Source organism: Moschus berezovskii, chromosome 1 (assembly GCF_049115385.1).
Source record: "Moschus berezovskii isolate FMDL1 chromosome 1, NW_MosBer_1.0, whole genome shotgun sequence".
Lineage (NCBI taxonomy): Eukaryota > Metazoa > Chordata > Mammalia > Artiodactyla > Moschidae > Moschus > Moschus berezovskii.
The window spans coordinates 111,040,753-111,184,931 of NC_142460.1; positions in this window are offsets into that span (position 1 = coordinate 111,040,753).

Consider the following 144,179-nt stretch of genomic DNA (forward strand, 5'->3'; position numbering starts at 1 on the left):
TTAAATACCCAAAGTGTTTCAAGGTTGTAACCAAAAAATTTATGAATTTGTACAAATTGTGTCTTTTCTTGAGCACCTATAATAGTTAAAACTGTGATTGTTATACACCAGTGTCCACAACCTATTATACAAAATGTAGATTCATTTCACTTACTAGTTTTATGGTCAGGAATAAGCTGTTAGCATTTACAAAGCTCAGTTTCTTCATCTGCAAGATGGATATTACAATGCCTTTCATATTTTAGTCATATGTGTTGTTCTTGAGAGTTGAGTCGGGTGAATTAATTTGTAGGCAAGTTTCTTCTGGAGCACTGTATGACTCTACTGGGTTTGCACTATGATTAGAGCATGCTGCTGTAGTTATTTCAAAGAGAGTATGAACTACAATGGTGTCTGCTTGAAGAAAGATAAAACAAACATCTGTTATTTTATAGCTATTTCATTCCAGTTTTTAGCAAACTCTTGATGGTTGCAGTCAATGGTTCTACAGAGACATTTGCTTCAGAACATATGATGAAGATTTACCTGGCTAAGAGCCACCATGAGAAGCAGAATTTGTCACATGCTTGTATATCCAAAGGTTTTGAAGGGAGGAAAATCTCTTTAGATATGCAATAATACTGTTCATATTATGAACTGCGATGTCTCCCTTGGCATCAATTTTAACTGAGCACAATTCTTTTAAAACTTCTTTGAACATTTATGCAATTAATTCAAATGCAAAAACCAATTAACCGTGTATCCCATAATCAAATCAGTTTCAAACCAGTGCCCCTAATTTCAAGAGGACTTTGAAAGCACAACCAAAGTTAAATGAAATATTTAGTGCCAGCAAAGAAAATGTTTTCATTATTTTTTTTTCAAGCTTTCAAACTACAGCTTCATAATATTATGTAACTTACTAAATATGTCAGGGTTGCACTAATTATGATATTTTAACACACCAGGGTGATTGTATCTTGACATGTATCAAAGGTAGGGGACTTTGTTTGGAGAAAGACATAAAGAAGCCTTGGTTCCCACAGGTATTAAAGCCAGATAGACTTAATGTTCAAATGTCTCTTAAAATTAGGTGTGGATTCTTAGGTAAATTAATTAAACCTATTGGATTTAGGGTTGTTTTGAGGAAAATGCCAGGTATGGGGTCTGCACTGTGTGACCACACCAGTGGGGTCTCTTAATTTTAAGTGTGTATTGTGGGACAGGAGTCATTTTTGCTTGCTTTTCTATGCTGTGTCCTCGTACATCCACTTGTGGGCTGGACAGAGGCAATTCCCTTGTCAGAGGCAAAAACTTGGGCAATGCAACTGCTCATTGCCATAATGATCTTTTAATAAAAGACATTGTCTTTAATTACAATATCATTTCCCTATTGTGGATTGTGACACAGTGATGACTGAGTCAACTGAATCCCTAGGTCAAGGACTGTAAGTTGTACAAGTGATTTCAAAGGCCCTGAAAATGTCTCTGTCCCATGGATAACAATGAATGCTATTCCTTACCTCATCTGTTTGTATTAAAACTAAACTGATTATATCCAAGAACTTTTTCTTTTTATTGGTATTGCAAATATCCTGAGAGGGGTCCCTGTGGAAATTTATTAGTAAACAGAGAATCTCTGAGGAGGCTTTGGAAGGAGTATTGAGATATAAAGCTGAGGGTTATAGGCCTATGGGCAGGAAGAAAATCTTACTTAAGAGACTAGTAGTACAACACAGGAGGCTAGACTAGCAATGAAAATGTATTTCTTTTTTAAAATGGATATCAGTTAATGTCTATTATTAATAGCTCCACAATTTCTTAACCATGTGATTTCATGTAGGAAATGATCCTGTTTATGTGCTGTGCTAAGTTGCTTCAGTCGTGTCGGACCCTTTGTGACTCTATAGACTGTAGCCTGCCAGACTCCTCTGTCCACAGGATTCTCCAGGCAAGAATACTGGACTGGGTTGCTATGCCCTTCCCCAGAGGATCTTCCCAACCCAGGGAGAAAAACTACGCCTCCTGCAGCTCCTGCACGGCAGGCAGATTTTTTTTACTACTGAGCCACTGGGGAAGCCTCTTTATGTGTCAATTTCCAAATCTTAAAGTGGGACTAATAATATTTATATTTCATAGGTGGTTGTAAGCGTTAAATGTATTAATAGGTGTAAGATGGTTAGAATACTGCCTGGCACATTCTAAGCATGGGGACAATGACACATTTTTAAACTGACAACAACCAAATTTTTTTAGAAAGGTTAGTTTTAACAGTTGTTAAGTACTCAAAGTACCCTCATTAAGAACTAGTTTCACATTCACATTGTTGGGTAAACAGGTAAAATTTTGCTTATATTTAATCTTTAGTCCCCAAGGATCATTACTTTGTGGCTACATTTAGCACTTGACTTGATAATAGTCCTCGTAAGTTCATTAAAATGAGTGACATCTTGGAGATAAAATTTTTAACAGATACCGTCTACTAATTTTCTGATCTTTGTCAGGTATCTCCTAGTTACCAGAACTTAGCTATTTGGTTTGTTATTTTTAAAAGTTAATTTGTTTTGGTATTTGATTTTGAGTCACCTACAGTTAGGCACTTGTCAACTTCCTAAGTATATTGAAACAATTCCGTCTGTTGTTTTTGGGAAATATTTTGTGATTTATACCAATGAGAAGTCATTAACAAGGCTTTTTAAGTGGTGTGATATGCAAAACAGTCTCTTTTTTTTTTTAAATTTATTTTATTGGAGGCAAATTACCTTACATTAATATATTGGTTGGTTTTGCCATACATTGACATGAATCCGCCCCGGGTGTACATGTGTTCCCTTTCTTGAACCCCCCTCCCACCTCCCTCTTCCCCATATCCTCCCTCCGTGTCATCCCCGTGCACCAGCCCCAAGCATCCTGTATCATGCGTCGATCCTGGACTGGTCACTTATGATAATATACATGCTACAATGCCGTTCTCCCTAATCATCCCACCTTCACCCTCTCCCACAGAGTCCCAAAGACTGTTCTATATGTCTATGTCTCTTTTGCAGTCTCGTATACAGGGTTCAGGTTACCATCTTTCTAAATTCCATATATATGCGTTAGTATACTGTATTGATGTTTTTCTTTCTGGCTTACTTCACTCTGTATAATTGGCTCCAATTTCATCCACCTCATTAAAACTGATTCAAATGCATTCTTTTTGATGGCTGAAAAATACTCCATTGTGTATATGTACCAAAGCTTTCTTATCCATTCATCTGCAGATGGACATCTAGGTTGCTTCCATGTCCTGGCTATTATTAAACCCATGCACCTATGGACACCTTATCTTCGACAAAGGAGGCAAGAATATAAAATGGAGAAAAGACAGTGTCTTTAACAAGTGGTGCTGGGAAAACTGGTCAGCCACTTGTAAAAGAATGAAATTAGAACACTTCCTAACACCATACACCAAAACAGTCTCTTAAATAGAAAGATCAATGTTCATTATTGCAAAAATCTAAAAATTAAGTTATCTGAAAGAAAGCAAAATTAATCTGTAGTTACTTAACACTCAGAAAGAGCACGTGGATAATACAGTAGAATGCTTTTTTCCTTTATTTTCTCACACCTCCTAAATAATGAAAAGGGAAAATCACAACCAAACTAGTTTGAGCAATAATTTCTACCATTCAAAGGGAGCAAAGGATGCACACTGGGGAATGAAACAACAAGGTAAATATTGTTGGAGTTTTATATTATATATATATATATATTTTGTTTTCTTTTGGCTCTGGCAATTTTTTGGGTATTTATACACCAATTTTTATTCATCGACTTGTTCATTCATTCATTCATCAGTAATGAAACATTTATTGAACCAGGAGCCCTATATGGTAATGAAAGTAGCAGTACCCCTTCACATCAAGGTCAGTCACACAGTTCCTGCTCTGGAAGAGTAGTTTAGTAGAAAAACACAATTTAGTAGACAAACACATAAATAAACAAAATAACACAAGGAAAAGAGATATAATCTCAAATCATAATCCATCAAAAGAGATACAGTGTTTCTATAAAAGTTCAGAGAAGGGATGCGAATTTAAGAAGGACTCGTGGGAAAGGTGGTATTTCTGCTGGTATTGTCAAAAAGCATATGGCTTCAACACGTGGACATGACATGATAATGGGAAAGGTGACTCTGGAAAAAGTTAAACATGATTCTCACATCCGCAGAGATCTTAAATTAAGATGTGTGTAAAACGAGAAGCTCATTTCGAGTGACATTGCTTTATATATTAAAGATGTGTGGCTAATACGGGCAGGAAACCCAATGAGACAGAGCTACAGGCAGACTTGAACGTCCAGATAAGAATTTGAACAAATTTTTCCATATGTAATGGAAAGCCCTATAGCCATTTAAACCAGAGGAATGAAGTGATTCAAATTGAGTGTTTTCCTTCCAAAATTAAGCCATTCACCTAAAATATTAGTTTCTTTGAAGGCTATTTCCTTGAATCTGTTTTTTTAAAGGTCTTTTGATTTATTCAATCAATATTTATTTAATCATGGGTGAAATACCTTACCTAATTTTGAACTTAGGTTTCAAGCTGTCTCAGAAGAATTCAGTTTGTGTGTGTGTTTCTCTTTTTTACTTTCATAATTTTATTTTTACATTTATATTACTGAGCCAACTGGATTTTAGTTTTTTATTTTAAAAATTATTTATTTATTTTAATTGGAGGCTAATTACTTTAGAATATTGTAGTGGTTCTTGCCATACATTGACATGAATCAGCCATGGGTGTACATGTGTTCCCCATCCTGAACACCCCCCACTACCTCTCTCCCCATCCCATCCCTCAGAGTCATTCCAGTGCACCGGCCCTGAGCACCCTGTCTCATGCATCAAACCTGGCCTGGCGATCTGTTTCACATATGATAACATACATGTTTCAATGCTATGCTCTCAAATCATCCCACTCTTGCCTTATACCACAGAGTCCAAAATCTGTTCTTTATATGTCTTTTTTGTTGTCTCACATACAGGGTCATCATTACCATCTTTCTAAATTCCATATATATGCGTTAATATACTGTATTGGTTTCTTTCTGACTTACTTCACTCTGTATAATAGACTCCAGTTTCATCCACCTCATTAGAACTGATTCAAATGCATTTTTTTAATAGTTGAGTAATATTCCATTGTGTATATGTACCACTGTTTTCTTATCCATTTGTCTGCCGACGGACATCTAGGTTGCTTCCATGTCCTGGCTATCGATGAACATTGGGGTACACGTGTCTCTTTCAGTTTTGGTTTCTTCGGTATGTTTGCCCAGGAGTGGGATTGCTGGGTCGTATGGCAGTTCTATTTCCAGTTTTTTAAGGAATCTCCACACTGTTCTCCATAGTGGTTGTACTAGTTTGCATTCCCACCAAAGGTGTAAGAGGGTTCCCTTTTCTCCACACCCTCTCCAGCTACAAGCTACATTGCTTGTTGACTTTTGGATAGCAGCCATTCTGGCCGGCGTGAGATTGTACCTCAGTGTGGTTTTGATTTGCATTTCTCTGATAATGAGTGATGTTGAGCATCTTTTCATGTATTTGTTAACCATCTGTATTTCTTCTTTGGAGAAATGTCTGTGTAGTTCTTTGGCCCATTTTTTGATTGGGTCATTTATTTTTCTGGAATTGAGCTGCAGGAGTTGCTTGTATATTTTTGAGATTAAGTTTTTGTCAGTTGCTTCATTTGCTATTATTTTCTCCCATTCTGAAGGCTGTCTTTTCACCTTGTTTATAGTTTCCTTTGCTGTGCAGAAGCTTTTAAGTTTAATTAGGTACCATTTGTTTATTTTTGTTTTTATTTCCATTACTCTGGGAGGTGGGTCATAGAGGATCCTGCTGTGATTTATGTCAGAGAGTGTTTTTCCTATAATTTCCTCCAGGAGTTTTATAATATCTGGTCTTACATTTAGATCTTTAATCCATTTTGAGTTTATTTTTGTGTATGGTGTTAGGAAGTGTTCTAGTTTCATTCTTTTACAAGTGGTTGACCAGTTTTCCCAGCACTACTTGTTAAAGAGATTGTCTTTTCTCTATTGCAAGTCTCTTCAGTGTCTTATTTCTGCCCTGACACAAGAGGGCGAAGGTGGTCACTTATTTAGGTTCGATTGTTCAGTTGTGCTGTGGTGGGGTGGTGAACGTTGAAAACAAATATCCCTGGCATGTGTGGGGAGTGCTCGCAGTGTCTGGGCCACACTGGGTTTGCCCCCACTCATGGCGTGTGTGCTTTCCTGGTCTACACTGCTCAGTCCAGGTTGCTCTTCAGGGGAACTGTCTAAAGCAGGTCCTGGGTTGCGTGCACATCCCAGGTCTTAGTTGCTCAGGTTCAGGTTCTCCAGTTCAGGTGACCAGATGCTTGGTGAGCACACTTTCCCAGGTGTGCGGTGTGTCTTATCAGCTTCATGATCCCAGCCACTCAGTTTCCTGGGTACGCAGTGAAAGAGCCATCTCAGGTGTGCTATGTGTTTCCTCTGGGGAGCTGATCTATGACTGCAACCCTCCTGGCAGATGTCAACCATCCAGGATCCCGGGAAGACTTGGTTAGCAACTGGGAGCCTGCTCGCAGTTTGGTGGAGGATGCCATCTCTGGGGCCAAGATTGCCCTTCACCTTCTGGCTCTGGCAGCCTCCCGCCTGCCTCTTTCTGCCTCCGGCAGGGGGAGGGGCTGGTCTGCAGCAGGCTAGCTCTCCTCTGGTGTTTGGTCAGTCCTTTGTTTTGTGAGCAGGCCTGGTAGTGCCTTAGGTTAGAGCTTTTCGTGGGAAAGTTCTCTCTCTCTCTCTCTTTTTTTCCCCTCTCTTTGGCTATCCCACAGTTTTGGTTGCTATCTCATGTTAGCTCCTCAGATTGTTCTCAGGGCATTCAGGCCCAGTCCTTACCCTAAGCATGCAGCCCACGCCTCCCTATTCAGCCCCCGCTTGCTGCTGGTAGACTCCCAACTCTACTGGGAGTTGCCGTTAGTTGCGTATTCTATGGGTTTATTTATTTTTTTCCTCCTGGTTATGTTGCCCTCTGAGATTCTAAAACTCCCCACAGACCTGCTGTTAAGAGGGTTTCCTTGTGTTTGGAAACTTCTCCTTCATGACTCCTTCCCTGGGATGGGTCTCCATCCCTAACTCTTTTGTCTTTCTTTTTATCTTTTATATTTTGTCCTACCTCCTTTTGAAGAGAATAGGCTGCCTTTCTGGGTGCCTGGTATCCTCTGCCAGCGTTCAGAAGTTGTTTTGTGGAATTTTCTCAGCGTTAAAATTGATCTTTTGATAAATTTGTGGAGGAAAAAGTGATCTCCCCGTCCTATTCCTCTGCCATCTTAGGACCGCCCCCTCAGTTTGTGTTTCTAACACACGAAGAACTAGTGAGTCAGAAAATATGCTATATTATCAAGTTGGAAGTGAAAGTGTTAGTTGCTCAGTTGTGCCTGACTCTTTGCAACCCCATGGACTTTTGTCTGACAGGCTCTTTTGTCCATGGAATCCTCCAGGCAAAAATACTGGGAGTGTATAGTCATTCCCTTCTCCAGAGAATCTTCCCAACCCAGGGATCAAACCCGGGTCTACCTACATTTCAGGCAGATTCTTTACCATCTGAGCCACCAGGGGAGCCAATTATTAAGCTCAGAATTATAATTTAGTCTACCTTGTTTCACCTAAAGTTGACAATTTTTTTAATGATAGAAAAAGTAGAAATCACAAACTGATCCACTTAAACCGTAATGTAGTTTTCAAGCTGTACAAGGTAGGCAGAGGGTTCCTTGGTAGCTCAGCTGGTAAAGAATCCACCTGCAATGCAGGAGACCTTGGTTTGATTCCTGGGTCAGGAAGATTTCCTGGTGAAGAGATAGGCTACCCACTCCAGTACTCTTGAGTTTTCCTGATGGCTTAGATGGTAAAAAATCTGCTTGCAATGTAGAAGACCTGGGTTCGATCCCTGGGTTGGGAATATCCCCTGGAGGAGGGCATAGCAACCCACTCCAGAATTCTTGCCTGGAGATTCCCCAAGGACAAAGGAAACTGGCAGGCTACAGTCCATGGGGTCACAAAGAGTTGGACATGATTGAGTGACTAAGCACAGCACAGCAAGGTAGGCAGAATGAAAAGTATATGATTCTTTAGAAGTGATAATACAGAATAAACATTTATCAAGTGCATTCAATAATCTAGTCTTGTGAGTAAAATCTCACTTATGTTGATACTGAGTTTCATGGTGATCTTATAAGGTAGTGTTATTACTGCTATTTACACTCCTGGAATCCCAGGAGGGTAAATGATTCACCCAGTTCTCATTCAGTTCAGTACAGTTCAGTTGCTCAGTCATGACTGACTCTTTGCGACGCCATGAATCACAGCACGCCAGGCCTCCCTGTCCATCACCAACACCCGGAGATCATTCAAACTCATGTCCATTGAGTCAGCGATGCCATCCAGCCATCTCATTCTCTGTCATCCCCTTCTCCTCCTGCCCCCAATCCCTCCCAGCATCAGGGTCTTTTCCAGTGAGTCAACTCGTCACATGAGGTGGCCAAAGTATTGGAGTTTCAGCTTTAGCATCAGTCCTTCCAATGAACACCCAGGACTTATCTCCATTAGAATGGACTGGTTGGATCTCCTTGCAGTCCAAGGGACTCTCAAGAGTCTTCTCCAGCACCACAGTTCAAAAGCATCGATTTTTCGGCGATCAGCTTTCTTCACAGTCCAACTCTCACATCCATACATGCACTGGAAAAACCATAGCCTTGACTAGATGGATCTTTGTTGGCAAAGTAACGTCTCTGCTTTTTAATATACTATCTAGGTTGGTCATAACTTTCCTTCCAAGGAGCAAGTGTCTTTTAATTTCATGGCTGCAATCAGCATCCACAGTGATTTTGGAGCCCCCCAAAATACTCATTATTTATTATTACTCATTATATTATTATTTGTATTATTATTATACAGTTCTCATTACTGATGACTAACAGAACTGGGATCAATATCCCTATGCATCTGATTTCAAAGACAGTGCTCTAGTCACTTTTTCACCCAGCTTCATGGTTAATATTTTAAATATTTTTCTACTTAATATTTTCTATGTAACACATATAGTCATATTGATAGACACAGACTATCTTATAAAGGGTAGATTCTAACAACCAAATTCTTACCATTTTTAAAATGTCTGAATTCCATGTTTCAATGTAAAAAAATTCATCTTAATGTATAGCTATAATTAGATTTTATTTTGACTACTGTCACCTTGAATTTCTAATAAAATAGAAGGCAGAAGTAACCACAAGTGTATAATCTTTGATAGCTGTCAGTACATATTTTAAAGCCACCTTGCTTGATGTTTCAAGGAATTTCAGATTAGGTATGAAAAATATATATTATTATGCCCTGTGGCACTTTCTGACCTGTCATGATGCCACTCAGCTTAGGAATAACTATCCATAGATGTTGACAATATATTTGAGACTAAAGAGGCCATTTTGGAAATGCGTGGCGGTTAATATTATGCACACAAAACTGTGTGCTTTCAGCTCTCTCACACCCTGTCAAATCTGAGCAATTATTCTACCAACTTGCTGCCTGGTCCCCGCCCCCACATCATTTCCTTAAATTGCTATGGAAATTAAATCGTGAGAGACACTCTTCTTGCAAAGATGCCTCCTTCAGAATCCTCCCTGCTTTACTCTAGCCAATTTGGAATGAAAAATCAGCCCACATTTCCATGGAACTTAGAAAGGCCTGGGCCAGAGCTAAAAGGCATAATTTGTCTGACATCTGTGTTCCAGCATCATATTGCATCAAAACAATCCGTGATGCTCAGATGAAAGTAAGCATCCTGTTGTATTAACCGAAGCAGTTAACAAGATAATGGCAGCCACTTTCTATTCTCGCATTCATAGAATCACATCCCATAAGGACAATTATACTTGTAAAGAATCCAACTCCCATTACATTATTTCACGACCACATTGATATGTTGGATATATTTTTCTATTATTTTGTTTTCTTTTTTTTTTTTCCCAGTGAGTGTTGTGTATAGCACTGCTGTGGAGGCCAGAGTTTTTCTTGTGATTTTTGTTTGTTTGTTTGTTTGTTTTTAGTCTTTATTAAAGGAGACTAGATGTCTGATTACTGGAGGTAAGAGCTTACTGATAACTTGCAGGTGCTTTCCCTTTTCCACTCCTACTCACTGTCATAGTCAGATGATTAGCCAGCCCTGCTCTGTGGCTATGTTGTTAGCCAACAATGACTTAACACAAAGTGTTGAAATGGCCACTGGGAGCCAAACATCTGGGTAGGCCACTTTTCATTGCTGAGTTTATAGGCAAGACATCGTTTCTAAAGTTTTGGAAACCCTTGCATCTGCTCCTTTTATAGTCACTTGCAGTGTACTCAAATTGCTAAATGCCCTAATAGTCTCAAAGCTCAGATTCTGCATACAACTTCAAATCTCCTCCCTTTCTTAAAAACAAACAAACAAAAAACAGCTTCTATATGTAAATTGGTCTTCTCAGGTGGTGCTAGTGGTAAAGAACCAGTCTGCCTATATAGGAGCCATAGGAGACCTGGTTCAATTCCTGGGTCAGGAGGATCCTCTGGGGAGGAAAATGGCAACCCACTCCAGTATTCTTGCCTGGAGAATCCCATGACAGAGAAGCCTGGCAAGCTACAGTCCACAGGGTTGCAAAGGGTCAGACGTGACTGACGCAACACAGCACACACTATATGTTAGTTAGACTGAAGTAATTTATAACTTGAATATTAGAGGAGGGATGTCTGTTAAAGTAGAGATTAGGACCCTCAAACTCTATAACTCCTTAAGATAAATAGCTGTGTCAAGGAGACTTTAAGAGTGTTGCAGGGTAGAGATATAGAGTAGCAGAAGCGCTTAACTGAGGAAAGTACCTGAATCCAGGTAACTAAAAAATGAGAGGATATGATAAGACAAGCTTTCCTGATTGACTCTTCCAAATCAGTAACTACTTGACAGTTTGCAAATGTCCTGTTTCTACTCCAGATATTTGTCCTTTAGGGAAGAAGGGGAAGTAAGTGGTCTCTGAGGTCCAAATTGGAGGTTTCCAGCTTTGGCTATGACTGAAAAATGGTTTCATAAATACAGAATTAAGAGAAGTAAAATTAGATAGGGGATCCTCACCTTTTGCAGCATATATCACAAGCAAATTTTACCCTGGTATTTTGGATATGTTGCCCCCACTAAATGATCCGATTATAGCCTTATAAAGTTAGAGCTCAGTTTCTTTAAGGATTTTCCTTCCCAGTTTAACTGGACTCTTTATGTATGTGTGCTATGTGTACAATTGTGTCCAACTCTTCACAACACTATAAACTGTAGCTCGTCAGACTCCTGTGTCCATGTCTCCAGGAAAGAATACTGGAGTGGGTTGCCATTTCCTCCTCCACGGGAATCTTCCTGAGCCAGGGATTGAAGCCATGTCTCTTACGTCTCCGGCACTGGCAGGAGAATGCGTTACCACTGTGCCACCTGGGAAGCTCAGTCTTAATTACATCTGCTATTATGCCTTTTTGTACTTAGTTTCTTTGTTTTATCAAACAAAACACACCCCAAACAGTGCCTTTCAACATGTGACCTTAGATCCACCACACACAGTGAGCTGAAAAGAAAGGTATGCCTAATTGTGATAGTCAATTTTATAGCTCACTCCCCTTTTTGTCTTGAAGTCTTTCTCAGCTCTTCTATCCCAATTTTCCATGCCCAGTCATAGAACTCTTACAGCTGTCTGTTTCTTTGCGTTTGTCAGACTTTGAATAGGAGGGTGAAATAACTGCTCATTTTCAGTCTGGAAGACCAATAATGCTTTAATTATATCTTTGGTAGTTTAGCAATGGTATTTTCAGAAGGCTCTGGAAAGACTTTTCCATCAAACACCCTCTGTTGGGGGACTGATGTGAATCCCACCAGCGGAAGCTTTGGGCTAATTGAGCACTCCAGGATTCCTCCTGCTGGATGGCTATGGAGACTCATGATTTATGACTTCACATCCTTGTTCCTTAAAGTGAAATTGGAAACAAATGTTGCACATAGATTCTACCACTTTTCTGGTAAATGCACAATGAGCAAGAGTCTTGTGGGAGGCTTTGTTCTTTCCACAACAGTGTGTTTTGATGATACTGCATGGGAATTGTGTGAGGAAAAGGAAAAAATAATGCGGCTTATACTTAGTAGCTAGACAAAACCTTCTTTTAGTAGTTGTGGAAAGACTTAAAGCACAACAGAATCATGAATGTAATAGAGATAGTTGTTATTTGAAATGTTAGTAATGGAACTAGTTTTATTCTAAACATTTATTAGTGAATATTAATGCAGATGCTGATTGCAGCCATGAAATTAAAAGACACTTACTCCTTGGAAGGAAAGTTATGACCAACCTAGATAGTATATTAAAAAGCAGAGACATTACTTTGCCAACTAAGGTCCGTCTAGTCAAGGCTATGGTTTTTCCCGTGGTCATGTATGGATGTGAGAATTGGACTGTGAAGAAAGCTGATCGCCGAAGAATTGATGCTTTTGAACTGTGGTGTTGGAGAAGACTCTTGAGAGTCCCTTGGACTGCAAGGAAATCCAACCAGTCCATTCTAAAGGAGATCAATCCTGGGTGTTCATTGGAAGGACTGATGCTAAAGCTGAAACTCCAATACTTTGGCCACCTCATGCGACGAGTTGACTCACTGGAAAAGACTCTGATGCTGGGGAAGGTTGGGGGCAGGAGGAGAAGGGGACGACGGAGAATGAGATGGCTGGATGGCATCACCGACTCTGTGGACATGAGTTTGAGTGAACTCCGGGAGTTGGTGATGGACAGGGAGGCCTGGCGTGCTGTGATTCATGGGGTCACGGAGAATTGGGCACGACTGAGTGACTGAACTGAACTGAACTGAACGCCAATTTTACATAACTTTTTCTTACACTTTCTTTGATAACCATGGCTTCTTCTCCTTATCATGATGAATATCTAAATTGACAATTACTGCTCTAGTATTTCTCTTAAATTCCAGAGTTTCTTGATTTTGACTTTAGTATATTTATGTTAGTTCAAAAATTAGTATTTTATTTTTCACTTGAGAATGTAAAATGGAAAAAAGGGCAGGTATTATTCATAATATAGTTACTTCAGCCTTGTTAATAATTAGTTTTATACATTTGGAAAAATTATTTCAAATTCTTAAGCTTCAGTTTTCTTATCTTTAAAATAAGTTTATAAGAACTATAAACTTTTTCCTAGTGCCTACAATTTATGATTCTATGTTGAAGGGTTTTGTTTTTACTCTACCATATTTTATGCATGACATTATGAAACACAATGGCAAAAAGTGACTGATTCAAACGAGTAGAAGATATCCAAATACAGAAAGCAGAAGACACACAAGATAAACAATCAGAGAAAGTATATATACACAACTCTTCCTGTCCTAGATAAGTAAACAGTGGCGAAATGTTTGTAATGAAGTAAGGGATACATTCTAAATAGAAAGAGGATCTGTTCCTTACATCAAGTGACCTATGAGTTGAACATTCTTTCAGTAAATATTGCTCACTTCTGTATTATGGAATAGCGAAAAGAATATTGGATCTACTTTCCCAAATGTGTTGCTTAAAGACCTATGTGACCTTAGTTGAATCACTTACCACAGGTTTTCTTTTATAAAATTAGCAAGTTTGAACTTACAGGGATATATCGGGTGGATTGGTAGTGTTTGGATTCTGGAACCGGCAACTCTGGCTCAGAATCTTAGTCGTCCCTCTTTCTTTTCCTACCTGTGTGCACTTGGTCGAATCGTTGGTGTCACCGAGGTAACTGGTTTTGTAATTGGTAAAACTTCAGGAACTTACTAAATTAAAGTCCTCACTCGTGACAGTCCAAGACAAGTGTTCCTATTAAAGAGGCTGCTTTCCACTCTGTGTGGTTTGGGAACTTCGATTCTTCCAAATTTGTGTCTGTACCTTGGAATCCCCTTCTAAAGTTTAGGGAAAAGAAGACAATGGAGAAGCCTCATCTTCTTTTAAAAGTCTTGGCATGGAGGTAGCACAACACTTGTGTTCACATTCCTCTGCTGTGAATCAATATCTGGCTACTCTTGGATGCTAGGAAGGCTACCAAACACAGCCCCTTTGTCATAAACAGTCTCTAGAGAGAATACCTTTTTGTGGACTAACAGCAGACGCTGGTATGGTGGGCATTCAACATTGTTTTCATTACCACTCCCCCTATTTCCTGATTAGAGCTCCATCTTATAGATTTAACAGAGGAATGGAGAAGAAGCATCAAAAACACTCTGCTAGGCAAAGTTGCTTCTTTCTTAGACATTGTGTTCTGAAAGGCATGTGTAAGGTATTGATGCTCTGTGCTAAGTTGCTTCAGTAGTGTCTGATTCTTTTCAACCCCGTGAACTATAGCCCACCAGGCTCCTCTGTCCATGGGATTCTCCAGGCAAGAATACTGGAGTGGGTTTCCATGCTCTTCTGCAGGGCATTTTCCCAACCCAGGGATTGAACCTGCGTCTCTTACATCTCCTTCATTGGCAGGCAGGTTTTTTTTTTTTGACCACTAAAGCCACCTGGATATATGCTACATATTAATATCCAGGAAGTGCTTGAAAAATACTGTTCTAGCATAAAGTAGACTACAAGTGTTTAGCTTATGATGCCAATAATAATATTTTCCCTTGAAAATGCTTCTGACATACCACACATTTTATTATTAGAGCAAAATAATTTCTTGGTTTATATAAAACCACAAATCACTCTGTATTTATCATCTTTATACCTTTTTAGGAAGTTTGCTATTCGTCCAAGTGCTCTTGGAAGTGAATTGACAAAAAAAAAATACTCCAGTCCTATATGAATGAATTCAGAAGTGGTCCATGACTATTTTTGGATGCTTCTGAGTCAAAGCTATGCTGCTGTTGTGTTGTGTTTGTTTTCAGTATGTTTTTGGAGCAATAATTTGCTTCAATAATTTCACTATGTTTCTTATGAATTACTGTATTCAAATAAAACAGCCTTCAGCATGCAGCTTCATGCTGTTTTTAAGGAAATAAAATACCCTTTGTTATTCCCTGGAAGTTGTGTTTTACTTTCTGATTATTGTCCACATTACAGTTGTCTCTGGTGTCTATTAGCAAAAGTCCAGATGGCTGAAATAAAATTGATAAAAACAACTTGAAACTTCCATCTCTAGGCAAGTTTCTGCTCTGCAATGTGTGTCTAAGTATTAGGCAGAGTAGGCTGACAGCCCATATCTGTCTTCTGTGGGAACATGCCATGCTGTTTTTCCCCACTGTGCCTGTCATCCTTCTTTGTACTCACACTGCCAATGGCCAACTGATCCCCTAAAAAATGAAGAGAAGGGGAGAGAGAAGCTTCCATGCTGGCTTCTCCACTGATAGAATTGCCAGCAGGAACACTTTTGATTCAATTAAATTAAACCACATCTACTGAACACAGTCACTGGGCTGAATGCTATGCAAAAATAGACCCTAATGCAACATGGCCCCTGTCTGTGAGTTTATGCTAGGTGAGGTGACAAATTTATAGAGTAACAATTGAAGTCTTCTGTTAAAAGTGTTATAATATTGTTTTTTGAGTGTTATAAGAGGTTACCTTCCGATAGCAAAAAATAAACACCCATGCCCCAAATTATCAGCACAATGGAATACCACTGTACACTCAGCAAAATAGAAAGTCTAAAAATGTCAGATAAGGACAGAATTTGGAGAAGGTGGAACATATACATTATTGTGGAGACTGTAAAATGGTATTAATACAGCTACTTTGGGAAAAAGTATGCCAGTTTCTTTGAAACTACAACCACCCTAAACCCAGCAGTCCTGCTCTTAAATGTTTATCTGAGATACATGAAAATATAGGTTTCCAAAAAAACTTTTACAAAATGTAAAAGTTGTACTAGTGTCTGTCACTGGGAGGATGGCTTAACAATGGAATACTACTCATCAGTGAAGAGGAATATACTACTGATCCATCCAGCAATACAAATGACCCTCAAAAGCATTAGTCAAAAAGGCCTATAAAAATCAATCAATACTGTTCTATCCCACGTATGTGAAGTTCTAGAAAAAGTCAATGTAATCTATTTGGAAAAACATCAGAACTTCACGATAGTGGTTGACTCTGAGTGGTGGGGGAGGGGAGGTAGATGAGAATTGACTGGGAATAGACACGAAGAGGACTTTCCTGGTAGCTCAGATGGTAAAACATCTGCCTACAATGTGGGAGACCTGGGTTCGATCCCTGGGTCGGAAAGATCCCCTGGAGAAGGAAATGGCAACCACTCCAGTATTCTTGCCTGGAAAATCCCATGGACCGAGGAACCTGGTAGGCTGCAGTCCATGGGGTCTGAACACGAGTTCACTTCACTTCAGGCATGAAGAAGGGCTTCCCAGGTGGCACTAATGGTAAAGAACTTGTCTGCCGATGCAAGAGATGCAGGTTTGATCTCTGGGTCAGGAAGATCCCCTGGAGGAGGGCATGGCAATCCACTCTAGTTTTCTTGCCTGGAGAATTTCATGGACCAAAGAGCCTGGCGGGCTACAATCCATGAGTTCACAGAGAGTTGGACATGACTGAAGCAACTTAGCATGCATGTACAGACATGAAGAAACTTCCTGGAGGAATGGGAAGGGTTTTTTATTTTGACAGGGGTTTGGGTTATATACACATGTGCATTTATCAAAATGCAGCAAATGTACACAGGAGGTTTTATTTCACTGCATATAAATTTTACCTGAAAAGCATTATAAACAAATATTAAACTCTAATCAATAGAAACCAACACTATATTGTAAAGCAATTATTCTCCAACTGAAAATCAACTCTAAAATAAAGAAAGAAATAAATGGCGGAATTGAAGGGTAGAAAGATGGATTGACATGTAAACAACAGCCTAAAATTTTAATGGTAGAAATAGCTGTGAGTATACAGATATTCACTGAAAAAATTCAATTTTACCACATGTTAAAATTAATAATAAAATAATTGGCATCCATTGAAAAGAGCAGAAATGATCCCATTCTTTCCACTCATGTCAATGAAGCTACGATGAGAACTAGTTCCATCATCAGCTCCCTTATTTTTCACCCTTCTGTATTGTTTGTGTTTTCCTCAATTTAAAATTTTGCTTAGGTTTTCACCACCTTAAAAAAAAATTCATCCCTAAGTCTGGTATCTCTTCAAATTGCTCTTCTCACCCCTCTCCTTTCATAGAAAACTTTTCTTTGGAGTGAAAGAGTGTCTAAATTTTCCATCCTGCTAGCTTCTCTTTCTAAGCCTGTAGAAAGGCTTATTGCTCAACTAGAACTGCTCTTTCCATAGTCACCAATAACTGCTTAATTGCCAAATCTAATGTTCCTTTTTCAGTCCTCATCTGTTGCATTTGAGGTCACAGCAACAGTCTGAGGCAGCTGCTTTGGCTCAGAATGCTATTATGGCTATAAAATGACATAACCCACCAAACTACTTCCTGGGACAGACAAATAAACCCAGAGCAAAAGAAGTGCCTGAAAGTCACATTGCAACATCTCCTAGAACACATTTTTTCCTGCTTCTCCTCTCTGAATATTTACTGCCAATGACTGTCTGTAAGTGGAAAACTTTTCTTATTCCAGCTTCTATAATTTAGATTTGAGTTAGTATTCTTCCTTCTCTGTTCCTCCATTTGCTGATCACTACCAAGCTGGTATTAGCTCCCCTTTTCTTCATTTTTTAATTTCTACTTGTAAATGAATCTGCTTCATTCATTATAATGGCATCTACATGTATTTTAAAGTTAGTGTAAGGTATTAAGAATTAAGACTCTAGACAAAACAGGTGTAAATATATTGGGATGGCCCAAAAGTTCATTCAGATTTTTCCATAGGATCTTGGGGAAAAATCTGAATGAACTTTTGGGCCATCCCGATATATATGGATCTCTCCACCAGGAGACCCAGGCTGCAGTTTCAGAAACACTCTAGGGTGCTTTTAGACTCATCATGGTTCTGATTGCCACACTGAGTGGTAGTTTTTAAATACTCTCCAAGTGAGGGACTACATTTTTAAAGTTTAAAATGGAACAACCACACTTAAAAAAAATCAGACCAAAGCTACCCTGTTCTGGTGTTGAGGAGGTGGAAGAGGCTTAGACAGTCTACCCCCACCTAGAGTCTTCCACGGGCCTTCACTGTCCCAGAGGCGAACTCTGAGGCTGTTCTTTAGTACTCTATAATAATGCTTCTTAAAAATGTATGTGCATACTCATTATCTGGGAATTTTATAAAGATGAAATTCTGATTCAGTAGGTCTGAGATGGGATCTGGGGGTCAGTAGTTCTAATGAGGCAATACTAGGGCTGCTGGCCCACAGATCGCACTTAGGGAGCAAGACAGGAGGAGCTTTCCTCTGTGCCAAGTCTGAAGGCAAGGTTTAAGCTGATTATATTCTAGAGAACATTCTGATTGTTTTGTCTCTCAGGAGACGAATATTTGTTTCTTTGGAGATCAAGACAGCAGATATTTTATTCTCTGTAATATATAATTACTCCTCTAATGCATCTTCAATTTTGAATATTCCATTTGGAATTGGACACTGGCCAGCTAGGATGATCAGGGAGATTTTGTCATAAATCCTCTTTCAGGAATCAAAGTGAACAGTGGACCTAGAGACAATTAGATTTAAGAACAGAAACAAAATGAAAACTCTTCAAGGAAACACAGACCCAATTTGGGACTGGTAACCTGCAAGTTCAGGTTTTCCCAGTAGCTCAGCAGTAAAGAATCTGCCTGCCATGCAGGAGCCACAGGAGACGTGGTTTCAATCCCTGGGTGGGAAAGATCCCCGGAGGAGGGCATGGCAACTCACTCTAGTATTCTTGCCCGGAGAATCCCATGGACATGGCAGCCAAAATATCTGTTCAGTGAAGAATGACTTGATGCAAATAGTTTCCGTGAGTCAGAGGTTAGAGCACGGATCATCCTGATGATCAATTCAGCAGGACTGGTGGATCCTGTATGGCGGCTGTGAGAAGACTCTCACTTCCTACATAATACATTTATTCCCAATCAAAGGCCTCCTTCCTCTCTCTGTATGGCCTTTTCTCTTTTATCTGCAACTCATTGTAAATTCTAGGTAGATGGCCTCTATATGTATCTTCAGCTTTGATCTTTCTTGAATCTTGGCTTCTGTTCCAGAGGTTGTTTATTCCTCCCATTCATTCATTCATTACTCATGATATAGCAACACAGAGACCTAGGAGAGAGCAAGCGTAAACCAGTCCTTAGAGTTCCAGTGGGGAAGACAGAAAATCCAGTATTTTCAGTTCACTGTGTAACTGTCAGCCCGTAATTCCCCTAGCATTTTGGAGTCTCACTCACACATTTCTTCAATCTCCAGACAATATGGATTTAGCCGTCATCTTACATATGTGGGATGTCTAGTATCCCCCCTTACTCCCCAGTTTTGAGCAGTCCCAGGCCTCTTTCATATACCTGGTGAGCACCTGCTCCTAATTCCCACCCAGTGTTAGTGACCTCACGCTCCCTCCAGAAGCTCCTGTCTTGTCCCCACACAACTTTGTCCTAGGGATCATGACTGCCTCTTCTTTCCTACTTCATTTGCAAGGCCTACAAACACAGGCTCTTGCTAGTAACAGACATAAATATTAGGTACAAATGGAAGGGGAACTTAAGCAAGCTAGAAGGGGAAACAGTGAGCTATGGTGTTTCACAGGCATTTTCTCTTTGATATCTTTCTCCACAGAATCTCAGCCTGCAGATTAGTGCTGGGAACCTCCTCTCTCCCAAGATGTTATCCCTCTCCGGCCTTAACCCACAGCCCTGATCACACACACCCCACCCTCACCGCCCCTGCATACGCAAGGCAATATAGTTCCTTTGTCTCAGGCTCCCCTTTGTTGATCTTAATACAGAGGCCTCTCCTTTCACAATCAACTAAGAGTGTCATCCTAAAGAAAAATAAGTTTTTTTTTCTTTTTTTCTCCCTAAGAATTTCTATCTTTCTAAGGCAATCATCTCAAACATAGTTGTAATGTGTTTCTCCTCTGTCAAGTGTGAAAAATGCTATGGAAACAATGGTAAAAATGAAAGCACTATAGCTATCTATCAGTACAACTCAGGTAAATCTTGGCAACATCACATTCAGTGTAAAAGGGAGGAAAAACATGCAGTTCCATTTTCTATAGGCGGAAATGAATTTAAAAGCATGTTAGAGTCAGACATAAGCATATGATAAAGTTATTCTGAGTTTTATTTTAAAAACAGCTCTTAATGACAAAACAGGACAGTGTTATTCTCACTAGGGGCTGGGAGAAGCAGCAGGGTGGGATGGGATAGGAGTCTGTCTCAGGTGCACTCAGTGCTAATGGCGATGGTCCATCTTGTGTAGGAGTAATAAAGTTTTATTTTATTCTTATGCCTCAGCAACGCTACCAGCCACATAGATTCTTTGTAAGATGATATGATGAGGTATGCATAGAGTTCTCTGTTTCCACAGATATTAAACTCAGATTTGAATTCGGGGATTAGAGGAGACTCCATCAGTTCTGAGATAATTTTGCAAGGCAAATAACTGTTTCTATCTGTAACTTCCACCTGGAACTCAGATTCAGTATTTCGGAAATAAACTCATGTTTTATTCTAGTTTAGTCTAAGTCAACTTCCCCGTCTGTCAAAATCAAGCTCCCCAAAATATCAGCAAAATAATTTGCTGATAAGACAGAGTTGTTTGTTGTTTACCATGGTAAGGGACAACACTATCTCAATAATTTTAGTAGCATTTCAGAGGGGAGAAAAACACTATTGGGATATTTATTGAGATTTTGAGGTCTGGTGCATTATTATATTGAAAAACTTGTCTTTCAAGTGGAAAAGAGGTGTGGGAGAGGCATCTTTTGTTGGGTGGAGGTTAAGATCATGATTAATAGTTTAGAATTTGTAGACACAGGAAGAGGAGGATTTTGAGTCAAGGGTGCGGTGACTCAGAGATTTGGAGTACATACTATTTATTGTTTGATGCTTTCTATTGATAATTTGAAGTTCTTGGAATGAGGAATAAAGGGATTAACAAATTTTATCTTCCTGAATTACAGTTTGCTAGCATACTGAAGTTTCCTTGATAAGGACAATGAAATAGTAAAGTCATGTTTAATGTAGACAGTAGGCTATGTAGATGGTTTTGATCTCCATTATCCTTTCTCTTATTCAAAACCAGGATTAGTTATCCAGTGTTGTTGTTTAGTTGCTCAGTCATGTCCAAATCTTTGTGACCCCATGGACTGCAGTACGCCAGGCTTCTCTGTCCTTTACCATCTCCCGGAGCTTGCTCAGACTCATGTCCATTGAGTCAGTAATGCCATTCAACCATCTCATCCTCTGTCCTCCCCTTCTCCTGCTGCCTTCAATCTTTCCCAGCATCAGGGTCTTTTCTAATGAGTCAACTCTTCGCATCAGGTGGCCAAAGTATTGGAGCTTCAGCTTCAGCATTGTTCCTTCCAATGAACATTCATGATGGATTTCCTTTAGGATTGACTGGTTGGATCTCCTTGCAGTCCAAGGGACTCTCAAGAGTCTTCTCCAACACCACAATCCAAGAGCATCGGTGCTTCAGCACTCACCCTTCTTTATGGTCCAGCTCTCACACCCATACATGACTACTGGAAAAAACCATAGGTTTGACTTGATGGACCTTTGTTGGCAAAGTAATGTCTCTGCTTTTTAATACACTGTCTAGGTTTGTCATACATTGTCTAGCTTTTCTTCCAAGGAGCAAGCATCTTTTAATTTCATGGCTGCAGTCACCATCTGCAGTGATTTTTGAGCTCAAGAAATTAAAGTCTCTCACTGTTGCCATTGTTTCCCCATCTATTTGCCATGATGTGATGGGACTGGATGCTGTGATCTTAGTTTTTTGGATGTTGAGTTTTAAGCCAGCCTTTTCACTCTCTTCTTCCACCGTCATCAAGAGACTCTTTAGCTCTTCTTTGCTTTCTACCATAAGGTTGGTGTCATTTGCACATCTGAGGTTATTGATATTTCTCCTGGCAATCTTGATTCCAGTTTGTGCTTTATCCCACCTGGCATTTCTCATGATGTACTATGCATATAAGTTAAATAATCAGGGAGACAATATACAGACCTGATGTACTCCATGAGTCAGTGGATGTTGGCAAATTGATCTCTGGTTCCTCTGCCTTTTGTAAATCCAGCTTGAACATCCAGAAGTTCTCAGTTCATAGACTATTGAAGCCTAAGTTTGAGAATTTTGAGCATTAATTTGTTAGCATGTGAAATGAGTACAATTGTGCAGTAGTCTGAACATTCTATGGCATTGCCCTTCTTTGGGATTGGAATGAAAAGTGATGTTTTTCAGTCCTGTGGCCACTGCTGAGTTTTCTGAATTTGCTGGCATATTGAGTACAGCTTTTTAATAGCATCATCTTTTAGGATTTGAAATAGCTAAGCTGGAATTTCTTCACTTCCACTAACTTTGTTTGCAGGGATGCTTCTTAAGGTCCACTTGACTTTGCACTCCAAGATGTCTGGCTCTAGCTGAATGATCACACCATCGTAGTTATCTGGGTCATTAAGATCTTTTTTGTATATCTCTTCTGTGTATTCTTGCCACCTCTTCTTAATATCTTCTGCTTCTGTTAGGTCCATACCATTTCTGTCCTTTATTGTGCCTATCTTTGAATGAAATGTTTCCTTGTTATCTTTCATTTTCTTGAAGGGTTCTCTAGTCTTTCCCATTCTATTGTTTTCCTCTATTTCTTTGCATTGATCACATAGGAAGGCTTTCTTTTGTCCCCTTGCTATTCTTTGGAACTCTGCATTCAGATGGGTATATCTTTCCTTTTCTCCTTTGACTTTTGCTGCTCTTCTTAGCTATTTGTAAGGCCTCCTCAGGTAACCATTTTGCTTTCTCCATTTCTTTTTCTTGTTTTGATCACCATCTCCTGTACAGTGTTACAAATCTCCATCCATAGTTCTTCAGGCACTCTGTCTATCAGATCTAATCCCTTGAATCTATTTGTCTCATCCACTGTATAATCATAGGGATTTGATTTAGGTCATACCTGGATGGCCTAGTTGTTTTCCCTACTTTCTTCAATTTAAGTCTGAATTTTGCAATAAGAAATTTGCAATTTGTTATCCAGTGGGGACAGGGTAATTACATTTAGAACAAGAACTATTGCATCTACTTCCTCTTCTCCTTTTGGCAACTTGGATGAGTCACCGTAACCTTTAAATCTCACTTCTGATGCCTCTGGAGAGGAGAACCCTTTAAGAATTGGCACTGGAATTAAATAAAATGGGTATTAGTATTACCATATTAGTTTATCTTAGATCCCATAGGGGACAAAACTATATTTTTCTTCTGCTTTTCTACATTCTAAGCTTAGAAATGGGCCCCATAACAAAAGACAAATTAATAAGAGAAAAGTATGCACACTTATTTAATAAAAATTTGATGTGACATAAGAACCTTCATAAAGAAATGAAGAACCAAAGAATTGGTTAAGCCGGAGTGTTTTTATGCTAGATTTGATGAAGAGTGAACATTTGTAGGAAAATGTTATAGGACAAAAAGAGTATAAGTTAGTTTAGTAAACTAGGGGAAACAGCAAGGCTTATTTGTTCAGATTCTTCTTGGCATCTTGGAGATGAGACTGCTCCCTTCCTCCAGGTATAAAAAGGGTGCCACTTACATGAGTATTTTATGATCTGCTTTAGGGAAAGATCAGAAAGTCCCTTCTGTACACACCATTTCTCAAATTCCCTCAGCTTAAAATATTAATCAGTATGCCAAGTTGCCATATTTGGGGTTGTTGTATCCTGAGCCACATCAGGCCCATTCACCTACCACCCTTAAGATGGTCAGACATTCAACCTTTAATGTATACCCCTTTCCCAGCATAGGGATATAGGCAAGTTTCATGCTGCAGTTAAAAATTTTTACATAATGATGAAAATTGTGTGGAAAAAAATTAGTCTACTTAGAATTAAAAGCAAAGGATATTGATTTTAGGTTTAATTCTACCTGGAATTTGGCATTTCTGACAATGCACTCAGTTACTTCAATGTTATAATTGACTGAAATTTTCTGTGTATTGCTCTTCTTGCTTGTGTATGTGTGTGTAGTTTTAGCATTCAGAATGAGGTAATTCTGCCTCAGTCATGCTTGATGGGAACTGGTGATTCAACTGTTGCAAAACTTTGAAAGTGTTCATTAATTCAAGCTTAATTAATGCAGAATGACAATTAAACTTTTATAGAGTATATGTCATCAACATGAATACCATGCATTAATTATACTCGTGAATATTTAGATGAATACAAATGAATTCCAATGACCAGAAAACTTTAAAAGTTACCCCAATTGGAGACCTGTGGATAATATATGCAATGTACCTCACTTTACTGAAAATGATTTGAAATGACATTTTATAATCTATGATATAAAGACAGAGAAAACATTATATTTTTATTAATGAGATGACAGCTTTGCTTATAAAATCAGCTTTTGGAAAAGAGGCATAGATAATTTCCTTAAATTCTTGCTCAATAATTTATATGCCCTACACTATTAGATTCATGATATTAAAATTTAAGTCTGTGATTTCAAGAATATTTAGTGTTTCTTCAACTCAAATGTCTATTCTTTTGTGTGAAATGGAACAGCTGTATATTTCAGACTCTAAACCAGCATAAGGTGAATGACTGTGTAAAATATGCCTGTTCACTTCAAATTACATAGTTTCATCAAATTCTAGGCTTATATGCCAGTTTCCAGATTCAACAGAGCCAGAATTTTGTCATGGCAACTGCTGTATCCTTCTTATATATATATAAAGCTACAGACTGACAGGAAAGAACCATTATGTCAGCTCTTTCAATTCATATACAGCTAGATTTTCTTTTTATCAATGTTCATTTCTTAAAGACAATTTGGGTTGAATCTCCAAAGTCTTTCTTTTTGATTAGAGTTTATAATCATATACTGATACTATCTTAGATTAGGAATGTAGTACATGATTTTTTAAATAACTATGGAATATTGTTTTCTGTATAGCTTAATATTCCATCTAACTGGTGGTCAATACACTTTTTAAAGGAAAACAAAGAGCCTGGAATCTCCACCTTAAGTCCTCCTAAAACATTCAAGTGGCTAAAATACCTTGATCTCTTTATTACATTTTGCACCAATACCAGTCACATACATATCATTTAGTAACAGGATCATAAATCATTTTATCAACAGACATTTTAAAGAGACTTTGGCAAAATTAATAGTCACCATAGAAAAATTCAAGACAGTAGAACAGACTGGAAAAGGAACTAAAGCATTTTCCTGAAAATTCACACAGGTAGAAAACCATTTTATCTGAAATGATAAATTATTTAAGAAATACATTTTTATTAGAAATATAAGAAATAAGATATGTTCAGTGATTTATGAGTAATGCCCTTATTAAAATAGTTGTTTAAAATCATATCTTTCAAAATCCAAATCTGAAGATGATTCTGGATCTCCAGTTATGGATAATAAAAATAACTATTTTGAGTCCCCTCACAACATTCCTATCCAACATCACACTATAAGTTCTAGATAGCACAATGAACAAAAATAGAAAATAAAAGGTGTATAGATTAGAAAGAAATCACATTGTCTTTGTTCACAGATGACAAATTGTCTATCCAGAAAATCTGAAAGAGTGACAAAATCTCCTTCAACTAAGTGATTATAGCAAGTTTGTAGGATATAAGTGTAATGTACAGAAGTTGGGCTTCCCTGATGACTCAGATGGTAAAGAATCTGCCTACAATGTGGGAAACCCAAGTTCAAACCCTGGGTATGGAAAATGCTCTGAAGAAGAGAATGGCTACCCGCTCCAGTATTCTTGCCTAGAGAATTCCATGGACAGAAGAACCTGGTGGGCTACAGTGCATAGTGTCATTGTTTTTCTATATATCAGAAATTGGAATTTGAAATAAAAAATGTATTGTGACTTACAGTAACATCAAAAAATAAATAGCTCAGGTTTATGTCTAATAAAATATGTACAGAATCTTTATGTTAAAAATGATAAAACTCTGATGAAAGAAACCAAAGGTCTGAATAAATAGAGAACTTTTCTGTGTTCATGATTAGGAAGATTCAATATTTTCAAGACGTATTCTTTATCCAATTTGATAGATTGATCTAATGCAATTGCAATCAAAATTCCAGAAAGTTAGTTTGCGGATATTTGACAAACCTATCTTAAAGTTTATATGGAAAGACAAAAGATCTAGAATGGACGGTATGATACTAAAGAAGAACGAAGTTGGAGGGCAGATACTATTTGACTTCAAGACTTATTATAAAGCAGCAGTGATTAAGACAGCATACTGTTGGCAAAAGAGTTAGATAAATAGATTAATAAAAGAAAATAGAAAGTCCAAAAATATACTCACACAAATATATTCAAACGATCTTTGATAAAGGAGCAGAGGCAATCAATGGAGAAAGAAAATAAATGATGCTGGACTGCCCAAACAGTAATTTCTTAACTGTTATTTAGTGGACCTTTGAAAGTCAACCAGGCCGTAAGTGGCAGAAAGCACCAGGAGTAGGCACCAGAGTGGCTAGAATCTGATCATTTGCACATATTTTCTGAGTAGATCAGACAGCTCTAAGATACTTTATCTCCAATATCCCCATTTGTGTGTGCCCTTCTCATGTCCTAGAGATTTGGGGAGGAGAGCAAATACATTGCAGCACTATTCATGCAGGATATTATAACTTATAACTGGACAGGATCTCAGAGTTCATCTGGTTTATTTCCAATATATTCCAAATGTGGAAATTAAGACTCAGCCATTTTAAATGACTTGCCCAAAATTAGTAGCAATGCCAGGAAAGCATTTCACCGGTTTCAATTTAACGGTACACTGTGTTGCATATTGATAGGTTTCTTAGCTTGTTTGATTATATTTACTGGGCTCCCTGGTGGTTCAGATGGTAAAGAATCTGCCTGTCATGTGAAAGACCTGAGTTTGATCCCCAGGTTGGGAAGATCCGCTGGAGAAGAGGATGGCAACCCACTTCAGTATTCTTGCCTGGAGAATTCCATGGGCAGAAGAGCCTGGAGAGTTACAGTCCATGGGGTGGTAAAGAATCAGACATGACAAGAGTGACTAACACTTTCACTTTTCAATGAGCATTTATCATTTTGCAAGGAAATGTGCAGGGAATTGTATGGCTGCCTGTCCTCAAGAAGCCTGCAGTACAGAGATTCTATGCATAATCTCTCCCTAGATTCAAATTTTGATTTTTGAGACTCTACAAGATTGTTGGTTTTAGAGTTTTAGTTAACTGATTTAATTCATATGTCTTGGGGAACGTGCATCAGATAGCTGCTGCTGCTGCTGCTAAGTCGCTTCAGTCGTGTCCGACTCTGTGTGACCCCATAGACGGCAGCCCACCAGGCTCCCCCGGCCCTGGGATTCTCCAGGCAAGAACACTGGAGTGGGTTGCCATTTCCTTCTCCAATATCAGATAGCTAACATGTTTCAAAGGTTAGAAGGTAGTTACTTTACTTATGTATCAATTATGGACCTTCTATTTTCTCTTCATTACCCCACCCCTACTTAGACTAATGACTTGAAAGTTTGCATTCCAAATTCAGATTTCCCTTCCGATCTCCAAACTTATATATTCAACTGTCTGCTTGGCTTGCCACTTTAAGAGCATCTCACATTTAACCTATCTCAAACTACAATTGTACTTTCAAACCCCCACCTACTTCCAATGCTCTCCAGAAACCCAGGACTCCTTAACTATTATGTTTCCCTTACCACCCACATTCAATCACAAGAGCTATTGAGCATACTCCAAAACACATTTTGAGTCCATCTAGATCTCTCCATCAAGGACCAAGTCCAGAGTGAAGTTCAGTCGTGTCCAACTTTTTGTGATCCCATGGACTGTAGCCTACCAGGTCCTCCGTCCATGGAGTTTTCCAGGCAAAAGTACTGGAGTGGGTTGCCATTTCCTTCTCCAGGGGATCTTCCTGATTCAGGGATCGAACCCAGATGTCCTGCATTGCAGGCAGGCGCTTTACCTTCTGAGCCACCAGGGAAGCCCTAAGCCATGACTAATATTGTCTAGGATACTGCATAGCTTCTTAACTATTCTTCCCAATCCATTATTCTTTTCCTTCAAAATATTCTCTTGCTAGTGGCCATTACTTTTTAAACTGTTAGTTTCCAGCTCTAAAAAACCTTCAGTAGTGTCTGTTAAGTTAGGGAAAAACCCTTAAACTCCTTCTCATGTTGATATTGAAACATTTGTAGATGCTATTCCCTTACCTGCATCTTCCACATCACCTCTGGCCGTTTTTCTCCTTACATGCTGTACTTTAGGTATCACGCCTTCTTATGTGTGCACAAAGGCCCCACAACTTCTCCCAACTCAGCACCTGCAGAAATGCGACTCCTTTTGCCTGAAAAACTATTTCCTAGACTATTCATCAAGATAATTCCAGTTTATATTTTAGATCTCATTTTAAATGTCATTTTTTCAATGAGACCTTTTCTGATTCTCTCAATCTAAATTAGATCATCTTGTTATATACTGTCTATATGTTCTTCCCTTTAATTATAAATTTGTTTTATGATATTTTGTGTGTTACCTGTGCCCCTTTCCTGACACTATATTCCATGTAGAAAGTCCTCTTCTTTCTCAATATTTCTCTCTTTCTCCCCTTCCCTCCCACTCTTTCTCCAGTGCTTAATCCTCAGTGTCTAGCACAGGACTCTTTCAGCATACATCCTCTGAAAAAGATTGTTTAGTTAATATATATACTGACAGATCTATTATTTTTATTTATCTATACACCTGGTAAAGTGCATAATGTGTATGTATCTAAACCAATAATATATACATATATCTGTGTAACCAAAATAAAGATGTAAAACATTATAAACATATAAAACATTTATAAATTTGTATTATAATATCCATTCCTTAACTTTACATTTTAGCTAAGAATCCCACTTGTATAGGATAGTGGTTTAGAACAGTGTTTCTCTAATTTTAGTGAGCAAGTGAAATCACCTGGGGATCTTGTTAAACTATAGATTCCATTTCATTACATTTGAAGTTGGTCTTAAGACACTGAATCTCTAAAAAGCTTTCTGGTGTTGCCAGTCCATGAACCACATCATGAAGAGCATTCCATTTAGAGAAGGAATATATGAATCAGAGAAGGATTGGGCTCAATTTTTGGCTCTGCTGATAGCTCTATAAACCTGGATCAATTTCTTAAATTCTCCATATCTCACTTATTTGTAAAAGAGGAGCAATAATCTCTACCTTGCCAGGCTTGTTACAGGGTAAATGAGCTGATGTAGCACATACTGTTTGGTGTACAATGTGATAAATGTCACTGCTGTTGTATCTGGCCATGGAAAATAGATAAGTACTTGATACCGTTGGATGAAATTTCTCATCTGCAAAGTTAGACGGTCCTTCAATCACTGTCTCTAATTCTCTTCTAGAATCCATCCTCCTCTTCTTTTATTTCATTTACGTTTTATACATAAAAAGAAATTGTGGAGAAAATCAAGAACACTGCTGAGTAGAGGGAAGTGTGGCGAGAGATGACGAATAATCTTTAAACAATAGAGAAAGAAGTAGAGCGCTCACTCAATAGATGTTTAGAGAATGTCTTCTCTGAGTCAGGCCTGGGCCCAGCTTTGAAAGAGCTCACAGCCTAATGGGGAGATAAATGATAAATATTTGAGCTAGTGGTAGTTTGCTGAGGGAACTCAAAACTTCAGGAAATCATTCCTGTTCACTTTGATTTGAAAATCTTTTTGTAACATAGACTCAGTAGAACCAATAATATCCCGAGACCTGTGTAGAGCCAATTGGCTTTTGGCTTTTTGCCCATTTCTGTCAATTAAACATAAAGTCTTAAATTATTTTTTTTAATCCTGCAGCACTCTGGTTTTTGGGTAAAGTACAAACTCCTCAAGCTCACACAGTTGGACGACTGCCCTCTTTGGTTGACTAACCTCTACGGTTCAGTGCAGGCCTTCGCTTCAGTTTTATCATCAAGATTCATTCCCACAATGGGGTCATTCTCTCTCATCTTCCTGGGCCTTTGGGCTTAAGTTTCTCTTTGCTTGTAAGTTCCTTTACCCTAAGTCCTCTTTATTCTTCAAAAGTCACATTTAGCATCTTCTGCTCTAGGAAATGTTCCCCCATCCCCCATTTGAGTTAATTGTGCACCTTTCTTTTGCTTTTGTGTGTATTTATATCATGGCACTTATATGCTTCTTTATTTACTGATCCTTCACTAACTGTAAACTTTCAAAGAATAGGCCTGAGTTTTATATTTCCATGCAACCCATAAAGGTGGCAGTAGATCTCTGATGTGTTTTTGTTTGTTGGTTTATTGATAAATATTCATTAGTTCATGAAAACTATGTTACATGTAAACTGCCACCAAAAATAAATGCTATGCAGTTGTTGTTACATTCTGTCCGACTCTTTGCAACCCCCACCAGGCTACTCTGTCCATGGGATTTTCCAGGCAAGAATAGTGGAGTGGATTGCCATTTCCTTCTCCAGGGAATCTTCCCGACCCAGGGATCAAAACTGGGTCTCCTGCATTGGCAGGCAGATTCTTTGCCGCTGCATCACCTTACCTATATGGTGAATTCAGATAAAATGAAGATCAGTATGGGGGATTCTTAATACCAGTATAAGCAGAATTCATGGCTTAGGTTTTTTGAGAAAGTAATTTCCAATAGATAACACAACCTTAGTATGTACATATTCTCAGACCTAGGAAAGTTGGATCTACACAAATAAGGCTATGCAAGAAGATATAGCCATCAGAACATTTATATATGATAAAAAAAGATTTGAAATAATCTAAGTCTCCAATAACAAAGGAGCCAATTAGTAGAGTTCACCTACAGACTGAAATTGAAAGGCTATGCATGCATTAAAGGGTTTTTAAATGGTTATTTATAAACATGAAGAAATTAGCTATCAATTTGCCATTTATTATTAGGGAAAGTATAAAACTGGAAAGAAATATAGTAAAATATTAATAAATGTTATCAACAGATTGAAAGTTAAGGATGAATTGTTTTTCCTTTTTTCTGATATGTACTCCCATGATTCATATGTATATTTGAAAAACAATGGAAATATACCCCACCCCAAAGTTTCTACTCTTTAATAATAAGAATGTTTAATACACACAAACTCACACAGACATACATGGGAGGCAGGACAACTTCTTTTTTTTCCTCTTCCTTTCTCTAGAGTCCTGACCCTTGAATTCTTTTATATTTCTTTCGTATTATACAACCTACACCTATCTATAAAAAATAAAGATTTAATATGATTTATACAAATTTTTGTTTATAACCAGTCATGAGTAAAGTCATATTTCCTATTTCCATGCTTTTTAAAACTTATATGAGTTATTATTTAGTTTCTACTTTGAAGGCGATAAATTCCATGAACTATTATTTCATTTCCATATAAAAACATCTGATACATAACTGAAGATAAAAATATCAAGGAAAAGGAGACTGTTTGGGGGTGAAAATTTTCTACTTTTTTTCACTTTTTATGTCATGAGTCAGTATCATTAGATAATTATTAAACTTTTCATAACATTCCATGCTTTCAAAAATTTCTTTGACATAAAGCAAGGAATCACAGTATAATTTCCTTATCCCAACTATCATGACATTTTCGTGATAAAACAATGTTCTCTTAGTTTCACAGAAGCCTCTCTTGTGGACGTGCTTGCTCAGTTGCTTCAGTCATGTCCAACTCTTTGTGACCCTAAGACTATCGCCTGCCAGGCACCTGTTCATGAATTCTTCTGGCAAGAATACTGGATTGGGTCGCCACGCCCTCCTCCAGGGGATTTTCCTGACCCAGGAATCGAACACTAGTCTCTTACTTTTTCTGCGTTGGCAGGCATGTTCTTTACCAGTAGGGGAAGCCCAGAAGCTTCTCTATACAATATTTTTTCCACTTAAAAGTTTAAAAGGCCTTTTTAAAACTTCACCAAATTTTTATGCATAGCATTACATCTCTACTGCCTCAAATCATGAAACTTTGTTGTCATTTGGTGGTGTTTTTTTTCAGTCACTAAGTTATGTCTGACTTTTGCAACCCCAGGGACTGCAGCTCACCAGCCTTCCCTGTCCTTCACCAACTCCCAGAGTTTGCTCAAACTCATGTCCATTGAGTCAGTGATACCCTCTAATCATCTCATCCTCTGCTGTTCCCTTCTCTTCCTGCCCTCAGTCTCCCCCAGCATCAGGGTCTTTTCTGAAGAGTCGGCTCTTTGCTCATTGTCAAAGAATTGGAGCTTCAACTTCAGCATCAATCCTTCCAATGAATATTCAGAGTTGATTTCCTTTAGGACTGACTGATTTGATCTCCTTGCTGGCCAAGGGACTCTCAAGAGTCTATTCCAACACAGCACAGTCAGAAAGCATCAGTTCTTCAGTGCTCTGCCTTCTTTATGGTCCAAGTCTCACATCTGTACGTGACTACTGAAAAACCCATAACTTTGACTACACGGACCTTTGTTGGCAAAGTGATGTCTCTATTGTCATTTGTGCAGTAAAGTTATTCTGAGAATTATTTTAAATAATGCATTTAAGAAGCCAAGGATGTTGCTTGGCAAGCTATGTCACTCAACATACAGTTAATAGCTTTGCTCTTCCTTATTTTTGATCAAACATGTTATCTGGCAAAATAAAAACAAAGCAATTAGTATGTTGACCAACATTTTCATTTTCAGCTGACTATTGTGGGCAGCATTGAAAACATCAAATCTAAGGTATTTAGTTGGCTGCTAGGGAGCAATTTCTAGATGGTAATTTTAAAGCTAAGACTCAGCCTAGTTCCCTCTTCACCTTTTTCTATTTCTCTCCAAGGTAAACAAGGAAAGCCATCCATCTCTTACAATGGCCAGGAAGGCTGAAATAAGAAGCAGGACATGATTCTGAGTAATAACAGGATTATTAGTTTCTGAGGGAGTGTGATTTACGTATGACTTTGAAGGTCTGTGTGTTTTCAAACATCTGCTGTAGAATTCCTGCAAGGCACTGTCACCAGTGTCTATTTAATGCAGGAGCAAACTTGTTTACCAAATTCTGAAATGAAAAACAAGATGTTCTTGCGCAGGATTGCAGAGAATTGCAGTTCCTATTCAATCTGAACCTCTGCTTTTTCCACCCACATGGTTTAGAGAGAGTCTTACAGCACAAAGTTCAAAACAGGAACACTAATTACCTCCACACTTCTCAGTGCCTTGCTTTTCTTCACCACAAAAATGTTGACCTGTAGTACTTTTCCTCATGAAGCTCAGACTTAGTATTTGCTTCCTCCAAATCTGCGTGTTATTTCTTATGATCCTTGGGTGAACATGAGCATGGTTGCATAATACAAAGATCATTTAAAGGTTAAGCAGAAAATTTTATGTGGTGGTACATAAAAGGATCATTTCCTTTAAGGCTTGTCTCTTGGTACATAGAATCAGATGAATCAAGTTCCCTGATTGCTGTAAAAATTTTTTGTCTCTTTGAAGCATTTATCAAATTTCAATTTTATTTGTATATTTAGATTAATCTTTCCATAAGATGAAGGAAGGAACTGTATAATATGCTGCTTACATACTGCATGAAAGTATTGTCACTATGGCTTACAAAGTACCTAAGAGTAAAGCAGTGCCCTGTGAGTGGCTTATAGAATGTTATCTGGAAGAGTAATACATATATATTCATTGCTGCTTAGAAGTTTCACAGACATCTCAAACTTCACATACCCTAAACTGAGCTCTCTTTATTCCACCTTGGTTAATAGCCGAGAATCATAAATCATTGTCCCAATTTCTAAGTTAAAAAAAGAAAAGTAAGTACATTTATTTATATCTATGCAAAACTATTTAATAAAAAGACAGTCTTGGCATGTCACAATTTTCTTTGAATTAAACATTTCCTCTTCAGACAATCTGAAACCTTCATATCTGATATTTCTTCCTTAACATGTTTATTTCTTTATATATGAATACACATATTCATTCATTCAACACTCACCCAAGTAGATACATTTTGAAAGAAAAGAAGACTCAAGAACAAAGTTCACTTACCAATAAACATGTTAAGGAAGAAATATCAGATATGAAGGTTTTAGATTGTCTGAAGAGGAAATGTTTAATTGCAAAGAAAATTGTGAAATGCCAAGACTGTCTTTTTATTCAATAATTTTGCTTAGAGATAAATAAACCTACTTACTGTTCTTTTTTTTTTTAATGTAGAAATTGGACATAATGACTTTTATGATTCTCGGCTATTAACCAAGGTGGAGTTAAGAGAGCTCAGTTTAGGGCATGTGAAGTTTGAGATGCCTGTGAAACTTCTAAGCAGCAATGAATGCCAAGTCAAGTAGTTGGGATGGGAGCTCAAAGGCAATATTTGGGCTGCAGAAATCCAGTTTCAAGTTACTGGCCTATAGCAAGTTTTTAAAGCCAACAAAATTGATAGCCTTGAAGCCAGGTTGACTGGCAAGAAAGTGTAAAGTGTGTAGAATAGAGGCAAAGGCTGTGTCATAGACAGGGGAGTGTTAAGATCTCTTGGGTGAGTGCTTGGGAGAGTGGGTACCTGAGCTGGAGACTGATGCTTAAGATCCAAGGATTCAAAATAATACCAGGAATTTGTGGATTAGAATAACCGGGGAAAGCTTTGCTGATTCCTTCTCTAAGAAGCAATGGATCTGTCAAGACTCTGCTATTTTCTGAGTGACACTTAAAAAAAGAATATTTCCAGGAATCAACAGTCAAATGAATTCAGTATTCACGCCTCAGGGCTTCCCTGGTGACTCAGAGGGTAAAGCAGCTGCCTGCAATGTGGGAGACCTGAGTTTGATCCCTGGGTTGGGAAGATCCTCTGGAGAAGGAAATGACAACCCACTCCTGTACTCTTGCCTGGAAAATCCCATGGACGGAGGAGTCTGGTAGGCTACAGTTCATGGGGTCGCAAAGAGATGGACACGACTGAGCGACTTCACTTCACTCACTTATTCAAGCCTCAGTATTCTGCAAAATGAGACGTTTGGACAAAAAGTCCTAATGTTCTCTTCTTCCCTCTCTTCTACCTTAAAATGTATAAAACTTAGATGTCTTATACACTTTCTCAATTTACTAGACAGAGCCCTCTGTTCCCACTGTGCATGGAGCCTGCAGATGAGAACCAGATCCACTGCAAAGCAATCTCTCAATACTAAGTTGATTTTTAATAAACATATTTTATTCGTGGAAGAGTCTCTTGCGTTGTTTTCTTCTCCCTGGTCACATGAATCAGGGTTAGCCCACCTACCTGAAAACTATTCTCTTTTCTGGATGACTTTATTCTCTTTGCCTGCTCAGAACATAATGTACTCATGAGATGCACACAGGATTATATAACTAATTTAGATGGTAATTACTGTTAATTTCCTTCTCCAATTACAGCAGAAGCAATGCTGAAATTGAGAAGACACGACTTCAGCCTGTGTCTATGCCATGGTTCTGTAAATTTCCAACCCTATAATATGGTGACATATTTTGCTGAAAGGCAAGTTTAATTACCTTAGAAGACTTCAGGAACTGTCAGCAGAAATTTGTTAGCAGTTTCACTGAAAACAGCACAGAGGGATTGAAAAAGAGAGAAAGATGAATATACAGACAGTTTGTTACCTAACAGGACAGACAGATAATAAACTTGGCTTCTTTTCTAGCTGAACTGTAGAAAACATAATCTCTCCCTTGACAGACTCACCAAATCAGTCTGGCGGTCTTTGGATAGCCTGGAACCCACGGTGACTGGCAAGGATAAATGAAAATTGCATGTGACTGGGATTGATCTAATGACCCTCCTTCTGAAGCCTTGTTCTGAGTAAGAAGATGCTTTTACTTTTATCAAGAAAAAAAAAAAAAAATGCAGCCTTTCAAGGACCATCTTCATGCAGAAAGACCCGATGTTGATTAAGTCAGAGGCCCCATATTCCTCATGTAGCGGAGATGTTTGTAATAAAACTTACAAAGTATGTTTGAGATTGGAATTTGAAAGGAATGAGATGAATATTAATACTTTGTTTTGGCACATAACCTATTAAATTACTTTATATCCATTCTGAGTGTGTCACATCTCAGTAGCATCATTTTCATTGTGATACTGGGCATATTGTTGGGAATGGATATGAGAACTCTCTTTGAATCCTTAACCTAAGCTCACAGATAACTAACTTGCAGGCTGCTGTGAGACAGATTTTTAAGGCTGTGCAAAAGCATACATATGGTGACTTCTGAATGTAATTGCTGTTTAATATGCATATGCACTTGAACTGTTTCAGGCACCGACTCCTTCTGTCAATCTTTCATGACTTCTGCTTTCATGAAAGCTCTAGCCCAGATCACCTTTTGCTTCATGTTAAAAATCCACAGACATGGGCATTATTGTGTAAGTTTCATCACAAGTGGTTGTCATTTAAATCTTAATGAGCGTACACAAGAGAGTAACCTTACATGGCACGTGGAAAAGTGAAAGTGTTAGTTGCTCAGTCATGTCTGACACTTTGCAACCTCATGGAGTGTATGTACCACGCCAGGCTTCTCTGTCCATGGAGTTCTACAGGCAAGAATACTAAAGAGGTTGCCATTCCCTCCTCCAGGGGATTTTCCCAACACAGGCATCAAACCCCGGTCTCCTGTACTGCAGGCAGATTCTTTACTATCTGAGCCACCAGGGAAGCCCTTCCTGGCACATGGGCTACTGCCTATAGCTAATGTTTATGTTGTTATCATGCAGCATATTAGTCAGATTAAGGAATCTGACTACTGTTTGATCACCAGTAATTGGTGGAGTCATTACCTGGGGAAGCCTGGCAGTTGATCCCTCTGGAACTCACACCCTTAACCACTATAATACAATGTTTCCCATACAATATTAGGTTAGATGGCTACAAAAGGATAAATGAAGCACTCTCTTAATTTTCTTCCTGCTTGAATTCCAAGAACATCTTTATTTAATGTATACTATCTGTGTGGATGAACTGTGGAAAATTCTGAAAGAGATGGGAATACCAGACCACCTGACCTGCTTCTTGAGAAACCTGTATGCAGGTCAGGAAGCAACAGTTAGAATTGGACATGGAACAACAGACTGGTTGCAAACAGGAAAAGGAGTACGTCAAGGCTATATATTGTCACACTGCTTATTTAACTTATATGCAGAGTACATCATGAGAAACATTGGGCTAGATGAAGCACAAGCTGGAATCAAGATTGCCGGGAGAAATACCAATAACCTCAGATATGCAGATGACACCACCCTTATGGCAGAAAGTGAAGAGGAACTAAAAAGCATCTTGATGAAAGTGAAAGAGGAGAGTGAAAAAGTTGGCTTGAAGCTCAATATTCAGAAAACTAAGATCATGGCATCCGGTCCCATCACTTGATGGCAAATAGATGGGGAAACAGTGGAAACAGTGACAGACTTTATATTTTGGGCTCCAAAATCACTGTGGATGCTGATTGCAGCCATGAAATTAAAAGATGCTTACTCCTTGGAAGGAAAGTTATGACTAACCTAGACAGCATATTAAAAAGCAAAGACACTACTTTGCCAACCGTGGTCCATCTAGTCAAGGCTATGGTTTTTCCTGTGGTTATGTATGGATGTGAGAGTTGGACCCTAAAGAAAGCTGAGCACCGAAGAATTGATGCTTTTGAACTGTGGTGTTGGAGAAGACTCTTGAGAGTCCCTTGGACAGCAAGGAGATCCAACCAGTCCATTCTAAACGAGATCAGTCCTGGGTGTTCATTGGTAGAACTGATGTTGAAGCTGAAACTCCAATACTTTGGCCACCTGATGGGAAGAGTTGACTCATTTGAGAAGACCCTGATGCTGGGAAAGATAGAAGGCAAGAGGAGAAGGGGACAACAGAGGATGAGATGGTTGTATGGTATCACTGGCTCAATGGAGATGAGTGAGTAAACTCCGGGAGTTGGTAATGGACAGGGAGACCTGGCATGTTGTGGTCCATAGGGTTGTGAAGAGTCAGACACAACTAAGCTACTGAACTGAACTGAACTGATATGGGCCATAAAGTGGCTTCCCCAGTGGCTCAGCAGTAAAGAATCCACCTGCAATGCAGGAGACCTGGGTTGGATCCCTGCTATGGGAGGAACCCCTGGAGGAGGGCATGGCAGCTCACTCCAGTATTCTTGCCTGGAGAATCCCATGGACAGAGGAGCCTGGCGGGCTGTAGTTCAGGGTGTCGAAAAGAGTCGGTCACGAGACTAAAGTGACTGAGCACACACAGATGCATATGGGCCATAAATGCAGAAAAAAATATAATCTTAAAGCCTCCAATGAAGCTTTCTTCCTTTGCTGCATATAATATGCTCTTAACAACAACATCCATTACCTCTATGTTGGTAAAGACAAAGATCATTTCTTAATTATCATCTTAGTACTTTAATTCAAAAGCCGCCTTTAACATAGTTAATTTCTCCTTTCTCCGTGGAGTGCTTATGACTCAGTACTCAGCCCTCTTCTCTTTATCTGCCCTCACTTCGTAGATGTATCCATATTAATACAATACATAGGTGAAATAGCTACACATTTTTGTTTCCAACCCAGATCTCATTCTTGAACTCCAGGCTTGAATATTCACAGACTGCTTGCCAACTCCTCTTGGGTGTATAGTAGACAACTCAGACTTAAGTCCAAAACTGACTCTGACTTTTATCCAAACCTTATCACCTTCACCATATAATCAATGGAAACTCCTCCCTCTAGTTGTTCAGACCTTGAAGTCATCTTGCAGTCTCCTATCTTGCAACCATCAGGAAACATACTGGTTCCCCTTTCAAACATAACCAGAATCCAAACATGTCTCCTGCTCTCACCCTGACCCAAGAAGTCATCACCTCTCACCTCCTTACAGAACTTAGAAAACTTAAGATGGCTCAAGTTAATGTGACTGCTAAAAACCTTGCGAGTTCTGCATTTACCTCAGAGTAAAAGCAAAGCCCTTACTTACAAAGACCTACAAAGCCCTGTGTCATCTCCCCTCTCCTCCCGCTGAACTCTGTTCCTACAACCTGCCTTGCTCATGGATCCTCTGGCTCCATCCACTCTCCCCTCCCAGTTCTTGTCCAGCATAGCAGGTCTGTCCTGGCTTGGGGCCTTTGATCTAGCTCTTCCCTCTGCCTGGTTCACATGTACCCCTGATGTCTCCTCGGGTTCTTCCCTCACTTCCTTTATGTGCCAGTCAAATTTTCCTTCTTACTCCTCATCCTCCTTACCCTGTCCTAGTAGCGCTTTTCCATAGCACTACAATAAGACCTCTAACATATTACGTAATGTATTTACACATTAAGTGTGTGATTTATGGCCTAAGATCTACAAGACCAGGGACTTATGATTATCTTTTCTACCCACTACTGTACTGCGGGTATGTAAAACTGGTGAACTACATGAAAGAATGCCTATTTATAAAATAATTCATGTAAAGTACCTTCTTTGGCACTAAGTCAGTCCTCAATGAAAGCTGTGTATTATGACTTAGCTTTTATAAATGGGATGTTTTTGGTTCTTTCCTCCTGAGAATTCTGTGGGACTTATTTTATAGAAAAGCTAATACATTCCAAGGAAATGAATTTTAAAGTACATTATTGTTCCTGTTTGTTTATAAAAAGATTGGCCACTAGTAGGATTGTAAACAGTAGAAGTTTATCAAAGTTTATCAAAGCCTTCTGCCTACATGTCCACCCACTCCTTCCTTCCCTCTGCAGAGTATGTCCATCTCATCACATTTTGCTGGGAATTTGATGAGATCGTATGCTCTTCATACTTTTATCATCGAGAGTATTTCTCATAGAATTGTGTGACGTAACTCCTAAAGAAAACATAAAATACTGATAAGGCTTAATTTGTCTCCTTTTCCAGAATCATTCACTTTTTAAAGGGGAACTGAATGTGAGCTATGAGTGTGGTACAGAGAATGGAGAGGAAAATTGTCTGCCTTTCTATGCGGAATTCACCCTACTTAGATAACCAAATCACCTTCTCTTAAGACCTGTCCTGAAAACCGCCATCTAAGGGAGAAAATAGACAGATATTTGGGGCCATTGCTGGTTATAACTTCATCTGTATTTCCCTCAGTATTTCCCCTTTATATGCATATTCACATTGCTATGTCTGTTTAAGGGAATCATCTTGGTGAAAGAAAATGGTCGGCAACCCAGTCTAGGCAAGATGGAAATGATGCTTGTTGGCAGTAGGGAGTTATCTAATGACATGGAAAATGGCCATGTCTTCTTAAAGATGCATCATAGCTCCGCTGAATCCATCACCTTTTGGCAAGCAAACTCGTCTTTCTGTTAACTGTCTGTCACCCTGGAACTACTGAAACATCACTTGAGATTAAAATTTTAGAAGCTATTCATATTCAGAGGAGCACAAAAGCAGTTGCCACCTGTCTAGCAAGACAAAAAGAACTTAACCCAAAGTTAATAGATGGAAATGTATCTTAGCTCATGTCCTGGCTGACTGAGAAGATATTTTTTTCACATAAGTCTTATCACTACAGTAATTACAATATACTCACTAGAGTATATTGTCCCATTTTCTCACTAGAGTCAAGATTTAAAAGCAAAACCAAAGTTCTATTATTTACAGAGCAAAATGAACTTTAGCAACACGGGAAAGCATGTGTTTAATCACGGGTAAGTTGTTTTCTGTGTGTGCGTGCTAAGTTGCTTCAGTCTTGTGTCTGACTGTTCGTTACCCTATGGACTGTAGCCCGCCAGATTCCTCTGGCCATGGGATACTCCAGGCAAGGATACTGGAGTGGGCTGCCATGCCCTCCCCCAGAGGATCTTCCTGACCCAGGGGTTGAGCCCACGTCTCTTATGTCTCCTACACTGCCAGGCAGGTTCTTTACTACGCTGCCTGAGAAGCCTAGGTTGTTTTCTAGTGAGTACTAAAACTTTTTTTTAACCTTTCTTCCAAGCTTTATATAATAATAAATTCTAGTGAAGCATCTATTACCTACAATACACAGAGCTGGGTATGTGTTTTATACCAAGATACTCATTTCAATTCAGTAGACACGTGTGAGTACCTACCATGTACCAGGAATTGTGCCAGGTGAACTACTGGTGATGCAGTGGTGAATGAAGTGGTCCCTTTACCCCAGAAACCAACAGTTTAGTGAGACTCTGACATATAATTAAATAAGTAAAATAAAATATGATATTTCACCAATCAAAGCAGATCCAAGATCTAGCTGTGGTACACAGGTAGATATATTAACTTAGATGCTAGAGATAGCTTCAGAGAGGAGGACAAATATAATTATATTTTGAAGGATCTTTATGAGTTTGCGAGGCAAGAAAGGGAAGGATCAGAGTTCTATTTTGTTTTAGGGGAGTTGCCTTTCAGTCTTGAAAAAGATCATGTACAAAAGAGAAGTATAGGACGGAAAGACATGGCTGTCCAAATCAAAAGTTTATAATGATGCAGTGTTTACAGAGGTGAAGAATAATGTTTATTTCACACCAGTTATATGAAATAAACTGAACCAAATACCTTGGCATGTCCAAAACTGAGTGGGATACAGACCCTCTCCCATCCCTGCACTTTAGTGTGGAGATATGGAAAAAATCTTTTTAAAAAGACAGAATAATGCAGTGCTATGTCAGAAATATAAATTGTAATGGGACTAGATTGTCTCTTGTAGCTTGGAAACTGATCAGGGACAACAGGGTTAGATGTGACTGATGCATCAGAAGCGGGGTGTTAGTGTTTGATCAAATCTAGGGCACTTATCCTTTGGAGAACCCCTATATCTTTCTGTCTGTCTGTCTCTCTCTCACATACCCACACACACTCCTCATTGTGTTCATAGGCACTCCCAAGCACAGGAATTCCTTCCCAGCTCCTATAGTGCTCCCTTCTTTTCATCAACTAGTTGCCATCCTGAACCTTCTTGCTTTTCCAGTTTAGTTTCCCATATAAAGCATTTGGAATTAGTACTTGATATATTTCATGACTAACCACAAGGTGTCTGCTAGCTGATCCATGTTCCATGACTAACTTAATGAAAAACCACTCTAGAAGGGAATCTAGAAGCTATCCATAGTAGAGCAGTCATTGCTGGGCCACAGAAGAACATAGTATAGGATGGTGGCTGGCACTATTTTGTAGTCTCTTGCAAGGATTAGTATAGCCTTGTCCTTTCCTCCCCTCTTTCCTTTCTTTAAAAATAAGTTTTGTTAACAACTTTTGTTAAAATTCTTGATGTCTTACAAAATGTAATAAATTGTAAACTCTGGAGGTGTGTCCAGGCATGCAGTTGAATGTGTTAAATGTTCAACAGATCATTCTCATGTCTGTAGAGTATGTGATCCCCACCTTAGTCACCATGATAAACCACCTGTGAAAATGTCTTTTCAACTACCAGTACTGGAATCTAAACAAAGATTGGTGTAGTTTCATAGAGGAATCAATTTATCTTAAGTTTGACTTCACATTTGAATCAGTGAAAGTTTTTTTTTTTTATTTAAATATCAGTCTTGGCTTTATTCCAGATCTATCTCTTAAATCAGACTTTGTAGGATGCTCCTAGATTTTGTGCTATAAAGAACTCTAATAAGAAGCCAGAACTGAGAACCATTCATCATTTGAACTTCATGTTTGTAGAACAGTCTGAGGATTAGCTAGGGAACTAACCTGAGCAGATTTTTCAGGTGGATCACCTGAAATGTAGGAAGATGTTAAAGTCAGTATGAATATTTTCCCAAGGAATCGGGACTTCCCTGGTGATCCAGTGGTTAAGAAAACATGCTTCAAGTGCATGGGGCACAGGTTCAATCCCTAGTTGGGGAACTAAGAGCCCGTATATCATGTGGTGTGGCCAAAAAATGAAGAAATGACCAAGAAATGCAACTGTGGAAAATGGTGTTGAATAACTGGATAGATGGATGGTTGGATGGGTGGATAGAATTTCAACAAGTAGACATCAAGATAAAGGGCATTCAAGTTGAAGGTCATGGAAAATCCTTGTGGAAGGTAAGAAGTCAGAGTCTTGCATGTAGTAAATTGTAAGGTATTGCTATTCACAGTACTGTCCTCACCTCTGCAGCATCAGTTTCTTATTGTTAGAAATGTGGAGTCACAGATCCCATTACAATTTAGGTTTTCCTACTTTATCTGCAAGATTGTAATTTAAATTTGGTGTTCAAATAGGAATTAATTTAAATTCAATAAGACATTTATTTCATAGTGTGCTAGCCAAATGCCATCCAGTTATTTAAAACATCTTTAATGAAATTTGTCATCCAAGTAATTATTATTCTATATTGCTTAAACTAGAAAATATGTACATGTAAATCATCTTTTAACATGGAATTATGGCAATTAGATGCATCTCCTTAGATTTACTTTAGAATTATTTTATCCATCTAGATACCAATTAATCCAAACATACTTGTTTTAGACCATCAAAACTAATATTTATATAACTTTGTGATCAAAATCTGATAATACTAACACTTCCTCCAAGGAGAGGTAACATGATGTTGTAAAGACTCTGGTTTTCAAATCAGGTCATAACAACATGGATTCAAGTCCAGATCTGATGTTTACTAGTCAAATGAACTTAAACAAGAGTCTTAAATCTCTTCATGTCTATTTTCTCAGACATAAAGTAAAGATTTTACCTCCTACCTGGTAGAATTGATAGGGGGGCTGAAATAAAATTCACATAAAGTGCATAACATAAACAGCAGACAAAAAAATAATGGAATATTATTATTTGTATCATAATTATTATACCAAATCTAAGCTAAACAGAAGAAAACTGAGTGCCAAAGAATTGATGCTTTTGAACTGTGGTGTTGGAGAAGACTCTTGAGAGTCCCTTGGACTGCAAGGAGATCCAACCAGTCCATTCTAAAGGAGATCAGTCCTGGGTGTTCATTGGAAGGACTGATGCTAAAGCTGAAACTCCAATACTTTGGCCACCTCATGTGAAGAGTTGACTCACTGGAAAAGACTCTGATGCTGGGAGGGATTGGGGGCAGGAGGAGAAGGGGACGACAGAGAATGAGATGGCTGGATGGCATCACCAACTCAATGGAGGTGAGTTTGGGTGAACTCCGGGAGTTGGTGATGGACAGGGAGGCCTGGCGTGCTGTGATTCATGGGGTTGCAAAGAGTCGGACACGACTGAGCAACTGAACTGAACTGAAGCTAAACAGAAATGTTGTTAAACCCAAATAAATTAACTGATTCATGATGTTTAAAATATATTCTTGGGGTGTGTGTATGTGTATGTATATGCATCACTTAATTTATTATTTAATAATTGCTTATAGTAAAAACTCAGACAATATTTGTTGATTTATTTATTCAACCTAACTTCTAATAAGTTCTGGAGTCATGACCCCGTCATGATATCTATAAAGTGATATTTCGCAATGCTGATAAAGATCTCTACTTTTTTTCTGTTTTGCAATTTGGCTTTCATATAATAGTTTTTTACAACATGAATCACAACTGAATTCCTTTTGTTTTTTCCCTTTGACTTACCAATGAACTATTTTTACTTCTAATTATAATTTCAATTTTTAATCCATACTCATTGAAAATACCTCAGTGCAACTCACTTGTCCTTAACACCTTTCCTGAATTACTTCCTCACTCTCGGTTCATGAATAAGAAGCAGAATCATTTTTTACCAAGTTGCCCCCTTTTTTCTGCTCTCCCTGACCCCACCAATATGACACAGTGTGGAGGAGACAAGTAGGAAAGAAGACCATTTGACTTTCAGAATTCAGTAACTAAAAAATAAGCAGGTTAAACTGGTTGATAAAGAAAATATTTAGTCAGTCACCGGCTCTATGGGAAATATGATGTTAAATACTCTGTTCTGACACATTCTGTTCCAGAGAGAAACCAAAAATTGTTTATAGGTTTTACTAATTTCAGATATAATGAACTCTAATTTATTCATCCTATTTGTTTTTTCACATATCACAGATGTACAGAGCTCTACTTAACTGTTGGACTCTTACTGTGACTTAAAATAACTAGTCTAAGCTGGAGGGACTTTAGGTTTTAGAACAAAGGAGCTTAAATTTATGATTGAATCTTTGCCCTTCTGGAGTGTTGTGGTAGAGAAAGACCTACAGAAGGAAATGATACACATCTCAGATGAACAATACAGTTGACTCACCATTTGATAGCAGAGGAAGGGCTGTAGTTTGGGCTAGCTGGAGCTTAGTAGAATGGAAGAAGATAAGGCAAGTAAGGAAATGTGAAACCAGGCTGTGTAAACCTTTAAATAACTCACAATTTAAAGGCATAATTTTTACAAATATGTTTTCATAATTAGTCATATGAAGAAGTTACCATCAGCATCATTTAGCACATGTGCATGAGCTAAGTCACTTCAGTCGGGTCCAACTCTGTGAGACTGCATGGACTCGAGCCCGCCAGGCTCCTCTGTCCATGGGATTCTCCAAGCAAGAATATTGGAGTGGGTTGCCATGCCCTTCAGGGTCATTAAGCACAGGAAGAACCATATCCTTCTTCCCAGAGATAAGGCAACTCACTGACCCTCAAGATTCTGTGAAACTGAATATTTAAGTTACACATTAACTCTTGCAAACTTTAAACCTTTGAACCTACAAGTAGCCTGAAAGAATCTTGAGACTTTTATTGTTTCAATAGTCCAGTTCCATGTCTGCAATGCCTGTAATCTCATTTCTAAAATTTGATGTTTAATTTTTTTAATAGTTCTTCATATTATTTAATGTTTAGGCCATCAACTGGTATTCAGGAAGGACTGCACAATACACATATTACAACACATATATTTTCAGATAATGGCTGAAAATATGAAACTGTATCTAAAATTCTTGTGAGTAAATAAATTTCTAGAAAAAAAATGCTTATAAAAGATGCCTTTCCAAGAATTATACATATCAGACTTAAAATACTATAATATCCAGTAATTCTTAGGCATATGCAAGCATTTGACAATCTTCTGATTAAATCTTTCTCTTTCTCCCCTTTTGGTTGGATCTAAATCAAAAATATTGACAGAAACAATTTCAGAAGGGAAAATGGAAAAGTACATAGGATAGTTGGAGTTATGTGCGTGTCTATGCATTCACATGATTTATATTGTTTGACTTCTGTAGTGCAAAATAAATAAAAATTCCAAACCCCTTTTTATTCTGAACTATATTTTTGGCAAAGGAGAGAAAAAAAGATTTTATTATATAAAGTGATGATTTGGTTACCAATGTTATTTGGTAACATTTTATCCTGTAACCATTCACCAAATAACTGTGCTCACCCCTAGAGTAACATCTTAAGGACAAAAAGTAATTACTGAGCCAGAGAAAGAGCACCTGATACCTAAGCATCGAATAAACACATAAATAACTTGTTACATATTTATATTCATCCTTTTATTTGTTCTTTTATTCTTTCAGCAAACATATCCAGGGTTTCTGGTGTGCTGGAATTGTTATATAGACCAAGTCTATAATGAAAGGAGAAGTGGAGTGATGAGGTCAGAAGGTGATATGTTGAAAACATTAGAATCAAGAAAACCAAGGAATACAGTAGGATGACAGCAGGGCTGAGCTGTACCAACAAAGCTTCTAGGTTCCCGTGGCAGCCAGGCCACTCTGTATGAAAATAAAAGAAACAAAAACCAAGCAAACAGAAGATACAGAAAAAGATCTGGGATCTCGGGTAAGTGGCTCACCATCTCCACTCCCTCCCTCAATTTCCTGTCAACTGAGATAACAGTCCCAGTTCACAGTTGCAGGGGGCTAAGACAGGATAGTGAACATGAAAGCCACTTATAAGTGGCCAAGCATTACTCAAATATAGGTTGTCATATCTGCTTCTGTTCTACATTTAAAATTGGTATTCATGGATGACTAAACCCGACCAGGCCTAGGATATGTAGAAAGAGTCATCCTTTGTAGGACAAACTGAAGTCAAAAGTCATGATTTGGTGAGAGTAAAAGGAGTGTGGCTTTATTGGGAAGGACGTAGAGATGACAATAATTCCTGTCACGGTGAAAAATAAGTGTTCCCAAAGCAATGCAGAAAGCTGAGAATCTGTTTATCAAACTTGTTTTTTATCAATAGCCATTTCAGAGACCTATCAGTTTGTCAGTGCATTCATTTCACCAACTGCATAAAATTCACCCTTCAGACATAACAAAAGCATGAATAGAATCAGTATTCTGGCTGTATTAGTGGCATTCGGCTTGATAAGCTGTGTGGGAAGCTACTTGTCAAGGCCCTGTGATAATGAAAATGGCTCTCTTCACATTACAAAGATACTACTTATCTCCCATAGTTGGAAAGCTATAAAAATTCTTACACTTTTCATATTTACATTCTAGGCTTCCACATACCAGTTAAGTGCATGACATTTTCTTTCTGCTGTTCTTGCCAGGATATATGAAAGGATGAGTGGGTTTCTGTTATGTTTTAGGACCATGGTTGCCTATAACTTTAAAAGACTTTTAAGAACTTAAAACTTAGTTGTTACTGTTGTCCATTTTTTCTTCTCAGTCTGGAGACAATGATAATATGGTCCAGGAGCTTACCGTGGCCCTGATAAGGAAGTTTCCAGATAATAGCCGTCTGTGAAAGCACAGTCTTGCCATGAATAGGGGTTGAAAGGGCATCTGCTGGTTCATTTGAAAGGAACCAACCATGAGAAACAAAGTACCATTAATGTTTTTTTAAAGCAAGATCAAAGGAATGGACTCATAGAAGAGACTATCTGCTAATTTTGCTCTTTTTAGGAGAGTTTTTTATTTCACATGGTTACCATTTCTTTATCAGTAGAGAAGTACACTATTTGAAATCATATAATATAATATAGTATGATATAATATATCATATTATATAATATCATAATATATCATATATCACAATATATCATATCATATAATTTAATTCAATGCATCTGAGGTTATGTCTGCACAAACTGCTAGTGTCCCAAGCTGTGAAAATCATTGCCAGAAATAAATACATAAGCAAATGAGTAAAAACAACAAAGATCATTTTAAAAAGTCATATTTATTTACTTATTTATATGAAAAGTGAATTAATGAATAAATTGCATATTAAATGTTCTTATTAATAATAGTATTTAAATTATCTATTTCACATTGAGTGAGTTATAATAATTATTTTTTGAAGAGTTGGTACATTTTGTCTAAGTTGTCAAGCTTATGTATGTGGAGTTGTTCATTGTTGTGTTTTTAGTCGCAAAATCATATCCAGCTCTTTGTAATTCCATGGATTGTAGCCTGCCAGGTTTCTCTGTCCATGGAATTTCCCAAGCAAGAATACTGGAGTCAGTTGCCACTTTCCTTCTCCAGGGGATCTTCCCAACCCAGGGATAGAACTGTTGTCACCTGCATTGCAGGTGAATTCTTTACCACTGTGCCACCAAGAAAGCCCTGGAGTTGTTCATAGCCTTTCTTTTTTGTCCTTTCCATGTTTGCAGAATCTGTAATGATACCACTTGCTTCATTCCTGAAATTGTTAATTTGTGTATTCTCTTTTCTTCTTTCTCAGTTTTGGTAGAAGTTTGCCATTTTTTGATGTTTTCAAAGTATCATTTAATTGTTTCATTGATTTTCTCTAATATTTTTATGCCATAAATTTTATTGATTTCTGTTCTTATATTTCCTTTATTTTCCTTGTTTTGGGTTTATTTTGCACTTATTCCCTAGGTTCTTGAAGCGGGAGGTTAGATTGGAGGTTAGGTTACAGGCTCTTCTTGTCTGATGTATGCATTTAATGCTATAAATTTTCCTTTCAGAACTATTTTAGCTGTATCCTCCGCTATGGTAAGTAGTATTTTCACTTTCATTCAGTTCAAACTATTTTGATTCCCTTTGAATTCCTCTTTGACCCATGGATTACTTAGAGTGTGTTGTGTTGATTCCAAGTGTTTTTTTTCCTGTTATCTTTATGTTATTGATTTCTAGTTTGATTCTATGATAGTTGAAAACACTCCTTTGAGATTTATTTTATGATCCAGCATATAATCTATCTTGGTATATGTTGTGTGGAACTTGAAAAGAATGTGTAATTTGCTGTTGTAGATGTTACTCGATGGTGTTGAATTACTTCATATTCTTCCTGATTATCTGTCTGTTCTATCAATTATTTTGGGAAGTGTATTGAAGTTTCTAACTATAATTATAAGCTTTTACATTTTCTCCTTCCAGATATATCGTATTTCATATATTTTGCAACTCTGTTTTTGGTGCATACAGATTTAAGACAGCTATGTATTTTCAGCGGATAAACACTTTTGCTATGTTTAAAGTCTACTTTACCTGGCATTAATATAGCCATTCCTACTTTCCTTTGCTCAATATGTCAGCAAATTTGGAAAACTCAGCAGTGGCCACAGGACTGGAAAAGGTCATTTTTCATTCCAATCCCAAAGAAAGACAATGCCAAAGAATGCTCAAACTACCGCACAACTGTACTCATCTTACATGCTCGTAAAGAAATGCTCAAAATTCTCCAAGCCAGGCTTCAGCAATACGTGAACCGTGAACTTCCAGATGTTCAAGCTGGTTTTAGAAAAGGTAGAGGAACCAGAGATCAAATTACCAACATCTGTTGGATCATCAAAAAAGCAAGAGAGTTCCAGAAAAACATCTATTTCTGCTTTATTGACTATGCCAAAGCTTTTGACTGTGTGGATCATAATAAACTATGGAAGATTGTGAAGGAGATGGGAATACCAGACCACCTGACCTGCCTCTTGAGAAACCTATATGCAGGTCAGGAAGCAACAGTTAGAACTGGACATGGAACAACAGACTGGTTCCAAATAGGAAAAGGAGTAAGTCAAGGCTGTATATTGTCACTTTGCTTATTTAAATTATATGCAGAGTACATCATGAAAAACACTGGGCTGGAGGAAGCACAAGCTGGAATCAAGATTGCTGGGAGAAATATCAATAACCTCAGATATGCAGACGACACCACCCTTATGGCAGAAAGTGAAGAGGAACTAAAGAACCTCTTGATGAAAGAGGAGAGTGAAAAAGTTGACTTAAAGCTCAATATTCAGAAAACTAAGATCATGGCATGTGGTCCCATCACTTGATGGCAAATAGATGGGGAAACAGTGGGAACAGTGGCTGAGTTTATTTTTCTGGGCTCCAGAATCTCTGCAGATGGTGATTGCAGTCATGAAATTAAAAGATACTTACTCCTTGGAAGGAACGTTATGACCAACCTAAGCAGCATATTAAAAAGCAGAGACGTTACCTTGTCAACAAAGGTCCGTCTAGTCAAGGCTATGGTTTTTTCAGTGGTCATGTACGGATGTGAGAGTTGGACTATAAGGAAAGCTGAGCTCCAAAGAATTGATGCTTTTGAACTGTGATGTTGGAGAAGATTCTTGAGAGTCCCTTGGACTGCAAGGAGATCCAACCAGTCCATCCTAAAGGAGATTAGTCCTGGGTGTTCATTGGAAAGACTAATGTTGAAGTTGAAACTCCATCACTTTGGCCACCTGATGCGAAGAGCTGACTCATTTGAGAAAACCCTGATGCTGGGAAAGATTGAGGATAGGAGGAGTAGGGGAGGCCTGGTGTGCTGCTGTTCATGGGGTCTCAAAGAGTCGGACACAACTGAGTGACTGAACTGAACTTTCCTTTGATCAAAGTTTGTGTGACATATTTTTTCATTCTTTACTTTTAAACTTACCTATACTGCTATATTTAAGTGAGTTTCTTAGAGACAACATATAGGTGAGCCCTGTCACTTTACTCTGTCAATCTCTGTCTTTTAATTGGTGTATTTAGATGGTTTACATTGGTAATTATTGTTTTATTTATGCCTGCTTCCCCACACCCTGCCCACCCCCTGCCTACTTTTTCATCACTGTTTTCTCTTTGCTGCCTTATTCTGGGTAATTTGAATATTTTTTACAACTCCGTTTTCACTTATCTGTATTACCTTTGAGTGTGTCTCTTCTTATAGCTTTTTCAGCGGGGGTGCTTTTGGATTAATATCAGATGGCAAGGCTTCCCTGATAACTCAGTTGGTAAAGAATCCACCTGTGATTGGGGAGACCTGGGTTCGATCCCTGGGTTGGGAAGATCCCCTGGAGAAGGGAAAGGCTACCCACTGCAGTAATTGTGCCTGGAGAATTGGCAAAGGCAAATAATTGGCAGGTGGCAAAGGAAATGTAGATTTCCTACTCAACCTTCATTTACACCTAACAAATTCTGGGGATGAGAGTTTTATGCATATTTGTGGTCTCCACTGACAGTCTGCTTGGGGCAGTCTCATTCCAGTTCAGTCCAGTTCAGTCGCTCAGTCGTGTCCGACTCTCCACGACCCCATGAATCACAGCACACCAGGCCTCCCTGTCCATCACCAACTCCCAGAGTTCACTCAAACTCATGTCCACAGAGTCAGTGATACCATCCAGCCATCTCGTTCTTGGTCGTCCCCTTCTCCTCCCGCCCCCAACCTTTCCCAGCATCAGAGTCTTTTCCAGTGAGTCAACTCGTCGCATGAGGTGGCCAAAGTATTGGAGTTTCAGCTTTAGCATCAGTCCTTCCAATGAACACCCAGGATCGATCTCCCTTAGAATGGACTGGTTGGACCTCCTTGCGGTACAAGGGACTCTCAAGAGTCTTCTCCAACACCACAGTTCAAAAGCATCAATTCTTTGGCGATCAGCCTTCTTCACAGTCCAACTCTCACATCCATATATGACCACGGGAAAAACCATAGCCTTGACTAGACGGACCTTTGTTGGCAAAGTAATGTCTCTGCTTTTTAATAGGCTATCTAGGTTGGTCATAACTTTCCTTCCAAGGAGTAAGCGTCTTTTAATTTCCTGGCTGCAATCAGCATCTGCAGTGACTTTGGAGCCCCCAAAAATAAAGTCTGACACGGTTTCCACTGTTTCCCCATCTATTTCCATGAAGTGATGGGACCAGATGCCATGAGCTTTGTTTTCTGAATGTTGAGCTTCAAGCCAACCTTTTCACTCTCCTCTTTCACTTTCATCAAGAGGCTTTTGAGTTCCTCTTCACTTTCTGCCGTAAGGGTGGTATCATCTGCATATCTGAGGTTATTGATATTTCTCCCAGCAATCTTGATTCCAGCTTGTGCTTCTTCCAGCCCAGCGTTCTTCATGATGTACTCTGCATATAAGTTAAATAAGCAAGGTGACAATATACAGCCTTGACACACTCCTTTTCCTATTTGGAACCAGTCTGTTGTTCCATGTACAGTTCTGACTGTTGCTTCCTGACCTGCATACAGGTTTCTCAAGAAGCAGGTCAGGTGGTCTGGGATTCCCATCTCTTTCAGAATTTTCTATAGTTTATTGTGATCCACACAGTCAAAGGCTTTGGTATAGTCAATGAAGCAGAAATAGATGCTCTTCTGGAACTCTCTTGCTTTCTCCATGATCCAGCAGATGTTGGCAATTTGATCTCTGGTGCCTCTGCCTTTTCTAAAACCTGCTTGAACATCTGGGAGTTCACGGTTCACATATTGCTGAAGCCTGGCTTGGAGAATTTTGAGCATGACTTTACTAGCATGTGAGATGAGTGCAATTGTGCGGGCAGTCTCATTACCACTAAGCAATTGGGTAAGTCCTGACTGTTCACTAGGCTTCCAGTAACTCCAATGCAGGGGGGAGTATGAGCATCATGTTACTCTTGAGTGATGGTGGAATTCCAGGCTACCTACATGGTCCCACTAATACTGGAGAAAAGAAATGTTACCTTGCTATCAGCTGAAAAGGATGAAAGCCCTGGCTTCCCTTCTCTCCTACCAACATGGCAAGGTATTGGGTGTCTCATTACAGCCTTCTTGAAAGCTGCTGCTGCTGCTGCTGCTGCTAAGTCACTTCAATCATGTCCGACTCTGTGTGACCCCACAGACGGAAGCCCACCAGGCTTCCCCATCCTTGGGATTCTCTAGGCAAGAACACTGGAGTGGGTTGCCATTTCCTTCTCCAATGTGTGAAAGTGAAAAGTGAATGTGAGGTCACTCAGTCGTGTCCAACCCTTACCGACCCCACAGACTGTAGCCTACCAGGCTCCTCCATCCATGGGGTTTTCTCGGCAAGAGTACTGGAGTGGCTTGCCATTGCCTTCTCCGAAAGCAGAAGTCTAAATTTTCCACCTGGCCTTTGCTGGTAATGGTGCAGGTAGGGACACAGCTGTTTCAGTGGTGTTTGCTTAAAGTAGAGTGGTTATCATTTTTCTTGTTGGACTACCCATTTCTTGCCCTTTAACAGCCTCTCATGGAAGCTTTCAGTTTGTTGGTGCCTTTAGATATTTCCAGGCTGCTGGCTTCTATGACTGGAATATATGAGTTGAAAAGAAAACTAACGGAACTCCTCACCATATTGTTCCTTAGGTTCTGAGGTTACCATTCTGTCTATCTTATCTCCACCATTTAGAGTCTGTTCAGTTTCTTTAATAAATTATGGCTAGTGTTTTTGGTTATACTTTGCAGAAGGAAAAGGAAATGTCCATTGATTCCATTTCCTAGAAGTAAAAGTTCCAAATTCTCATGTGCATATTTGCTATTTGTGCATCTTCTGCCATGCCTCTCCAGTGCCCCTTATTGACAAAAGTTTAGCATCATACCAACTGGTAAAGAAAAATATTTTAAAAAGTCCATCTCTATTTTCACATACCAGGTAACCAGGAGTGAATTTGGAGCTGAGAGTACATAAATATATATGTATCAAGATTTTAATTCCTCCTTAGTTATATGCCATTTTTCTTCAAGATTTTTCTTAAAATTCTCAGTTATACTATTGACACATGATGAACCAACTCAGTTTGAGCATACGTATGTTGATTTATCTCAAAAGAAACAATATATATTATCCTTTTACTTCAACCCCGTTATTTCTATTCATATATTCAGGGACTGCCTTTAGCAGAATCTGAAACTTATTTTCAATGTCCCAAATTTTGTTGTATTTTTTTCTAGTATTATCTGTGATGCATTTTGAAAGATTTTTTCAGTCTTTCAATCCAAGTAAAAATTTTCTTTTTATATGTGCCATTCTCCTGTGTATAGTCTACTGATGCCTTATTTTTATGACTATTTTTTCCACTGGATTTCACATTGATACTTTTTAAAATCAGTTTTTTTTTGTTTATACATCTAATTTTGTGTTCTTGGATATAATCACTAATTAGAGATTTAAAATACATATAGCTCTATTCCATTGCTGTTAAGTTCTTCAAATTACTGCAATTTTTTTTCAGCATTTGTCTTTATTCTATGCTCTATAATTTTTGTTTTAGATCTGAGTTTGAAAACATTTTCTCAACAGTGAAGTTTCCTTTAGAATAATTATGCCTTGGTTTCAATCTTGACCCACAGGATGTCATGCTGTTAATAAACTCTTATGATTAGTTTAGGTTGGAGCTCCAATTGCATATGCAAAATAGTAGTTTTTGAAACTTCTTTCCTCACTGGAAAATCAATTTACTCAAATGTATATAGGAAACCCCAGTAATCATATATCTGAGCTTTCCTTTATAAAGAGAGTAGAACAAGACTAATAGCATTTTTTTTAAAGCCTCTTTGTTTTTCTATTTTACCTCCAGTAGATTTTGAGGCACTTCACCCCAAGCATTAGTTATAAAGTAGAGAATCTGTAAACTACTGAATAAAGAGTTTTCAGTATCTTTGTACACACACACACACTCTCTCTCTCACACACACTTTCCAGGTGGCTCAGTGGTGAAGAATTGCCTGAAAAGCAAGAGGTGCAGGAGCTGTGAGTTCAATCCCTGGGTTGGAAAGATCCCCTGGAGGAGGACATAGCAAACCATGTACCTGCATGCATGCTCAGCCATTCAGTCATGTCTGACTCTTTGTGACCCCATGGACTGAGGCCCGCCAGGTTCTTCTGTCCTTTGGATTTTCCAGGCAAGGATACTGGAGTGGGATGTCATTTCCTACTCCTGTGTGTGTGTGTGTGTGTGTATTTGTATGTATGTACACATGTATATATAAATATACATATTTAGTGTGTTGACATGACTGAAACATTCTGAGATCCCTGGATGATAAGCATCACATTGAAATGAGTGCAGAGAATTGTTGTTAGGAAGTCATATCAAGACAGGCAATTTTCCAGGTGTGAAGCATATTATTTAAAATGAAATGTTGTTAGAATAGATGTATCCAGATACTGAGTTTGCAGATGATATTAATGAAGTCTCACTTCTCAGGGTTATATATTAGAAAAAGATGAACATGCAGGAAAGATTTTTAGCTGCCAAAATCGCGTGACTCAAATATTTTGCAGAAGTTAAGCTTTCATCAAATCCGGTACTTTGATATGTTTTCTCATTGCTGCTTTGTGTTGAACTTTATATAAATAACTCTGTGGTTTGTTTAGTTATAAAAACTGATGACAGGTGAGTGCTGTTCCATAGTCTTGCAACAAGGTGAGGAGACAGGGCCTCCTTTTGTCTGATAATGAGGGAAGTTCAATCTCAGTTTGAGGATTTTCACATAATGAAAAGTGATACAGTTGTTTATTAAGTATGAGATCTCTAACTAATGTATTAGGTTCAGCTGGTAAATTTTTTTTAAAAACTCAGGATTTAGATTTCAGCTCTCTAAATTTTGAGTTCAAGTGATCCTGTCTTGCTGGGACTGGTTTAACAGCCTCGACTATTCTCCTTCCTGTGTTGTGACTCTTCCCTTGGTTGCATCAGCCCCCTTCAGGAAATCACTATACTAAATTTAGTGTTTATTATTAAAATTTTATGAATTTGTTGATAATTTTATTATAGATATATGGACACACACATACAATGTACAACTGACCCTGGAACAATGCATGGGGTAAGAGTGCTGACTACTGCACAGTTCAAAGTGCACACATAACTTTTGACTGCCCCCAAACTTAACCATAAATAGCCTACTATTGACTGGAAACCATAATGCTAACATAACCAGTCTATTAACGCATATTTTGTATGTGTTTATATATTAACACACAGATATATACATTTTATGTATCCTATATCCTGTATCCTTACAATAAGCTAAAGGAAAGAAAATAAAGAAGAAAACACATTTACAATACTGTATTGTACTTATTGATACCTTAAGTTTACATCATCTGTTTTCAAGCTGAATTGTCTGTCAATACTTGCATCAGTATTATCTTACATGGTACAAACATTGTAGATGTTATAAGTATTACAAACACTAGAATCAAAATGTAAAGATGATGTGAAAAAGAGATTCATATTTGTTTACAGGTACAATGATTCATGCACTGATATGAAGAAACAAGAACATGACTGTTTTATGGTAGCCTAGCCTATATGTTAAAGAATGAGTCGTTATGAAATATTTATGGTATTCTAACGGTATTAGAAACATCATTATAGTAAAAATCCCCACTTACCTGTAATGATGGGCTAATATGTAGTCTCACCAGTTACAAGAGAGAGAGGCATGCTGTACAGTAATGCAATTCTTTGAAAGCAAAGTTACAAAACTGTAAGGAAAATAACACATCATTTATATTAAGTATTACTCACCTTCTGCCTATGGAAGGAGAATCTATCTACTTCAATGCAACTTTTTCTTACGGTGTTCTGAATGATAAATACTTAGGTGACAATGATGATAACACAAAAATGTCTCGTACCATTCTTGCCATACAGTTATCAGATTTTCACAGAACAACATATACATGCACAACATAGTTTTATTAACTGTATGTCATGATACTTATTATTCATTAAGTGGAAGTGGATCCTTCATCCTCACCATCCTCATTTTGAATATGCTGAGGAGGAAAAGGAGGGGCTGGTCTTGCTGCCTCAGGGGTGACAGAGTGGAAAAGGTGGAGGAGATGGAAGGGGGTGCAGGAGAGGCTGGCACAATATGTGTAATTTAGGGAAATATATCGTAATTTCTGTCTGACTTTTTGCTTTTTCGGTTCTCTCAAAATGTTTCAATATGGTACCAATTCTCCTTCCATTATTTGCTTTAGTTTCAGTGCCAATACTATAGAAGGGTCCATGTCATTAAAAAAAGTCAAAAGCAGTCTTGAATAACTGGAACCCTTCTGCCTGATTGTCTAATGTCAGTTTGTTTCCTGGTATTGTTTTTCTCTATGTCTTCTTCTCATCATTTGGCCCTGGTTCAGAAGCCCTCATCTCCACCCCCTCTTCTAGTAATTCTTCTAGTGTGATTTCTATTTGATCTTGAATTTCTCTAAGATGCATATCTCGAAACCCTTTCTCCACAGCACATATATTTTTTTCCCCCAATATCTACAATCTCCTTCATGATTTCCTTGATTGACTCTGCCATAAATCCTGTGAAGTCATGCACAACATCTGGACACAGTTTTCTCCAGCAAGAATTTATTGTTTTAGTCTTAACGGCTTTCACGGCTTTTTCTATAACAATGATGGCATCTTCAATGGTATAATCTTTACAGACATTCATATACTCTGACAGTGTTTTGTTCCATAATGTTGACAGTCTTTCCCATAGAGTACCATGTGTAATGAACCTTAAATGTCCTTATGACCCCATGATCTAGAGGCAAAATTAGAGATTGCTTTGGGTGCAAGAAGACCACTTTGATGACTTTATTGTTAATCTCATAGAATTCTGGATGGCCAAGGTCATTGTCCAATATATATATATATATATATATATATAACAAACTTCAGATTTCAGGGACAAAGCATCAGTGGAGCCATTCAAGAAGAAGCTTTGTTTTTTTCTTGAATAAAATCTTCAAGGAAAAATTCTCATTGCCCAAGGCTTCCTGTTACACAACCAATAGACCACAGCTGTTGTATAACTTTTTCCTTCACTGCTTAGAGATTATAAGGGTGGTCTGGATCATAAACCAATTGTGTGTGCACAAAAGAGCAAGTTAGCTTATCCCTTCCTGATGTAAATGATGATGTACACTTCTCTTCGTTACTAACAAATGTGCTTGTGGCAATTGCTTTTTCCAGAATAGGGGAATTTTCATCTGCATAAAAAAATCTGTTCACACAGATATCCTTTCTTCTTGATGATTTTTTTTTAAATGGCATCTAAGAACTCCTCTCCTTTCTATTCTTTGGAACTCTGAATTCAGATGCTTGTATCTTTCCTTTTCTCCTTTGCTTTTCGCTTCTCTTCTTTTCACAGCTATTTGTAAGGCCTCCTCAGACAGCCATTTTGTTTTCTTGCGTTTCTTTTCCATGGGGATGGTCTTGGTCCCTGTCTCCTGTACAATGTCACGAACCTCTGTCCAGAGTTCATAAGGCAATCTATCAGATCTAGTCCCTTAAATCTATTTCTCACTTCTACTGTATAATCATAACGGATTTGATTTAGGTCATATCTGAATGGTCTAGTGCTTTTCCCTACTTTCTTCAATTTAAGTCTGAATTTGGCAATAAGGAGTTCATGATCTGAGTCACAGTCAGCTCCTGGTCTTGTTTTTGCTAACTGTATAGAGCTTCTCCTTCTTTGGCTGCAAAGAATATAATCAATCTGATTTAGGTGTTGACCATCTGGTGATGTCCATGTGTAGGGTCTTCTCGTTTTGTTGAAAGAGGGTGTTTGCTATGACCAGTGCGTTCTCTTGGCAAAACTCTATTAGCCTTTGCCCTGCTTCATTCCATGCTCCAAGGCCAAATTTGCCTGTTACTCCAGGTGTTTCTTGACTTCCTACTTTTGCATTCCAGTCCCCTATAATGAAAAGGACATCTTTTTGGGGGTTAGTTCTAAAAGGTCTTGTAGGTCTTCATAGAACCGTTCAACTTCGGCTTCTTCAGTGTTACTGGTTGGGGCATAGCCTTGGATTACTGTAATACTGAATGGTTTGCCTTGGAAAAGAACAGAGATCATTCTGTTGTTTTTGAGATTGCATCCAAGTACTGCATTTCGGACTCTTTTGTTGACCATGATGGCTATTCCATTTCTTCTAAGGGATTCCTGCCCACAGTAGTAGATATAATGGTCATCTGATTTAAATTCACCATTCCAGTCCATTTTAGTTCACTGGTCTACGTGACCACTTCCAATTTGCCTTGATTCATGGACCTAACATTCCAGGTTCCTATGCAATATTTCTCTTTACAGCATCGGACCTTGCTTCTATCACCAGTCACATCCACAACTGGGTATTGGTTTTGCTTTGGCTCCATCCCTTCATTCTTTCTGGAATTATTTCTCCACTGATCTCCAGTAGCATACTGGGCACCTACCGACCTGGGGAATTCTTCATTCAGTATCCTATCATTTTGCCTTTTGATACTGTTCATGGGGTTCTCAAGGCAAGTATACTGAAGTGGTTTGCCATTTCCTTCTCCAGTGGACCACATTTGTCAGACCTCTCCACCATGACCCACCCGTCTTGGGTGGCCCCATATGGCATGGCTTAGTTTCTTTGAGTTAGACAAGGCTGTGGTCTGTGTGATCAGATTGACTAGTTTTCTGTGTTTATGATTTCAGTGTGTCTGCCCTCTGATGCCCCCTTGCAAAACCTACCATCTTATTTGGGTTTCATTACCTTGGTTGTGGGGTATCTCTTCAGGGCTACTCCAGAAAAGTGCAGCCGCTGCACCTTACCTTGGATGAGGGGTATCTCCTCACCGCCTCCCCTCCTGACCTTGAACGTGGAGTAGCTCCTCTGGGCCCTCCTGCGCCCGCGCAGCTGCCGCCACTTGGACGTGGGGTAACTCCTCTCGGCCACACTTCTGCGCGTGGTCGTTCACGGAGCCGGCTGTCGCTTCTGCGCTCTCGGAGCCGGAGTAGCTTCATGCAAAGAAATAGAGGAAAATAACAGAATAGGAAAGACAAGAGATCTCTTCAAGAAAATTAGAGCTACCAAGGGAACATTTCATGCAAAGATTGGCTAGATAAAGGACAGAAATGGTATGGACCTAAGAGAAGCAGAAGATATTAAGAGAAGGTGGCAAGAATACACAGAAGAACTATACAAAAAAGATCTTCACGACCAAGAAAATCACGATGGTTTGATCACTCACCTAGAGCCAGACATCTGGAATGTGAAGTCAAGTGGGCCTTAAAGAATCACTTCAAACAAAGCTAGTGGAGGTGATGGAATTCCAGTGGAGCTATTTCAAATCCTGAAAGATGATGCTGTGAAAGTGCTACATACAATATGCCAACAAATTTGGAAATCTCAGCAGTGGCCACAGGACTGGAAAAAGTCAGTCTTCATCCCAATCACAAAGAAAGACAATGCCAAAGAATGCTCAAACTACCGCACAATTGCACTCATCTCACACGCTAGGAAAGATTTGCTCAAAATTCTCCAAGCCAGGCTTCAGCAATACGTGAACCGTGAACTTCCAGATGTTCAAGCTGGTTTTAGAAAAGGCAGAGGCACCAGAGATCAAATTGCCAACATCCGCTGGATCATGGAGAAAGCAAGAGAGTTCCAGAAAAACATCTATTTCTGCTTCATTGACTATGCCAAAGCCTTTGACTGTGTGGATCACAATAAACTGTGGAAAATTCTGAAAGAGATGGGAATACCAGACCACCTGACCTGCCTCTTGAGAAACCTGTATGCAGGTCAGGGAACAACAGTTAGAACTGGACATAGAACAACAGACTGGTTCCAAATACAAAAAGGAGTATGTCAAGGTTGTATATTGTCACTGTGCTTATTTAACTTATATGTAGAGTACATCATGAGGAACGCTGGGCTGGAAGAAGCACAAGCTGGAATCAAGATTGCCGGGAGAAATATCAATAACCTCAATATGCAGATGACACGAACCTTATGGCAGAAAGTGAAGAGGAACTCAAAAGCCTCTTGATGAAAGTGAAAGAGGAGAGTGAAAAGGTTGACTTGAAGCTCAACATTCAGAAAACTAAGACCATACCATCTGGTCCCATCACTTCATGGGAAATAGATGGGGAAACAGTGTCAGACTTTAGTTTTTTGGGCTCCAAAATCACTGTAGATCCTGATTGCAGCCATGAAATTAAAAGACGCTTACTCCTTGGAAGGAAATTTATGAACAACTTCAGGTCAGTTCAGTTGAGTCGCTTAGTCGTGTCCGACTCTTTGCGACCCCATGAACCACAGCACGCCAGGCCTTCCTGTCCTTCACCAACTCCCGGAGTTCACTCAAACTCATGTCCATCGAGTCGGTGATGCCATCCAGCCATCTCGTTCTCTGTCGTCCCCGTCTCCTCCTACCCCCAATCCCTCCTAGCATCAGAGTCTTTTCCAGTGAGTCAACTCATCGCATGAGGTGGCCAAAGTATTGGAGTTTCAGCTTTAGCATAAGTCCTTCCAATGAACACCCAGGATTGATCTCCTTTAGAATGGACTGGTTGGATCTCCTTGCAGTCCAAGGGACTCTCAAGAGTCTCCTCCAGCACCACAGTTCAGAAGCATCAATTCTTCGCTGATCAGCTTTCTTCACAGTCCAACTGTCACATTCATACATGACCACGGGAAAAACCATAGCCTTGACTAGACGGACCTTGGTTGGCAAAGTAATGTCTCTGCTTTTTAATATGCTATCTAGGCTGGTCATAACTTTCTTTCCAAGGAGTAAGAGTCTTTTCATTTCATGGCTGCAATCAGCATCCGCAATGATTTTGTATCCCCAAAAAATAAAGTCTGACACTGTTTCCACTGTTTTCCCATCTATTTCCCAAGAAGTGATGGGACTAGATACCATGATCTTTGTTTTCTGAATGTTGAGCTTCAGGCAACATTTTCACTCTCCTCTTTCACTTTCATCAAAAGGCCTTTGAGTTCCTCTTCACTTTCTGCCATAAGGGTGGTGTTATATCTGAGGTTATTGATATTTCTCTTGGCAATCTTGATTCCAGCTTGTGCTTCTTCCAGCCCAACGTTCCTCATGATGTACTCTGCATAGAAGTTAAATAAGCAAGGTGACAATATACAGCCTTGACGTACTCCTTTTCCTATTTGGAACCAGTCTGTTGTTCCATGTCCAGTTCTAACTGTTGCTTCCTGACCTGCATACAGGTTTCTCAAGAGGCAGGTCAGGTGGTCTGCGATTCCCATCTCTTTCAGAATGTTCCACAGTTTATTGTGATCCACAGAGTCAAAGGCTTTGGCATAGTCAATGAAGCAGAAATAGATGTTTCTCTGGAAATCTCTTGCTTTATCCATGATCCAGTGGATGTTGGCAATTTGATCTCTGGTGCCTCTGCCTTTTCTAAAACCTGCTTGAACATTTGGAAGTTCACGATTCACATATTGCTGAAGCCTAGCTTGGAGTGAGATGAGCGCAATTGTGCGGTAGTTTGAGCATTCTTTGGCATTCCCTTTCTTTGGGATTGGAATGAAGACTGACCTTTTCCAGTCCTGTGGCCATCGCTGAGTTTTCCAAATTTCCTGGCATATTCAGTGCAGCACTTTCACAGCATCATCTTTCAGGATTTGAAATAGCTCAATTGGAATTCCATCACCTCCACTAGCTTTGTTCATTGTGATGCTCTCTAAGGCCCACTTGACTTCACATTCCAAGATGTCTGGTTCCAGGTGAGTGATCACACCATCGTGATTATCTTTGTCGTAAAGATCTTTTTTGTACAGTTCTTCTGTGTATTCTTGCCACCTCTTCTTAATATCTTCTGCTTCTGTTAGGTCCATACCATTTCTGTCCTTTATCGAGCCCATCTTTGCATGAAATGTTCCCTTGATATCTCTAATTTTCTTGAAAAGATCTCTTCTTTTTCCTATTCTGTTGTTTTCCTCTATTTCTTTGCACTGATCACTTAGGAAGGCTTTCTTATCTCTCCTTGCTATTCTTTGGAACTCTGCATTCAGATGCTTCTATCTTTCCTTTCCTCCTTTGCTTTTCACTTCTCTCCTTTTCACAGCTATTTGTAAGGCCTCCTCAGACAGCCATTTTGCTTTTTTGCATTTCTTTTCCTTGGGGATGGTCTTGATCCCTGTCTCCTGTACAATGTCATGAACCTCCGTCCATAGTTCATCAGGCAATCTATCTATCAGATCTAGACCCTTAAATCTATTTCTTACTTCCACCGTATAATCATAAGGGATATGATTTAGGTCATATCTGAATGGTTTAATGGTTTTCCCTACTTTCTTCAATTTCAGTCTGAATTTGGCAATAAGGAGTTCATGATCTGAGCCACAGTCAGTTCCTGGTCTTGTTTTTGCTAACTGTATAGAGCTTCTCCATCTTTGACTGTCAAGAATATAATCAACCTGATTTCAGTGTTGACCATCTGGTGATGTCCATGTGTAGAGTCTTCTCTTGTGTTGTTGGAAGAGGGTGTCTGCTATGACCAGTGCCTTCTCTTGGCAAAACTCTATTAGCTTTGCCCTGCTTCATTCCATGCTCCAAGGCCAAATTTTCCTGTTACTCCAGGTGTTTCTTGACTTCCTACTTTTGCATTCCAGTCCCCTATAATGAAAAGGACATCTTTTTTGGGTGTTAGTTCTAAAAGGTCTTGTAGGTCTTCATAGAACTGTTCAACTTCAGCTTCTTCAGCATTACTGGTTGGGGCATAGACTTGGATAACTGTAATATTGAATGGTTTGCCTTGGGTATGAACGGAGATCATTCTGTCATTTTTAAGACTGCATCCAAGTCCTGCATTTTGGACTCTTTTGTTGACCATGATGGCTACTCCCTTTCTTCTAAGGTATTCCTGCCCACAGTAATAGATATATAATGGTCACCTAAGTTAAATTCACCCATTCCAGTCCATTTTAGTTCACTGATTCCTAGAATGTTGACATTCACTCTTGCCATCTCCTGTTTGACCACTTCCAATTTGCTTTGATTCCTGGACCTAACATTCCAGGTTCCTATGCAATATTGCTCTTTACAGCATCAGACCTTTCTTCTATCATCAGTCATCAAAAGGCAAAATGATAGAATACTGAATGAGGAATTCCCTAGGTCTGTAGTTGCCCAGTATGCTACTGGAGATCAGTGGGGAAATAACTCCAGAAAGAATGAAGGGATGGAGCCAAAGCAAAACAAATACCCAGTTATGGATGACCAACCTAGATATCATTTTAAAAAGTGGAGACATTACTTTGCCAACCAAGGTCCATCTAGTCAAGGCTATGGTTTTTCCAGTGGTCATGTATGGATGTGAGAGTTGGACTGTGAAGAAAGCTGATTGCCGAAGAATTGATGCTTTTGAACTGTGGTGTTGGAGAAGACTCTTGAGAGTCCCTTGGACTGCAAGGAGATCCAACCAGTCCATTCTAAAGGAGATCAGTCCTGGGTGTTCATTGGGAGGACTCATGCTAAAGTTGAAACTCCAATACTTTGGCCACCTCATGTGAAGAGTTGACTCACTGGAAAAGACTCTGATGCTGGGAGGGATTGGGGGCAGGTAGAGAAGGGGACGACAGAGAACGAGATGGCTGGATGGCATCACCGACTCGATGGCCATGAGTTTGAGTGAACTCCGGGAGTTGGTGATGGATAGGGAGGCCTGGAGTGCTGTGATTTTTGGGGTTGCAAAGAGTCGGACAGGACTGAGCGACTGAACTGAAGAACTCCTCCGCTGCCTCTTGATCAACAGAAACCGCTTTTCTTGTTATCTTGACATTTTTTGAGCCAAACCTGTTCCTAAAATGATTAAATTACCCTTTTACTGGCATTGGATTCTCCAACTTTATATCCTTCTCCTTCATTTTGCTGTTCGTCATATAATGACTTCAATTTTTCTCAAATTTTACTAAAGTCCATCAGTATATCTTTCTTATGGTCATAGGTATGTCAATCCTGTCCCCACATAAAAGTTGCACTTTCAATATAAGAGCAAAATGTATTTCAAAATAATGCAGTTTTAACACCCACTGTAGTAGCTGTAGTGATCACTTCATGAGTATTCCTTTTTTTTCCCCAACAGATCTCTGGTTAAATTTATCTTTATCTTGAAATGATGTGTAAGCACAGCTACAGACCTTTATCTATGGTACACATGAAGCCACTCAACTTTTTCTTGCAATGTCATGACTCTTCTCTGCTTCTTGGGAATACCAGTATCACTAGTGGCCCATCATCTGCATTCCATGGTACTATTCAAGATTTATGGTATTGCACCAAACATGATGAATAATACACAAGATCTGTGAGAGATCACCTTTTACTGCTGTATGCAGTTTACTGGAGAGACAAACTGCTCACATGGAGATTGTCAGCATCATACCATGTTATAAGCATTTACTCCCAACTCTTGAGCTCACCACAATAGAAGGTAGCTAGAAAATAATTACAGTGGTATAGTATAGACCACAGTTTATGCAATTATGATTTAATACTGCATCTTTATACTTGTTTACACTTTTCTCCACTGTTAATGGCATCATTCATAGTCTGTAATTGTTTATGCATATTTTCATGAAGTTTAACTTTTTATAACACATTTGTGTATATGTTTGGTAGCGAATGATAAACTAGTATCTACATATATTTTATGCATTCATTACATACCTAACTTTTCTTAGTTTTTTTTTTTTTATGTTACTAGATCCCTTATGATTATACAGTAGAAGTAAGAAATAGATTTAAGGGTCTAGATCTGATAGAGTGCCTGATGAACTCTGAACAGAGGTTTGTGACATTGTACAGGAGACAGGGACCACGACCATCCCCATGGAAAAGAAATGCAAAAAAGCAAAATGGCTGTCTGAGGAGGCCTTACAAATAGCTGTGAAAAGAAGAGAAGCTAAAGGAAAAGGAGAAAAGGTAAGATATAAGCATCTGAATGCAGAGTTCCAAAGAATAGCAAGGAGAGATAAGGAAGCCTTCCTCAGCGATCAATGCAAAGAAATAGAGGAAAACAACAGAATAGGAAAAAGAAGAGATCTTTTCAAGAAAATTAGAGATATCAAGGGAACATTTCATGCAAAGATAGGCTCGATAAAGGACAGAAATGGTATGGACCTAACAGAAGCAGAAGATATTAAGAAGAGGTGGCAAGAATACACAGAAGAACTGTACAAAAAAGATCTTTACGACAAAGATAATCACGATGGTGTGATCACTCACCTGGAACCAGACATCTTGGAATGTGAAGTCAAGTGGGCCTTAGAGAGCATCACAACGAACAAAGCTAGTGGAGGTGATGGAATTCCAATTGAGCTATTTCAAATCCTGAAAGATGATGCTATGAAAGTGCTGCACTCAATATACCAGCAAATTTGGAAAACTCAGCCATGGCCACAGGACTGGAAAAGGTCAGTCTTCATTCCAATCCCAAAGAAAGGGAATGCCAAAGAATGCTCAAACTACCGCACAATGCACTCATCTCACACGCTAGTAAAGTCATGCTCAAAATTCTCCAAGCTAGGCTTCAGCAGTATATAAACCGTGAACTCCCAGATGTTCAAGCAGGTTTTAGAAAAGGCAGAGGCACCAGAGATCAAATTGCCAACATCCGCTGGATCATGGAGAAAGCAAGAGAGTTCCAGAGAAACATCTATTTCTGCTTCATTGACTATGCCAAAGCCTTTGACTGTGTGGATCACAATAAACTATAGAAAATTCTGAAAGAGATGGGAATCCCAGACCACCTGACCTGCCTCTTGAGAAGCCTGTATGCAGGTCAGGAAGCAACAGTTAGAACTGGACATGGAACAACAGACTGGTTCCAAATAGGAAAAGGAGTACGTCAAGGTTGTATATTGTCACCCTGCTTATTTAACTTATATGCAGGGTACATCATGAGGAACGCTGGGCTGGAAGAAGCACAAACTGGAATCAAGATTGCCAGGAGAAATATCAATAACCTCAGATATGCAGATGACACCACCCTTATGGCAGAAAGTGAAGAGGAACTCAAAGGCCTTTTGATGAAAGTGAAAGAGGAGAGTGAAAAGGTTGGCTTGAAGCTCAACATTCAGAAAATGAAGATCATGGCATTTGGTCCCATCACTTCTTGGGAAATAGATGGGGAAACAGTGGAAACAGTGTCAAACTTTATTTTTTTGGGCTCCAAAATCACTGCGGATGCTGATTGCAGCCATGAAATTAAAAGACGCTTACTCCTTGGAAGGAAAGTTATGACCAGCCTAGATAGCATATTAAAAAGCAGAGACAATACTTTGCCAACCAAGGTTCGTCTAGTCAAGGCTATGGTTTTTCCAGTGGTCATGTATGGATGTGAGAGTTGGACTGTGAAGAAAGCTGATCGCCGAAGAATTGATGCTTCTGAACTGTGGTGTTGGAGAAGACTCTTGAGAGTCCCTTGGAATGCAAGGAGATCCAACCAGTCCATTCTAGAGGAGATCGATCCTGGGTGTTCATTGGAAGGAGTGATGCTAAAGCTGAAACTCCAATACTTTGGCCACCTCATGTGACAAGTTGACTCACTGGAAAAGACTCTGCTGCAGGGAGTGATTGGGGGTAGGAGGAGATGGGCACAATAGAGAATGAGGTGGCTGGATGGCATCACCGACTCGATGGACATGAGTTTGAGTGAACTCCGGGATTTGTTGATGGACAGGAAGGCCTTTCGTGTTGTGGTTCATGGGGTCGTGGAGAGTCGGACACGACTGAGCGACTGAACTGAACTGAACTGAAGGCTGTGCCAGTTCATCTCTGGATTTTTAAGAATTGTTGCCAATATTCAAATATTTTGCTATTTTATTGAAAAAGCTTCACGTATAAGTGGACCTATGCAGTTCAAACCCATGTTGTTCAAGGGTCAACTGTATAGTTTCATAGTATATGTTTTAAATTTTTATGTAAATGCAGTTGTTTTCTTTAACATTATGCTTGTGAGATATACCTATGTTAATCTATAAAAACACCTGCTTTAAGTTTTGTTTCACTGCCATATAATATTCTTTTTCTGATGATAACATAATAGATTCATCCCTTTTGATGATATTTTACATTATCAGCAATGTTGTAAAATATATTTATGCATAATACTATGCATTTGTAAAAGAAATGTTCTAGGTATATGTCTATAAGTAAAATTGCTAGAGTAGTATATTTGCATCTTTAATTTATATGATATTGCAAAATTTCTATCTAACATGGTTTTACCAGTTTATCTCTCACAGCAATGTGAGTTCCATTCATCTTCATTCTTACTTAGATATCATATTTTCAGGTATCTTAATTTTTGCTAATCTGATGGAAATAAAATGTTATCTTACTGCCACCTAATTAGAATCTCCTTGATTATTAATAAATAACATGTTTTTTTTTAATTGACCATTTTTGGTTTTATCTTCTATGAGTATCTGTTCATATCTTTTCCTCTCAACTATTTTGTTTTACTTGTTAATTTTAAATAAAAGTTTTAATTTTCTTAAGATTTTTTTTTCTTATCATTTGCCACTAGTTTGAGTATAATGTGTTAATTCTTGGTAGATAAGGAGTAGTGTTTTGTTTTATTTCTCTCTTTTTTTTTTTTTTTGTAGTAATTCTGCTTGAAATTTGCTTGGCTTTTAGAATCTGCCATTCACAAAATTTGTGAACTTTTCAGTCATTTTTTAGACTTTTTTCTGTTCACTTCAGTCTCTTTTTCTTTTTGGACTACATCTTCACATATGGTGGATATTTTGATCAACTATAGGTCTTTGTGTGGCCATTTATTTTTATTTTTAATCTGTTTTCTCTCTTTTGTTCAGACTGAATAACTTCTATTGACCTATCTTCCAAGTGCGCTGAATACTTTCCTCTGTAATCTTCATTCTATTAATAAGTCCAATTAAAGACATTTGAATTTCTAGCACTGTAATTTTTGCTTCTAAAATTTCTGTTTGGTTGTTCTGTATTCTTTTTCTATGCTAGTATTTCCTATCTGTTGGTTTTTCACAAGTGTATTTTATTTTACCTCATTGAATTGAATGTTCGTCTATATCACCTGCTTTAAAGTCATTGTCTCATAATTCCAACTTTGAATCACGTCAGGGTTGGATCTGTTGATTGTCTTTCCCCGTGAAAATCTCTCATATTTTCTTGGTTATCTGTATATAACATAATTTGGATTGCATCTTAAACATTGTACATGTAGGCTGTAGATTCTGCTGTATTCCTTCAACTGTACTGATCCTTTTGTTTCTGCAGCTAATTTACTTGGTCAGATTCAAATTGCAAATTCTGGCTCGCCTGTGGTGGGTGAATCTAAGTTTAATTCTTTTATATTGGGCTGGTCTGCTGGTAGCTTCCCCCAGGCACCCACAGTGCAGGCTCATCCAGAGACCAGCACAGAGTTCACTTACTACACAGTTTGGAGAGTCCCTTGTCCAGCTCTGTCTTCCGTGATTCCCTCACATTCTCTACCATTTCTGGTTTCTGGATCCATTCCTTGATTCCTCAGGACACCGAGACAGAGGGTTTTCTATCAGAATATAAGAATTTTATCCACTCTTCTCTGAGCCAAATCCATAGGGACAGAAAAGATACACTGTATTATTTATATTTTCTTCTAGTGAAAATTTCTTTTTAGAATCTGCCCTCAAGACATGGCTTTTAATATTTTGTCCAGAGTTTATAGCTGCTATTAGCAAAGGGATATTTACATTTTCCTTTTGAATAATGAAGTATTGGTAGGATAAGACCTTTGTAAATGAACAAATAAAAATAATTCATTCTTATAACTTATTCTCTCTAGATAAGAATATAGACATTTTAGGAAACTAGTCTGGCTAATGCTACATTTTTTCAACACTTGTCTAGAACTTCTTTTGAAATTGCCTTAAGAGCCTATGATATGTTGTTCTAAGAACTGACACTTATCTAAGTAAGACATGTCATCTCTCTCAAGAGGAAATGTGATATTTGTTTATTCAGGAAAAATAAATTTGGAGAGATTAAGCCAAATAAACAAGATGGCTACTATGGACTGTATTATGTTCCCCTAAAGTTCTTTTACAATTCTAATACCACATTATAACTATACCTGGAGGTAGGAACTTTAAGGACGTGATTAATATTAAATGAGGTCATAAGAGTGGAGGTCCTGATCTGACAGTACTGGCGTTCAAATAATGAGAAGAGACGCCAGAGTTCACTCTCTCTGTGAACACACAGAGCAAAAACCACGTGAGGATAAAGTAAGGTGATCATAACCAGGAAAAGAGGAAACCAAACCAGGAAAAGAGGCCTCCCTGGAAATCGACCCTCCTGGAACCTTGGTCTCAGACTGCCAGCCTCTAGAATCATGAGGAAATACACCTCTGTTTTGTAAGTTACCCGGTCTCTGCTATAAGTTACCCCAGCGTGAGCACACTAATACAATAATATAACTTGCTTATACCATATTTCGAGGCTAAAAATGATGTACGTATATAAGACAATGAAGAAACAGGAATTTGGGGTAGGAGAGAAATAAGTTCAAAAGCGTTCTATGCAATGGCAACATCCCTAGAATGAGCAGTGTCCTTATGCAGCATCATTTAAGACTTGCAATATATATGATGACCATTAGGGCCCCAGGGAAGAAACAGCTTCACGATTTTCAAATGTTTATTGTTTCTTTGGTTGTGTCTTGTCTTAGTTGTGGCACATGGGCTTAGTCCTTAGTGGTGTTACACAGGCCTAGTGGCTCCAAGGCGTATGGGCTCATATTTTCCCAACTAGGGATCAAACCTGATCCTCTGCATTGCAAGGCCTATTCTGTACCTCTGGACTACCAGGGAATTCCCTACCTTGTGCATTATTTACACTTTGTCAGAATACTCCAAAATGACATACTTCAAGTTTGTTGTAGACTATAGAATGGTCAGAAAAGCTTTCTGCAAGCTTTCAATATGTATGAGTTTCTATTTTAAGCAGATGTTTATTACCATATTTACGAACTCTTTGATCTTAAGGTGAGAAGATATTATTTATTTGACTTAATCTGCAGGACTATCACGAATCCACAAGAGAAGTTACTTACAGAGCTTAGGAGAGATAAAAAATAATCACTCATTACTCCGCCATCTAGCAGCTGTGACCTCAGAGATGCACGCTCATATGTGTGCATGTGTGTTTAAATTTGCTAAAGGAATGGAACAGTAAATCACCAACAATAAAAGGCAGATCGATATTCCCTCTCACCTCTTTTGTGAGATCTGGAGCATGGCCTGAATCTGTCAGACAGAATTAAGGGCCTCAGGATGTCAGGGAGAATGCCAACAAATAGACCTGCCATGCTGTCCATTAACAAAAGACCCAGTCACCACCATTGCCATTGTTACCCCTTTAAAAGGGGGACGATTGGGACCTGCCATTATTAAGTGAATGGTAGTCTGGATATTCACAGCAGAGATTACTTGCATTTCTAATAAATGAAGTATACACTAATTCCAGAGAAGGCAATGGCAAGCCACTCCAGTACTCTTACCTAGAATATCCCATGGATGGAGGAGCCTGGTAGGCTGCGGTCCATGGGGTCGCTACTGGTCAGACACGACTGAGCGACTTCACTTTCACTTTTCACTTTCACACATTGGAGAAGGAAATGGCAACCCACTCCAGTGTTCTTGCCTGGAGAATCCCAGGGACGGGGGAGCCTGGTGGGCTTCCGTCTATGGGGTCACACAGAGTCGGACATGACTGAATGACTTAGCAGCAGCAGCACCATACACTAATTCAGTGATAACATTGAATAAACTCCGTGGAAAAGAAGAATCATTGTGTTTTATCACGATGAGGGAAAAGGTCATTTAATCAAAAAACAGATAGAAGAGGATACTAAGAGACTCAATGAACACAGTGCAGGGCTTTCTTGAAAGTTTCCATCATGTGCACAATCTTTCCTTTGGCAAAGGCTAATACCTCAGGCTTTCTGGGTTTTTTCGTCTTTGTACAACAACAACAACAACAGCACATCATGCATCTGGCCAATAGTGCAGTGGGATACCACAGGGAGGGTTTCCATCCCAGCACCAGCTGGTGATGATTTTATGGCTACCAGCATGAGGATTGATAGCTTCCATAAATTCACATCCAGCTAGTGTACCCACAGATGCCATTCTTATTCTTATCTTGAAACTTTACTAAATTTTAGCCCGAGAAATATCCTGCAGCAGTGAATTCTGAAAGCTGATTATGCACCACATAAAAAGTCTTTTTATCCATTTTCAATCTGCTGCCTTTTGAATTCCATCCAGTTTCTGCTTTTTTCTCAAATTAAGGTGGATGGGAGTATGGTATATAATTAGGCCGTGTTATACTATTCATTACTCCATTCACCTTAATCTTATTATCTCTGCAGACATGCTAGGTCAATTCCAGCAGCATTACTTGAATAGAAGATGTGGTTAATTTTAAATGAACTGAATATAACTAATGATATATCTGATTGAGATAAATCCAAAATTGAAAGAAATTGTCATAGGGACTTTTTTCCTGTTATTGACATTGGCATGAGGGAAGTAGGGATATTACAGGTGCAGTGCTGGGGCCAGGGTGTCTCTCTATTTTGTGAAAAGCTGAGAAGACATGGGATAGTATCTATAGATCCCCTGTTCACTTTGCATTAGTTGTAGGTGAATAATAGATTGTACATTTTCAGTTGTGTGCTTGTGAGCCCTCCAAAAGATGACCCTGCAGCAGACGTCTAAAATAGATCAAGAGTATGTAGTCAGCAAGTTCTCATACTCGGCACATCTCAAATAGAATGTTAGCAAGAACATAATTGGAAGTATTTTAGAGAACTATAGTCTGAAAAATATAATAAATGTCTACACACTTCCATAATGGAAACAGAATATAGATTATTCTTAGACTGTAAAATAAATGTTTTGCAGTTAATAAGCATCATATTTACTACATATATTAAATACATATACTCTAGGATTTAACATATTCTTCTTTCATCAATAATAACATTTTAGGTTATATGCTTGTGAAGAAGCTATGTTACAGATAAGTAGAGTCCCAGTGCCCCGATTTCTGCACTGGTTTGCTTCCTTAGGCAACAATTTTCAGGGACTCTTAAGTTCATTCTCTGTCTCCCGCCTTCTCTCCCCTCACCCTTTCTTCCCCGGTGTTGGCTACATGAGAGTACTGAAATCCACACTTTGTCTTTACTGCTTTTCCCGTTGGGTTTGCTGATCTACCTGCTTTCCTGTGTGGACTCTGAACTGACCAGATCCTTAGACTGGTTTCTTTTCTAACCAAGACCACGTGTGAAGCCTTATGCTGAGGACACCCGCCCTCAGCATCTCCTTGCCCCCTCCTTGGCTCTCCTTGTGCTTGTTATTCTTTTCTTGTTTTCTCACTTTAAGCTTGAATGCATAATCACCTATCCTATTTTATCCACCTGATTTTCCTTTGCTTATATGTCATTAGTCTGTGACTGCCAGTTTTCTGATTTCCCTAAATCCTGAGTGTCCTGACTCTCACACTGCTAGCAGTGTAAGGCTGGATTTTTGATTCCCTGTCTAGTTTCTGATCCACTGTTGCACCTGGCTCCAGCTTCCCACCCACACCTCATTACTTCAGTGGCAACTCACAGCTGAACACGGAGCTGGTTTTTCTAGGAATCAAGTTTATTTTTTATCCTTTTATTTTCTGTTGTAAAATAATACATGGTCCTTGTAAAACATTTGCAAGTTACCCACAAAGTAGAAACAGAACTCAACAAAGCCAAACAATTATTCTACAACCCAGAGACAGGCAGTATGGACATTTTGGCATTTTCTTTCCAGTTATGTTTTTAACATAACTCAGACAGTGTTAATGGGAATTCTTGAAAAAAATTCAACTTTATGCCATAAACATTTTTATACATCATGGATAAAACAACTTTGACACACATGATGTTTTAGTGGTAGGTTTTTTCACTTTGAAAATCTCCCATAGTCATTAAATTATGCCTGTACTTCTGCTGCTATTCCTAAAAAATTTGTGTAAGTAAAGTCTGATGAATATCCTATGTGTAAATATTTGTCTGGACTAAATTAATCAAACTGAAATTATTATGTGAAAGCACATAAATATTTTAGAGGTTTTTGAAATATATAGCTATATTATAAAAAAAGAGAACTTTTTGGGGCTCCAAAATCACTGCAGATGGTGACTACAGCCATGAAATTAAAAGACGCTTACTCCTTGGAAGGAAAATTATGACTAACCTAGATAGCATATTAAAAAGCGGAGACATTACTTTGCCAACTGAGGTCCATCTAGTCAAGGCTATGGTTTTTCCAGTGGTCATGTATGGATGTGAGAGTTGGACTGTGAAGAAAGCTGATCGCCGAAGAATTGATACTTTTGAACTGTGGTGTTGGAGAAGACTCTTGAGAGTCCCTTGGACTGCAAGGAGATCCAACCAGTCCATTCTAAAGGAAATCAATCCTCGGTGTTCATTGGGAGGACTGATACTAAAGCTGAAACTCCAATACTTTGGCCACCTCATGCGAAGAGTTGACTCATTGGAAAAGACCCTGATGCTGGGAGGGATGGGGGCAGGAGGAGAAGGGGACGACAGAGGATGAGATGGCTGGATGGCATCACCGACTTGATGGACATGGGTTTGGGTAGACTCCGGGAGTTGGTGATGGACAGGGAGGCCTGGAGTGCTGCGATTCATGGGGTCTCAAAGAGTTGGACACAACTGAGCAACTGAACTGAACTGACTGAGGATTAGAGACTGTATAGGAGTAGTTCTCTAATCCTGTCAGTTCAGTTCAGTTGCTCAGTTGTGTCCGACTCTTTGTGACCTATTAGATAGATGAAAGTACTTGTGTAGTTTGGGAAGGGGAGTAGGTGCAGAAGCATAGGGCATAGGCTTTTTTATATGGTACCACCTATGGGAGAAGCATGGTTTGTACAAGTTCAAATTCAGATATTACTGTTTCATAATATACCCTATGATAAAACATGCCATATTAATGCCATCATTCTCTATCATTTTATGGCTCATGGTGAAATTTTCATTCTTAAATTTCATCTTCATCTGTAATGTTTGACTGCATCATATAATCTTGAATGTCCAATATTTCTCCATTATCACCTCTATAATTCTGTTAAATTGTTGTATTTTCCTTATTCTCACTCCCATGTCTGTTTATGGGCCATCTTTTGCACAGGTCAGCTATCTTTGGGTCCCAATTTTTTCTGATAAGCCAGTGTTTGAATTTTTGTTTTTCTGTATTCAATGTGTCATTTTTCTCTGGCTGCTTTCCAGATTTATTATCTCTTAATCTTTGGTCATTAGCAGTATGACTGATGTACTTGGAGGCATTTGTTTGTACTTACTCTGCCTAAATCTTTATAAATTTGTCTTTCACCAAACTTGGGAAATCTTGGGCTCTTATATCTTTATATTTTATCTGAAAGTCCCTATAAGATTCCAATAATATGTATTTTATACCTTTTTGTATTGTCCAAAAGACTCCTGAGGCATTATTAACTTATGAATCTGTTTTTTTCTCTTGTATTTATTCAGGTCTGATAATTTCTACTAATTTTTTTATTTAATAATGCTTTCTTAGACATTTTTTTCCTAATGTTAAGCACATTGATTGTTTTATATCAGATATTTTATTTCTGTTTTTATTTCAAGAAATTCCATTTGGTTCTTGTTTATATATCTGTTTTTCTCTGATATTTCCTACTTTTTCACAAAATGAAGCATATTTTCCTTTACTTTATTGAGCATATTTAAAGTAGTTGCTTAAAAACACTTGCCTGGTAATCCCAACATCTGCATTATGTTGAGTTTGGGCTTTGTTGATTGTTTTCTGATGCAAATGGGTCATATATTCCTACTTTTAATATATCATGTACTTTTGGAATATATATTGGATGTTATGTATGGTACAGACTTTAGAATCTGTTATATTCCTATAAAGAGAACTCAGACTCAAGCTCTGAATTCATAGTTCCATAGTTTCAATTGTTCTTTTTAGCCTTAAATGGGCTGCTTAGAATCTGCCCTCTTGAATGTGTAGTTTGGGGTAAGCCAGAAATTTGAGCAGAATTATTTACAGAATTTGGGACTCTTTTGTCCCTCTCTTCTTCCTACGATTCTCTGCTTCACTATCTATTGTGGCTGCCCCCATGCTGTGTATTCTGGTCCCTTACTAATCTGGGATATCTTTCTGGATTTTAGCCACTTTGCATACCAACTGTGTCCTTCTCTTAGCCATTAAAGTGGGATACTTACCTCATACTATTTCTTTTTCTATGTATGTCTATTGTATTGCTGTCTCATATCTGGGAAGCATTATTTTCACACTGGTGCCTTGAGTAGTTGTTTTATATTATTCAGTCCAAAGTTTATAGTTTTATTCATAAGAGCTTGGTCCGATGGGAGCTACTCAGTCACTGCCAAGGGTGGAAGCTTAGCCATGTTTTCTGAAAGAAATTCCTACTTGTGCATGTCTGACTTTCATTTGTGCCTGAGATGTAGAGAAGGTGTTTTACAGGTGGAGTGATTGCCCTGAGACTCCAGATTTATTAACTGTCACAGGGAAAAACTCCAATAGTGGCTGGGCTTCTCTTCTTGTAGCTGAGTCCAGCTGCTGGAGGGCATGTTGCTCACCTCCATCCAGAGTTCTGCCGGAGACACATAAAATGAGTCTGGGTATTGCTCTTAGAATTGTAAAGTCATTTAAAACCCTGTGTGTCTGAAAGTAGAAGTGGATTAAGGAGTACCGCAGAGAGAACTGGAATATCACGGTTTTCTAGAAGACAGGATTCTTGATTAACTGGCACGAAGCAGGCAGAATGGTAGATTCAGCGCATATCAATGTATCACAAAGTGTGGCCATGGAGAAACTGCATCAGAATCGTCCAGAGATGGGTTTTTTTTTTTTTAAAGACTTCTAGCCCATCCCAGACCTGCTGAACAATAAGCTTTGCAGCTCCCTGCATTCACATGTGGGTGATACCTGCATTCATTAATGCTGGATAACCATTCTCTGTGTCAGTGGGTCTTAAGCCTGGCTGCACACTAGAGTCACCTGGGAAGCTTTTAAATCTTACAGATTCCCAGACATCCTCAGAGGCTCTCTTAATTGGTATGGTTTGGGGCATTGGTATTTTTTTAAGTTGCTAGGATGATTCTAATGTGCTGTCAATGTTGGATGCACTTCTTTCTGTGGATAGTAGTTGCCTTCTAGAGGGTCAGTAGAATGACTTTCTAAGACTCTGAGGAGAATGGGACAAGAGATAACACTAGTAATGCTTCCTGAACAGTTAGGCAGAAAATATACCTATGAACATGGCACTAATTTCTGGATACACTTTTTGGCATCTTTAAGGAGATAAAAAATGCTGTGAGGTCATTATACAATGGTATTTCTAATTTGTAAGTCCTAAATCAAGATTGAACATGTTTCTTTACTATAAAAGCTTGCAGAATCCAATTTGTTTTAAGTCTCCCAGAGAGGGATATAGTATACCCTGTTTCTCAAACTTATTTAATTATGTGACCCTTTTACTCAAGTAACACTTATTAACATCTTGCACAAACAAATCGGGGAAGTCTTTGTTCTAGGAGCCATTCGTACAGAACAAAGAGACTGGCTAGTCAGAACTTGGAATGTATAACTGGTAAATTTTTAACACCTACATTAAAAAATTTCTGATGTTTTCTATATTTTTGTCTTTGGCCTTTTAAAATTAATTTTTATTGGAGTATAGTTGCTTTACAGTATTGGTGAATACCTGCATTTTTAATACTGGAGTATCCTGCATCAATTGTTGTCCTTAGTCACTCAGTCATGTCTGATTCTTTGTGACCCCCGTGGACTGCACCCCCAGGTTCCTCTGTCCATGGCGCTTATCCGGGCAAGAATACTGGAGTGGGTTGCAATGCCCTCCTCCAGGGGATCTTCCCAACCCAGGGATCGAACCCTGGTCTTCCACATTATAGGCAGATTCTTTACCATCTGAGCCACCAGGGAAGCCCAAGAATACTGGAATGAGTAGCCTATCCCTTCTCCAGGTGAATCTTCCTGACCCAGGAATCACTGGGGTCTCCTGCATTGCAGGCGGATTCTTTACCAGCTGAGCTACCAATGAAGGCCCCTCTGCATCAGAGAAAAGCAAATTAGTTTACTTACATAGCAATCCCAGTATTAGCACTCTTTCCTCCACTAGAGGAAGATACTACCTACATGTACGGAAAGGGATTTTACAATATAGATGAGAAATTCCAAAACTATAAATTTCAGACTTCTATAGGAACTTGTCTCGAGACAAGGAGAAAAAATTTTGCTCTCAAGTGGAAACAAATCCTGTCTTGGAGGAGATGGGGAAGATTCCCAGGTATTTATAGCAACAACCTTTTAAAATGTAAACAAATGGCTCCAGATTTTATCACTCTATGGATTTTAAATGAAAGTGTTCAGAAAAATAAAGTTTTATATTTTTCTAGTGGTCTCTATCTTTCTATAGGATTGCTATTCAGTCATTCTTTAACCTGAGTTGCTGGCAATCTTTGCTTAGAAAGCTCTGAGTGGGTAAAAACATGAAACTATGAATATTTTCTGCACAGTGCCATCTACTATCAACTTGGAACAACCTCACTCATTCCAAATATGTTCCTGATTTCAACAATGTTTCTAGTATCAATCCTAGCACTCCCTTTATAAGATGACTACCCAGAATAACTCCAAGATATACAGACAAACTTACAAAACACCTTGTGGACTTCCCTTGTTGTCAGCTGGTAAAGAATCTGCCTGCAAGGCAGGAGACCTTGGTTCAATTTCTGAGTTGGGAAGATCCCCTGGAGAAGGGATAGGCTACCCACTCTTATATTCTTGGGTTTCCCATGTGGCTCAGCTGGTAAAGAATTCACCTGCAATGTGGGAGACCTGGATTTGATCACTGGCTTGGGACGATCCCCTGGAGAAGGGAAAGGCTACCCACTCCAGTATTCTGGACTGGAGAATGGACTGTATAGTCCATGGGGTTGCAAAGAGTCAAACATGACTGAGCAATTTTCACTTTCACTTGTTATATGAAAAACATAAGTAAAAATTGATTTCCCACTGTCTTAGTCCATTTTGTCTCCTATAACAAAATAAAGTGCCTTACAAATAGCAGAAATTTGTCTCTCAAAGTTCTGGAGGCTGCATATCCAAGGTTAGGGACCCTCTTCTAAGCTGCAGACTACTGACTTCTCAATTGTATACTCAGATGGTGGAAAGGGAGCCATCTTGGTCCTCTTTTAATAAGGGCACTAATTTGTAATCTAATCACCTCCCAAAGACCCACATCCTAATGCTATCACATAAGGCACTAGGTTTTTCAATATATGAATTTTGGGGAGACGCAAGCATTCAAACCATATGATCCATCATGTAAAGTATTTATTTGCTTATGTCCAACTGCATTTATCAATCCACCCTTTCCCTAAGACTGGCCTTCACCCCAGGAAATTAGAATGACTACACAGTCTTTATAAAATGAACTACATTAATAATTAGTGATTAGTTTAAGGTTACTAAAACCCACCATACAACCTTCCTATCTTACCTAATTCATGCAATGTTTCATTAGCACTTCCCTCATCAGTCAGACGGACTTTCACTGTATGCGGCACAAGAAAACCATCTATTTATTCATTTGCTATGAACAAGAATCCCAATTACATGACTAAGCTATCCTATGGTTGTTATTTTTTTCTTTGGCTCCATCTCTTCATTCTTTCAGAAGTTATTTCTCCACTGATCTCCAGTAGCATATTGGGCACCTACCAACCTGGGGAGTTCATCTTTCAGTGTCCTATCTTTTTGCTTTTTCATACTGTTCATGGGGTTCTCAAGGCAGGAATGCTGAAGTGGTTTGCCATTCCTTTCTCCAGTGGTCCATGTTTTGTCAGAACTCTCCACCATGACCTGTCATCTTGGGTGGCCCTACATGGCATGGCTCATAGTCTCATTGAGTTAGACAAGGCTGTGGTCCATGTGATCAGATTGGTTAGTTTTCTGTGACTGTGGTTTTCAATCTGTCTGCCCTCTGATGGAGAAGGATAAGAGGCTGAAGGAAGCTTCCTGACAGGAAAGACTGACAGGTGGGGAAAATGGGTCTTGTTCTGATGGGTGGGGCCATGCTCAGTAAATCTTTAATCCAATTTTCTCTTGATGGGTGGGTCTGTGTTCTCTCCCTGTTATTTACCTGGGGCCAAACTATGGTGGAGGTAATGAAGGTAATGGCGACCTCCTTCAAAAGGTCCCATGCAGGTACTGCTACAATCAGTGCCCCTAACCCTGCAGCAAGATGGAAATACCTGACCAGTTTACCTGCCTCTTGAGAAATTTGTTTGCAGGTCAGGAAGCAACAGTTAGAACTGGACATGGAATAACAGACTGGTTCCAAATAGGGGAAGGAGTACTTCAAAGCTGCATATAGTCACTCTGCTTATTTAACAAAAATGCATAGTACGTCATGAGAAACGCAGGGCTGGAGGAAGCACAAGCTGGATTCAAGATTGCTAGAAGAAATATCAATAACATCAGATATGCAGATGATAGCACCCTTACGGCAGAAAGTGAAGAAGCACTAAAGAGCCTCTTGATGAAAGTGAAAGGGGAGAGTGAAAAAGTTGGCTTAAAGCTCAACATTCAGAAAACTAAGATCATGGCATCCGGTTCCATCACTTCATGGCAAATAGATGGGGAAACAGTGGAAATAGTTCCAGACTTTATTTTTGGGATCCCATGGACTACAGCACGGTCAGGGCTCCGTGTCCATCACCAACTCCCGGAGATTACTCAAGCTTACGTCCACTGAGTTGGTGATGCCATCCAACCATCTAATCTGCTGTCATCCCCTTCTCCTCCTGTCTTCAATCTTTTCCAGCATCAGAGTCTTTTCCAATGACACAGTTCTTCGCATCAGGTGGCCAAAGGATTGGAGTTTCAGCTTCAACATCAGTCCTTCCAGTGAACACTCAGAACTGATCTCCTTTAGGATGGACTGGTTGGATCTCCTTGTAGTCCAAGGGACCCTCGAGTCTTCTCCAACTATCCTATGGATATATATGGAGGAGACAATGGCACCCCACTCCAGTACTCTTGCCTGGAAAATCCCATGGGCGAAGGAGCCTGGTAGGCTGCAGTCCATGGGGTCGCGAAGAGTCGGACATGACTGAGCGACTTCACTTTCACTTTTCACTTTCATGCATTGGAGAAGGAAATGGCAACCCACTCCAGTGTTCTTGCCTGGAGAATCCCAGGGACGGGGGAGCCTGGTGGACTGCCATCTATGGGTTCGCACAGAGTCGGACACGACTGAAGCGACTTAGCAGCAGCAGCAGCAGCATGGATATATAACTTCTGTAAGCATCTGCCTTGCTTTGAAATTTTGGGTGTAATCGAACTAAAGCTGTACCTGAAAATCATAGCTTTAACTAAAAGAAACTTTTTCGACAAATTGATGTCTCTGTTTTTTAATACACTGTCTAGGTTTGTCATAGCTCTTGTTCAAGCAGCAAGTGTCTTTTAATTTCATGGCTGCAGTCACCATCCACAGTAATTTTGAAGCCCCAAAAATAAAAACTGTCACTATTTCCACTTGTCCCCCAAATACTTGCCATGAAGTGATGGGACCAGATGCCATGATCTTAATTTTTGAATGCTGAGTTTTAAGCCAGCTTTTTCACTCTCCTCTTTCACCCTCATCAAAAGGGTCTTTAATTCCTCTTCACTTTCTGCCAGTAGAGTGGTATCTTCTGCATATCTGAGGTTGTTGGTATTTCTCCTGGTAATCTTTATTCCAGCTTGTGATTCATCCAGCCTGACATTCTGCATGATATACTCTTTCAGGTCAGTTCAGTTCAGTCACTCAGTCGTGTCTGACTCTTTGCGATCCCATGAATCACAGCACGCCAGGACTCCCTGTCCATCACCAACTCCCGGAGTTCACTCAAACTCATGTCCATCGAGTTGGTGATGCCATCCAGCCATCTCACACTCTGTCGTCCCCTTCTCCTTCCGCCCCCAATCCTTCCCAGCATCGGAGTCTTTTCCAGTGAGTTAACTCGTCGCATGAGGTGGCCAAAGTATTGGAGTTTCAGCTTTAGTATCAGTCCCTCCAATGAACACACAGGATCGATCTCCCTTAGAATGAACTGGTTGGATCTCCTTGCAGTCCAAGGGACTCTCAAGAGTCTTCTCCAACACCACAGTTCAAAAGCATCAATTCTTCAGCGATCAGCTTTCTTCACAGTCCAACTCTCACATCCATACATGACCACAGGAAAAACCATAGCCTTGACTAGACGGACCTTGGTTGGCAAAGCAATGTCTCTGCTTTTTAATTTACTATCAAGGTTGGTCATAACTTTCTTTCCAAGGAGTAAGCGTCTTTTAATTTCATGCCTGCAATCAGCATCTGCAGTGATTTTGGAGCCCCCCAAAATAAAGTCTGACACTGTTTCCACTGTTTCCCCATCTATTTCCCATGAAGTGATGGGACCACATGCCATGATCTTTGTTTTCTGAATGTTGAGCTTCAAGCCAACCTTTTCACTCTCCTCTTTCACTTTCATCAAGAGGCTTTTTAGCTGTTCTTCACTCTCTGCCATAAGGGTGGTGTCATCTGCATATCTGAGGTTATTGATATTTCTCCCAGCAATCTTGATTCCAGCTTGTGCTTCTTCCAGCCCAGCATTCCTCATGATGTACTCTGCATAGTAGTTAAATTAGCAGGGTGACAATATACAACCTTGACGTACTCCTTTTCCTATTTGGAACCAGTCTGTTGTTCCATGTCCAGTTTTAACTGTTGCTTCCTGACCTGCATACAGGTTTCTCAAGAGGCAGGTCAGGTGGTCTGGTATTCCCATGTCTTTCAGAATTTTCCACAGTTTATTGTGATATAAGTTAAAAAAGCAGGGTGACAAGCCTTGACACACTTCCAATTGGAACAAGTCTATTGTTCTATGTCCAATTCTAACTATTGCTTCTTGTCCTGCATACAGATTTCTCAAGATGCAGGTAAAGTTGTCTTGTATTCCCATGTCTTTAATAATTTTCCACAGTTTGTTGTGATGCACACAATCAAAGGCTTTAGCTTAGTCAGTGAAGCAGAACAAATATTTTCTGTAATTCCCTTGCTTTTCTATGATCCAACAGATGTTGGCAATTTGATATCTGGTTCAAGATTCTAGTAGGTATATCATTTAACCTCTTTGTCTTTCAGTTCCTCTTTAGTAAAATTAGGTTATTGTTACTTATGTCAAAGAGGTGTTATAGGATTAAATGAGTTAAACTATGTAAATTGTTAAAACAGTGCTTCTTCCTTAATACTTTATAAATATTAACCACTACACCACAGATTCTGTAAGTCCAGTTCATTAATTTTATCTGCGTATAGTGTGATTTTACTAATGTTGGCTCCGTACCTATAGAAATTTTCCCAGATGGTGTGGAAGGGCTTTAACATATCCATAGATTAGAAGTTTGAAATATAAAAGGAAACCAGAAATGTAAATGGCAATTTATGTATTGGGTATCCAGTCTAATTCGTGGACTGGATAGGTGGATGGTAGCAAAGGATGGAAGATGGGGTGGAGCTCAAATATGCCAGGCAGCAAGTCAGCAATAGATTTTTCCATGAAAAGAAATTAATAGGATTTAAACAATTTGGACCATAAATCTCAAGTCAGGGCCAAGAGTTAACCTCGGATGAGAGAGAATCAGTTATGACAGGGGCTGTCAGACAAGAGACTGTGTTGATAAATGCTGATAACCAACAGTGCTCCTCTTTCTGCTGGCTCTTACTGTCCTAATGGTACAGAAGACACGTTGACCTCTAAATTTTCTTACAGCCATTTGAAGGATTTAGAACCTGCTCTAAAGATAATTTGGTAGAGAGATCCTTGATAATATTTTCTCCCATGAGGAGAAAAGCCTTCACTTGCCTCTCTGGTTCTAGCTCACTAGTCCCCAAGGCATTTCGGAAACTGAGTGTCCCCCCACACACCTCTTCTGGAACCGATATCCTCCCTTGGTTTCATTTTTAAATGTTTTACTTATTTCATTCTGTGAGTTCATTCTGGGATAACTGTCAGTTTTATTATAAGAATTTTTGTACCTACACGAAGGTAGAATGTAAAAGTTGCTCAGTCGTATCCGACTCTTTGCAACCCCTTGGACTATATAGTCCATGGAATTCTTCAGGCCAGAATACTGGAATGGGTAGCCATTCCCTTCTCCAGGGGATCTTCCCAACCCAGGGATTGAAAGCAGGTCTCTTACATTGCAGGCAGATTCTTTACCGGCTGAGCCACACAGAAAGCCCAAGAATACTGCAGTGGGTAGCCTATCCCTAAATGTACATATATATGCATTTATTGTTGCTTTAATTTTTAGTTTGCCTTTGATCTTGATGGATTTTGAGATCTTTTTCTTCTTCATGATAAGCACTCTTTCTCTGCTTTAAAGGTTTTTTTCTCCATGACAGTCTCATGTGCTTTTATTAATGTCATGCAAAGCTGAGCCGTTTATTTATTTAGGTTTATTTATAGATATTTTAATTTGCATTTTGGTGTTTCGAATTCATGAGTCACAATTATGCTAGGCCTCCAATACAAAGGCTTGGAAATAGTTTTGGAAAAACTAGGCCTCCAAGTTTTCTGTGTATTTTTCACTTCTTAAGTTACCTTCTTTTTGGTAATGCACCAATTTAAATCACTGTTCAGCTGAATAATTTAATTAGTCCATTTTTCTCAAGTAAGAAGCTCACTATATACATAATAGGAATTTATTGACTTTACAAAAAGAGTTTACAATGCACTAGTATTCTACTTAATAGCTCTTGTAAGCTATCTAACTAAACCCTATATGTAAATAGTTAATGCTATAAATTAGAGTTAAGAAAGGACTTACAAATTGTACTCTGGGCAGTGGTAAGCAGAGTGTTTATTAACTAGATTTAATCCTGATAAGGGGTGAGCCATAGCAGCTGTGGAAATGGTCAAAGACACGGCCACAATATTCGATATCCCTGTGACACAGAAATCCAGATTGCTGTACAATGATCAAAGCTCCAAAGGACTGCAGCTGCCACCCTAAAGATAGAGTCCAGAAAGTCTCCCCTTTCTGAGGTAAGCCACTGACACATGCAGAGCATATTTCCACAGACCAGCCGCAGGTGACCCAGACAGTTCCTAAGTCGTGTTAAATTTAAGTTGCAGACTGCTTAGCAACTGTATGTATAGGAATACATGTGCTCTATGTGTGTGTGTGCGTGCACACATGTGTGCACACACATATGTGAGTTTCCCCGTGAGCGTGTGTGCATCTCTGGGGAAAAGGCATGGATGAGATTTCAATACAGCTGACCAACGAGGTTGTATTTTCCATGATTGCTTTCATCTGAAGGGAGGGGCTTTCCGCCACACCTTCTAATGGATCTGGCTTGGCCATTTGCTGGCTACAGTTTTTGCATGTCCATTTAAACTCTGTATCCCCAAACATGTATGCTTGGATCCTCTGGCTCTAAATACATCTCCTATTTTCATACTTCCACCACAGCAGTTGGCCAACTGGTACTTCAGAATAGCATTAGATGGCCAAATAAGTAGCACCATCTGCTACAATTTAGAGGAATCCTCAGTGGTGCTGTGACAGCTGTCTAGTTCTGAGTCCTCAACACCAGCATTCATTTGTAAGAGAGGACACATATCCAGTGTTAGAATGGCTATTTTCTATAAAAGGAATGCTTTTTCTAGCAAGGCAGAAAAAGCATATTTTTTATGGAGGTCAGACGTCTGGAAACCATTGTCTAGTCTTCAAAATATAGCTCCAAATGGGGATGTTGATGAAATAGTCCTCCTAGGCATTTGGATTTAAAGCCCAAACTCTGAAATCATGCTTTGACATATGAAAAGTCATTATGCCCTCCCTAAATGCCTGATTACATTTATTTAATACATAGTCCTTAATAAGCTTGATTATCTGGCTTGTGAGCATACAGCATTATAGAAGCTGCAAGCTGGAATTAGATATGGTAGTGTTATAAGCGACTCAGACTCAAAAATGAGAAGTATTGAATCTGGTGAATTTTAGAATGTTAAAAGCAGATCATGATTTTACATAGATTACAATGACATATTCATGGATGCATTCATTTAATAAATATCTATTTACTATGAGCCAGGCACTTTTCTAAATACTGGCATACATAGAAGACAAGATCTTGGTAAGACAAGATCCTTACACTTAAAGAGTTTGAAGTCTAGTCAGATGGCCTACCTCATGAATAATGCAGGGTAGGTTATACAAATGCCATTAGAGGAACAGCTAATTTAATATGAGAGCTCAGACCAAGATTACTTCCAACACAGGAAGGATTCATGGAAACTGTGGCATTTAAAGTTGACTTTGAAAAAAGTATTTGAATTTGAATATACAGATAGAAGAACATGGCATTTTGCATAAATAAGAGTGTGAGAGGGACTTTCCTGGTGGTCCAGTGGTTAAGGATTTGCCTTACAATGTAGGGGACATGGGTTTGATCCCCGGTCTTGGATCTAAGATTCCCAAAGGTGTCAGAGAAACTAAGACTGTGTGCCACAGTGAAAGATCCCACATGATGCGAGGAGCCACAGCTAAGACCTGACACGGCCCAAAAAAAGTGTGAGACGGCTTGAAAGCCCAAAGAACTATGGGAACTAGGACTACCAGGGGACCCAAGGCTCTACAGACAGAGCTGTACTTGTCCTGTTTGTTGCTGTATCCCCAGTGAAAGAACTGGAATGTTGTAAGCATTTGATATTATTAGAATGAATGCCTGCATGAATGAATAAATGAATATCTTAGCTATACTTTATATAAAATATCTAGCATTAGATTAACAGCTAGTAGAGTTGTTAATAAGAATAGGACCAAAAGAAAAGTCTGCAAGTATAATATCCACCATAATCAAGATAGAGAACATATACTTCTCCCCAGAATATTTCCACATGTCTCTTGATAGTCACTTTTCTCCACCTACCTTTGGAGTACATATCCAGACACTGCTCTGTTGTAACTGTAGATTAAATTCTTCTTTAAAAAATACACTTATAGTATTACAAACATATATTAGAAACGGGTGACTTTCTTTTGAGTACATAGGAATGGACCTTTAAAGAACTTTAATTAATATGTTCAAGAATACATTTGATAAGACAAAGTATTTCACCAAAAGGAATTTATTTTAAAAGAGAATAAAATGAAAGTTCTAGATATGAAAAGTAAATAATTGAAATTAAGAGCTCAAACTGGATTTCGACAGCAGATTTAAATAGAAGAGATTAGCAAATGGGAAGGCTAGTAGGCAATATCCAAATGAAATGGAAAGAAAAACGAACATAACACACACAATGAAGCTTGCCTGTATCCCACTATAGTCCTGGAGGTTCCTCTGTCCACTGAGTACTCCAGGCAAGAATACTGGAGTGGGTAGCCATTCCCTTCTCCAGGGGAATCTTTCCAACCCAGGGATCAAACCCAGGACTCCTGCATTGCAGTAAGATTTTTTACCATTGAGCCAACAAGGAAGCCCTACTAATATGCAAGAAATAGTAAAAAGTTTTGGGTTTGGGATTAAGCTTTAACACACAAAGGGTTGTGTGATCATTCCTTGCTCCACCATCAATCCCCTCAGAGAACTTCCCCTGCTCCTAAGATTGCATGGCACAGGAGTCCCAGGATCCTTCCCAGCATAGACTAAATTTGAGCCAGATGCTGAAAGTAGAGCCAAGGGCAGAACATACTAATTGTTGATAGAACATAGACCAGTAACCAAAAGCTTATACTCTAGTGGTCTCTCAGTATCTGCTGGGGAACTGGTTCCAGGCTCCCCTGCAAACACCAAACACTCAGCAGGTACAAGTTCCTTACATAACATGGCTAGTGCAGTCAACCCTAGGTATCCGTGGATTCTCTGGATATGGAGGTCCAACTATACTTTAAATAGATCAAATAAGTAATTTTGGGGGTGTACTTTTCATTAATGAGTCAAATTAGTGAAATTGTTTTTTACATACAGCAAAATATACCAATTTTAAAATATAAGTCATCATGTTCGACAAATGTATAGAACATTTCCATTATTTCAAAATGTGATTTTCACATATTTGGAAGTTTTCATGTATCTTTCTTAAAATTTATTTCCATCATGGTCAGCTTATATATTGTTTCGATTTGATTGTTTTCAAATTCATTGAGATTTATTTTATGACTCATCATATGATCTATTAAATTTTTGTGTACAGTTGAAAGTGATGTGTATTCTGCTATTGTTGGGTGAAGTGTTTTGTAATGGCCCATTAAGGTCAGTGGCTGGAGAGTGCTATTCATATCATCTTTACCTTTGCTGATAATACTGGCAGTTTGTTTTACTGAGCCAAGGGTGTTGAAGATCCATACTGTAATTATGTATTTGTTTATTTCTCCTTCTAGCTGTTCAGTATTTGCTTCATGAATTCTGGAGTTTTTCTGTTAGGTATATACCATTCAGGATTTTTATTCTTCTTAATCAACTCTTTTACTGTTATTAAACCTGTCTCTATAAGAATGGTTAAATTCCTTGCCCTGATGTCTACTTTTCTAAAATTCAATAGCCATTACCACTTTCCTCTGATTAGTAAATTGCATTGTATAGTAAGTTTCATCATTTTACTTTAAAAATGTCTCTTCTATATTTAAATACATTTCTGTTAAACAGTGTGGTTATTGTCTTTTTATCAGTCTAACCGTTACTGCCTTTTACTCAGAATACATAAATTTAGATTTATTTTTTTGATCTGAAGGTGTTTAAGTCTAGAGTCATTCTATAGTATTTGTTTTACATTTTTTGAATCTGTTCTTCATTTTTCTCCTTTCAGACTGAGTAATCACTTAGTTTTATGCCCATTCTTGACTTATAAGCTGTATCTGTCTTGCTTTTTAGTGGTTGCTCTAAGATTTACAATATGCAATTTTAAATATCACTGTCAATCTTCAAATATTATTACAGCACTTCATGTATGATGCATGAACCTTTACAATATTCTTGTTTCTCCCTCCTATTCATTGTGCTACTGTTATATGTTTTACTGATATGTATCTTACAATTCATTGTTAGGAGTATAATGCTATAGCATCAAATCTAAAGAATTTTTAAAATGACAAAGTATGTTTTCACACTTCCAACTTTTCTCACCCTCTTTAATCCTTTATGACGATCTAGCTTCCCATCTGAAGGACTTTAGTCAACATATCTTGTAGTGCAAATTTGCTGATGCCAAATTCTCTTAGGTAATGTTTGTATGAAAATGCTTATTTGTATGAAAATGCTTATTTTTGCTGCATTTGAAATTCTGAATGATTGTTTTCAGCGTTTTAAAGATTGTTTTTCCATTGTCTACTGATTTAGTTGTTTTTTTTTTTCCTTTTTGATGAAAAGTCAGAGATAATTCCTATCTTTGTTCTCCAGTGTATATCCTCACTTCTTTCTGTGACAGCTTTGACATTTTCTCTGCACTGTATCACTGTTTTCAGCACATTCATTGGTATGGTTTTCTCTGTTCATCTTGCTTCGAGTTCATCAAGCTTCTTGGATTTTCACAAAATTGAAAATAATTTAGCCATTATTTTTTTGCACATTGTTTTGACCTTTTCTTTTTTAATCTGTACTTAAATGGCATGTATATTTGACCATTTGATATTGCTCTACAAATCACTAAAACTTTTAAAATTTCTTTTCTATTCTCTTTTCTTCTCATTTTATTTTTCTCTGCTTGTGCTTCAGTTTAGATGGTTTCTATTGTTATGTCTTTAAGTTTACTGATCTATTCAGTGCCAAATACAAGCATGCTATTAAGCCCACACAGTTAATTTTTTCATCTTATATATACAATTTTTAAGTTCTTGTATACTAATTCTTTTTTTATGTCTTTTCTATGTCTGTTTCATATACAGAGTTTTTTCCCTATATCTTTATGTGTCTCTTAATTTTGAGTCAGATGCTGGCCATTATGATGTTGTATGGAGATAGAAAAAAAATCCAATAGACATATATGGATTTTGTTGTCTTAAATTTTGGCAGGCAGATAAGTTACTTGCAAATCAACTAGATCCTTTTAGATTAATTTTAATATTTTTTAGGAAAGTTACAGAATATCCTTCTTTGCCGGGACTAGTTTAGCATTACAATTAAGATCTGCTACTCTGCAGACATCTTTTTTTTTTTTTTTTTGGGGGTGTTAGTTCTAAAAGGTCTTGTAGGTCTTCATAGAACCGTTCAACTTCGGCTTCTTCAGCATTACTGGTTGGGGCATAGGCCTGGATTACTGTAATATTGAATGGTCTGCCTTGGAAACTAACAGAAATCATTCTGTCGTTTTTAAGAATGCATTCAAGTACTGCATTTCGGACTCTTTTGTTGACCATAATGGTTACTCCATTTCTTCTAAGGGATTCCTGCCCACAGTAGTAGATATAATGGTCATCTGAGTTAAATTCACCCATTCCAGTCCATTTTAATTCACTGATTCCTAGAATGTCTATGTTCACTCTTGCCATCTCCTGTTTGACCACTTTCAATTTGCCTTGATTCCTGGACCTAACATTCCAGGTTCCTATGCAATATTGCTCTTTACAGCACCGGACCTTGCTTCTATCATCGGTCACATCCACAACTGGGTATTGGTTTTGCTTTTGCTCCATCCCTTTATTCCTTCTAGAGTTACTTCTCCACTGATCTCCATTAGCATACTGGGCATCTACCGACCTGGGGAATTCCTCAGTCAGTATCCTATCATTTTGCTCTTTGATACTGTTCATGGGGTTCTCAAGGCAAGTATACTGAAGTGGTTTGCCATTCCCTTCTCCAGTGGACCACATTTGGCTGTGGTCCATGTGATCAGATCAACTAGTTTCCTGTGATTATGATTTCAGTGTGTCTGCCCTCTGATGCTCCCTCCCAATACCTACCGTCTTATTTGGGTTTCTCTTACCTTGGTCGTGGAAAATCTCTTCACAGCCACTCCAGAAAAGTGCAGCCGCTGTACCTTACCTTGGACGAGGGGTATCTCCTCAAGGCCGCCCCTCCTGACCTTGAAGGTGGAGTAGCTCCTCTTGGCCTTCCTGCGCCCACGCAGCCACCGCCTGTTGGACGTGGGGCTGCTCCTCTCGGCCGCCGGCCCTGGCCTCAGGCATGGGGTAGCTCCTCAAGCCGAAGTTGAACGGTTCTATGAAGACCTACAAGACCTTTTAGAATTAACACCCAAAAAAGATGTCCTTTTCATTATAGGGGACTGGAATGCAAAAGTAGGAAGTCAAGAAACACCTGGAGTAACAGGAAAATTTGGCCTTGGAGCACGGAATGAAGCAGGGCAAAGGCTAATAGAGTTTTGTCAAGAGGACGCACTGGTCATAGCAAACACCCTCTTCCAACAACACAAGAGAAGACTCTACACATGGACATCACCAGATGGTCAACACCGAAATCAGATTGATTACATTCCTTGCAGCCAAAGATGGAGAACCTGTATACAGTTAGCAAAAACAAGACCAGGAGCTGACTGTGGCTCAGATCATGAAATCCTTATTGCCAAATTCAGAATTAAATTGAAGAAAGTAGGGAAAGCCACTAGACCATTCAGATATGACCTAAATCAAATCCCTTATGATTATACAGTGGAAATGAGAAATAGATTTAAGGGACTAGATCTGATAGATAGAGTGCCTGATGAACTCTGGACGGAGGTTCGTGACACTGTACAGGAGACAGGGACCAAGACCATCCCCAAGGAAAAGAAATGCAAAAAAGCAAAATGGCTGTCTGAGGAGGCCTTACAAATAGCTATGAAAAGAAGAGAAGCGAAAAGCAAAGGAGAAAAGGAAAGATATAAGCATCTGAATGCAGAGTTCCAAAGAATAGCAAGGAGAGATAAGAAAGCTTTCCTCACTGATCAATGCAAAGAAATAGAGGGAAACAAGAGAATAGGAAAAACAAGAGATCTCTTCAAGAAAATTAGAGATTCCAAGGGAACATTTCATGCAAAGATGGGCTCGATAAAGGACAGAAATGGTATGGACCGAACAGAAGCAGAAGATATTAAGAAGAGGTGGCAAGAATACACAGAAGAACTGTACAAAAAAGATCTTCACGACCAAGATAGTCATGATAACGTGATCACTGACCTAGAGCCAGACGTCTTGGATAGTGAAGTCACGTGGGCTTCAGAAAGCATCACTACAAACAAAGCTAGTGGTGGTGATGGAATTCCAGTTGAGCTATTTCAAATCCTGAAAGATGATGCTGTGAAAGTGCTGCACTCAATATGCCAGCATATTTGGAAAACTCAGCAGTGGCCACAGGACTGGAAAAGGTCAGTCTTCATTCCAATCCCAAAGAAAGGCAATGCCAAAGAATGCTCAAACTACTGCACAGTTGCACTCATCTCACACTCTAGTAAAGTCATGCTCAAAATTCTCCAAGCCAGGCTTCAGCAATATGTGAACCGTGAACTCCCAGATGTTCAAGCAGGTTTTAGAAAAGGCAGAGGCACCAGAGATCAAATTGCCAACAACCGCTGGATTATGGAGAAACTAAGAGAGTTCCAGAAGAGCATCTATTTCTGCTTCATTGACTATGCCAAAGCCTTTGACTGTGTGGATCACAATAAACTGTGGAACATTCTGAAAGAGATGGGAATCCCAGACGACCTGACCTGCCTCTTGAGAAACCTGAATGCAGGTCAGGAAGCAACAGTCAGAACTGGACATGGAACAACAGACTGGTTCCAAATAGGAAAAGGAGTACGTCAAGGTTGTATATTGTCTCCTTGCTTATTTAACTTATATGCAGAGTACATCATGAGGAACGCTGGGCTGGAAGAAGCACAAGCTGGAATCAAGATTGCTGGGAGAAATATCAATAATCTCAGATATGCAGATGACACTACCCTTATGGCAGAAAGTGAAGAGGAACTCAAAAGCCTCTTGATGAAAGTGAAAGAGAGTGAAAAGGTTGGCTTGAAGCTCAACATTCAGAAAACAAAGATCATGGCATCTGGTCCCATCACTTCATGGGAAATAGATGGAAAAACAGTGGAAACAGTGTCAGACTTTATTTTTTGGGGCTCCAAAATCACTGCAGATGATGATTGCAGCCATGAAATTAAAAGATGCTTACTCCTTGGAAGGAAAGTTATGACCAACCTTGATAGTAAATTAAAAAGCAGAGACTTTGCCTACCAAGGTCCGTCTAGTCAAGGCTATGGTTTTTCCCGTGGTCATGTATGGATATGAGAGTTGGACTGTGAAGAAAGCTGATCGCCGAAGAATTGATGCTTTTGAACTGTGGTGTTGGAGAAGACTCTTGAGAGTCCCTTGTACCGCAAAGAGATCCAACCAGTCCATTCTAAGGGAGATCGATCCTGGGTGTTCATTGGAAGGACTGATGCTAAAGCTGAAACTCCAATACTTTGGCCACCTCATGCGATGAGTTGACTCACTGGAAAAGACTCTGATGCTGGGAAAGGTTGGAGGCAGGAGGAGAAGGGGACGACAGAGAATGAGATGGCTGGATGGCATCACCGACTCGATGGACATAAGTTTGAGTGAACTCCGGGAGTTGGTGATGGACAGGTAGGCCTGGTGTGCTGTGATTCATGGGGTCGCAGAGAGTCGGACACGACTGAGCGACTGAACTGAACTGACTGAACTGAACTGAACTCTGCAGACTCTAGTGAATACCCTGAGTTTTCTGACTGGTTGGAAGAGGAATATCTCCTAGTCCTGTGTGAGATCAGGAATCATGTACCTGACTCCTCCCAGTAGTTGATAGTATTTAATTTACTTGGCTTATTTTTGCATGGCATCACAGAGCTTTACTTGATGCACATAAAACTTGGTATTCAGCAACAGACCTAAGGAGACCCCTGCAGCAGATTTCTGGAGTGCTTTTTCTGCATAACACCCTCCTTCCAGTTTCCTGGCCTGAAATTCTTACTCCCTCAGCCTTCTCACACTGGAATCATTATTTCTTCAATCAACAAAAGTATCTTGCTTTGCTTCCTTCTACTCTGCCAGCACTGAGCTCATGGAAGTATCTGCTGAAGTAAAGCTGGGAAATTCTAGGGCTCACTCTCTCTGTTCTTCTCTGAGGGATCAGTACCTTGATCTAGTGTTCGATCATAGTTTCAGATATCTTTATTAAATTTTCCCATTTTATTTTTTTAGGGAAAGGAAGGTCATTATTTTTGGAATTTTCAAGTTAGATATATGGTATCTATAAGAAAAGATACATACATAGGATATTTGATTCAAAATTTTAAAAAATTATCTGGTTTTAAGAAATCAGTAATATAAACTTTTATTTATTTTTATTTTTTTTATATGTACCACAGCTTTCTTTTTATTTTATTTTTTTTTAACAATTTTAGGAATCTTTACTCAAAAACAACCCTTATCTTAAAATGTAGTAACTTTGCTTTTATGAGCAGCAAGCAAAGTACAGAAGCAAAAATGCGTTACAGGAGCATTAAGTTATACATTAGGTCACAGCGTCTAATCTGAAATCACACCCATAATATCATTTATCAGGATATCTGGGAAATAGTTATTTCCCAGGATGTCTGAACCATAGCTACTCTATTCTGACTTTTAATTGTAAAAAAAAAAAAAATTTTTTTAATAGCCAAAGCAGATGTCACCATTAATGACGTCAGTGTTTTTCTAGGTATGAGAAGATGCAAGAATTGGAACTCATAAAACCTTTTTCTGAAAATATCTAACTATCTGAAGGCCTGTTCTGCCAGTTTTTTGTTTTTTTTTTTTCAGAGCACAGAGTGCCTCATTCCTGATTTTCACCCTGAACTTCTTTCAGGGGGTGTTGAAGGTCAGCAGCTTGCAATGGTCATGATGTAATCTTTGTAGAGGCAGCTGGCAAGTACCAACTTCCAGTCAGCAGGGTCCCTTCAGAGCCACATATCTGACCATGTGAGACCATTTCATGGCCATTGTGTCCCACGGTGCTGGGAAGGCTCATTCCCAGATCTAGGGAAGTGATGGGCCACTCAGTGTGCTAAAATTGGACCAGGCCTTGCAAGTAGCAAAAGTCTCTGGACCACTGTCTTACTAGCCTCCTGGTCCAGGAAAATATTTCCTCTTGTTGCTTTTTCCCATACCCAGAAATCAGTAATATAAACTTTTAATATAATAAAACAACAATTTGTAATAATACCATAATGTTGATTACTAAGACAATATTTTAATTATATTATAGTGTCAAAGATTATGGACAAAAACAAATTGTAAAGTTTATGTAATTCTGTTTTTAAAACCCCATTCTTTGACTATTGAATCTAGTATCAGATTAGAATTGCTGATTTTGGCTCTCAAATTTTATAGTGTTCAAGAATCAGAATATTTGTCAAGCAACAAATTCCTGAGTCCCAACTCCAGATATTCTAATTAAGTTCTATATAGGGCCAAACTATCACCACTGATTCTGGTAAAGGAGGTCCAAGAGAAAATTCAGATGAAGTGTCCTTGTGCTGTTGATATTTTCCTTTTGAGTGACTGTTTAATGACAAATGACCATATTGATCCTGTAAAACTGAAAGCATAGTTTACGTGTTGCCTCAGGGCTATGTGGATCTTGTGTTCAATCATTTCAAATAAGTGAACGTGGAAACTAAAAGTTTTGTTTTTTTCTCATTTGAACTTTTCCCCTTTCAATTCAGGGAACTAAAGATGATATTTAAATTTGGCATGAATTAGATATGATCACACAGGTAGCTTAGAAGATGTTTTAAATACCTTATAATCACAGTGAAGACATATTTGAAGTGTTAATGGAGTAGAGCTGGAAGCCCAAATCACTTTACATCTAGAAAAATATGGAAAAAAAGAAAATGCCATTTGTCACAAGATTTCATAGCACTTGAGTTCTGGTTTTAATTTTCTCCAAAAGGCAGTTGGCATAAGGCAATGTCATTTACTAATGCTATTTCAGTTCAGTTCAGTCACTCAGTTGTGTCCAACTCTTTGTGACACCATGGACTGCAGCACGCCAGGCATCCCCGTCCATCACCAACTCCTGGAGCCTACTCAAACTCATGTCCATCATGTCGGTGATGCCATCCTACGATCTCATTCTCTGTTATCCCCTTCTCCTCCTGCCTTCAATCTTTCCCAGTATCAGGGTCTTTTCCAATTAGTCAGTTCTTCGCATCAGGTGGCCAAAGTATTGGAGTTTCAGCTTCAGCCTCAGTCCTTCCAATGAATATTCAGGACTGATTTCCTTTAGGATGAGCTGGTTGGATCTCCTTGCAGTCCAAGGGACTCTCAATAGTCTTTTCCAACACCACATTTCAAAAGCATCAATACTTTGGTGCTCAGCTTTCTTTATAGTCCTAACTCTCGGATCCATACAAGACTACTGGAAAAACAATAGCTTTGACTAGACAGACCTTTGTTGGCAAAGTAATGTCTCTGCTTTTTAATATGCTGTCTAGGTTGGTCATAGCTTTTCTTCCAAGGAGCAAACATCATTTAATTTCATAGATGCTAATTGCTCTCTGATTAATTACTGGGTAGACAAATAAAGAACTTTTTTTCTATGAAATAAGCCTGAAACCTGATGTGTCCAGGGAGATGTGGGAGACTGAGCATGCTTGGGGGTCACTGTGCACCATAAAATCCTAAAGAATAAAAGCTGCAGTTTGATGAATCCGCTAATACATTGAATACTGGGACAATCTAGTGCTCTTTTCACTTCTCCAAATGTTCAGTTAAAAGCCATAACAGGACTATTCTGACAAATAGTCTTCTAAGGCAACTCTTTCATGCTTGACTCATTTCGTGGCTTTAGGAAAAATCTAAGAGAAAAATTGCTGATTTTGAGAAAGTTTTAGGAGGACAAAGAGTTTCTCCTTGCAATACTGGAGTTCATTTATTTTTCTTCAGGCTGAAAAATTGACAGTCTACCCTGTGGTGGAACAGCCTCTAAGCTTCAACTCAAATCCATAGATTGGTTTCAAATTTGCTGGAGGCACTCAATCTACTCTGGAAATTGCCTTTAGCAAAAGTTGCTAAGTCCAAGAGTGTTGACTCTTGCCAAAGCAGAGAATGTAAAAATATAAAAATGGTCTTAGTGCGCCTAGACTTCAGAAATCTAGATGTGCTTTAACAAATACAAAGGTAAGAAATGCCAAACTCATATCTCGACTAGTTTTTTCTTCCTAAAGTCTTTCCTTTATTGATCAGTTACTATGTAGCCAGACATTAAACTCTCTGCATATTTTTCTCAAGTATTTACAGTAATTTTATTAAATAGATGCTATCATTATGCCCATTTCACAGGCAAGCCAACTAAGGATAATTATATTAAACCTAAGTGCTGAGCTAAATGTGGTAGAGCCAATAAGTGGCAGAGTCAACATTCAAATCCAGGGCTATCATATTCTAAGGTCCACGATCTTAGTGCTTATACTGTATTTTAGTAACAACCTCTCAATCTCTGTCCTCACTATTGGCTATTTGTGTACTCAGTTGCTCAGTTGTGTCTGACTCTTGAGACCCCATGGACTGTAGCCTACCAGGCTCCTCTGTTCATGGGATTCTCCAGGCAAGAATACTAGAGTCAGTTTCCATTTCCTTTTCTAAGGGATCTTTCCAACCCAGGGATCGAACCAGTGTCTCCTGTGTCTCCTGCATTGGCAGATGGATTATTCACCACTGAACCACCTAGAAAGCCCACAGCTACTGGCTATATCCATAAGGATATGTCTACAAACTATTCTTCCATGATAATTAGCCCTGAGAATTGTGATAGTGTATCACTGGCTTTACTGAGTTTCAGAGCTAAGAATCTCTTCTTGGTTTGGAAGTTTTCTTCCCCTCTAAATCCCATTTGTTATTAACCATATTGGGAATCCAGTACTGTAGACATAAGGTGTCCATATTTTACCAATAGACACATTAATTCTTATGGTTGTTTCTCTTCTGATGTTGGCCTGATGAGGCAGAATTAAAAACCTGTTCTGCCAGGATTTTTCCACCTCGTTTTATCTACTGCTCTAGTTAGCTCTTATTTTGAAGACTGAAATCCCATTCTTCACCCCAAGCTGTTCACTAGGTTCTGGTAGGCCTTTGTTTTTCTACTTTCCAGGACTAGATTCTGTTTTTATGCTGTCATCTCTTGACTAGACATCTTCTGCTACTGCTACTGCTAAGTCACTTCAGTTGTGTCCAACTATGTGCAACCCCATAGACGGCAGCCCACCTGGCTCCCCCATCTCTGGGATTCTACAGGCAAGAAGACTGGAGTGGGTTGCCATTTCCTTCTCCAATGCATGAAAGTGAAAAGTGAAAGTGAAGTCACTCAGTCATGTCTGACTCTTAGCGACCCCACGGACTGCAGCCTACCAGGCTCCTCCATCCATGGGGTTTTCCAGGCAAGAGTACTGGAGTGGGGTGCTATTGCCTTCTCCAAGACATCTTCTACATGTGGAAAAAGGATTTAATGATGACCACCACCTGAATGCCCTGTTGATATGGTCGGATTGTGTTTCTTGATGCCACTTGATTGGATACACTTGAACAATCTTTTGTTAAGCATTTTCTGAGCACAGGCTCTCTGTTGGGGCCTCACATCTAGGAAGAGGTATATCCTCTGTCTTTGTGGTAGTCACAGTTCAGTGGCTCTGCCCTATGTGAGGAGCAAAGTCATTCCCCTTTGGTTGGTGAACCGTATTCACTGAATTTTTCCTATGAAATTGGCTTTCTCCAGACGTACCTTGGCAGGAATATCCCTGCTCGACCTATTATAGTTCTATTTTCTGTTCTAGATTTGCTGAAGACCCACATGTACCTGAAGACCCAGGTACAAAAATTTGGGCCATGGCACCTCCCATCTCTGCTCTTCCCTTTTCTCTTCATGCCTCTATGGACACATGACCTGAAGCTGGCCATTCCAACCACTTGCCTTTGTCCGTCTAGATACACTCTCTAGTGCTGTGGACTTTCTCTATGAACCATTAGAGAATAAGCAATTTCTAGCAATTTCCCTTGTTAGTATTCACTAGGAGTGAAAGTTGCAGGGGAACAGTGATTGAAATTTTCTAAGAGAAGGATTGGCACACTGTATTCCATAGGCCAAATCCAGCTCATTACCTCTTTTTGTAAATGAAGTTTTATTGGGACCCAGCCACATTCATTTAACGAGGTATTATCTAAGGCTGCTTTGTGATATCATAGTATGAAAAGGTAAGTAGCTGAGAAAGAGAAACCGTGGTTCACAAATCCTAAAGTGTTTACTATCTGAGAGTTTACAGAACATTTACCCACACTTATTCTAAGATATTCTTAAACTCCTAGAAAGCACATTAAATAATAATACATGATTATCTTAAGTGTCCTAATGGTTAAGAGAGTAAATTTAAATGGCTGTATAATGAAAAGGATACACTCTTATAATTCTTGTTTCTTTGGCCACATTCAGCCCTAGCAAAAATCAAGGAAGCATTTGACTCGAGTGCTTCTTCATATTTCTCAGGTTTCTGGCAGGATCAACCCTCCATTCCATGCTGTTCTCATATATCTTCCAAAGAGGGTGCCCAGCAGTCTCTTCATAGATTTTATGAAACAGCACCAGGTGTTTGGAGGTCACAGGGTCTTGGTCAATGTCTTCTTATGTTGCCAAACAACATCTATGCAGCACTTAACCTCAGCTTTACCCAACCTTTTTCAGCAACATATTCCACCACTTACCTGGCTCCTTAGTGGGAAAAAAACCTCATTCTGAGTTTCATGTTTTTGTATGCTGATCTTTGCTGATTTGTTTTCTGAGTACAAATAGTCCTTGAAAAAGTAGATTTGCTCTTTCAGGTTTCTAGGTCACTCTTCTAACAAGATTTCCAGGAACTAAACCATCTTTCTAATAATAATGATATAAATAGCAATGATGTTAATAACAACAGCTTTGAATGCTTATTGTATGCTATAATCATTATGATAGGCTTATGATAATAAGCTTTATAATAATAAGTTATGATAGTTTTGAATGCTTATTGTATGTCATATGTGGGAAACCGTTTCGAGTTCTGCACATAAATTAACTTATTTAATAGTTAAATGTAATTAGTTGAATTTAAGGGGCTCCCTAAAAAATAGGACACACATATATGCACACACATACTTATGTATATACATATTTTATGTACACATATACATATCATGTAGTAAAGTGCAGAATAAATGTTTGTGCATAGAAAATTTAATTTATTCATAAAAAATGTTATCGAATACCACCTAAGAAGCACTGTCATAGTTTGGAAGGAATGCTTCAGTTACCAGATATGTGGATATTCTTTTAAGAATCATTTGCTGAGAGTAACAAATCCATCTAGATTGGATTAAAACACAGAAGTAAATAATAAGTCTTACTAGCATACAAGGGTAATTTGTGAAAGTGCAAGAAGCAAGCAGTTAGGGGCCGAGTTAGTCTCCACTGGCCTCTCTCAGTCTCCTTTTCCTGCTCCTCCTCCTCCTTTGTCCCCTCCATTTGCACATTCACTGCCCATTTCCTCTCGGCATCTTTCTGAGCATCCAACCTCTTCTTCGCCTGTCTGCAAACAACCTATTTCTGTTTCTGAGGGACCATAGAAGGCATCACACTTCAAGCATCTAAGACACTAGCCAGAATTTCTGGATCCAAATAGAAGTTTTTCAGGAGAGGAAATTAGTAAGTCATCTTTAACCAGATGTCCTCTTTCAGGCTCAATTAATAATGGCAAATGCACAGGACCTGCTACGGAAACAGAATCCTTAAGGCTGGGTCTTGAATAAGGCATGAACACTGAGTAAGAGGTTTTCTGTTTACAAGAAAACATGTTGACATTTTCCCTGATCTATCTTTGAATTTCTAGAAGCCATAGAAATGTTCTCTAAAACTGTAATAATGCTTTCGATTGCCCTTAAAGGTTATGGGAAACTCCTTCACAAGAGATAAAAAATACATTAACTATAAAAAAGATACACTGCGTTCCCAGATCTTCACTCCTTGAATGATGCAACTCCCTGGGATCTTTCTAGATTCCTGTGTCTGCTTGTGATGTCAATAAAAGTTGTCATGGGGACAAATGTCATACTTCCTGATACCACCTGTAGTCCCATCAATTACAGATTTCATCCTTCCCTCCAAATTGCCAGTGGGTGTATAATCTACAAAGATTAACCAAAGGGTGTGGAAGAGATAGAATGGAGTCATTTGGCATGGTGTCCTCCAGACCTGCAGAAATCAAAGAACTGGATTACCCAAGTGAACTGACTCACAGTGTCAGGCCAGAAGCCATAAAAGTTTTCCACTTCACTGGAAGAATGTCAACTACTAATTCCTTTCCTCATGACTCTCCAGAGGTCAAAGCCTGGGTCTGATAAACTAAATAGCTACTAGGAAAGAGGGAGCATTGAAGATACTCAAACAGCCAGTTGAATAGTTAGTCTTTCCAACATCAGCTGTCTTGGTGTAACAGTTCAGTTCAGTTCAGTTCAGTCGCTCAGTCGTGTCCGACTCTTTGTGACCCCATGAATCACAGCACGCCAGGCCTCCCTGTCTATCACCAACTCCCGGAGTTCACTCAAACTCATGTCCATCCAGTCGGTGATGCCATCCAGCCATCTCATTCTCTGTTGTCCCCGTTTCCTCCCACCCCCAATCCCTCCCAGCATCAGACTCTTTTCCAGTGAGTCAACTTGTCGCATGAGGTGGCCAAAGTATTGGAGTTTCAGCTTTAGCATCAGTCCTTCCAATGAACACCTAGGATTGATCTCCTTTAGAATGGACTGGTTGGATCTCCTTGCAGTCCAAGGGACTCTCAAGAGTCTTCTCCAGCACCACAGTTCAAAAGCATCAATTCTTCAGTGATCAGCTTTCTTCACAGTCCAACTCTCACATCCATACAACAAGTCCTTTTTTAAAACTAAAAGTTAAAATGTGTCTCTTATTTGAGTGACTGATAGAATTATTATTTGCTCTTGGCATATCCATAGTGGGAATATTTACTCACACAATATAGAGATAAAAAATGTGACCGAGGCTACAATGGAGCCTAATTCCTTTCAAAATTAGCTAGAATTAGAAGGGAGAGTTTGCACTTTGGGGTGAAAAAGTGAAAAGTGTTAGTCACTCTGTCATGTCCGACTCTGTGACCTAATGGACTGTAGCTCACCAGGCTCCTCTGTCCATGGGATTCTCCAGGCAAGAATACTGGAGTGGGTAGCCATGCCCTTCTCCAGGGGAATCTTCCCAACCTAGGGATCAAACCTGCATCTCTTATGTTTCCCATATTATTGGCAGATTCCTTACCATCTGAGCCACCAGGGAAGCTGTAGGCACTTTGGTGTATAGACTTTATAGACATACCACAGAGACATATCTGTCACTTGCACATGACTTGCTAGGTAGAAAGTGTTCCCATGTAATTAAGCTGCTTAAATTCTGTTTGTCACAAAATTCTTCCCAGGCCCCACAGCTCTCTCCCATTGAAGTATAAAGACGGTGTAAAGGAGTAGTTGGGAGGCACTTGGACATCATATTACACTCTGAAATGTAATATTTACAAATCACTATATGAATTTATTCTGTTTCTACTTGCCTTTTAAAGTGCCTATTGCTAACATTTTGCAGAGCTGATTAATTCAAACAAAAAGACATGTTTTCTTGAGAAATGCAAAAAGTAGCTAATTGTTTCAGTACCAATTACCATGCAAACCAAGTGAAAGAGTTTTGTGGGGAAGTCATTAACTTAGTTCCATCTAAATCAGTGGTTCCCATGTTTGGTTGTATATGAGGATTATCTGGGGACTTAAAATGATACCAATGCCCAAGTTGAATCACAGAGATTCTGATTTAATTTGGCCATGGTGTTTCCTGGGCATTAACATTTTTAAAAGAAACAATTTTTTGGAATACTTTCAGATTTATAGATAACTTGAAAATATGGTACAGAGGGACCCCACATGCCCCTCACTGAGTTTCCCCTCTAATATTACCTCCATGGTATATTTGTCACAACTAAGAAGTGAGCGACTGAACGGAACGGAACGGAAGAAGTGAGCATTAGTACCTTACTATTAACTAACCTCCAGACTTTTTTATTTCATTGTCATTTCTACTCATGTCTTTTTTTGCTTTCCAGAGTCCCAGTCAGCATACATTACATTTTATCATTGTGTCTCCTTCATCTTACCAGGTTTATGATACTTTCTGTCTTCCATTGATATTCATGAATTTAAACCTTTTGGTGAGTATTGACCAGCTGTTTTGAAGAATGTCCTACAGTTTGGGCTTTTCGATAGTTTTCTCATGGTTACACTGGGGTTATGTATTTTGGGAAAGAATATCACAGAGGTTAAGTGCCTTCACCATACATGAGGGAGTAAATGCCATCAGTCTGACTTCCCACTGAGGACGAGGCCTAGACCTGATCACCTGCCCATTGTACAGTTATTCTCGACGCCTTCAAACTTGCTGTATTCTAATTTTTGAGGGCACAAAAGATTGGGTAGGGGAGGAGTTTGGATTCATCTCCTGCAGCCAGAACTATCGATACAAATTATTTCAAAACTTTGACAAGGAGGATTTGTTGCTTCTCCCACGTTCATTTACTTATTTAGCCCTTTATTTATATAAAGATTTATGTACAGATTCATGGATATTTTATGCTTTGGATTATAATCCAAAACTATAGTTTGTTACTCAGATTATTCTAGTTTTGGCCACTGGGACCTCTTTCAGATTGGTTGCTTTAGTATTTCAAAGTCCTCCAGGTAATACTTACGTGCAACCATGGTGTGTGCATACTCAGTCACTTCAGTCGTGTCTGACTCTTTGTGACCCCATGGACTTTAGCCCACCAGGCTCCTCTGTCCACGGGACTATCTTGGCAAGAATACAGGAATGGTTTGCCACTTCCTCCTCCAGGGGATCTTCCTGATCCAGAGATCAAACCTGCATCTCCTGCGTCTCCTGTATTGGCAAGTGAGCCACCTGGGAAGTCCGCAGCCATGGTAGAGACCCTGATATATAGCAGACCCATGTTTCTCAAAGTGTAGTTGCTGGACAGCCAGCATGATCTTCACCTGGAAATTTGTTAGAAATGCAAATTCGGGGTGTTGGCCACTCAGTTGTGTCTGACACTTTACAACCCCATGGACTGTGGCCCCACCAGGCTCCTTTGTCCATGGAATTCTCCAGGCAAGAATACTAGAGTGGGTTGCCATTTTGTTCTCCAGGGGATCTTCTTAACCGAGGGATCAAACCTGGATCTCCCACATTGCAGGCAGATTCTTTACCATCTGAACCACCAGGGAAGATGACAAAGTGCAAATTCAGGGGCCCCACTCCAAACCTACTGAATCAGTACTGGTTGAAGCCCAGGTGAATCCAAAGGACACTAATGTTTGAAAACCACTGAAGTAGATGATATCAAGAATACCCTCTAGTCTTTACTAATGTACTGAAAAGGTCACCAGGCACAATTCCATGAAATGCACATGCAGTTTAAGATAAGCATCACATTTTAGGTCTAGAGTTGCCAACTTAGAACTTCAGAAGTGGCCTAATTTCTCCCTGGCAGTATGCAATGATTTAGAAAGCCTTGACAGAGGAAATGTCCCTGCTCTGACACAAACATCTCTCTAGTCTTGGACAACTGTGAACAGAATATGCAAAGGATTGAACATTTCCCCCCAAATATGCCTCTTTATTGTGATAACATAAATATTGATGTACTGCTAATTATTAAAATGTGCAAAATTACTGTGAAGAAAGGGACCTCATCTAACCCCAGGCTTTTCTTCTTATTCTCAAAGCAGAGCCATTATCTTCCTCTGACTTATGTTTCAGGTGTTGAAAAGCTAATTCACAGCTCCCCAGCTGCCTACTTGTGGGGACAGCTTTCTTCTGCCACAGGCAGTAATTGCTTTACTGTTAGCCTAAATTGCCCTAGAGAAGAAAGCCTAGCTTTGCTTGCTTCATCTTGTGGGTTTAAAGCAGTGCCTATACTTGCTTTGCATTGAAGAGAATTTCTGCAGATATTTTTACTCTAATACATGTGACTCCTTCCAGTTGGGACATGAAAATAAGATTATGAAGACATGCACTAAAGTACATTTTGTTTGCACTGGTAATGCATTGAAAACAAGTCAGGAATTATCTTGTTTGGGGGAGGGGCTAAAACTACCTTCACCTTGTCTGAGTTAGTGGAGATAGCGTGATAGATTCTGTAGATAAAAATTCACATTCAGTTTGACTGCTCAGTCAGAAATCTGAATAAATAAGAATAATTTAATTTAGAACAAATTAGACTAGAAAATTTAAGTATAATTCGCTTTTACCAGAACAAACAATTGTGTAGATAAAACTAAGCACATAAGATTAATAAAAAGCATTTCACTAGTTCTGTTCTGATGTAATGCACAGAACTGTTGTTAAACTGGATTCACAAATCTTATCAAACTTTACTATTAAGTAAAGTTTTGCCAATACCAAGCATTACTATTAAGTTCAAAGGTAAAGCTTATTAAGAGGCACAGAGAGGAGAGGTTAGAACCTGGGACATCTAGGGTGGCCAGCCAGGTCATTTCTTCCTGCAGGAAACATGTATCTTTGGTTCAGAAGAAGTAAGGTCTGTAAGTGTGATTGTTACCCCACACATCAGAACGTGTGCAAATTATGAAAAATTCCCGTAATACCTCAGGGTGGTGGTTGGTGTTCAGTCTCTTGGTCTGTCCAGCTCTTTGTGACCCCATGGACTGCAGCACGCCAGGCTTCCCTGTCCTTCACCATCTCTTGGAGTTTGCTCAAACTCATGTCCATTGAGTCAGTGATGCCATCCAACCACCTTGTCCTCTGCTGTCCCCTTCTCCTCCTGCCTTCAATCTTTCCCAGCATCAGCGATATGAAATTCTGTGGTGAGTCACATCTTACAAGTCCAGATATTCTGGTTAACTTATCATAGATAAATCTTTAGCCAGGGATATCCTACTGAAGACATTCTAAAGTCAAGGTCTCCTCATAGCGTATATCATTAGTCTTCCTACTTGGATATTCAGTTGACAATGAGACTACACTGAATGACACACATTCTTTTCCTTCTTCTGAGGGTGTGTCCCAGAAAAAAATTAATGTTAATTATGTAAATTAACATAAGATCAGTTGCCATAACTCCCTCTCTCCCATACCTCAACCGGTTTTTGTAGGAACATCAACTCTGTTAATCTCTACACCCTTTCCACACACACACATACACACAGGCATATGCACATACATTTACTCACTCACAATTGACCTTGTCAGTACTTCAGGTAGACTTAGAAATCCTGAGTACTTTTGGTTCCTCTGGGGTTTACAGTTTTTCTTTTCTTTAGCTCTGGCTTTCAATAGTGGTGGGGCATCCCTGGTGGCTCAGATGGTAAAGAATCTGCCTGCAATGCAGGAGACCCAGGATTGAACCCTGGTTGGGAAGATCCCCTGGAGAAGGAAATGGCAGCCCACTCCAGAAATTCTTGCCTGGAGAATTCCATGGATAGAGGAGCCTGGTGGGCTATAGTCCATGGGGTTGTAAACAGTCAGACATGACTGAGAGACTAACACTTTCTTTCAGCAGTGACATCTGCTGCTCAACCTTCACAAGGCCAAGGCACTCACATTTACATCCATACTAGAGATTAAGTAATTTAGTGCCTGACACTTGAGGATATTGGCACCCATGTGAAGGCCTCCCTCCACTGCTGCTCCATGACAGCAAGGCACAACCTCAAACTATTGTCTTTCTCAGCCTGGGTTACTGTAATTTTAGTAACCAGTCTTCCTCCAACTTCAAGCCTTCCATCTGTCCTACTGCAATCTATCTCACACATTGCATCTAAGTGTACTTTCTACAATGTGAATATGATCGGACCCTTCTCAGAATTAGAAACTTTCAGTGGCTCCCAGGGTCATCAGTATAATACATAAGCTTCTAATTTTGCATGCCATATTTTGGAGTTGTATTATTGAGTACTTATCCTACTGCATATATTTCCTCTCAACTCATATAACTCAAGATTTCAAGATTCTGTGCCATCATAGTTTCTGTTCACTCTGCATGAGATAATCTGCTCCTCCACGCCTTTTAAAATCCAAATTAGTTCTTCCTTATCCTGCATGGTTTGGTTTGGGTAATGTCTTCTCTGGGACAATTTTCTGGCCCCAACTTTCTAGAGTAGATACTTTTGAAGTTAAAAAAATAAAAAAAAGATAACAAAGGATACATTTGAATCAGTTCTAATGAGGTGGATGAAACTGGAGCCTATTATACAGAGTGAAGTAAGCCTGAAAGAAAAACACCAATACAGTATACTAACGCATATATATGGAATTTAGAAAGATGGTAACGATAACCCTATATGCGAGACAGCAAAAGAGACACAGATGAATAGAACAGTCTTTCGGACTCTGTGGGAGAGGGTGAGGGTGGGATGGAGAATGGCATTGAAACATGTATATTATCATATGTGAAAAAAATTAAAAATAAAAAAAGAGCAAAATGACACATGCTATGCTATATATGTCTGTTCTCTGGCCTGTCTGTCTCTCTTACTGTCCTTGGAGCAAGAATTCTATGGTCTATTTGGTTGTGACTTCAGAGACTGGCAGACAGAAACATGCAAGGATGGATGCAGTGAAGGGCACAAATGGGAGCTTTACCAGGATGAAGGGGTGTGATGCCTTTTTTTCAGCCTGAAGGTGAGGTGTGGCTCTAGGGAGAGTTCTAGGAATTGGGAAGGAATCTTGAGATGTCTCAGGCCTGATCTTGATACAAAGGTGGTCAAGTTTTTGATGAGAATAAGTATGGGGATGAGGGCTTGAAGGGAAAATTTGGATAAGCACAAAGCAAAAGAGGGGCTGATGACTGAAGATAAGTGTGACGGTTTAAAAGAATCAGGATCCTCCAAGGCAAATTGCAAGGGTAACTGAATGCTGGTCTGTTGACTTTGTGCGGAAGCACGTGACAGATCCTGAGACTGTAGGGATTAGTGGCGTTTGTGTGAGGGGAGGACAAAGAGCTGAGGGGGTTGAGGAGGTTGATGAGAGATGGTTGAAATCATGGCCTGAGAAAGTTGGCCTGGAGAAGGAAGGATGGGAGGTCAAGAGAGGGCTGAGACATTGAAGGATAGTGTGGAGTCACTTTACATCCCTGGCTTTGATTGTGGTTAACCAAAATAAACACCCATCACCAACATGAGTCATATGATTCCCCAACATGGGAACAGTGTCATCCACTTTAATGTAGGAGATTTAAATGTTATAAAATGTTTAAAGAAAAATGGAGTAACAAGACTTTTATTCCATGGATGGGAGACCGGGGGGACTGGAACTAAAATTAGTTCTCATGAAGAACATTGATAACATTCTTAAAAATCTAGTTGTCTTTTCTATCTGAGTATCTATCTGGAACAGAGAATTAAGTAGTGATAAAGCTTTCTTCTATTCAGAATGACTTTCTTTGGTTTAAAATATTTTCAGCTCTCTTGTCTCTTGGGCTAATTGTCATTATAGACAAGGGCCCTAGCTGCTAACTTGTCTTCCCAACACACTGTGTAGCAAAAGATTAAAAGATAATTGGATCAAAAATTTCACAGGAAAAACACCAAGATGAAAACATTTCTGTCAGGCCTATCCCTGGGAGGGACACTGGGATTAAGGGAGCCACAAATAGTACATGGTGACCTCACCAAATGCCGCATTACTGAGCCTAAGATGGTCATATAATAATAATAATAATAATCTGCTTTACATGTGATATAAGAAGAAAAGGACTGTTCACACTGTTCCATCTCATATACCAGACAATCTGAGAGTTCTTTTTATTTTCATAAATAGGGTTGATTTTAATGTGGTCAACAGGGACTTTTTAGGGTCTTTACAGGCCCAAGGGATTCTTAACTGTTGGAGACCTTCTCCCAGCCTATGTTATAATAAATAAATTGAAATGCACCTTGTCCCAGATCAATCCAAACTTGCATATTTATTTCTGTAATACTTGTTGTAGCTATTTAGTTAAGATGTTATATTTTATGATGATGTGATGTGTGTGTGCTCAGTTCTGTTCAAATCGTTGCAGCCCCGTGGACTGTAGCCCCCAGCCTCCTCTGTCCATGGAATGTTCTGGGCAAGATTATGGAATTTCTGGAGAGGATGCCATTTCCTCCTCCAGGGAATCCTCCTGACCCAGGGACTGAACTTGGATCTCTTGCATCTCCTGTATTGATAGGAGGCCTGTTTACCACTACACCACCTGGGAAGCCTGATTATATTTCATCACAATTTAATTAGAATACTTATTACTTCTAGTTTTGCAGTGTTCTTTTATTATTTTGTAGCTGATATTATTTTTCCAGGTTTCACACATTTTGTTGGTTTTTTATAAAGCTTATCTATTGTAGGCACTGTGCCTGGTGATGCGAATAGATAAGTGGCTCTGAGCCTATGGGGAGAGGTTGCCTTCCTAGAGGAGATACTGTAAGATGAAGTCAAGGTGGCTGAGACGGGGTTCAAGTCCAAGATTTGCATCTAACTGGTATGACGCTGGCAAGACCTTTGCCTCCTTTGCATTAACCTGAGCCATCACTAGTGAGTGATGTTTTGCTTAGCTTTTAGTAGAAACAGATATTAATAATCAGGCAAATACAATAAAGTGATAACACATATTAAAGACATATAACAGGTTGCTATGGGAACAAATAGAAGAGGCAGGGAGTTCAAGGATGTCATGGCTGTTTTCCTTAGTGAAAATATAGGTAATACTTGGTTTAGGTTGCTTTTATTTTTTTACAGGTTTTATATAAGGGGTCAAATAAAAGTATATTACATCAGAAAATTTTCTTTGATACTTTATGATATTGTAGAAACAATACAGAATTGGAGTCAGAAGCTTTGGTTTTAAATTCCATTTTGTTCCTCTGACTGATCTGAAAAAATCGCTTAGTGTATCTGGACTTCAGTCTCCACACCTCTCAAAGCAGAGCTTGCTGAGATAAAGAGTGTCCTCCCCAAATTCATATTTGTCTAGAACCCGTTGTTGTTCAGTCACTCAGTTGTATCCGACTCTTTGTGACCTCATGTTCTGCAACATGTCAGGCTTCCCTGTCCTTCACTATTTTCCAGAACTTGCTTAAACTCATGTCCATTGAGTCAGTGATGTATCATCACACAATTTCATCCTCTGTCGCCCCTTCTTCTCCTGCCTTCAGTCTTTCCCAACATTAGGGTCTTTTCCAATGAGTCAGCTCTTTGCGGTAGGTGGCCAGAGTACTGGGGCTTTAGCTTCAGCATCAGTCTTTCCAGGGAATATTCAGGGCTGATTTCCTTTAGGATTGATTGGTTTGATCTCCTTTGCAGTCTGCTGCTGCTGCTGCTAAGTCGCTTCAGTCGTGTCTGACTCTGTGCGACCCCATAGACAGCGGCCCACTAGGCTCCTCTGTCCCTGGGATTCTCCAGACAAGAATACTGGAGTGGGTTGCCATTTCCTTCTCCAATGCATGAGAGTGAAAAGAGAAAGTGAAGTCGCTCAGTCGTGCCCAACTCTTAGCGACCCCATGGACTGCAGCCTACCAGGCTCCTCTGTCCATGGGATTTTCCAGGCAAGAGTACTGGAGTGGGAGGGACTCTCAAAAATCTTCTCTAGCACCACAATTTGCAGGTGTAATTAAGTTGAGTTCATACTGGATTATAGTGGACACTCATGCAAGAGGCAGTCTCCTTATAGACGAGGGAGATTTGGACACAAACATACAGGGAAAAGGGATCTGTGAAGATGAGGAGAAAGGCTTGAATGATGCATGTACAAGCCTAGGAATGTCATTCTTAAGTTCTACCTAGTATTATGCTAATATTTTCCTTTTCCATAATCCTTTGTTTTTTCACAAAATTATTAGCAAAGACATTTAAAACAGCACCATTTAGTACTTATACTAATCATGACTATAGGGAGGTTTTTCCATATTATTTTCTCTTGATTGCATTCTTTTTATATTCATTGGTTTATATTAATCATCCTGTAAAGAATTTTCAATTTTGTTTTAAATTTAAATGTGATATTGTTGGAGGTATTATTACTCATAACTTTGAAATCAACTCAGATCCCCTTGATTTGAGTCTCAATCCTGGCTCCACTATTTGCTAATTCACCTTAGGCTTCTATATAATGGAAATAAAATAATAGGTCCTAGATATGCTTACTTGATATTTGTGAGTATCTGAAGGGCTAATGTATTTTGAAATGACTAGCAAACTGTAAATACCTATATCTGTTGAACATAATCAAATGATTTACATCAAGCTAAACTCTAGGATAATAATAATAATAGCACATAGAACTCTTCTCAATGTTATTTGGCAGCCTGGATGAAAGGAGAGTTGGGGGAGAATGGATGCACATATATGTATAGCTCAGTGCCTTCTCTGTTCACCTGCTCTCACAACATTATTAATTGCCTATCAGTTCAGACAGAGGAGCCTGGTAGGCTGCAGTCCATGGGGTTGTTGCAGCAGCAGCAGTTCAGTCATTCAGTCATGTCTCTCTTTGTGACCCCATGGACTGCAGCATGCCAGGCCTCCCTGTCCATCACCAACTCCCGGAGCATCCAACCATCTTATGCTCGGTCATCCCCTTTCCCTAATGCCTTCAATCTTTCCCAGCATCAGGGTCTTTCCCAATTAGTCAGTTCTCTGTATCATGTGGCCAAAGTATTGGAGTTTCAGCTTCAGCATCAATCCTTCCCATAAATATTCAAGACTGATTTCCTTTAGGATTGACTGGCTTGATCTCCCTGCAGTCCAAGGGACTCTCAAAGTCTTCTCCAATACCACAGTTCAAAAGCATCAATTCTTCGGTGCTCAGTTTTCTTTAAGGTCCAACTCTCACATCCATACATGACTACTGGAAAAACCAGAGCTCGGTTTATATGAACTCGGCAAAGTAATGTTTCTGCTTTTTAATATGTTGTCTAGATTGGAGCAAGCGTCTTTTAATATCATGGCTGCAGTCACCATCTGCAGTGATTTTGGAGCCCAAGAAAATAAAGTTTGTCACTGGTTCCATTGTTTCCCCATCTATTTGCCATGATGTGATGGGACCAGATGCCATGATCTTAGTTTTCTGAATGTTGAGTTTTAAGCCAGCTTTTCTACTCTCTTCTTTCATTTTCATCAAGAGATTTTTAGTTCCTCTTCACTTTCTGCCATAAGGGTGGTGTCATCTGCATATCTGAGCTTATTGATATTTCTCCCGGCAATTTTGATTCCAGCTTGTGCTTCATCCAGCCTGGCCTTTTGCATGATGTACTCTGCATATAAGTTAAAAAAGCAGGGTGATAATATACAGTCTGACATACTCCTTTTCTAATTTGGAACCAGTCTGTTGTTCCATATCCAGTTCTGTTGCTTCTTGACCTGCATACAGATTTCTCAGGAGTCAGATACAGTGGTCTGGTATGCTATGGAATTCAAGTATCTCTTAACTATAGTTTCATGTGCCATATCAGAGAAGGCAATGGCAACCCACTCCAGTACTCTTGCCTGGAAAATCCCATGGACGGAGGAGCCTGGTAGGCTTCAGTCCATGGGGTCGTTGAGTCAGACACGACTGAGCAACTTCACTTTCACTTTCACATATTGGAGAAGGAAAAGGCAACCCACTCCAGTGTTCTTGCTTGGAGAATCCCAGGGACGGCGGAGCCTGGTCGGCTGCCGTCTATGGGGTCGCACAGAGTCAGACACGACTGACGCGACTTGGCAGCAGCAGCATGTGCCATATATTTTTAAAATGTGTCCTGTTGAATTACAATAGCGGACCGTAGAGATCATTTCAAAATGGAACCAAGAGCCCATGAAACAGTATTGCCACTTAGTCTAAAAGTGTAAATTTTCTTCTTGAGGCACTTGGGAATGTGAATAGACCCAGGTAAACCTACTGTACATTATGGACGTGTCCTTGGGCTTGGAAGTCAAAGAAAGGACCTGCATAGCCCATGACTGAAAGGGTCACGAGGACGTAGATCAGAGTTCTGTTCCCGGATACATCCTCCGTAACATGAAGGCAACAGATGTGATGGGGGTAACCAGTGTGAACTTTGAAAGAAAGTCTGAACCATTTCAGTTTCCGATTTATCACACTCCACTTTCCCAAAGAGAGAGCATTCCAAGAAGAAAAGCAGAGGGTGAAGCAGAAGCTGCAGTGAAGTGAGACTGCTCCAGTCCCAGCTACAAGGGAAGAACTCTAAAGACGGTCCTCAAATTGCATTCTAGAATTATTTTTCTCTCTGGTAGTATGTCTATCCCCCTTTCCTTGCCACCAGCACCCCCTTTCCAGATATACATAAGCATCAGGATTATTCACCATTGATTATTATTTCATCTGCATAGATCACTAAACTTGTTGCTGTCTTAAAAGTAAAGGAACAGGAGATTTCCTTGGTGGTCCAGTGGTTAAGGCTTCACCTTCCATTGCAGGGGGTGTGAGTTTGTCACCTGGTTGGGGAGCTAAGATCCCACATACCTTGTGGCCAAAACACTAAAACATAAAACAGAAGCAATATTGTAACAAATTCAATAAAGACTTGAAAATAAGTCCGCATTAAAAAAAAAAAAAATCTAAAAAAAAAAGTAAAGGAACAGACTCTTTAAATTACTGCATGAAGGCGCTCTCCTATATCAGTGCCATTAAATTAAATTTCTGCTCTGGATGATGCATAAAAATGACTTGTGATTTTTTTTTCCTTGGGTGACTCATTTTGTTTGAACTCCAAGGCAATTCTTCAGAAATGGAAAGAGGCTATTTAAAGATCAGCTGTGAGGCTGTCATTTAAAAATCATTTTTAAAAGTGAGATCTTCTCTGCCAGCACCAGATGATAGAAACTTGAAAATCCTGAACTCAGTTCTCAAAGACATCATCTTTGAAAAAGAAGTTTAAGAAATGTTAAGTAGCCTCTAAAAAAAGCAATTTGAAGGGAGTAAAAGAATGAGAACAAAATCTTAATTTTTTAAATGAAAAATTACACCTTTTCTTATATGAAGAGTTTCTTGATTCCTCTCTTACCTCCCCCTTAAAAAATTATTAACATTCCTCAGCAAAATCTCATACCTCTCCTTAAAAAAACAAAATTTAATATAAGCCCAGAAAACAATAATTGGGATAAGTCATAGTTGCTGTGTCTTCAGTGAACAGTTTATCACATTTAAATCTTTTTATCAGGCATTCTGGTGGCAGAATACAATAAAGGTCATCAACAGAATTCATAGTATGCAGTTTTTCTTTCTAAAATCTATTCTCTTTTTCTTTTAAAATGTAATTTAAAAAATGCTCCTCCAGGGACTGTCTCAGGCTGTTGGGAGGACCTCAGATCCCTGGTATTACCCCATGGATTCTTTGCCTAGTTTATCATCTTCCAGCTCCAACCCACTCACATTTTTTCCAACTTTCTCCATGACCATGGAAAGACTTGCTCATGAAATTATCCCATAAAGCTTTTATCATTTTATTAAATCTGTGTTAAAATAAAAAATAACCCTGCAAGAACTGAAGCTTTAGGTGAATGACTTTCCAACTGTTCAAAACAATTTTTTTTTCCCATCTGTACAATTCAAAGGAACTCTTTTTTGTAGTTGAAACTAGAAGCAAATAAAGGGAGATGTAGATTGGGAAGATGCAGAAGGGGATGGGTCCTGGCCAGCTTTCTGCCTCACAGCCCACAGAACCAGAGAGAGGCCTGATGGCACAAGAAAATCCTAGAGTAGATGTATCCAGTCTGTGAAGATTAAAGGACAAAGTGCTTAAACTATTTCCTTTTGGTGTAGAAAGCTTTGTTCCCAACTGTTCTGGAATTTCTAGAGGAGGTGAAATATTTACACTTCTTCTTAGTTATCTCTAGCTTCGAAAGCCCATTTTCTCTGTATTAATTCAATTTAGGCATCATTTCACCTTCACTCACGAGCTATCCAGGTTCTCCTGTTGTGACCTAGGCCTGAATTTGAGACCCATTTCCTTCATTTCCATGCACAGAGAATAAAACACAAAAAGACTCAGCGTGGGTGGTCCTATAACACAAAAATGTGAACAGCTTAAGAACAAACATTCAATATTTAAATACTTACAGAGTATCTCTCCTTCTACCACCCTGGATGCTGGCTTTCCTTCAGTCCTCTGTATTCCCTTTCTCCTGCCCCGCAATTCCTTCTTCACCTCACAATGTCATTTCTTTGAAAAATTGTTGTCTCTCTCCTACGTATTCTTGCCAGCTTCACCTTTCTTTCTTCAACGTTAAACCAAAAATATTCTTTTCTCATAAGGCATTCTGGTGCCAGCTTATAAAATAACTCCCTTTTTACTCTTGGCCTGGAAAATTCCATTGATGGAGGAACTTGGTGGGCTGGAGCCCACGGGGTCGCTAAGAGTCTGACACGACTGAGCGACTTCACTTTCACTTTTCACTTTGATGCACTGGAGAAGGAAATGGCAACCCTTCCAGTGTTCTTGCCTGGAGAATCCCAGGGATGGCGGAGCCTGGTGGGCTGCCGTCTATGGGGTCGCACAGAGTCGGACACGAATGAAGTGACTTAGCAGCAGCAGCAGCAGCAGCAATGTACTGCTTTAGCATAACGAATCACAGAATAATCTTTAAGCTCAGGGTGTCAAAGAGAAAGAGAAGAACCCCTCAGTAGAATGGCATGTGTGGAGTAGAGACGCGAAGGGTCAGAGGTCCTGGGGAGACGCAGTGGTGCTGGAGACAAGCCTGCCACCTGCCGTCACACAACTTGGCTTTCTCCCTGCTCTGCACGGTGGCTCTCCGCTGTCTGTGTCTCCACTGACTCAAGTTCTTGATCCTAAACCAAAGTTGGGGCACTACACATTTATTTTGTTACTGTCTCCACAGTTCCAAATGTTGTCTTTCAGAATTACTTTTATCACCACCTCTCTACCAGCTAATAATATATTCTCTCTACAGATTCTTGCATTAATGACTTAGGATCATAACCTCCTGTGAATTGTATATTATTAAATCTTGTTTCCAGCGGCTGAGATTAGAATGAAGGGAAGTTAATAAGTTGCACAGAGTCACAAAATGAGTCATTAGAACTGGGGACAGATTTCAGATGCTGAAGCCACCAGTTCTGCTTCTCAATAGACCTGCTGGCTGCATATTAATTTAACTTCCCGGCAAATATGCTGAATCATGCTGTCCTCTTCTGTGTCATGCTCCCTGCTCAGAGATGATTCACTGCCTTCAGTACTTCATTCTCATTCTGTCATTTATCTATCATCTAAATAATTTTAAAAGAAACCTTACAAAATATTCCTAGAACCTTCTGTCTGATGTGATCAAATGTCATCTTTTGGAAGAATTGGAAATGACTGAATTCTAAACAACAAAGTACCATAGCATTCTTCACTACAGGCTGACCATATGCATTCATTTAACTTCAGCACATTATTCAGTGTTTTTTATTTTAGCTTATTTGTTCTAAAAGGTGTTTTCTTGAAAAAAAAAAAGGTTGGAAAGAAAAATTGGAACAATAGTCCTGGTAATCTTCAGTACGTGGGGAGAGGTAGGGAAGAAAGGACTTCTGAATTAGAAAATAATGATACTCATTAGTTGCATAGCCAAGACTTGTCAAGTCCAAAAGTTTACTTGCAGATATATGTTTTTGTTTGTGTTGTTTCAATTTTTTTAAATTGAAGAACAGCTAACTTTTAATGTGTTAATTCCCACTGTACAGCAAAATGACTCAGTTATACATACATATGTATTCTTTTTTTAATATTCTTTTCCATTGTGATTTATCATAGGATACTGAATATAGTTCGTTGTGCTACATAATAGGACCTTGTTGTTTATCCAGTTTTTATATATAACAGCTTACATCTGCTAACCCCAACCTCCTAGTCCATTGCTCCCCCCAACAAATCTGTACTCTAGTTCTGAGAGTCTGTTTCTGTTTCACAGATAGGTTCATTTGTGTCATATTTTAGATCCCACATATAAGTGATATCATATGGTATTTGTCTTTCTTTTTCTGGCTTATTTCACATAGTACAATAAGTTGCAACCATGTTTTTTCAAATGACATCATTTTGTTCTTTTTCATGGCTGAGTAGTATTCCATTGTATGTATGTACCATGTCTTTATCTATTCATCTGTTGATGAATATTTGTTTCCATGTCTTGGTTATTGTAAATAGTGCTGCCATGAACATAGAGGTGCCTGTATCTTTTTGTATTAGAGTTTTGTTTGGGTATATGCCCAGGAGTAGCATTGCTGGATCATATGGTAATTCTATTTTTAGTTTTCTGGGAAATCTCCATACTGTTTTCCATAGTGACTGTATCAGTTTACATTCCCACTGACAGTGTAGAAGAGTTTCTTTTTCTCCACATCCTCTCTCATATTTATTATTTGTAGACTTTATAATTATGGTCATTCTGATCATCATTAAATTATTAGAGAAGTGCAAATCAAAACTACAATGAGATACCACCTCACAAGTTTCAGAGATGGTACCTCACTGTAGTTTTGATTTTCAGTTCTCTAGTAATTAAAAATGTTGAATGTCTTTTCATGTGCCTATTGGCCATTTGTATTTCTTCTTTGGAGAAATGTCTGTTTAGGTCTTCTGCCTTTTTTTTTGATTGGGTTGTTTGGTTTTTGTTGTTGAGTTGCATGAGCTGTTTGTATATTTTGAAAATTAAGCCTTTGTCAATCATGTTGTTTGCAAATGGTTTTCTCCCCTCTGTCTTTTGTTTTGTTTATAGTTTCTTTTGCTGTGCAAAGACTTCTAAATTTGATTAGGTCCTATTTGTTTATTTTGGTTTTTATTTCTATTGCCTTGGGAAACCAACCTAAGAAAGCATTTGTAGGATTTATGTCAGAGAATGTTTTGCCTGTGTTTTCTTCTAGGAGTTTTATGGTGTCAGTGTCTTATGTTTAAGTCTTTAAGCCATTTTTAATTTATTTTTGTGTATGGTAGGCATATTTATATTTGAAACACTATTTCCATTTGTTATCAGTTCAGTTCAGTTCAGTCGCTCAGTCGTGTCCGACTCTCCGCGACCCCATGAATCACAGCACGCCAGGCCTCCCTGTCCATCACCAACTCCCGGAGTACACTCAAACTCATGTCCACAGAGTCGGTGATGCCATCCAGCCATCTCATTCTCCGTCGTCCCCTTCTCCTCCCGCCCCCAACCTTTCCCAGCATCAGAGTCTTTTCCAGTGAGTCAACTCGTCTCATGAGGTGGCCAAAGTATTGCAGTTTCAGCTTTAGCATCAGTCCCTCCAATGAACATCCAGGATTGATCTCCTTTAGAATGGACTGGTTGGATCTCCTTGCAGTATAAGGGACTCTCAAGAGTCTTCTCCAACACCACAGTTCAAAAGCATCGATTCTTCGGCGCTCAGCTTTCTTCACAGTCCAACTCTCACATCCATACATGACCACAGGAAAAACCATTGCCTTGACTAGACGGACCTTGGTCGGCAAAGTAATGTCTCTGCTTTTTAATATACTATCAAGGTTGGTCATAACTTTCCTTCCAAGGAGCAAGCGTCTTTTAATTTCATGGCTGCAATCAGCATCTGCAGTGATTTTGGAGCCCAAAAAAACAAAGTCTGACACTGTTTCCACTGTTTTTCCATCTATTTCCCATGAAGTGATGGGACCAGATGCCATGATCTTTGTTTTCTGAATGTTGAGCTTCAAGCCAACCTTTTCACTCTCCTCTTTCACTTTCATCAAGAGGCTTTTGAGTTCCTCTTCACTTTCTGCCATAAGGGTAGTGTCCATTTGTTATAGTCCCTTGAAAAGTATTATATTCCAGTGCACTTCCTTACTAATCAGGAAGCAAACAAAGTGATTGGCTTTTTGATAGCAATATTGTAGAAAAAGTTCAAGGTAAGAGGCAAGGGATAAAATAGATACAGCTACTGAGAAGCCTTGAAATAAGACTTCTACTAAGAGAGGCAGTCAGATGGTAAAAGGAGTAAACTAGATGTCAGAAGGCTTCTTTATTCTAGTGACAATCAACACATGGTAGTCATGGACACCAGATCAGGTTCATTGTGAAGTTCAAATGAAATAATGGATGGAAAGAATCATAAGCTCTATGGCACTGCTCCACCTGCAAGTATTAGCTCCTATTGGTGTGATGCCAAAAGATGCCTTGTAAATGAGACAAGTTGGTCACTCATACAGATCCTCGCCAGGTTGGGTTACCAGATGGAATACAGGATGCCCAGTTTAGGTTGAAGTTTAAGTTTAAATAAACAATGAGTCTTTTTTTTTTTTTTTACTATAACCATACTTTATGATATTTATTATTTATCTTAAATTCAAATTTAATGGGTACTCTGTATTTTATCTGCTGAATCTGGTAACCTATCAACCAGGGAAATGTACTTGATTCAGAACTGACTGTCAAGATTGCAGCTCAGAAACCTGATGTTGTTGACACAAACAGTGTGCAGAGTCATTTATTACTTGTTAGGAATGTAGCTATCAAGAGATCCAGATAGCTGTACTAGGCTTTCTATACATTTTCCCCTGGAGGCAAGTTGAATATGAAGTCATTTTAAATACCCAATGATTTCTTGGTAAGCAAATTCTCCCCTCCTATAGGGATGCCAAGCCAAGGAAATAGTAGAGTTCAGTTCCCTGGGATGGGCACTGCCAACAATTGCTACTACAGTTTTCCTTTTTTTCTCAGTCTACATTGTATTTTATATTTAAAATGACCATTTAATTGTGGATAATTCATTCTTGCCTAACTTAAAACACATCTGTGTCTTCAGTTTGACTCTATACTTCTTTATTTAACCTGTTATATCTTGATCTTAAAGTTGAACCTTTCACATTAATCTTATTTGTAATATTTAATACTCACAGTGGTAACCTTCTTATGGTTCAGATTCTGAAAACAAATTCTAGGTATACGAATAAAAGACACACTGGCATGGAAAGGCACTTTTTTAGAGGTTCAAAGATTATACAAAAAATAAAAATAAAATAAGGCATTTGTGAGAATTTAAGATTATTATTATCATTTTTTTTCTGGCTAACTTGCTACAGTAAGCTAAGCAAGATGAACTTTAAGTAGACTGAGAAGACCCAGAAATATAATCCTACCCATCTAATAAACAGTCTGAAGCAGAGTCCCTCTGATCCCAAACTCAAACTCAGGAAAGAGTTATATCTAAACAAGAAGAGGAGGAAGAATTTCTTTAGAACTTGTGCCAAAGTAAACCTCTGCCATCAAAGTGGAGTAAGTGATGTCCTCTTGAACCTCAAAGTCTTCAAAGAAGTTAAGAATAATGGGTCTATTAGGTAATCTTCCTCTTAAGGGGAAAAGCATTTGATTTTTCTGTATATTCTTGACAGTCAGTAGTACTAATGGACAAATTCACTCAATAGCCTGAGTGTGACTCAGGGGTTAGTTCAGATAGTTTTGGGTTGTTACCTCAAGGTTATCCACCCACATAATAGCAATTAGATTTCAAACATTGAGATAACATTTTTAATTCAAGTAATTTCCTTATCATTGAATGCTTTTAGATAACTTTTAGAAATGTAAATACCTAGTGTAATATGTAAAAAGTAAAGGACTACTTACATACAAATTATAATCATATATGACAATTTTTCTACTTTAACATACTTTGTGTGTCCCAAATTAATTCTTTATTCAAAAAGAAAGAATAATTTAAAATTTTCAAGTGATGGTATAAAACTATCAAATGTTCCATCTGAAAAAAGGAGAAATAGGAACCACTTAAAGGAAAAATCTAATTCAAGAGAAAATAAATTGCCAAAAAATAACTTTAATTGTAGAGAATTTTACAGTGGACTGGAACAATAGATGTTATTTATCTATAGGTCAAATTTTTCTTTTGCAAGGTTTAGGCAATTCAGAACATCAAACAGATATAAATTCTTAGTATCATGAATGTTTTATTTGATTTTCTATAGGGATAAAAAAGAAAGATTTTTGGAAATAACTGAAAAAGAAAGAAAAGATGATTTCCAACCCCTTTATAGTATTAAACTATCTGGACATTAGAGGGATCATTCACTTTACAAATATTTACTGAGGTCATGTTACTTGCCACGCATGTGATAGAAGCCGGGGATGCAGGAATGGACTTCATTGTCAGTGTTCCTTTCCTTATGGAACTCATGGTCCAGCACTCTGCTGCCTGTATGATAGCCATTGTTGTGTTCAGTTGCTAAGTCTTAATCAGACTCTTTGGGACCCCATGCATGGACTGCAGCATGCCAGGCTTCCCTGTCCTTCACTATCTCCCAGAGTTTGCTCAAACTCGTGTCCATTGTGTCGATGATGCCATCTGACCATCTCATCATCTGTCATCCTCTTATCCTGCTCCCCTCAGTCTCTCCCAGCATCAGAGTCTTTTCCAGTGAGTTGGCTATTCGCATCAGGTGGCCAAAGTATTGAAGTTTCAGCTTCAACATCAGTCCTTCCCATGAATATTCAGGGTTGGTTTCCTTTAGGATTGACTGGTTTGATCTTCTTGCAGTTCAAGGGACTCTCAAAAGTCTTCTCCAGCACCACAGTTCAAAACCATCAATTCTTTGGTGCTCAGCCTTCTTTATGGTCCAGCTCTTACATCCATACCTCACTACTGGAAAAACCATAGCTTTAACTATATGGATTTTTGTTGGCAAAGTGATGTCTCTGCTTTTTAATGCACTGTCTAGTTTGTCATGGCTTTCCTTCCAAGGAACAAGCGTCTTTTAATTTCAAGGCTGCAGTCACCACCCGCAGTGATTTTGGAGTCCAAGAAATCACTGCTTCCACTTTTTCCCCTTTTATTTGCCATGAAGTGATGGGACCACATGCCATGATCTTAGTTTTTTGAATGTTAAATTTTAAGCTAGATTTTTCAATCTCCTCTTTCAGCCTCATCAAGAGGGTCTTTAGTTCCTTTTCCCTTTCGGCCATTAAAAGACCCAGCACAACATAAATAAATGTATCTTTAAAAAAAATGAATTTTAGGTTTTATTTAATTTTAATATATACATGGTAGCTAAAGTCACATGCAGATATTAAAATTAAATAAAATCTAAAATTCAGTTTTTTCTTTTTAAGAATTTATTTATTTATGGCAGTTCTGGAGAAGGCAATGGCACCCCACTCTAGTACTCTTGCCTGAAGAATTCCATGGACGGAGGAGCCTGGTGGGCTGTGGTCCATGGGGTCACTAAGAGTCAGACACGACTAAGCGACTCACTTTCACTTTTCACTTTCATGCTTTGGAGAAGGAAATGGCAACCCACTCCAGTGTTCTTGCCTGGAGAATCCCAGGGACGGGGGAGCCTGGTGGGCTGCTGTCTATGGGATTGCACAGAGTTGGACACGACTGAAGTGACCTAGCAGCAGCAGCAGCATGGCAGTTCTGGGTCTTTGCTGCTGCTCATAGGGTTTCTCTAGTTGCAGCTAGAGGGGACTACTCTTTGTTTGGGTATGCATGCTTCTCACTGTGGTGGCTTCTCTTGGTGGGGTGCATGGGCTCTAGGGTGTGGACTCAGTAGTTGTGGCACATGGACTAGTTGCTCCTTGGCATGTGGGATCTATCTGGAACAGGGATCAAAGCCATGCATTGGCAGGTGAATTTTGACCTGATAGTGGAAGAATGAGTAGAACCAAAAAAGTCATGGGATGAAAGAGTGGTCATGCCAGAGGGAACAGTATGACCAAAATCCTGAAGCAGGAGGGACCCCTAGATTCAAAGGGATCCAAGAAAGACTAGGAAACAGGAGAGCAATGTGTGATGAGGCTGAATAGGTTGGTAAGGGCAAGTCACACAATAGATGAGTCTTTTTTCCTGGGAGTGATCAGCAGCCATTGAAGGATTTTTAAGGCGGCAGTGGCTTGATCAGATGCTAATTTTAATGCAGCGGAATGGAACTCTGACCCTTTGAATCCTTTAGCTCTTCTCATCCTCAGTCTTGCTGAGGGGTTGCTGTTTAACAGCAACAGGTCAAAGATACCCATGGAAGGCAATCTCTAGTGGCAACAGAGCAGTTTGTGGGTCTCCTAGAGTCTCTGTTCTGAAGAATGAGAAGAGCCAGGGGAAAGGAACCTGCCCATCTTCATCAAAAGATGAAGACCCTACAAAGATGCAATGGGTAAAGGTAGGATCATGGCATACCATAGAGGACTTCCACCTGACTATTCAAGGTGAACTCAACACTCACTGAGTAATAATAATAATAATAAGTGACATTTATCCCATAACTATTATATGCCAATCACTGTGAAGTACTTTTGCCTGTTTAAAGTCATTAATCTTTTAAATATTTGTGTGTGTGTATGTCCTGTTAAACTATTCTTACTATTTTCAATATCTAAATCATTGTTCTCCTCTAACTGTGGTCTCCAAAGTAGCAGGATCTGTATTACCTGAAAGCTTGTTAGGAGTTCAGAATCTCAGGTCCTGTATCAGACTTACTGAATCAGAAACTCTGGGAACGAGCCCAGCATTCTGAGTTTGAACAACACCTCCAAGCGATTCTGCTACATACACTCAAGTTTGAGAACCATTGATCAAGAGCAAAGCTGCCTGAATTAAATTTTAGCTCTATTTCAGCTATGTAATCTTGGGAAAGTCCACTTAACAATTTTAGAGATAAATGACTAAATTGCTTCAATAGTGTAACTCATGTTCTTTGCTTTGTTTCATTATTTTTCTATCATTATAAAGTGACTCTCTTTATCTCAGGTAATTTTTTTACATAACCTATAATTTTCATGATAATAGATTAAATAATGATGAGAGCACATTAAAATGACAGCCTGAATTTATAATCTATAAAGTTATGATCTTCTCAAACAATATTGAGAATCCCAGAAATAGAAATGGAAAAAAGCAAATGTCAAGGGTGATTGATAAAATATAGATTTATATTGCCTGTTTTTTATTTTTTTAAATAAAATTATACTCAGTATTATATCTTGCTTCTTTAGTTCAATACTATGCTGTAAAGTAGAATTGGGGTTTGGTCAGTCAGTTATGCTGTATAATATTTCACAGTATTACAATTTAGTAGTGCAATTGATAATAGCAGCTTTTGACATTTTTTTTTTTTTTTACTGTTTCTAACAAAACTTCTATGAATGCACTTAAACATGTTTGCTTCAATGTGCAGGTGTTTCTTGAAGATAGATACCTAGAGGTAGAACTACTGGGTCGTAGGATATGCACATCTTTAGTTTTATCAGATAATGCCAAATCTTACTGTATCAATGTATACTCTTACCACAAATGTATGGTATCTCTCATTGTTTCACACCCTCACAAGCATTTTATTGGTTCTTTTCTTTCCATCATCTACATGCACGCCCATATGTTAAAAAATATATTTATTTTTAATTTACTATTTTTATTTATTATTTTTCACTGCTGCATGGGCTTTCTATAGTTGCGGTGAGTGAGGGCTACTCTGCATTGCAGTGCACAGGCTTATTGCGGTGGTTTCTCTCGTAGCCTAGCACAGGCTCTAGGCTCACAGGCTTCAGCTGCTGAAGCACATAGGCTTAGTTGCCCTGCAGCATGTGGGGTCTTCCCAGACCAGGGATCAAACACGTGTCCCCTGAATTGGAAGGCAGATTCATAACCACTGGACTACCAGGAAAATCCACTCCCATATTTCTTTACCTGCTTAGTTCCTGAAATCTTCCTCTAGGACTTTCAGTTCAGTTCAGTTCAGTCACTCAGTCGTGTCCAGCTCTTTGCAACCCCATGAATCACAGCACGCCAGGCCTCCCTGGAGTTCACTCAAACTCATGTCCATCGAGTCAGTGATGCCATCCAGCCATCTCATTCTCTGTCGTCCCCTTCTCCTCCCGCCCCCAATCCCTCCCAGCATCACAGTCTTTTCCAGTGAGTCAACTCGTCTCATGAGGTGGCCAAAGTATTGGAGTTTCAGCTTTAGCATCAGTCCTTCCAATGAACACCCAGAATTGATCTCCTTTAGAATGGACTGGTTGGATCTCCTTGCAGTCCAAGGGACTCTCAAGAGTCTTCTCCAGCACCACAGTTCAAAAGCATCAATTCTTCGGCGCTCAGCTTTCTTCACAGTCCAACTCTCACATCCATACATGACCACTGGAAAAACCATAGCCTTGACTAGATGGACCTTCTGCTTTTTAATATACCATCTAGGTTGGTCATAACTTTCCTTCCAAGGAGTAAGTGTCTTTTAATTTCATGGCTGCAATCAGCATCCTCAGTGATTTTGGAGCCCCAAAAAATAAAGTCTGACACTGTTTCCACTGTTTCCCCATCTATTTCCCATGAAGTGATGGTACCAGATGCCTTTAGCATCATGTTAATATTTTTTTCTATACATTAATTAGTTCAGAGAGTCTTGAGCTCCTCCTTCTCAATGACCTTCTTCTCTAACATGGGTCATCTTCTCACTGATCATACACTAGATATTATCACTGTTCACCCAATTTCTTCACCTCAGAAGCTTTTTACATCACAGTTTTTGGTATTTAGGGAGTTAATAATTACATTCTGTTTCCACTTGAGTTCAGAATTACATGAGAAACTTATAAAGACATCAGAAAGGCAAAGATTTATTACTGTTGGTGCTGAAGGAGAATGTAGCATGGATTTAGGCATAATGGGATTCCTACTGCTTTTCCTCATGAGTTAAACTTTCCCTCACAGAAATGAAGTCCTTCCAAACAGAAAAAGACACCCTGCTTTTCGAGAGCCTCATGGAAGGGGTTGTGCCAAGTAGGCTTTTTTCCTGATCTTACCTTGGAATAAGTTGCTATTTCTCCTTTGAGAGAACAATAAAAATTTTTCCTTCTACAAGCTTTACCTCTGTGACATGAATTACGTCTTTTCTTGGGAAATGTGTGGAGAAGCTTATCCTAATAAGGACACTTTTTAATTTTCCACTTCCTCACCCTGTTGTCAGTATCATAGAACCCATTCTTCATCTTCATATGATCACACTCCTTTGTTTATTCTATTTTTTCCAAAGGCATCACATCTTTTCTAGACTCACTTGTTCTCCAACTCAGCCTGTACTTGTATCTACTTAGCTCAACAATATCCAGACATCACCAAGAATTTTTTTCCTTGACTTACCTCCATTCCTGTTCTGTCAATCCCCATCTCTAAATCATCAACAGTTTCTGCTCTTTTCCATTCCCCATCTTAGTCTTCTTGATTTTCCCCTGGCTTTTCTGAGGAATAATTGGCAAAAAATATATACAGTTTTTTAAGGTGTACAATATGATGTTTGGATACAAAACATTTACATGAGGAAATCATTATCCTAATCAAGTTAATTAACATATCCATCCCCTCACATACTTTTCAAGATACCATTTTTTGGTGTGGTGACAGCATCTGAGATTTAATCTTCATCAAATTTCAAATATGCAGTACAGTATTAACTATAGTCCTAGGCTTCTGCATATTTTTAGGTACTCACAAGTTTATCGATTATAAATTCAAGGTAACTGATCTTAAATGTGTTCTGATAATTGTCAAAAAAATATTGAATCCAATTACTCTTTTTCATATTCATCACATCAAGTGTTCTAAAATTCCATTGCCTTCATGTTCTATTTTCAATCCACCACTGTCATCCATCAGGTGATCTCTCACTGACCTAAATATCTACAGCACTTTAATTGTTCTTTCCCTGATTTGGTCTTGTATTGTGCCCCTGCCTTCTTTCTTCTACTAGATTATAAATCCCTTTTTAATATGAATTTTGCTGTTTTCCTAATGTTCCTGGCCCATTAAATAACTTAATTTTTGAGTAAAGATTGAGTAAAGAAAACAGTTCTTGGGCCCCTGTTGTTTTATAGATTCCGTTGAGAATGGGTTGGATGGTAATACAGAATCTAACTATCCCCATGATATGTATATGAAGTTCATATGAATAGATGAACAGTACTCATCATATATATATGTCTATATATGTATACATATACACATTAAAAAGGCTCCTAAATAGCAACTTTGCTTTCTGTTAATTCAGGAATTAATTTATTTCCCATTAATTCCTATTAATGCCATTTTCTATATTTTATAAACACTATTATACCCAAGTTAAGATAAATATTAATTTCTCTGTTCAATAGTTCCCTACGTTCAATTCTGATCCCCTCAACATGTATATATTGGAGAAGGAAGTGGCAACCCACTCCAGTATTCTTGCCTAGAGAATCCCGTGGTCTGAGGAGCCTCGTGGGCTGCTGTCCATAGGGTCGCAGAGTCGGGCACGACTGAAGCTACTTAGCAGCAGCTACAGCAACACGTATATAATAACAGTCTGTATAGTAAAGGTGAGCTTGGCTTATTGTCTATAGAAACTTAACAATGCTATATTCTGTTTATAGCTTTGCTGTGAAAAATAATCTATGGAACTTTTAACCGATTTCCTTGGCTTTGCTGAAGAATTACATGAGGGTATCGGAGAAACAATAATTGGCCACCTATCTGGAGACTTTAAATGACAGATACACTTGATATATACATTAAAAAGCACATTTTCTTATTAACATGAAGCAGTAATTCTAATAAACCAAGAAGACCTTAATTTCAGATTATAACTGAAATTAGAAAATAAATGGGAACTTACTAAGGGTTGTTCCATATTTGCAAGCATATAGAAACATCCAAATATTGACTGAATTTTAAAAGTGCTATCTAGCTATTATCTGGTGTTATATGGAAATCCTCTCTAATGTATCCTCAAACATTCTTGTATCTATTATTTGGTATATAGTGAAGTGGGTTGCCAATCATTTATGAAAACTAATCTTGCCTTTGCTATAAATTAAGTTTATGGTTTAATCTAATATATTTTATTCTTCTTGTGCCTTTTATGCCTCAAAAAAGGCACAATTTAAAAATATTTCTCTCAATGCACCCTCATTGAAAAATAATATTAGAATAGCAGATGACTAGGAAAGTTCAATTGTGACAAATAATATAGCAAATCCCACTCCTATGTCAAGAGAAACTATATATATGCAAGATAGAAAATCTATTTCTGAGTCTTAGTATAGAGTTTCAGATAAATTACAAATCTCCTCACACCCTTCCTGAAGGCTTAGCACTTTCTTCATTGCAACATTTGACAAATTGGGATCAACAAGATGGACCTGTAGTTACTTTTCAGAGAGCTATTTACTCTGGGTTGTTAAATCTGACAAATGATGGAGGGCACTACACAGGCTGAGCTGTTCATTGAAGAAAAGGAATTACCATTCGAAAGGAGGAATTGCTCTCACTACACATAAATATTAGTCTTGTATTTAAATTCATATAAAATACAGCCTTAATGCAAATTTACCCCTTATTAGTATCTTATAAACATTAAGATAATTGTAAATGATTCATCTTTTGAGAAGATTCCTTAAATACAGTACTTAACCTATTCAGTATTAAAAAGAGATTTATTACCAAATATCAAATTCAAATCAAATGTCGTAGAGAAAGATTTTATGAGAAGCTAGCTAAAGAGGTCATTTCAATTACAAATTTGAATTCTCATGGTAAAAAGAACCAGGACTTTCCCTGGATCTTTTCTTCTCTCTTCATTCCCTTCTATAGGTCTTATTCAACTACAAATAAATTGTAGATATGCTGAAGTTAGCTATTTTGTATCCAAAATTAAAATTAGGCAGGTCTTTTCAGCTATTTTCTGTTTGCCGTTATGAGCTCTAGAGAGAGAGAATACAGAATGTAGGGAAAGAACCAGGAGAAGCATGGAAGCTGTGCAATTACTGAGAATTCAGAGGTCTCTGAGTATGCCAGGATGCTGTCTGCTGGGGAGAGTCTGATTGGGCTTGTTAAGGAGGATGCTGGCCTTCCTCCCCTTTCCTTATGTGCTCAGATTCCATGACCATGTACAGAGTCAAAGAGAAAAATGTGCAAATTTGGATCTAGGGAAAGTAGTTAGGAATCAGACAGGAGAGGTGATCTCTAATTTGACAGAGGAAGGAGACACACAGACCATGTTTTGTCCCATTGAACCTCAGCCAATTTTCTAAGGCAGAAAAGCTGGATTACATAGTGACTTAAATACGAGAGCAGTAATACATGAGACAAATGCTTTAACAAATAAAGAACACAGGAAATAAACCTATTTTTGAAGAGTACAGGCTTTGGAGTTAAAAGTATCTGAGTTCAAATTACACCTCTCTCTTGAAGTAGCTGCATAAAAGCAGACAAATTACTTACTCTCTCCAACTCTGTTTCCCCCAGTGTTGAAAGAAATAACAGTACATTGAACATGGCATTGTTTTCAGGTATAAATGGACTGTCACATAAAAAGCACTAAGAATAGGACAGAAAATGTTATCTACTAAATTAATGCAGTAGAAGTAGGAACAGTTCACCAGTATGAGGGGGAGGTGTTTCTTCTTCTTATTGGTTTGTGTGTTCATCATTTATTCATTGATTGAACTGGGTTAAGTGCTAGGAATATGAAGGTAAATTAAGCTATGGTTGCATCTCTGTTTAAGCGGACTGGTGTCATACAGCCTGTGAAAGAACAACGTGGGCTGAAAGCTGAGGCTAGATGTGTGGTCAGTTCTATGATTTGAGAGACAGAGGGCCAGGCAAGACTTCTAAAGGATGTGTATATTTTTAATTGAGGTACAGTTAATTTTAAATGTTTCAGGTGTACAGAAAAGTGATTACTTTATATATATATGTACATACACATACATATATATATGTATATATACATATATATATTCTAAATTCCTTTCCATTATAGATTATTACAAGATATTGAGTATAATTCCCTGTGCTATATAATAGGTCATTATTCTTTATCCATTTTATGTATAGCAATGTGTATCTATTAATCCCAAATTCTTAATTTATCCCTCTCCCCCGACCCTTCCCTGTGGTAGCCATTAGTTTGTTTTCTCTGTCTGTGTGGTCTATTTCTGCTTGTAAATAAGTTCATTTGTATCACTTTTTTAGATTCCACATATTAATTATATCATATATTTGTCTTTCTTATTTCACTTAATATGATAATTTCTAGGTTCATCCATATTGCTGCAAATGGCATTATTTCATTCTTTTTTATGGCTGAGTAGTATTCCATTAAATATAATATATATACCATATCTTCTTTATCCATTCATCTGTTGATAGATATTTAAGTTGTTTCCACATCTTGACTATGGCAAATAGTGCTGCTATGAACAAGAGATTGCGTGTATCTTTTTTGATTAGAGTTCCCTGCCCTCCGTCCCCAGATATCTGCTCAGGGATTGCTGGATCACATGGTTGCTCTATTTTTAGCTTATAAAATCCTCCATAGTGCTCTCCATAATGGTTGCACCAATTTACATCCCCACCAACAATGTAGGAAGATTCCCATTTCCAGGAGGCACATATTTGAGCTGCATCTTAGGAAACAGCAAGGCATTTACTCTAAGGAAAAAGTGGGAAATACATTTCGGATGAACCTGGTAGGATCTCAGTGATGTCACAAGAGCATCTGGAGGTATGGCTGACGTTAAAGGACAAGGAAAGCTTTAGAAAAGAAACTCAGTAAAGTAGAGAAGAAGGATCCTGGAAGAAACAGATCACCATTTATGAGCTACTACCGTCATGCCATATACAAAATACAAAGAAATTGTAATATAATGTTCTTGACATGTTACTGGTAGATGTCAAACATCAATGGGCTGTGTGATATCATCATTGTTGTTCAGTTGCTCAGTCATGTAAGACTCTTTGGGACCGCATGGACAGCAGCACGCCAGGCTTCCCTGTCCTTCAGTATCTCCTGGAGTTTGCTCAAACTCATGTGCATTGAGTCAGTGATGCCATCCAACCATCTCATCCTCTGTCGCCCCCTTCTCCTCCTGCCCTCAATCTTTCCCAGCATTAGGGTCTTTTCCTATGAGTCAGCTCTTCACATCAGGTGGTCAAAGAATTGGAGCTTAAGCATCAGTCTTTCCAATGCTGTCCAAGGGACTCTCAAAAGTCTTTTCCAACACCACAGTTCAAAAGCATCAATTCTTCAGCGCTCTTCTTTAGAATTCAGCTTATTCTTCAGCATTGCTGCTGCTGCTACTGCTGCTAAGTCGCTTCAGTCGTGTCCGACTCTGTGCGACCCCACAGACGGCAGCCCACCAGGCTCCCCTGTCCCAGGGATTCTCCAGGCAAGAACACTGGAGTGGGTTGCCATTTGCATTAGAAAACATTTAATCACTGTAAGCCTTTACTTCCTTGAATACAAAATTAAGCTAAGATACCCATCTTGCAGAGTGAATGTGGTGATTAATTAGGTACTATAGGTAAAGGGTTTAGCAAATGGTAAATGTTCAAAATGATTGCAAATATGCCATTATAGTTAGAATAACATACTGTGACTCAGTCAGCTGGTTGGAGTGAATCATGAAGGTGCAGAATTAGGAGGCAAGAGAGGTAGACAGGCTCCAAGGCTGTGAGAGTGGAGGTGTGGAAGAGAAAGGTACAGAATCAAAATCATAGTGTTCAAATCAGGGTTGGCTACATGATTTGCAGGACTCAGAGCAAAATGAAAATGTATGTCCCTTGTTCAAAACACAGGAACACAGTGCCATTAGAAATACTAGAATACAAAACTTTTTTTTTTTTAGGTAATTTATTTTTTATTGGAGGCAAATTATTTTATAATATTATATTGGTTGGTTTTGCCATACATTGATATGAATTTGCCCCGGGTTTACATAAGTTCCCCCTCCTGAACCCCCCTCCCACCTCCCTCCTCCCTTTATCCTCCCTCTGGGTCATCCCCGCATGCCAGCCCCGAGCATCCTATAACATGCGTTGACCCTGAACTAGTGATTCGTTTCACATATGACAACATACGTGTTTCAATGCCATTCTACCTTTAAAATATGTTATTACTTATGTAACATGAGGGAATAATAGTGATGCATGAAAAACAGAAGCATATAAATATTAAAGATATTTTAGTTTTATGAAAGTGAATGTTGCTCAGTTGTGTCTGACTCTTTGCGACCCCATGGCCTATGCAGTCCATAGAATTCTCCAGGCCAGAATACTGGAGTGGGTAACCTTTCCCTTCTCCAGGGGGTCTTCCCAACCCAGGGATCGAACCAGGGTCTCCTGCATTGCAGGTGAATTCTTTACCAACTGAACTATCAGGGATAATTTTATATAATAATATAAACAATAAGACTTTTAAAATGTGGTGTCTTCATTTAGCATAAAATTTTTCTGGCTTACTTTTCTACAAATTCTTTTGCTAAGCCATCAAATTATATACTTTTAATAATTTTGTTTTCATGACATAATTGTAAACTGTATCAGTGTTCTTGTCAAATGCAAGATTATAAATAATTTTTAATAATTTTAAAATTTTGAGATGATTCTTCTGATCCAACATATTAATATTTTTTAATATGTGATAACTCTAGGATAAATTTCTAAGTCATTTTGAAACATAAATTTTACTGCATGTAGAACTAATAATTCTTTTGGAGCAATTTTTCTAAAGAGATTTAATTCTTCATACAAAGAATTAAAATTCTTTGTAATTCTTCACTTTTATATAATCTTAATTTTAAATATAAATTTATACAATGACATTTTAAAGTTTCTTCTGACATTTCTTATAGCTTTTTGTACAAGAATTCAAAAGTGGCTCCATGATTTGTATAGAATTCAAAACACCTGTTTACACATTCTATTGTTGTATCTTCAGTTATAAGGAACATTAAACTACAAAATTATCTTCCATGTTAAAATTAGTTCATTTAAAGCTTTGTATAACAATAGTGTTCTTTTCTTTCAAATGCATTTATCACACTGAATTTTTATTTCTAAGCTTGTGGAAATTTGCTTTGCAATATTGTAGCTGTATTCAAAGCCAGAGATTCTAAACTCATTTAAGAGTTCTAATAACACCCTGGGTTATTTACTTCCTGAGAAATTGACACAGGCTATGTCAATGTACATGCTATTATCTTGTACCAATTTACTGACAAAGTTTTAGGGCTTCCCACATGGCACAGTGGTAAAGAATCTGCCTGCCAATGCAGGAGATGTGGGTTCGATCCTGGGTCAGCAAGATCCCTGGGGAAAGGAATGACAACCCATTCCAGTATTCTTGCCTGGGAAATGCTATGGATGGAGTAGCCTGGCGGGCTACAGTCCACAGGGTTGCAAAAGAGTAGGTCATGACTTAGCAATGAAACAACAACAACACTGACAAAGTTTACTATCCAACCATCTGCAGTTCCTGTCACTGAGAAGTCTGCAGAGTTAATATTGGTACGGATGCTGCAGAGACAGGCCTTGGGGCCAGCCTCCCACCTGGGGCTGCTCCCATGAGAAGCCCTACCTCTGGCCCACAGCTGTGATTGCTGCATTGCCTCTGCTTTTGTGGCCACTGCCACTGTAATTGACCTGGGCCCCTCTCTGCCCCGTGCATATGCACCATCCCTAGACAAGTGCATGTGTGCTGGGAAGCCATGCCCATGCTTGGTGCCTGCCGCTGCCTGCGAAGCCCCAGGCCTGACCCTGCATGTCTGCCACGTGGGGCATCTCCCTGCTCACAGTCATGGCCCATTAGCCTCTCAGGCCTCACTTACACAACTCAGGTTCAAAGACAGAATTCTTGAAAATTTCAGTAAGCTTGTCACGCGGCATTAAACCAAGCGTGGGGCACTCCTGAGAGCAGGGCCTTATGGAACCGCATGGGTCACAGCCTCTGAGGTTGGACTGGTCCTGAGGGAGATGGTGAATGCTCCATGCACAACAAGAGGACACAAGTCTAGGAGAGAGACACACGCTAAATGCAGAATCCAAAATTCGATAATTGTGGGAAGGAAAGTGCTCTGAGAGAAGATAAGATTCTGTTGGCTGGTTTGGCAAAAATCTCATTGCTTTGAAGTAGGTATATTGTGGGCTAGGCTCTTGTGAGTTCACTGAGCTGTAACCCCGTTGCCAGGCAGCACTCATGTTCATTCAGGAAAAGTACTCCTACGTCTTTGACCTCAGTGCTTGGTGGCTTGAGGGTTGTTAAGAAACCTGCCAGATTGTACTCAGGATCTTAGCAAGTGAATCCAGGGTCTGGAGAGGAGGCAGAGGGGTGAGCCTAGACCAGAGGTGAGCCTCAGGAGGAGTTTTCAGCTCTAGAGGAATCAGAATACAAATCAGGAGTTTGGAGCAGAAGCACAGACATGAGGGGTGGGCACCTACTGTGGGGATCTTTAACACTCTTGGAAAGTTTCCTAACTCGGATGGATCGAGGTCTTTGCCCCAGGACCTCAAAGATCCAATTTTAACTGTATAAGCAATTATTTTTTAAAAAATTCTTCTGAAATTAAGGAGAGTTATTTTCTTTGAAAAAGAATTTGTGAAGTAGGAAATCACACATTTTCCAAAACATAGAGGTTTCTATGTTTTAGTTCTGAGAGGACCATTTGATCTCTCAAGACTTCCTGACATTTCCCCTTATACAACCCAAGCCTTATTAATTATTTCTTTAAACATTTTTGTAAATCATCAAAACTTATAAATAGCTTCCCTAGAATGAGTATGCAAGTTGCATAGAAATGGTAATCTTAGCCTATTCCCTGAAAACATATGGAACACAAATATTTTTTTCTTTTTAGATTACTAAAGCTATTTTAGCAGAGGTAGAAAAAATTCATAATACACTTTTGAATTATTAACTAATCTTTTACCAACTCAGCACATATTTTTACCAAAAATGCCCTTAGATCTTATTAAACTTAAACTTTCATTTAAAATAGCAATTTATTATAGGTTGGGAAAAACTTCTTTAAACGGAACAGTAGTTATTTCTTTGCTGTGTATGTAAATGATCCATTAATGTTTACTTGGAAAAAATGTTCCCTTTGAAATGTCACAGGCAAACAGAATTGCTATAATGCTATCATTAGCATTTAAAATATACCACTCTCCAAAAAATTACATCTGAAAAAGGGTCTGAGTCAGGTTTTCTGTAGAAAGTATAACCAAATTATTCCATATTCAAATTGCTCTTTGAAACTAATAAAAAATAGATTTGCACCCTGATGTCAGATACTGAGAGAGACTGTCAGCAATTCCGATTGGTTTGCGGGAGTAAGAAAACTTGGCTGTAATAGATGCTGCTCATTGCCTACCCAATATCTGCTCACTCCTTGGTGAAAGTCGTTCAGTCGTGTCCAACTCTTTGTGACCCCATGGACTGAATAGTTCATGGGATTCTCCAGGCCAGAATACTGGAGTGGGTACCCTTTCCCTTCTCCAGGGGATCTTCCCCGCCCAGGGATTGAACTCAGGTCTCCCACATTGAACTCAGGTTTCACACATCGCAGATTCTTTACCAGCTGAGCCACAAGGGAAGCTCACTTTTTAGTTGTCACCAAAATAACCCAGTTTGGTTTGGAACATCATTGAGCTCAGCAAAATAACACCTTTCTTTACTGTCTTACATTTGGGCAGGAGACCCAGCAGAAGATGGTGAATTTCTGAGGAATTTTTTACTTTCTTAATTCAGGAGTTCCCTCCATCCTCCTTCATTCTATGTTCTTTTTTTTTTCTGCCTAGTACATGGCTAGAAGACTGGATCCTAAGGATTCAAGCATAAGAAGAAAAGCAGTAAAGGGTTACAAAGTAAAAAGCTGGAAGGAAAATAGAAACCTGATAACTTCAGAGGAAGCCTCTTGCAGCAGCCCTGCTAGTCCTGCTTTGTCTGAACTTCTTGTTACATGAGAAAAATAGTGCCTATTTATTTTAGCCACTGTGGGTAGGTTTCTTTGACATAATGTTAAAAAAATAATCCTAACTGATTCAGAATTTATAAACTTATTCCTAACATTCACAGTGGGAAAACAAACTTGGTGAACACCTAAGTCTGATAAATTTACCGATAAATTTAAGACTTCAGACTATATATTTCAATATTCATTAACATAAATCAAAGCCTAAAGTTCTAAATTACTGGCTAGTTTGCCCTACTTGGAAAAAATGGAAACATTTACCAAGAAGAGTATGAACTTAAATTTCCAATTCTTAAACTAGAACATTTAACACATGTGTCGAGACCTCCAATTCAAAATGATCTAGAGTCATACATATGTAGGCAAACCAAATTGTTTTCTTTTTTAACACTGGGGTCACATGAGTCTGATTCTTCTACTTTTCATAAACTTTTTATTAATATATGACATGTGCATGGGTGTATGTGTACATGCCGCAAGTGTACAGCTTGATGAATATTTTAAAGCCTACATGCCTATATAATAATCACCTTGATCAAGAAATACAATCCGGGCAGTACCACTAAATCTGCTTGTGTCGTTCCCGCTGTGAGGGGTTCACACTCCCTTCCTCCCCAAAGATTAACCATTATCCTGACTTCTAACTCCATCAGTTGGGTTTACCTGTTTGTAAAACTTTTATAAATTTAATCATAACAGCATATAATCGTTGACTCTGGCTTCTTCTATTCAACATTATTTTTGTGAAATTTACCCACATAGTTGCATATAGAACTTTTGCTGTTGTTGTTCAGTCGCTAAGTGGTGTCTGACTCTTTGTGATACCATAGACTACAGCATATCAGGCTCTCCTGTCTTTCACTATCTCCTGGAGTTTGCTCAAATTCATGTCCCTTGAGTCTGTGATGCTATCTAACCATCCCATCCTCTGCTGTCTCCTTCTCCTTTTACCTTCAATCTTTCCCAGCATCAGATTCTTTTCCAGTGAGGCAGCTTTTCTCAGCAGGTGGCCAGAGTATTGGATCTTCAGCTTTAGCATCAGTCCTTGGAACAGTCAAGGTTGATTTCCTTTAGGAGTAACTGATGTGATCTCCTTACAGTCTAAGGGACTCTCAAGAGTCTTCTCTAGCACCACAATTCAAAAGCCTCAATTCCTCAGCGCTTAACCTTCTTTACGGTCTAACTCACATATCCATACAGGACTACTGGAAAAACCACAGCTTTGACTATACAGATCTTTGTGGGGAAAGTGATGTCTCTGCTTTTTAATACACTGTCTACATTTATTGTAGCTTTCCCTCCAAGAAGCAAGCATAGCAATTTTTATCTCTTCATTTCTGTACAGTATTCCATTGTTTGGGTACACCATCATTTGTTTTCCCATTCTACTGCTGACTTACATTTGGATTGCTTCCTATTGAGGGCAGTTATGGTTAGTGCTGTTATGAGCATTTTCATTCATGTATTTTGTGTAGAAATGCAAACACTTCTTGTGGATATGTATTTTGAAATAGAATTAGAGGGTGATGAAAGATGCGTATATTTAACTTTAGTGATTGGTGTTGTTCAGTCGTTAAGTAGTGTCTGACTCTTTGCAACCCCATGTACTTCAGCATGCCTGGCTTCCCTGTCCTTCACTGTCCTGGAGTTTGCACAAACTCGTGTCCATCGAGTTGGTGATGCCATCCAACCAATTCATCCTCTGTCACCCCCTTCTCCTCTTGCCCTCAATCTTTCCCAGCATCAAGGTCTTTTCTAATGAGTCGGCTCTTTGCATCAGGTGGTCAAAGTATTGAAGCTTTAGCTTCAGCATCAGTCGTTTCAATGAATATTCAGGTTGATTTCCTTTAGGATTGACTTAGTTTTGGTAGATATAGCCAAAGAGTTTCCAATTTACAATCTGCACAGCACTGCATGAGATTTCCAGTTATGCCACATCCATCCCCACTAACACTTGCTTGTTTTACTTTAAAATAAAAAATCATTTTGGCTAGGGTGTGTAGTGGTATCTTCTTTAGCTTTTATTTCCATTTCCCTGATGACTAATGATATTGGGCATTTTTTACAGGCTTACAAATCGTTTGGATTTCCTCATTCATAAAGTAGATGTCCAAGACTTCTGTCTAGAATCATATTTGGCTGTCTTTTACTTATGAATCTTTATAGATCGTATATATTCTGAGCAGAAGGACTTTGTTATTTAAACACATTGCACATATTTTCTCCAAATCTGTGCTTTACCTATTCATTTCATAATTTCATCTTTTAATAGATAGACAGTTTAAGCTTTAATATATTTCAGTTTATAAAAATTTTACATTATGATTGCTGTTTGAATGTTCTATTCAGTAAACCTCCTCTTACTCCAATGTCATTCTTCTATGATATCCACCATTCTTCTCTGATAACTATCATTTTAATATTTAGTTTTTGATTCAGTGTGAGATCCAGGTAATTTTACTATAGCTATTCAATTGACCCAATGTTATTTATTGATAGCAAAAGCACGCAAATTGTAACCTCTACTGTTTGTGTCACCTTTATCATAAATCAAGTTTTCACATATGTGTTGACATTTTTTTCCTGGACATTTTTACTCTTCTCATAACAGTGGCTAGAAATTCACAGGAGGACAATTAATTTTTGCTGAATCTGGATACTTCTTTTGAAAGGTAGAGAAATGTAAGGACAAACTGCCTGCTAAGTAGTCAATAAGGTTAACTGTTTAGCTTGAGATTAGTCAAGGGTGTTTGGCATCATGGGAAAACACCATGGGCTTTAAATTCAGACTTAAACTTACTTCTTGCCTCCAACACTTCCTAATCATTTAATAGTAAGCAAGCTTTTCATCTCTTCCGTATTCAGTTTCCTCATACATCAATGAAGAAAATAAGAAATAGCTAAACCACAGGAATGATGTGAGAATTTGATGCAATTTATAGAAAACAACTAAAGGGCCCTGCCACAGAGCAGAGGCTAAAGAACAGTCACTGTCTGTAGAATTATAAGTAAACTCTTCTTGGACTCCTCTCTCTGGCTGCCAATAAACATAATTTATATTTTATTCATTTATATGAATAAATAATTTTCTTTTTATTTCAGGAAAGTTTTGCCATCCCCATAGAAGTCTGATGCATAGACACAGTTGAGTGTTTTATTACCTTTTACAAGTGACTTTGATCCAGAGGCAACCCTGAATAAAGGTTGCTGCTGCTACTGCTGCTGTTTAGTCATTAAGTCATGCCTGACTTTTTGTGACCTGATGGACTGTAGCCCGCCAGCCTCCTCTGTCCATGGGATTTCCCAGGCAAGAATACTGGAGTGGGTTGCCATTTCCTTCTCCAGGGGATCTTTCTGACCCAGGGATTGGTACATGTATTCCCCATCCTGACTTTCCCAGGCTTTGTTTGTTTTTATTATTTCCTGTCACTAACTCATTACCATTGCTCTTTGCAAAAGTATACTAAACATAAACACGTAAGCCCAAGGTTGGGATTAAGAGGTCTAATGTCTATACTTGACCCTGCCAATCATTAAAAGTCTATAGCAACTAACCTTCTTTGTATACAGGTTTATATTTTCTTATGGATAAAAAGAGATGGTAAGGTCTTTTTCAGAATTACATTTTCATGATTATATGGACCCAATGGTTGTAACAGTGACAATAAATTAACAGGAGGGTCTTCCATAAATTACTTTCTTATAATATTGGATTTGCTGCTAAGCAACTCATATTCAGAAGGAATAACAACAGCCTACCTTGATACCTCTGTAAATAACTCATCAGACCACTGTAGAATTCTGCCCAGTCTACAGAACGTCTTCTGCAGGAATGTTCAATATTTAGTTACTGATATATCCTTGTGTACAGGAATGTTTTTAAACCCTGATGCTTCTTTCTATTTCACAGTGGGAACAATCAGGATGGACTCCTGAAATTGTTTTTTCAGCTTTATGACTTGTTTGCAACTCTTCATTCTACTCTAAAAGAGAAATAGGCATGTTCAGATTCACCTAAGCTGAATTCCTGTAAAGCTTTTCATGCAAATGATTGAATGATGTCTAGCAGTAACATGCATAAGAAGTGTAATTTGGCAAGATATTTGCATTGATCACCACTGGAAATAAGAGAATGTAGAAGAGTTGGGTTACTTGGGCCACTGATAATTCCCACAGCATACAGAACAAGGCTGATCCAGCAAAATAAGAGTAGACAGTATGAAGTAGATATGAAACCTAGATAGGCACAGACCTAACAGAATCAGAAGATATTAAGAAAAGGTAGCAAGAATACACAGAAGAACTATACAAAAAAGTGTTAATGACCTGGATATCCACGATGGTGTGATCACTAACCTAGAGCCAGAAATCCTGGAGTGTGAAGTCAAGTGGGCTTTGGGAAGAATTACTAAAAACAGTTAGTGGAGGTGATGGAATTCCAGCTGAGCTATTTTAAATCCTAAAAGATGACACTGTTAAAGTGTTGCACTCAATATGCCAGAAATTTGGAAAACTCAGCAGTGGCCACAGGACTGTAAAAAGTCAGTTTTCATTCCAATCCCAAAGAAAGGGCAATGTCAAAGAATGTTCAAACTACTGTACAATTGCACTCAATTCACATGCTAGCAAGGTAATGCTCAAAATCCTTCAAGCAAGGCTTCAGCAGTACGTGAACCAAGAAATTCCAGATGTTCAAGCTGGGTTTAGAAAAGACAGAGGAACCAGAGATCAAATTGCCAACATCCTTTGGGTCACAGGAAAAGCAAGAGAATTCCAGAAAAATATCTACTTCTGCTTCATTCACTACACTAAAGCCTTTGACTGTGTGAATCACAACAAACTTTGGAAAATTCCTAAGGAGATGGGAATACCAGACCACCTTACCTGCCTCCTGAGAGATCTGTGTGCAGGTCAAGAAGCAACAGTTAGAACCAGAAAAAACAAACTGGTTCAAAATTGGGAAAGGGGTACATCAAGGCTGTATACTGTCACCCTGCTTATTTAACTTATATGCAGAGTACCTCATGCGAAATGCTGTGCTGGATGAATCAAAAGCTGGAATCGAGATTGCTGAGAGAAATAGCAATAACCTCAGATATGCAAATGACATCACCCTTATGGCAAAAAGTGAAGAAGAACTAAAGAGCCTCTTTATGAAGGTGAAAGAGGAGATGAAAAAGCTGGCTTAAAACTCAGCATTCAAAAAACTAAGATCATGCCATCTGATCCCATCACTTCATGGCAAATAGATGGGGAAACAATGGAAACAGTGAGACTTTATTTTCTTGGGCTCCAAAATTACTGCAGGTGGTGACTTCAGCCATGAAATTAAAAGATGCTTGCTCCTTGGAAGAAAAGCTATGACAAACCTAGACAGCATATTAAAAAGCAGAGACATCACTTTACCCAGAAAGGTACGTATGGTCACAGCTATGGTTTTTCAAGTTGTCATGTATGGATGTGAGAGTTGGACCATAAAGAAGACTGAGCATTGAAGCACTGATGCTTTCACACTGTGGTGAGGTAGAAGACTCTTGAGAGTCCCTTGGACAGCCAGGAGATGAAACCAGTCAATCCTAAAGGAAATCAACCCTGAATATTCACTGGAAGGACTGTTGCTGAAGCTCCAATACTTTGGCCACCTGATGCGAAGAGCTGACTCATTGGAAAAGACCATGATGTTGGGAAAGATTGAGGGCTAAAACAGAAGGGGTGACAGAGGATGAGATGGTGGGGTGGCATCACTGACTCAATGGCATGAGTATGAACAAACTCTGGGAGATAGTAAAGGACAGGGAAGCCCGATGTGCTGCAGGCCATGGGGTCTCAAAGAGTCGGACACAACTGAGCAATTGAACAACAACAACAACATCATAAGAGAATTTTGAGGATTTGTAATAAATGGGAACTAAAGTTAGAATATTTCTGACAGAAAGCCACAAACAATTGGACTCAAAACATAAAGATCACCTAGGATTAATATAAAGACATTAATTTGGAAATCACTAGAAAGGAGTTGTAGCTCTGACTAGGTCACTAAGTGTGTAAACCTAGAGTATTCATATAACTTCTGTGGCTCTCAATTTCTTCATCTAAAAAAAAAAGTCAAGGGAATTGGTATAGCTGAATGGATCTCAAACTGTGTTTTACAAGTTCTAGGGAGACCCTGGAGCTATGATATAGTGACTGTGAATGTATCAATAAACTGAGTATTGTATAAAAATGTACATCTTTGAACTACAATATGTTGAGATACATATGCACTATTGTGATAAATACATGATTATTGTTTACAGCTAGGTAACAGTTAAAAAAGTTATTTACTCTTTCTGTGCTTCATTTTCCTCATCTATAATATGGGGGTGATAATAACACTACTGTCTTCAGAGGTTGTTATGACTATTAAACAGCATAAAATAAGGAAAGCCCTTGGAAGAGCACTCTGCAAATAAACAATATTAAAGAAATGTTAGTCATCACAATTGTCACAATTATTATTACTAGAATTTTAAAAAAGCATTTCTTCTTTTTATTAGGTATTTTTTCAGTGAATGAATGTTAAAAATACCATGATCATGTAGGCCTGCATGGTACATTTTGAACTTAAAAAGTCATTGTGGTTTTGGTTTTTTCCTGCAAAACTAACCTTTCCAAAATCTACTGGCTTGAAACAACCATCTTATATTGCTCACGATTTTGTGGATCAGGTATACAGGAAGGGCTCTATGTGGCCAGCTGGGCTGACCAGCTGAAGTAGCTGGGCTAGGGACTCCATTTCCCATTTGTGGGAGGGGACTACACAAGGATGTACATTCCACGAGGCATATTTTTTTTTGGAGGAGCAGAGCATCTTTGCAAACTATCTCACACTGTCATTATTCTCATGAAGATTGAGAATGATGGATGAGATCATCTTTATACCTTCTTTCATCTCTTAGATTCCATGAACCTAATTGGTACTTGCTTAATAGACAGTCGAATGATTTTACTAATACCAGTGCTTCTACCCCTCAGGAATTCTCAGTGCTATTCTTGTTGGCACATTTTTTATTTCTTTCCCAGGATATGAAAGCAGCATTCTCTGCCCACTTCAGACACATTTGCCATTTATAAGCCTATAAGTGTTATTTCACCACTTATTTCCCTCTCTGTATTAGAGTGTGAACTCTCCTCCTATTTAAAATTTAAATGTTGCCCTGGATTGCCCTCCAATATGTGAAATTTTGAAGATGAAAGTCAGTCAGTGAACATTTTTACTTTTGGGGTTTGTGGCAAGAGACATCAGAAATAGACTGTGTAAACAGATGAATGTAATTTTTAAAAATGAGCTTGTAGGGCTATACTGAGTTGCTCATCATCTAAAAGTACTTTTAGGGATCAAGTAGTTTCGGTTTAAGAGGCTTAAGCACCTTTAAAGTGCAACTGAAGATGCACAGAAAGAAAAGATGCCTTTGAGCATGACGCAGACCTTCAGACCTTATCTCTCAGCTCAAATCTATACACAGTTTAATATTCTTCTTTTTTTTATGCATGCCTCTTCAAATGTGCGAACTTGGACCCCAATTTTCAGAATAGAGTTTTCAAATTTTTCTCCATTGTTTACTGAAGTCTCTAAGATCCTCCAGGTTCTCAATGGGCTGCTGCAAGTTCTCGGTCATAAAATGCATCTTTTGTTTAAGGCTGGTATCATATGCTTATGCTGTTTCACGTATACCAGGCATCGCTATTTGTGTTTTATCTTACCTATTGATAACCGTTCTATTAGTTCTGATTAGATGCCTTTTATTTTTGTTGGAGCTGGTGAAGTGCAGATCGTGTTGCCTCACTGAATATGCCCATCAGGATTTGTTCTATAACCTTGGATGCTCACCACAGCACACAGATTTGTGACGATTGAAACTTATAGGTCAGACCCAGATGGCTGAGCAGATTTCCTGATTTATTGTTGGCTTATGATTATTGAGTTCAAACAAAATTAATGATTAAGCTCTTCTAAAGTGTTTTTTTTTTTTTTGCTAGGAATTCTGAATAATTCCAGCCAATGCATTTTCCTGAAATTCAATTTCCATGATACTTTTAATATCTTGCCTACTGCCACCGAAGATAAAAACTTGTCAGGAACACATGCATCAAATGCACTCCTTTTTGGCTCATTTGCATGGTGTTAGATTTAATTTTTGACTGCCTTCCTATGATTATGAAGGGAAATTAAATCACAAAAAG